General features: G+C 37.8%; 1 pseudogene; it reads left to right on the forward strand.

Annotated features, from left to right (window-relative positions):
* Positions 1 to 27936: 27936 nt before the first annotated feature.
* LOC148214257 (uncharacterized) lies at positions 27937 to 97618 on the forward strand (annotated as a pseudogene).
* The last annotated feature ends 46561 nt before the right edge of the window (positions 97619 to 144179 follow it).

The raw sequence follows: 144179 nt of genomic DNA on the forward strand, positions 1-144179 counted from the left end.
GTTGACGTTTTGATACCTTTTAGCATTATAAAGCCTCCATTTCAGAAGTTCTAATGAATTTGGGTGTGGGGAGAAATCTACTGGGTCAATCAAAAACCTCCAAGGTATTGCCTTACTATCTTTTGCTAATATGTTATTCACAAGTAGGGATTACAGAAGCAATTGCATGCTTCTGCCATTCCTTGTTCTGTATCCTTGATGAATCAATCCTGCTTCCATGGGTTTCAAATGCCAATATACATAAAATCCAACCTTGATACAATGGACAGCAATGCAAGAATGCAATTCAGTATTTAGAAAGATAAGCAGTCCTGATAAGGCTGTTGTGGCTGGTTGGAAGAAGTCAATTGTCTCATTATTGATACGGCCATATTTTCCAGGTCAGCTATTTTCTTCCCTTGCTCTTGGCAGCAATGTGGCTTTCAGTCTATATAAGCTGGGGGTGAACTTGAAAGAAGGCATTGCCCCTCGAGAAATTTCCCCCTTTCATATAAAATACAATAAAAACACAATTCCTTATAACAAGGGAAAATATTCAGTATAGCCTGCTCTTATCTCATCTGTTTGCTAGCAAGTCAAATGACAGATGTCCCTGTTAGAATTGTTATGTAATTATAATAATATGTAATACTAACAACTTATAAACTATTGATCTCTTTTAAAGCAAGTACAATAATGTGGAACGTTGTGCTCTCCAAAAGCCCCACCTGTGTCTCCTTGCTAGGACCAATACTTCAAAAAGTATTCCACTGTTCAGTTACCAAACCTTGCTTTCGTGCCTTGCCCTGCTTGTTGTATTGCCTGAAGCACATCATTTTATCTTATGGCACAGCAGGGCTGGCCTTTCTCCAACGTTCTCTGAAGTCTGAGAGAGCAGCTACTCTCTGCAAAAGAAACAGAGGCAGAACAGTATCTCCAAGATACTGTTGCATATCATACTTAGTTTTCAATGAGCTATGAACACCATTTCGTCAGTTGTCTTTGTTGCTCATTATATTGAAGGGCGAGCAAAAGGATACAGACACAACGATGAAATAACAAAATCCCTACATTTGCTGTAGGAAAGGTGAAATGGCTATTAGAGGTGAATCAGATAAAGTTATCTTTTTCCTTTGCTTCTTGAACTTAAGATCTCTACGTTTTGTAACTTATCTCCTTCCTTCTTGCTGGGTATTTCAACTGCCTCTCACTACCAAGGTTACCACATGCAGTTCAGTTAGAGTAGCTTTAATGCTACAGATTTGGAGGGAAATGATAAATTTACATTCCCAAGCTAGTGCTATCTAGAAATGTTGAAGTACTGCTCCCCAGACTCCCAGCCACCACTTCCCAAGTATTCCCGTACCAAAAAGATAGAAAATGCAAAGAAAAAAATGCATTTAGAATTGTTCATTTTGAGAGCAAATAATTTAAACTTAAGCACTTCAATTAAGATGGAAGTGGCTTATGGGAAAAGGCCTGCAAATATAATGTGAACCAGAAAGCATTATCTGAAGAAACTGGCTTCTTCCATCTGAAAAGTTTGTATGATGCTCTAGGGATCTGGTACCAGCCACCATGTTGCCATGAATATCATGATGGCATTTGGGTGATGAGGTCAGGATATGTGTGCTGTCATTTGGCACCCCTGTCCTCCACGGCACTGCAGCTAAGCTAAAATCCACTTCTATGTTACTCTTTTGTGAATCGTAGAAAAATGGCCTCTCCTCGGCTGGTGGACTGAATTGCATCATGCATGTTTAAATAAGTCTCACATTTTAATTAATGTTGAATGGAAACGTTGGGGTTATTTTGCACGAATGGCTTAAAAAGTGTGATTGAAAGTAACATTGAGAAATCAAGGCTAGCCTCATTAGCCCACTGTTATTTTGAAAGACATATAAAAATCCTTAATATTTTCAGCTCCAGGGGAAAAATAGCACAACTAGCTAGCTTTGAAATATTATTTTTAAAGCATTTAAAGAAGACATGGCAGTTCTCAGGACTCCAGTTTGATCTCTCTTACTACAAGTAGCATCACGCTGATTTGTTACAAAAGGAACAGATTCCAAGCCATTCCTTCATTTTTATGGTATACTTTCAGCATTTTTTTTCAATATTTTTAGTCTATAGACAGCTTCACTGAAAATTCAGACTTAGCTTCAGGACCTGAAAATGGTTTGGCAAAACTAAGGTGACATCTCAGCTTTTGATTAGGATGCTTAAAGCCCCTTCTGAGTAGTGTGTGTAGGTTTTCGTTGTTGCCCAGTTTTGCCATCTTTTTGCTCCTTTGTTTTTATTGTTACATAGTTTTTATTTTTTCTGGGTTTTTCTTTTACTTCGTGAACCACCCAGAGTCCCTGGGAGTCAGGCATTGTACAAATTTTAATAATGATACCAACACCAATATGCTGGTTGCCACCTTTAAAGCCTTATATGGTGCAGGGTCAGGTTATTTGTGGGACCGCCTCTCCCTGAGGGTATCTGCCCATTCCACCAGATCAGATAGCGTGGGCCTGCTCCAGGTCCCTTCCCTTAACTGTTGCCATCCAGTGGGACCTAGGAAGCATGCCTTTTCCACAGCAGTCCCTGCCCTGTGGAACACCCTTCGCCTGGCAGGCGCCCACCCTCTTAGCCTTCTGGAAAGCTGTAAAATGCTATAACATTGGAGCCCACGGATGAATGGATGCAGATGATGGATTAGGTGCCTTGTTTTAGGTGCCTGGTTGTGATTTTATTATTGTTGTTAGCTGCACAGAGTTGTGCTCCACAAGATGGGCAGCCGTATAAATCTTTTAAGTAAGTAAGTAAATAAATAAATAATTTTTTTTTAAATTGGAAAGGATTAATTCTTTAAGTTCTGACACACCTCCATCAACATCTTTGATTTGATAAACATCCCTTCCATCTCTTCATCCATGTCATTAATATAATATTGGAAAATAGAAGTCTCATGACTGTTCCTTGTGACACTACACTTGCTACTTCTTTCCAATTTGATGAGGATCTATTGATGAGCACTCTGAATATGCTTTTTCAGCCTACTATATATTCACTTAGTTTTCATGCCATCCGGCTTACTCTTATCTAGGTACTTTCTCAAATTCTTTGCTAGTCATGATGATACATGATGTCTACAGTATTTCCATATTCTATTAAACAGCTTATCTGAACTAGAATATGAGTTAAGATACATTTGGCATGATTTGTTCTTGACAAATCCACGCTGTCCATTTGTCAGAGTGCTTACAGGTTCATCTCTTTATGATCTGCTGTACTGAATGGTCCACAGCTTGCTACATCTTTTTATTCTCTTTGGAAGATAACAAACAACATTTGTTCTCCTCCAGTCATCAGGAACTTCAACACTTCTCCAGGATTTCTCAAAGAGAATACATAGCTAGTTCAGACTATCAGCTAGTGCCTTTAATACCTATGATGTGATTCCTTTGGTCCTGGAGATTTTAACTCATTCAGAGTAAATAGGTATTCCCTGACTATGTTTCTGTTTATGCGAATTTTCAATCCCACTCCTTCACCCTGCTTTTCACACATTCTTGGTGGGATACATACCCTTTTTTTAACTGGAGAAGACTGAAGCAAAAGTTAAGTAGTTCTGACTTTTGTTACCATATCTGTTACTGTAATCATTTTGCCATCTTCACTGAGCACCTCTGGTATGCTATTTCTTTTTATTCTGAACATATCTAACAAAGCCTTATTTTATTATTCTTAGCATTCTTCACTAACCTCACCTCATATGCCTGCAATCTTCTTTAATAAATTGGACTTCTTTCCATTTCCTTTATGTGACCTCTTTGTTGTTGTTCTCCAATTTTCATGTGGGGTTTGTGTGTGTGTGTGTGTGTGTGTGTGTGTGTGTAGTTGCATTGGTTTCTTCTGCTGTCTTCAAAGCATCATACCCACCACCATACAGAGTAAAACAAATATTTATTTATTTATTCTTCTGCACAGTTTTTACCATTTTTATTTAATTTCATGGAAAAATAATGGCATTTATTTCTTCAGTGTTGTAGGAAAGAGGCCCACTTAAATTAGGAACCAAAGCAAGTGGAGAAAGTATATGTTACTGGCATGGACAAAGTACAGTGATCCCTGGCTCCTCACCAAGGAACTGCAGAAGAGCTGCAAACAAAGCAAGGTTACAGATTATATACATCTGGTTGTTACCCTACATAGGAAAGATAAAGAAAATATTGTAAATTACAGTGTGACTGAATGCCTTTGATAAAAGATTGGAGGGTGACCTTATTATGGTGCCTCTGCATTCCTTCACACTATAAGGATTCTATCCTGCTAGGTCCTGTTCTGTAAACCAGTGTTTCTCAACCTTAGTCACTTTAAGACATGGGGACTTCAACTCCCAGAATTCTCCAGCCAGCCATGCTGGCTGGGGAATTCTGGGAGTTGAAGTCCCCACATCTTAAAGTGGCCAAGGTTGAGAAACACTGCTGTAAACTATAGCAATTATTATATCCACATACTTCCTCCTTTCACACCATTCTGTTCACACTTAAAGGAAGGACAGTTGTCTGGTTTCTGTTAAATGTCTGGACTCCAGAGCCACAGCACTAGCCTTTATTTCAAAGCGCAATTTTAACACATTCCTCCTTTAAATCATGAATGGGTTATTTATAAATAATAATGAAGTATAAATGAATTAATTAGGAAGTGAATTAAAATGTTGATGAAATAATCTTAGGTATGGTGCAGGATTATTTCGTTTGTTTTAACTGTGAAGTGACCAACTCAAGAACTTAATTAGTTGTTTCCTGTCTTTCATGGTATAATCATCTCTCTTGCAGTCTGTGATTCCGCCCACCCCGGCGTTATTTCAGTTAAATCCAAGAGAAAGATATCACAAAAGAACTCATGCTGAACTTTTGTTACGTTAGGAAGTGAGGGCAGCCAGGAAAATTGCAAAGAGATGGACAGATAAAAGAAACAACAGTACCTCCAGCCACCTCACTATCATAAGGTAGACTGAAATATCACCAAAGGCAATTCTTAAGATATATTTGGGGGGGGGGAGGCTGGGGAGAAGGAAAAAAACTATGTCTGACTTTGGAACCATACCTGTATTAGTTGATGGATTCCATTAGATGGACTCCATTTAACAGAGTAAATGGTGCAAATGTATTCTAAAATGAGCTATGCATCCCTTTTTTCTCTAAACAATTTGCCTGATTGGCACCTAAATGCTTGCTGAGATTTTGTAAAATTTTAGTTGGTCTAATAAATGTATAACCTCTATGGATTTTGTATCCTTCCCCCCTCTAGACTAGTGTTTCTCAACATCAGATATTTTAAGGTGTATGGACTTCAGCTCCCAGAATTCCCCAGCCAGTTGCTGAGGTTGAGAGATACTGCTTCAGACCAACAAGTCTAAAGTCCTTTCAAGTTGAGTTCAACTCCTAGTGACTTCAGGGACACATTGATGCAGTTTTCTTGGCAAGAATAAAGAAGTAGTTAGCCACTGACATCATCTGAGACTTTTTTTTCCAAGTCTAGCCTACAACTTGGAAGTCTCCAATCCAAGTAGTAATCAGTCCAATCCTGCTTAAACTTCTGAGATCAGTCAAGATTAGCTACGTGCTTCCACCTAGCTGGGTGCAAAAAACCAGCAATGCCCAAGCGTAAAATAAATAATAAAATAAAATAAAATAAAATAAAATAAAATAAAATAAAATAAAATAAAATAAAATAAAATAGCAGGCTTCTGTTGCTTTTTTAGGAGAAAACAAGAGCCATTTGAGGAAGAACATTTCATCTCCTTTTTTAACTGTAGTCTCATGTATATTACCATGAAGAACGCTCTTTCAGTGTCTAAAGTCAAATCCCACCTGAAAAAAAATGTAAGAAGATAAGATTTTTCTTATCCAGTCTTTGAAACTGGAAAGTAGATTTTAAAAAATGCCATCTATCTCTCATTCATGCATCCTATAAGAAAATCATCCAAAGAGGCATTATCTTTAAGGCACGGATGCTCACATCCTTTCAGAATTAGTTATTATTGATCTAACGTTCAAGAAAGTAAATTAGTAAAATAATATTCAGTCATAAATTTACTTCTCAATTCCTTTGTGAGGTCAGGTAAAAAAAAGTTTTCTTTATTTACTTAAAATCCTTTTTCCCCTGGCTATAAAAGTGCTGGTAAGGAAAATGCTTTTTGATTACTGCACAGCATAGTGGTTGATATTTCAAGTTGTAATGGAAGGTAGAGAGCCAGCATCATAGAGTGGTAGTAAGAATGGCTGATGTGTACATAAACCTTCTCTAAAACCAGCATAAGGAGCTGCGGATCCCAACAAATACATTGAGTAGGTGATGTCTTCTAAGTCCTCTACCTTATGCAATTGGTTTGGGGGGCAGTATGTTTGTATATTATTAGTTTCTTATTGTATCGATTATATTGCAGTGATATAATATAAATCTGTTATACTCAGCAAAGACAGCTTTACTGCTCTGTTGTGCTGATTATTACAGAAAGCATAAATTGGGTCATAATTCTAAAGAATCGTCAAGAAACCAAAGTTGTTCCTTCAAAATGGTGTTTGTCAAATCTTCAAGAGGAAATCAATATTTTAGCATGTGCAGTTATAGAAATTTTGTGGTGTTTATTATTGTTTCTACCAACACTGTCAAGAAAAAAGAGGAATGTATATTATTTGCTCTGTCTCTCTTGCTCTTTCTCTCCTGTCTTATGATTCTTACTGAATGTGCAAGATTAAAAACAATATTCAGAAACTTTCTAAAGGGATGCTAGAATACTCATAGATAATGCATTACAGATTACAAAATTGTCATAAATAATATTCTAAAGATGATTATTAGCTAGACCCTAATAATGGATGAATCACTATTTCTGGTCCATGTCAGTTTCATAAGTATCTCTTTATAAGTCTGGTCCAATTTGTGCACCAAATTGTTTGATGCAATTTTTTAAAATTAGCTTGAATATTAGTATGGCTTCAAATACTTTTGTTCCACAAAGGTATACTTTCTACATGCATTTTATCCTCAAAATGCATTGGTCAAATATTGAAAATATGTATTTTATATTCATGCTCTATATTTTCAGTTAGCCCAAATTTGGACAGGTAAAAGCATAAAGGACAGTGGTGTTCCTGTGATCTGGTTGTACAAATCAGGTTGGTTCAGTTAAAAATGCAGACTGAACACAGTCCTGAACACAAAAACTAAGCTGGAAAAATGCTAAGATTGAGAGAAAAGTGTATTCAAGCCTTAAAGGTAGGGGTGGACTATATAGGTTCTTATTGTGTCCTTTCAGGATTTTTTTCTATAACTTAGTCTTAATGAATAATTTATCCTTCTCAAATAAGAGATCAGTCCAAATTACTGGAAGCTGCCCTATACAGTTTATCGCCATATTGCTGTTACATGGAGGAATGGAACATGGAGGAATCATATAGTTATAACCATGTATATAGAAAGAAATATCTGCACCAGATCATGATAGAGGATGACATTCATTCATTCATTCATTCATTCATTCATTCATTCATTCATTCATTCATTCATTCATTCATTGTTTATAGATCACTGAAATGAAAAGAACATAATCAAATGTCCTTCCCTTGTTACCCTTCTAAAAAGCTCCCAAAACAAGACTGTTAACTGGCTCTTTATTTGAAATAATATTCAAGTCTGTCCATAATGTAGACACTAAAATAATTGTAACGTATGGTGGACATCTTGCAAAATCACCAGATATCCTGAAATGTGAGTGTTTTCACCCCAGATTGTACAAGATATTGTACAAAATTTGAACAAAATTGCAGCAATTTTTAGTTTTATATATATTAGATGCCTTTGGAAAAGAGATTTACACATACTGTTGGTGCGTTCAAGCATCACATTGCTAAACCTTACCTTAGCAGTGATCTGTAAAAGCTTTTAATGACAGTGTAATGGCCTGCATAAGGAAAAGGCTGAGAACCTCCCATTTCAATTACATGTGTATGTGCACATTCATGTGTGTGTAAATAAGTATGTGTGTATAAATGAGACTACAGTAGAATAATGATAGAAAAATAATGATAATCTGTTGCTAGCTCAGGCACTAAGTAGCATGAACCTGATCTCAATGCAATGTCCTTTGGTGATGTTCAGGGAAGGAACGGCATACGCATATGTTTAGTTTCTGAATAATAGACATCCTATTTGACTCTCTCAGAATAGTGGCTTGCTTGTTTATTTGCTCATTCATTAATGCACCTTCATGCACTAATCTGAGGCAGGCTGGTTTGAGATGTAGCCCAGCTTCATGATAATTATTATGAAGAAGGACTTTTACCTTGTCAGAGCCACATTACGTTTTGGAGTCTATGAAAGGGTGTATGCAGGAAATCAATCCAAGCAATAAAATATGTAACATTTTCTTTGGTTCTGTTTGATAAACTACCTGATCTCTAAGAAATCTAGGGATTCCTGCCCATAATTAAGCTCCTTTCTGTTTTTGCCATAATAAAACAAGACACATAAAAACAGAATAAGGCCTCAAAAATGAGTGAGATGCAGTTTGAATATTTAAAAAATAAAAACAAATAACAAGTGTCTAGCTCTGAGGTTTCCTTTGGAACTTGAGGCCTGGGCCAAACTATCATAAGAATATATGGTTAGTAGTCATCATCATGCCTTATAATAATTTTGCACTTTCTTTTGTCTGCTCTAAATCTGCTTCCAATAAGTTTCATTGGATTACTTCTGGTCCTTGTGTCCCAATGCCCTTTTTTCAGTCCCTTTCCTAATAGTCCCCTTGTCCCACCCACCCTCTACACAATTTACAAGCCTAGTCTTCTGGGATTCTAAATCATGCATGGAATTTTATGACTAGAATCTTTCAACCCAGTGAAGAGAATGAAAGTATTAATAGAATACAATGGAGGGGACTGAGTGAATCAACTTATCCCTGTCTTCTCCCTGATGTGATAGCAGTGGGGAAAGGTATACTCTATAAGGATGGCTTGTTAACAAAGACAACTATTGATGATGGAGAAGGAAGACCATGTTTCTTCTTAGAAATGAGCACCTAGAGAATAGTGTAATCAGGTATTTGGGAAGAAACTAGTTTCATTTTCTATTTCATGCTAATATTAACTTTCGGAATTCCTGCAACTGCAGTAACTTTCATTTGTTTTTTACTACATAATTGAAGTTCTTCCTATCTCAGATCACCAGTATATATAATATTATCTTATATACATATATGACACTGTGATATTCCCACACTTCATATATTTTGTGAAAAAATATTACCATTCCGTAGCAACTTCTTGCCATTAAATCATTATGAAGTGCCTTTTGTTCTACAGGATTCAGTTGTCTCAGCTAGCTTAATTGTGTGGCTGGAGCCAGGAGAGATGCTGAATTTTATAGAACAACTTGTGCATTGCATACTCTCATAAGAATCAAGATTCTGAACAAATTATTTTTCTTATAGGCTAGGAAGAAATCAAGAAAGAGGAAGGAGCTTTTGTGCTGTTATTCTTTTTAATAGAGGGGGAATGATGGAATCAATCTAATGGGGATAGTTTTTAAGTGCCCCATAGATTGCAACTACTGCGACAAGAGATTGCAAAATTACATTCTATATGGGCAGCCTTATACAAATCACAGGGTGACTGACTCACTCCAGAAGCATGTAAGGGTTGAAGATTGATGTACATATAAAAAGAAGGTTCACTGCATATTTTTCAGTCTGGTGTCACTACTGAACCAAAATAAAAAGCTTGCCAGCCAAAGTCTCATTCAATCAGTACTTTTTCTCCATTGACATGGATGAATGAAATCCCTTGCAGGTGGGAAAGCAACACATCTTCCTCCCATATTCGGAAATCAGTGATGGGATGCTTTGTCAGATTTCCCCAGGTAGCAAAGGATGAGGAAGCAGTGGAAACAAGAATGAGTGAATAGGCAGGGGAAGATTAGACTGAAGGGCTCATTTGACAATTTTTTTGTGAGGTTAGGCTCAGAAGGCAGGTGTGAACAAGCTGTGAACACCTGGTCTTTTTATTTTATGTTTGTCTTCAGCCTGGGGAAATTCTGCACACCACTGGCAAAGAATAATGTTCTGTAACTTAATCTCCAAAGCACTGACAGTATTACTCCTTTAGAGTAATGGATTGAATGCCAATTCATAGAGAGTATCTGCAGGCAACCCTCCCGAGAAGCACACTCTATCCACTGCCACTTTGAATGACTAGCACAAGTTCACATTTACAGAGGTATGCCAGGCAAACAGCAGCCACCGGAGTATAGTTGATTGGGCAGAATGGGGAAAATTGGGACATCTGCCACTCTACAGATAAAGAATCCTTCTTTTCCAGGGTATAGGGAGAGAGTAATTATATAGAAACAATAGTTTGGGAGGCCTGGAATGGAGCTCTATAAATCTAGCAGGAGGCAGAGAACCATTAAACTTTATCTGTCAAACATACTTCAAACACCCATCTCTACAAGGAGGTTCTGTTGCAGCACTCCATTGCTTTCATTTGGGTACATGGGGCAAATGAAAGCAGCCATCAAAATGAAACCTAAAATTTCAAAGTCTGCATGAAACTTTCAGTGTGACCTTCCCATGGTTTATACCTTAGTTATAATGCACGCTCTGAATCCTTGGTGCATTCCAATAACAGAACCCGAAGTATCTTTGGTGCCTGTATTCTGACAGTTGCTGAAATATGTTGAGTAGGGCAGTGCAAAACTTTGATGAGGTAATTAAACTCAAAAGTGATTTCATGGAATCACCCTGATGTATGAACCAACATTTTTATATACAGATTGAAACAACTGAACTGCTTCACTTCAGCTGCTTCTCTAATCTTTCAGTAGTTTTGTTTGGCAATGCACAATGTATGTGTGTTTGTGGAAGCCACTTGTTTCCAAGTGAAGATTCTGGTCAAAGCAAACTGTTCCTGTCTCACATTGTGAAACAGAGCACACCACCTCGGAGGCCTCACACTGAATGTTGAGGTGCATTACATTGTTGTTGATGCTAGAAGTATAGATTAAACCTGCTCTGTACAGACCTAATATTGATTAAAACCAATGGATAGATTATCCATAATTACTGTTTATTTCAATTTTCCAGAGTAACAATGTAATATTATTTATTACTACATGATGGGATGATAGGAATGTTAAACTAGATCAACTGTCTTGGGCTGTCTTCCAATTACAGGTAGTCCTCACTTAACAACTGCCCTGTTTAGTGACCGTTTGAAGTTATGACAAAACAGAAAAAGTAATTTAACCATCACAGTGTCCCCATGGTCACATGATTAAAATCTGGGCATTTTGCAAATGGCAGGCATTTACGATCATTGCAGTGTCCCACATAACCACCATTTGCACGCTTCACAGCTTGCTTCCAACAAGCAAATTCAATGTTGAATCCAGAAGTAAAATTGCAAGTCATGGTCACATGATGTCTCACTTAATGACCACAGTAATTCACTTAACGACCTTGGCAAAAGTGAGGTCGTAAGTCTGTCACAGTCATGTGATGGCTTGCTTAACGACTGCATTGCTTAGCAATGGAATTGCCAGTCCCAACTGTGGTTGTTAAGCAAGGACTACCTGTAATCTTGTTTTTAAACTTTTGATAAATATTTCTTTAGCAAACTGAAATAGGAAAAAGGATCACTTGCCAAATATTTTGAAAGATAAGGAACCATTTTCCCCCTCAGCTAGGAGCTTGTTGAAGATACCTCCAGAAATTCTTAAATTTATAGGCCTAAATCTTGAAAGAGCATAAGAACTCCTATACCATCCACAATAGTGTATATTGTTTCATATCTTCTTTGCCTCTTTTGGGTAGGACCAATGCAGAGAGTGTCCAACTTAAAAACAAAAACCTTCAAACTTTAGCTCATACAAAAGATTGAAAAATCTATTACCCTCTGATCACCTTCTGTTCTAGGTTAGCAGCCTGGTTGATATGGCTCATCGGCAAGGTTATCTTCTTTAGAGAATGGTACATTATATGCTGCTTATGCAACACATTTAATTGTTTATTTCTTTATGTGACTTAGAGACCACCCAGATCCATAAGACTTTGGGCAGCTTACAACAATATTACAGAAAAATAATAAAACAATACAAACATGGACCATTTGCATACAGAAAAGAACAAATACTTAATCAGATAAAATTCTACAAGGGCTCAGCACCCACCCACTCTGGCCTAAGGCCTGGGGGAACATCAGGTGCAAGCCAGATGAATCTCAGGGGAGAAGTTGTTTCAGAGGGCAAGTACTACAACCAAGAAGGTACACTTTCAAGGTCCGAATAGATCACATTTTTTAATTGAAAGGACCTGGAGCACCGACACTATGCCTGATTCTATAGGTGTAACGGAATGTGAGAATGACCTTGGAAGATGGGGGGAAGAGATGCTGCTTAGGGAATGATCAGATAAAATGGGGAGGAGCATGCAACTGAGAAACAGGCAGAGAAAGAAACTTAGAAAGGATCCTCCCTAACTGATCAGGTGGTAAAAAGAGACAGTGGGAAATTTGTACTTTCAGACTTGCAAGATTCTATTAATATAGCCTAACAATAAAGTAGAATTAGCTTATCTGGTCATGTTTCCTGTCTGGTCTATTTGGGAGGCTGACAACAGGGCAGGAAGAAACTATTAGAAATAGGCAGTCCCTCATATAACCAGGACTTATACCATGAAGGGCTTTAAAGGTGGTAACCAGCACTTTGAACTGTACCCAGAAGCCAACTAGCATCCAGTGTCACTCACAGAAGATTGATGTCATGTTGACATACCAGTTGCACCCATTCCTGGATCACGAGGTTCTACTCTCAGTCTCTTATGGCCTAGTCACTTCCTGAATGGACCACTGTAGCATACTGTACACAGGGTTGCCCTTGAAGAGTATCTGGAAGCTTCAGCTGGCACAAAATGAAGTCCTGAGCTGCCCCAGTTTGGTGCGGCTCAAGCTGTTTGAATCAGTTTCTTAGTTGTTGATCCAATTGTGTGGTCATTTTGCCAGCAGGGAGAGGGGCAAGGAGTTGCCAGTTTGGTATTTACCAACACCTTGGAAGCTCTGGAAGCCCTGGAAGCCCTGGAACCCTAGAAGTCCAGCTGAGTGTCAGTGGGGATGGAGGCAGAGACAGAGGCAGCGATTTCAGTGGGAGCCCAGCAGGAGCCAGTGCAATCTGTGGAGAGGGTGAGCCAAAGAGTCATTCTTAAAGCTAATATGATAAAGCTTGCCACAGCAGCTAATTTTATGAGTAGATGATAACAAGTAGGCTTTTCATAATGTTCTTGCTGAAGTTACAGTCTCACACTTTTTAAATAAGAGTTTTAAACTTCTGTGACATCTCACCAATGAAATTAAAGCAAGAGCAAGGAGAAGGCTGGGAATGAAAATGCTTGTAAAATTATAATGAAAACAGTCAATGAAGCTGGATACAATTTCTTTGCTTTTTCCACAGTTTATTCCAATTCCTGGGTATATTTAAGGTACAGGATAGTTAGAATTATAGGCTCCTACTTTACATCACTATACACTCTGTGACTAGACAGTAAAGAACCATAAACCAAGAGAAGGCATTATTTACAGATGATGACTACAGTGGTCACCAAAAGAATATTTGTGCATGCTTGGATCCACCCGTATCAGCAACTTTTGCTGCCAGCTTCTACCTAGTATGCAGCAACAATGCGTAAGACTACATTACATTTTTTGGCTGGACTTGATGGAACTCCTTTGAGTCAGGAAGTAAGGATGTCATGGACAATCTATTCCTAGACATGACTTAGGAGTTAATTTTTAGAAGTACAGGCAACCTACAATTTTTGAAGGTTTAATTAACCCTATTTAAATTCAGTTAGGACTTATGGTTGAGGAATAAATATATCTGGTGCCTTTGATCAGCCATGCAGCAAGGCTGACTCGGTATTGCTGATGGGTGCATATTTTGAACTAGGTATATCAGGAGGCCAGAAAACTTTGTTGTTTTAGGTGGCAGGTCGCTTATAGCTTGTATAGGACTATAGTAATAAATTTTGCCCAATTGGTTTGAAAGAATAGCTGACAAAGCACATGTCCCCAGTTCACGAAGAGGTTAGAAATAAATTTTCACCTCTGTGCTAAGTCAGCATCTTTAAAAAATCCTTCTATAACATCTTTAACATACTTCAACATGCCATGATGCACCCCTAGAACCTTTTTGTACTGCTTTTATGCATCCTAACTGGGGTGTTGCTCTGATAGAAATTAAAAAGTGCTCAATATTGTATATTCTGTATTATCAATATTGTATATGACAGCTGTATTTCATAAAACCGTTAAAGTAGAGAAATCACTATTAGTTACAAGTTCAAAAAACTATATAGACCCATGTGCTGCTGAGTTTTCTCTTGGAAGAAAATGTTGTTCCTATATAGACAAAAAAGAAAAAAGCTCAAATTTTTCTCAGTGGAAAAACTGAACCATACTAACTCAATATTCCTTAATGTGTAATAGTGGGTAGAATTGCTGGCCTTTGCACTAAGCAGCATTAAGTATTTTTGCTCTTCTTCAAGTTTATTATTGCTGTAAGCCCTGTCACTGAAGTAATGCCATTGAACTGACTTATAATAACTTTATATTTGAGTAAAATAATATATTGGCATTCAGAGCTCTTTTCTTTTCAAAATTAGGTATACAGTATATACTATGTGTATGAAACTCAGCTTTCAAGCCTTGAGGAAAACAATCTATTCCCAAAGAGCAACATTGAATGCCAAGTTATAACTAGACATCAGGCAGTGGTACATAACTAGATTCTTTGGTCAAATCATCCTACAGGAGTACCAAAATAACTTTTGTTTTGTTTTTTGGTAGGGAAACAGAAGTTTTATTTCCAAGGATAGAAAGCTTTCTGGAAATGGAAGAAATATTTTGGCATAGCATTCCCATGTTTATTGATTAGAATCACATGATAGGGAGACCAGAGCAGGTTTGTTGATCTTGTCTTTCCATGGTGTTCCTTGGTTCCATTGTCCTTCAGGCAGTGTTCTTTATACATTACATAAAGGCTGGTCACAGATATAGAAATGAACAAATGACATTCTAAATCAGGGGTCTCAAACTCAAATTGTCATAATGGCATGGGGACTAATTCATTAGCCTAAGGGCCACACATGCACAATAGTTAAGCTAAGTAGCCAAGGGATGGCTGTGCAAGACAGCTGGGGATTTCTATTGACACTGAAGCTGGATGGATGGTGGATGGCTCTTATGTGGATGACGGTTAGAACAGCAAATGTGCCAGGCAAGGAGGAGGGGGTGAGAAGATACATGGTTGGTCCCAAATGGCAAGTGGAAGAGCAGGAGCAGCTTAGACTGGAGGTACTGGAGAGAATGCAGCAAGCACACAACTGTCCACTATCTGAGAAGTCCTGGGAGTACAAAGGGAGCAATGTCATCATAGGTCAGGCCAGGGGCTGGGACCTGCTACCTCCACTGCCACCACAAGTCATGCTTGCTATGGCTTGAGATGAATGACTCCATAACTTGTCAGAGCAGGCAGAGGTGCATCTTCACTCCTAGTCTCTCACTGAGACTGGCCTGGGACCTATCAGCTCACCACCTAAATGCAGTTATGTTTCTCTGTAGGCCAGCTGGAATAAGAGCAGATCCCAACTCTAGTTTTGTTGGATTCCTTCAGGCAGGGTTAGGAGGGCAGCTGCTCTTTAGCTAGCTCCAAGGGCATGAAACTGTGTGCTTCACTTTCTTTTCAGCCTGAGGGTCATGAAGTTGCTGCCTACCTTTAGTCTTATTGTGTGTGAGTGAAGTGCAGGTTACACAAAATGTGCTGGAGGGTTGCATGCACCCCATGGAGTTTGAGACTGCTCTCCTGAATTATATGGAGGGCTTATACCAAGAATAGAAAACTATCTTCCCAAGTTCTGGTTGAGCCAGAACTCCCAATGCTGGCTGGGTCTGCTTATAGGTGATCTGAAGATTGCTGTTTCCACATCCATAGATTGCACAAGTACATTTACCTAGCCCAATGCAAAATTGACTCCTGCAATGAATGGAGGTCAATGGAGCCCAACAGAGAGAATGGGTCCAACAAGTATTTGTTAACTTTCTCTCTCTTGTGATTCTAAACACTTGCAATTAAGCTTTGCAGTATAGGTCTACATTTTCAAATGTAAATTAACCATACCATTGTGTTCTAATTCCTCTTCTTGTCTTTAATCTCATTGTAGTGGGTAACTGAAAGCCACTTTGAGAGCCTTCAGAGAAGGCGAGATAGTTTTTAAGAATGAATGAATAAATAAAGGACGGCAAGACAAGGCAAGGTTAAGTAAAATATGCTTTAGCTACGGCATTTTCCCACTGGCAACACTGAAATAAAACATACTGAAGGAGATAATGTTAAGGATTAAGTTGAGGAATAGATCTGCATTTTCTCTGGAAGATGAATTGGCCTTTCTAAGCACCAGACAAGGCCAATGACCTTTCTGATGAAAAGAGATGTTGATATTCCTTGTTTTCCGTCTTGTGTTTGAATGTCTATTGCAACTGTCCATAGAAATTGTTCTTGATTCAGAAACACTGATAAGCAACCCAAGGACAGAAGTACATTTCTCTTTATTAAACACTGATAATGGTAATAATAAATATTTTATTTGCCTCATGTATGAAGTAACGGTAGAGTTTGATTTTTTTTTAAATGATGAAATTAACTGAAAGAGGTTCTAAAGGCATAATGTAAGATAAATTCAAAGAAAGTTTTTTTTAAAAAATACTGTCATATATAAGAACATATAACCAACTAACACTTGAGTGTATTCTGTGGATTTAGTGCTTGATTGTTTCAATTTGAGAGACTCATGAAGTACACTATAAATGCAAACAGGTAAATAGCATAAAGAGCTTAATTCATATCTCAAAGCATGCAAAGTTAGAAAGAGTGCATATGCTATAAAGATTGCTTCTGATAAATCAGCAGAAAACCACGTGATCCCGAAATTCAACTGGTACTGTTGCAGAAGTACAATCCCGGGTTCAAATACACTCTTAAGTTAAAAAGGTCTATTCACATTAAGACACCAGCCTGCTCATTTTCTAAATCATTTTTGAAGAGGATATAGGATTTAAATTTGATATCAACAAGAACCAAACCATGACTATACATACATATTTAAATGCTGGCTTTTACTGAAATAAGAAAGGTAAGAGGGTCTAGGAGCTGATCAATCAATTAAGAACAACACAACTTTCAAAACACCAATACGGTTGAACTGCAAACCTTTGTATTGCTAATACAAAAGCAGTCAGGCCAGTTGCAGATGTGCCCTCTTTACTATAGCATCAACTGATATAAAATCCAATCAGCCTCCACTAAATGTTTCCACCCGAAAGCAGCATCCTGCAGCTCAGCGTCTAGTTTTCCCAACACCTGCTGTTAGTTATCTTAATTATCGACAGATTATCTGGCTCAGCTCCTCTTAGTTAATTTTGTGATGTACAAGCAGGTGACAATATATTCCTTACTTCATACAAGATATAACTTGTAATCTTGTTTGGTTGGTTAAAGTAAGTAGCAGAGCTTGACCAACTAGTGTAGCATATCCACCACTTTAACATCCAGCCTAATAAATGATCAGAACATTTACAGCTATATAGAGCTGTAAAATGTAAATAAAAATGACTACTTGATTGGTTGCAACATAGAACAAATAGATAAATCTACAGAAAAAGCCCCCTTCATGGATCACTGCCTTGTCGTGGCGAAGGGGCTTGCGTAACTCAGTGAAGCCATGAGCTATACCGTGCAGGGCCACCCAAGACGGACAGGTCATGACAGAGAGTTCTGACAAAATGTGGTCCACTGGAGAAGGAAATGGCAACCCACTCCAGTATCCTTGCCAAGAAAACCCCATGGACAATGTTAAAAGGCTAAAAGATATGACGCCGGAAGATGAGCCCCTCAGGTCGGAAGGTGTCCAATATGCTACTGGGGAAGAGCGGAGGGCAATTCCAAGTAGCTCCAGAAAGAGTGAAGCGGCTGGGCCAAAGCCGAAAGGACGTTCAGCTGTGGATGTATCTGGAAGCGAAAAGAAGGTCCGATGCTGTAAAGAACAATATTATATAGGTACCTGGAATGTAAGATCTATGAACCAAGGCAAGCTGGATGTGGTCAAACATGAGATGACAAGACTGAACATCGACATCTTGGGAATCAGCGAACTGAAATGGACGGGAATGGGTGAATTTAATTCGGGTGACCATTATATCTACTACTGTGGGCAAGAAACCCTTAGAAGAAATGGAGTTGCACTCATAGTCAATAAGAGAGTGGGAAAGGCAGTAATGGGGTACAACCTCAAAAACGACAGAATGATCTCAGTGCGTATCCAAGGCAAACCATTCAATATCACAGTCATCCAAGTCTATGCCCCAACCACTGATGCTGAAGAAGCTGAAGTTGACCGCTTCTATGAAGACCTACAACACCTTCTAGAACTAGCACCAAAAAAAGATGTCCTTTTCATCATAGGGGATTGGAATGCTAAAGTAGGAAGTCAAGGAGTAATCGGAATAACAGGCAAGTTTGGCCTTGGAGTACAAAATGAAGCAGGGCAAAGGCTAATAGAGTTCTGTCAAGAGAACAAGCTAGTCATAGCAAACACTCTTTTCCAACAACACAAGAGACGACTCTACACATGGACATCACCAGATGGTCAATACCGAAACCAGATTGATTATATACTTTGCAGCCAAAGATGGAGAAGCTCTATACAGACAGCAAAAACAAGACCAGGAGCTGACTGTGGCTCAGATCATGAGCTTCTTACTGCAAAATTTAGGCTTAAATTGAAGAATGTAGGGAAAACCACTAGACCACTCAGGTATGACTTAGATCATATTCCTTGTGAGTACACAGTGAAGGTGATGAATAGATTTAGAGGATTAGATTTGGTAGACAGAGTGCCTGAAGAACTATGGACGGAGGTCCGTAACATTGTACAGGAGGCAGCAACTAAAACCATCCCAAAGAAAAAGAAATGCAAGAAAGCAAAATGGCTGTCTGATGAGGCTTTACAAATAGCTGTGGAAAGAAGGAATGCGAAAAGCAAGGGTGAAAGGGAAAGATATAAGCAACTGAATGCAGATTTCCAGAGAATAGCAAGGAGAGATAAGAAGGCCTTCTTAAATGAACAATGCAAAGAAATTGAGGAAAACAATAGAATGGGAAAGACTAGAGATCTCTACAAGAAAATTGGAGATATGAAAGGAACGTTTAGTGCAAAGATGGGCATGATAAAGGACAAAAAAGGCAGGGACCTAACAGAAGCAGAAGAGATTAAGAAGAGGTGGCAAGAATACACAGAAGAACTATACAAGAAAGATCTTAATGTCCCTGATGTCCACGCTGGTGTGATCACTGACCTTGAGCCAGACATCCTAGAGAGTGAAGTCAAGTGGGCCTTAGGAAGCATTGCTAACAACAAAGCTAGTGGAGATGACAGTATTCCAGCTGAGTTATTTAAAATACTAAAAGATGATGGTGTTAAAGTGCTGCACTCAATATGCCAGCAAGTCTGGAAAACGCAACAGTGGCCACGGGATTGGAAAAGGTCAGTTTATGTTCCAATTCCAAAGAAGGGCAACGCCAAAGAATGCTCAAACTATCGCACAATTGCACTCATTTCACATGCTAGCAAGGTTATGCTCAAAATCCTACAAGCTAGGCTTCAGCAGTACGTGAACCGAGAACTACCGGATGTACAAGCTGGGCCTCGAAGAGGCAGAGGAACTAGAGATCAAATCGCCAACATTCGCTGGATCATGGAGAAAGCACGAGAGTTCCAGAAAAATATCTACTTCTGCTTCATTGACTATGCAAAAGCCTTTGATTGTGTGGATCACAACAAACTGTGGCAAATTCTTAAAGAGATGGGAGTACCAGACCACCTTACCTGTCTCCTGAGAAATCTGTATGCGGGCCAAGAAGCAACAGTCAGAACCGGTCATGGAACAACCGATTGGTTCAAAATAGGGAAAGGTGTACGACAAGGCTGTATACTGTCACCCTGCTTATTTAACCTATATGCAGAGTACATCATGAGAAATGCCAGGCTGGAAGAATCACAAGCCGGAATTAAGATTGCAGGGAGAATCATCAACAACCTCAGATATGCGGACGATACCACCCTAATGGCAGAAAGTGAAGAAGAACTAAAGAGCCTCTTGATGAGGGTGAAAGAGGAGAGTGCAAAAGCTGGCTTGAAACTCAACATTAAAAAAACTAAGATCATGGCATCTGGACCCATCAATTCCTGGCAAATAGAAGGGGTAGAAATGGAAGCAGTAACAGACTTCATTTATTTGGGCTCCAAGATCACCGCAGACGGAGACTGCAGCCATGAAATTAAAAGACGCTTGCTCCTTGGGAGGAAAGCTATGGCAAGCCTAGATAGCATATTAAAAAGCAGAGACGTCACCTTGCCGACAAAGATCCGCATAGTCAAAGCCATGGTTTTTCCAGTAGTAATGTATGGCTGTGAGAGCTGGACCATAAAAAGGCCGAGCGCCGAAGAATTGATGCCTTTGAACTGTGGTGCTGGAGAAGACTCTTGAGAGTCCCCTGGACTGCTAGGAGGTCAAACCAGTCAATCTTAAAGGAAATCAACCCTGATTGCTCATTGGAAGGATCGATAATGAAGCTCAAGCTCAGATATTTTGGTCACCTAATGCGAAGAGAGATCTCTTTGGAGAAGACCCTGATGCTGGGAAAGATTGAAGGCAAAAGGAGAAGAGGACGGCAGAGGATGAGATGGTTAGATAGCATCACTGAAGCAATGAGCATGAAACTGAGCAAACTCAGGGAGGCAGTGAAGGACAGGAAGGCCTGGCGCAATATGGTTCATGGGGTCACGAAGAGTCGGACACGACTTAACGACTAAACAACAACACAGAAAAAGCAAATCTTTCTTGTGCTAGGTATGGTGATATTCATAGCAAGTATCATTAATGAGTCACAGATAGAAATTTCCATTCAGTGTGGAGTTCAGCATAGAGCAGGGAAGAATCTCATGACTGCAGTTGACCACCTAGAATGTGACTTGTGCTACACAACCTGGGAGGATCTTAAAAGTCCAAATGAATCAGACCAAGTACATTTAGTCCAGCTGTCTCTTTCTATGAGCAGACAGCCAGAAATTTCAGTACTCAGTTCACAACTAGGGCATGAAAATGTTTCCCTTAAGCATACAGTTGTAATTTATAGGGCTCTTACTTGCAACCAGGAGCTTTGGATCAATTATAGCACATAAAATCACTGGGCCTTTTTTCATTAAAGATGGAAACATATCTGTATTATTTTATATGCCTCTGCTAATCATACCCCAGGTTGCTTTTTTTCTCTTTAAAAGAGCAACATGTAAATGAATTAACCCTGTGTGCCTTCTGTAGGCACCTCAAGCCCTATGCCTTGTACTTCCTACAATGACAGGACAAGAGACTAACATACTGTGCAACTTTGAGTAATAATGGTTTTATTAGATGCCAAAGGAGCTTTCAGTCCCTTTATAGTGTGTAGCACATGGGCTGAAAGGAATAAGTTCTAGAGCTAGTCTTCTGTGCTTGAGGTGGGTGTGAGAAAGAGAACAGGTTTAATGAGTTCTGTAGATGCTCACTTAAGTGAAGTAGTGTAGTTTCATTGCAAAGAAGACAGGGGAGGGAAAGAAGAGAAGCTGGAACTGGATTTTGGAACCAGTTGTTACCTAATTTAGATAACATTCTTGGTATGCTTGCTATATAATTGTCCCAGAATATCCAGTGACCACCCTTTCATTCAAAAACCATGGCAAAAGGACATCCAGAAGATAATGTTTATGTTCTCATAATTAACAAACTGAACTTATGGAAGTGTGCTGTATAGATGGGAATGCGACCTCATGACTTCATCTATACCTAGTTTTTTTAAATTTAAAAACAAACTCAGACCAGTAACAGTGAAAAGAAGTTGTGATTGCTAGAAAATTATAAACATGGGGAAAGAAGAGCTGCATGACTGGGAAAAGAAATAATAGTGATGACAACAACCCAACTTTAAGCCCAACAACACAGCAAAACAAAAAAGATAGAGAGGAACATGTCACATTTTAATACTTCATTGCTTAATATATGTTTACCAATAGAAGTTTCTATGTAGTGGCAGTGGACCATTGGTATTATGAAGCAGAATTCTAATACTTGCCAGCATCTCTCTCCTCTCCTGAGCAGTTAGCTCAACTGAAATTGCTCCTGTGTGAAATCAAGGTGTGGCTAAATTCCCTCATGCCAATAGGATTTTTCCAGTGATCCAACCACCACTGGGAAAATCCAGACCAAATCTTGCTGGTGTGTTACCTTAATGTAAAAATTCATTCACTATGAAAAATCTGACCAGCTGTAGTCTCACACTTCAGGGCTAATTAAGCAATGCTCCATTGCAAATGTTAAATGCCTTGTAAACACTATTGGAGCCCATGAGCAGATCTTGAGTTCAAAATCACTTGCAGACTTATCCCTCCTATATATTATCAGTTAACCTCCAGCAAGTACACAGCTTTCTCCCACTCTTATTCTCTTGCTGGTATCTGAAGAAAAAGATAAATTGTACAGATTTTTTTTAAAACAGAAAATACTTTTAATAACCAAAATGTTTCTGCCATTTGAATAATGAAAGTGACTTTTCTCTTTCAAACGGTAAATTGTTTCAAGCTGAGCTGTTGGAAACCATTAATAATGGAAACAGCTTCTCTTTGGGTAAGAACAACATCTGCTGGGTGATGCAAAAGCACAGTAATAGCTTGATTTTGAAAGTTTATTTTACTAGTTTCACCATCTTTACTAAGTGAAAGGAAGCATAATTTACCCTGAGGAAGAAGCTGTTATCATTTCCTGCAGAAGAATGCAACAAAATATCTGTGGGTCTTTTCCTAAGGTTTTAACCCTGATATAAGTAAAAGTCCTTTTCACTGCTGTTTAAGATAAAATGATGTTGGCTGATCTTTAATACTTAGACAGAAGATCACATGGGAAGATGGAGTTGGTGGCATGTTGAGTTTTTCCTTGTATTGAATCTAGATTTAATCCTATGGATCATATTCTATTGTTTTATCATATGCTTATTTCTGTGGAATACCACTTGAGTTATTGCCTTCCTATTCTATCCAGAAACCTATATGGATCTGCTCTGGCAATTGGAGAGACAGGAGTTCTGAGTTAGATGGGTCTTTTTCCCAAGTCTTTTTGGAGTGAAGTGGTTTATGTAAAGGACAAAGCCTACATGTTCCAGACTTTTGATCTCATATGCAGTGGCTGGATCTCAGGTCCCAAGTCCAGAACTCCACAGCTTGAGTGAGGAACAAACCATCAGAGTGGTACTTAATAGGGGAAAGCAGATATGCCTGATGTCAGCCTTGAGTATCCCAAGGACCACCATAGCAAATACTGATCTCTGAACGACCTCTTTTACTTTTTTTCCCCATATAGTTATGAAGCATATATGGTTACAGACGACCACTTTATGTATTACTAATAATATTTTTATTTCATTTTTTTCACTGAAATTTTCTCCTTTTTTGAAAACAATTTTTGAAAGCAAATTGTTCTCCACCAAAGTGAAAGACAATGGTCAAACAAATTACAAAAAAAAAAAAAGGTGCAGCTCCCTCCCTAAATTATTTTCTCTGACCCTCACCTAGGAACTGACCTGAAATAGCATTTTTAGGTTGTTTTGCTGAAAATCAGAAGAGTATAACATTTAACAAAGAACAGAAGAAAAGTTGGCATGTAGAAAATAACTTCCTATGCAAAATTGGGAACATACATAAATCCTATGAGATGTGATTTGAAGGGCTAATTACAATAAATGAATTGAGGAAGAGAAGATATGGTTGTCGTCATCTGCTTTTGTGCTAAATTTTTGCCTTTTTTGGTTTCTGATCATGATAAATATTCATAATATTGTGAGTGGATCTAATGTATATTTATAATTATTAATTCAAACGGTGTCAGAGCAGCTAATTAGGCCTGAATCCAGGCTCATTAATTCTCTTAGGGTACTTTTTTCCCAAGCCAGTTTGACAGATTTAGGTCTAGGTGAATGTGGCTGTTTAACTCTTATACTTTATAAAGAAGTCCACCCCATACATTAGATGCTTGAGACATGAGGTAGAATATTTTAATGGAGGTAAAGACATTCACTGAACATCTCCGTATCATTTAAGGCAGCCCAGGATGATACAAACTTTGATAGCAGTGCTAGATGTGCCACTTATTCCTTGTCAGTTCGGTAGGTTTTTTTAAAAAAGCATGATAGTTCCATAGAATCTGGCATGGTTGTCTTTTTCCACATTCCATCTTCATAATCCTATATAGCTGACTGAAAAATGAGATACAGATAATGGAAATAATATTTACTCCATCTCAGTATTGGATGCTGGCAAATGTATCATTGGACAAACTCATACGCTACCATACAAGAAGCAAAGTTTGAAATAACATACTGTTTGTACAAGTTTTTACAGATTTAGCTGTAGCTGGGATAATTTGAGTGCAGTTGTTACTCAGGGACAAAACCCATAGTTTGCAGGTTTTGTTTAAGCCATTTCCAATTAGGATTAGGAATATTCCTGCCTAGAAAGGTACAGACCAGTCTTACTTAACCTAATGCTTTCAGAATGAGTTGGATCACAATTCTCATAATTCCCTGGAATTATGGAAGCTGAAGAACCAACGTGTCTAGAGAAATAGATTTAGATGATACTCTACTGGATTAGTCTGATTCAGTAGAATCACCCACCCATGTGCCTAAAAAGTACCATTTTATAATTCAGAATAACAGTAGTAGTTGTGGGTCCTGTTGGGGTTGTGAAATGTTAGTTCAAAAACCATGAGGAGGAGAGAGGATTCATTCCCACCTCATGGAGAGCCATGAGGAGAAGAAAAGGAAAATGAGGGAAACAGGAAAAAAGGCAGGATCCAAGCCCCTCCCACACAAAGCAGCAAAGCTAGGCTGCAGCGAAGCCACCCCTCCCTTTGTGCTCGTGTGAGACAGGCTTGGTTGACACCCCACATTTTCCAACAGGCCCTACCCACTGAATTAATCAGGTCACTGATTATGCTTGATCTTTTCAAGGTAATTTTGGTAAAAGAGAAAAAATTTCTAGGGAGCTCAGAGTTAAGTGTTAAACATATAATGCTTAAGAGACTGGAAGGAAAGATGGAAGGAAGATACTGAAATTTTGTACAGTAGGGATGTCAACATCCAAGATATTTTAAATTATATTCCCTATTTACAAAAACCTCTAGTACTAGAAGATGAAGTTAAATCAGCACTCTGATGATTACCAAGTCATAAGGCTACAGGAATTGATGGGATATCTGTAAAAATAAAGTTAGCAATTGAAGAAGAACCAGTTTTGGCCCCACAAGGTAGACCAGACCTGAAAATCAATTCCACAAGAAGACTAGAACTATTCTTTATTGGTAGATTATAGTAACAGTATCTGATTGTGCTTTTCCTCTCTTCCCTCTTACACTTCAGTGAGTCAGTGATAGGCCAGCCTGAGTCTCTTCTTAATACTGTTTCTGTTCAAGACTTAAGGAATGCTTTGTCCTTGCTGCTTATGTAACAATTTTGGAATATTTGCTTCAAGGCTACCTCTCTGGCTCTCTACATCAGTAAAGGTTCTAGCCAATCTATTACAACAAATCTAGAGAAGGACACAGTGGTGAAGAGATTGGAAGAGATCAGCCTACATCACAGTGCCAAAGAAAAGGACTTAACAGAATGTGCAAATTAGCAAACAATATTCTTAATTTTATATGCTAGCAAAATAATACTTCAAATCATCCAACACAGATTAGAGTCCTACATGAAAAGGGAGGTGCCAGATGTTTAAATTGGATTGGAATAAGATGAGTGTATTTTTAAATTGGAGGAAGAAATCTCAATAATCTGCACTATGCTGATGAAACTATACTGATAGCTGAAAATGTAAATGACCTGCAAGCTCCAGTAACGAGGATCAAACAGCGCAGTGGAAAAATGCAACTAAGACTAAATATAAAAAAGACCAAACTAATGACAGCAGGTATAGTAACCAACCTTAGAATTGACAATGAAGTTATTGAATAGCTTCTGCCTTTTAGGATTAACTATCATAATAGTAATAATAATAGTAAAGTAAAGAAACCAGCAATCAAAAAATATACTGCAGGCTAGCACTTGGTAGGGTAGCAATAAAGGCCTTGGGAAAAAACAGTTAAGATGCCATGGCATGACTACAAAGATCAGAACTGTACATGCAATGGTTTTTCCTATGACATTTTCTCTATGGAAGTGTAAGTTTGATTTTGAAGAACAGAAGAGAAAGAATATTGATGCTTTTGAACTTTGCTGAGAATACCAGGGTAGCCAAGAAAACAGAACAAAGCAATCAGAGTTGTCATTTGAAGCACAAATCACCTGACACAAATTATCATATTTTGGACCCATTATGTGAAGACCTAGTTGTCTTGAGAAGTCTATAAAGCTGGGAAAGGTGGAAGAAAAGTGAAGGTCCTCACATACAGGTAGTCCCCAGGTTAAGAACACCTGCCATTGCTCTGTTAAATACTACATGACTTGATATGTGCTGGACAGTGGCTTCTCCCTTTGAAAAAGTTATTTTACTGTGTAGTGTTGTTGTTACTGTTTATTATTTTTCTGTTGCTATCCAAACGCACCATTGATCTTGCTGTTTGTCACCAAAGACAAATTCCTTGTATATATTTTATACTTGGTCATTAAAGTATTTTGTATTGTATTGTATTTGTATTTAAGGATGATCCATATTTAAGAACGGAGCCTACTGTAGCAAAATTCAAGTTAAATACATAATGGTTCAAGTTAATTACACAATACTACATATATAGTATTATACAATAATATTGTTCGTTCTGACTTACATGCAAATTCAACTTAAGGACAGACCTTGGGGATGGAACTTGTTCCTAAACTGGGGACCACTTGTAATATGTTGAAGTAGGATAATTTGAGTCTGGTCATTTGTGCCTTGAGTGAGAACTCTGGCTTCACTTGTTCAATGATCCAATGGTTTGTTTTCTTGGCTTTCCACGGTATTCTCAGGAGTTTTCTCCAATACCAAATCTGTGAAGCTTACAGAGGATTAAAAGGAAGAAAACAAACAAACAAGACAAACAAAACAAACAAACAAAACACTACTAATACAAGACAATGGCCCCAGGGAGGAGAAGCAAATTCTACTACATTGCAATTCCATACCTCTTCTTTCTCAGAGTGTCTCGGAGAATTTCTTAAATCCATGGGATTCTAAGTGTCTTCTACAACTTTGAATGGCATGCTTTGTCAGATGGCTGTCAATTATCCCCTAAAGGGAGAACCTGGTATCAGTTCCTGAGTTCCACTAATTTGGAGTGCCTTGGTATTTTTGCTTCTTTGGGTCATTTTCTTCCACACAATTTGACTCTATTTTTCCCCCTATTCTTTGGTGTTCTCTTCACCAAGGAGGAAATCCTTTGGCAGAGTTAAATGCATGGAAGAAGGTGACCCAAAGAAGCAAGAATCATCAGGAGGGATGATTCTCATAATTGGCTCACAGCATTGGAAGGCTACAAGGAACAGAATCAATAGAAACAGTGGAGGTATTGCAATGTATGCAAACAATAATACATATTTGCCCAGAAATCCGGTAATCAGAGCATGGAAACCCTGTTGAAAGTATTTGGGTAAGAATAAAAGGGCAAACAAAAGTAATGTCATTGTGGGATTTTATTATAAACCACCTGAGCAGGCCAAAGAGACAGATGAGGTCTTTCTGCATCAGATAACCAGTCTTCCAAGAAGACATGCATACTGGTAATAGGAATTACAGTTAACATGACATCTACTGGGAATCCAATTCAGCCAAGAATAGAAGTCCAACAATTTTTGTCCCCTCTTGCTGACAACTCCATTTGTCAGAAAGTAGAAGAAAGAACAATGGGATCTGCTATCCTGGACCTAATCCCCACCAATGGGGAGGAATTGGTTAAAGAAGTGAAGATGACTGACACCTTGGTGGAAACAGATCAAGTTATCCTGGATTTCATAATATCCAAAGGAAAGGAACTAGAACATATTGTATATCAGAAGAGCAAATTTTCATTAACTCTGAGGGAAGGTAGGTTGGAAGCAATGGCCTGAAATCCTTAATGAGAAAAATCTCAAGGAAAAGTAGGAAATTCAATGAAATGAGATAGTCAGGGCACAATTGCAGACAATATCCACAAAAATGAAAAATGGCAGAAATCTAAACAGGCTACCATAGATATATGCAGCGCTCCCTAAAATGCTAGAGATTAAAACAGATGTATAAAAAGTGGAAAAACAGAATATAGCCAAAGAAGAATACAAGGTAGTCTCCAGAAATCATAAGAACTCTGTCAGAAAACTTGTAGTTCAGAATGAGCAACACTTGCAAGACATAACAAGATAACAACAACACCCCCCCCCAAATTATTTAAGTATGTTAGAAATAAAATGGAAGGCAAAGAATGGGTAGGTAGACTGCAAGGAGGAAGTGATGAAGTGGTAATGGGTGATGGCAAGAAAGCAGAACTTTTAATTTTTGTCTGTCTTCTCCTAGAAGGAAAATGGCACCACAGATGAATATGGTTATGCCCTTGGGGAAAGGAAAGAGCTACATCTTAATTTAGACATGGAGATGGTGAGTGAGAATTTAGCTAATTTTAAAAACTTCAGTCCCTAGGGCCAGATGGATTACATGCCAAATACTGAAGTAAGTAGTGGAGGTGATCACAGAACCACTCTCAGTAATTTTTGAGAACTCCTGTGAGATCCCAAAAGATGGAGAGAACAATTGCCATTCCTATCTTTAAAAAGGGAGGGAGAAAGATCCAGGAATCTACAGACTTGATATCTACACTTGGCAAGGCCTTTGAACAGATTATCAAGCAGCATGTTTGTGAGCAGTTAGAAAAGCATGCTATAAATTAAAAGGAACCAGCATACGCTTATCACAAATGAACTGTGCCAGACTAACCTTAATTCCTCCTTTGACAGAGTTGCTAACAATACATCAGGAGAATGCTGTAGACATAGTATCTGTAGACCTTAGCGAAGTCTTTGATAGAGTGCCTCATGATATTCTCCTTCATAAAATGGTAAAATATGGGCTAGATGATACTTATGGACTCACAGTTGGCTGAATAACCAACACCCACGGAATACTCATTAATGGCTCCACTTGAGTTTGAAGGCGAGGTATTCAGTAGAGTATCAAAGAGCCCTGGCCAGGTGAAAGTAACAAGAGTTCCTTTCCCTTTCAGATCCAAGTGACAGGAAAATCAGTGAATGATAGTGAAGATATCAGGTACAAAGGTGAGTCAGTGGAGAGGAGCTCATACAAAAGGTCTATCAATAAAAAACACATGTTCTGAAAACCCTCCCATGAAAGGAAAGCTACTAGTGCTTGTTTTCCTGATATGGATGGGAGAAGTAAAGAAGCAAGGGAATTCACCTATCAGAGGCTTTGGTAAACATGGTCTGGCAGAACATTAGGCCATCCCTGTGGCCAAAGCAGAATAATAGATTGAAAACCAGAAAGGGCTTTTTTTTAAACTGACTTTATTTCCAACTGCTTGCATGAGAGTGATGCAGATTAAGACTGTGGTGTAGAAAAGTCCTTAGGCAGAACAAGTGGAATTTTGAGCAGTCTATGAAGACAATTCAGTTCTTGAGAGGTATTGTGTCCCCTTCTGTGTATCAGTGCTTCTAGTCAGAATTTAAAAGAATGTAAGAAACCCTTCTAGGATTTCAGTTTTCAAAGTGAAGTGGGTTAAGGTTTAAACAACTAATTTCTTTTCTGCTTGGAGAAGTCAGATTCCTAGTAGACTGGCAAAACAGTTAGTATCAATATGAATTGACACTGCAACTATGTTTTCAGGGCATTGTTACTCATTACCAAAGAAAACAAGATTCAGTTTCCACTTGCAAGGAAGTGAAAATTAATGTCAGCAAACCATAGCAAATGATTAAGCCTAACATATCCAAGTAGGGGTACCTACTGAGTCACTTCACTTTAATAAGGATGATAAAGCAAGAGAGAGAGAGAGATTGAAACTTAAATATGGAGAAGAAAAACAGTCTCATGGAACAGGAGCCTAAATGAATTGCATTTGGTTTTAACTTGTACGGGGAAAGGGTATGTTAGAAACGTAATTTATTCCCCTGACTAGTTCTTATAGCTATTCCAACTGTTGAGCAATTTAAAACCTATGCATTTTTATAATGGCCATTTTTTACATTTGATGAAAATAACCCTTTGGCACTGGTAAATTATAAATGGGAAAAATATGATGTATAGCCTGAATACTAATAGCACACCTCTGAAAAATCAGCAACTTTTAACTATTTAAAAAAGAGGGATCTATATTATGAGTTAAAATAATGAAAGATACTGAAGTTATCAGAAAGAGAGAGATTTCTTGCTAATATTAATAATTAGGATCGGTCCATATCTGGTCCTGTCAGAATTACATGTATTTAATTGTTAGTCCATTCAATTAACGATCTACATGTTTCTCTGTATGTGTTCTATTAAAGAACAGGAAAATTTGCATATACTTTCATTTGCAACTTTTCCTAAATATGTATTCCTGTAAATAACATCCCCAAATATATTGTTAGGCTCCTCCAAGCCAGGCACAAAGTTTCCTAAAGCTTCCCAGGGATTCAACATGAAATGGTAAGGACTAAATCTTTTTCATAATTCAAGAACATTGTCATTATCATCAGTACCCAGGCAATGAACCATTTAGGTTGATTTCCAAAGTGGTATCTTCATTAGGTCCAAATCTAGTGTTCTCTCTTTCCTCATATCTCTCTGTGTAATGATAATCTAGACTTTTGTTTCTTACATACACTTGCAAGTGGCAGTTGCCTGTTTACATTCTCTGCATCCCCACTCTAGGAATTTCTAGCTAATAATGAAAACCTGTCAGGCTCAGTCCAAGAACAGCAAGGAAACAGTTCATCCAAATTCAGACCTTTTATTGCTTACACCATATAGACAGAATCTTGCCAGACTAAATCTATACTACTGCAACTAGTGGATATACCCTGGGAGATTCTAGGGAGTAGCTATCCTGGAATGCACCCCCTCCTTCCTAATAGCCTTGCTGTCCTGCAATCCCCCACATCACCTTCCTTTTCATAGATATGTTCCATCACAAAACCTGATATATATGGATTTTTGTATAGGCAACTTTCCACAAATGAGCAGATTTCACACAACTTCCACCATTATAAAAATGTTTGTATGAGTCCTTGCTAAATATGTATGTATGTATGTATGTATGTATGTATATGTATTCATTCATTCATTCATTCATTCATTCATTCATTCATTCATTCATTCTGACAAATACTTTGAGATGGATGCTAATAGCTCTCCATCCCCTCTATCCCTGGCTTTACAGATTCCATTTTAGCAGATCAAATTATTTCATTTGAAAACAAAATTTTGATGAATTCCTCCAAAATTGTTATAACTAGGTTTATAGGAAAACCATGTGATAGGAAAAGAAGAAAAAAATCATTTCTTGAATAGTTAAAAACAATCACTGGATAAAAGTCAAACACCATTCTAATGGATTCACCAAAGTAAGACAGAGCATGTAATTTCACAAAAACTGATAGTGTTACTGTTCATGCAATAAAAAAGTCTAAATTGGTTGCATTTTCTTAGAATGACAGAACCATAAGAAGGGTCATTCAGGCCAGAGATCAGTACAGTAATCCAAATTAAAACAACCTGGACAAGTGACTATCCAACCTCTGCTTGACAACTTCCAGGGAAGAAGAACTCACCATCTCCCTTCATAATTGATTCCGCAGTTGAATTGCTCATACTATCTCTTTCCTGTAATTTAAGACAGTTATTCCCTGTCCTGCACTGTGGGATGATAGAGAAAGGTTTTGACCTTCTTCTATGCAACATTCTTTCACATGTTTGAAAAGTATTCTCATATCTTTCTTTAGCTGACTTTCTCAGAACTAAATATAACCAGTTCCCTCATTCTCTCCTCACAGTCTTCAGATATCTAAAGGGTTGTCAAAGAGAGGAGGGAGTGGACTTATCCTTTGTCACCTTGGAGGGCAAGACCAGAATCAATTGATAGAAACTACAGGGAAGTCGATTCAAGTTAGGCATTAGGCGGGATCTCCTGACTGTAAGAGATGTCAAGAGATCAAGAGATGTTACTCCTCCTGTACAGTGGAGTAAGCTGCCTCATGAAGTAGGATATGTCTGAAATTCTTTAGCAGATTCTACACACTGAGCAGGAATTTGGAGTGGATTACCTTAGTGGTCCCATCCAAATCTATGATTATATGCCACCCCACTCATACAACTTTGGGTTAAAAAAATTATAATAAAGGAATAAAATTAATAACATTGGCCATTAAATATAATAGCAAGAACTCTAAATAAATCAAGATCCAAAAGCAAGTTGGAAGAGAATGGTTATAAATTTCCTCATAAATGTCATCAGGGAGGGGCCATTCTTACCCAAGTAGGCAGGCTATTCCACTAGTCTGAAGTAACATCTGAAAGGGCACTTTTTCTTTAGCCTCACAATGAGTGGGAACACACAGTTTACTGTGCCATTACAGATATTTAGAATAGAGAGATTCTACCTGGAGCAGATGGTCCTTAAAGTAACCAGGACCTGAGCAAAGAAGGACTTTATAGAAGATAATCAGCACTTTGAATTATAGCCAGAAACCTAGGGATAACCAGTACAGGTTAGAGAAGAGGTGTTGCCCTGCTGAACCAGGTTGTGCCAATCAACATGAGTATCTGTAACAGCTGATGTTTCTAAAGAGGCTTAAAAGGCAACTCCAAGAGGAATGCATTATAGTATTCCAAGTGTGAGGTGATGACAGCATGAATGACTCAAGCTAGTGCATCTGGTTCTAAGAATGATGACATCTGGTGCATCAGCTAAAACTGGGAAAAGGTTCTCTTGACCATAGCTCCACCCGCAGTTCCAGGAGGAGCCATGAGTTCAAGAAAAACCCAGATCACAATCCTGTTTCTTCTGAGAAACGCAATACCATCTAGAACTAAAGATGGGACTTCTAAGGAGCCAGATGATTTCTGAACAAACAGACACTCCATCTTAAAATATACTCATTGTAAGTATCAATAATTAAAATAAAATACTGTAGAAAACAGTTTGCATATGTATCCAGTTCAATACATTTCATAGATATTTAAACATTTTGTTTTAACTGTATTAGTGGCAGAATTAACCATGTAATTATTCTCACTGACTGAAATTTGGTCATAAGAGTGCTGAATTTGAGCTGGATATACTCTTTTCTAAAGATAATTGAATCTTTCACGTTCAGTCTATAATAACAGTTAATAATAACACATTTCCTACTTTGATTATGTATGAATTGCTGTCCACTAAACTGTAAACTAATACATGATATATCCCTATATATGGTGATATATCCAAGATGACTGGACATTGAGGGAGGTCTTATTTGATGACAGACACCCAAAGGCTTACATTTGTTATCAAATGGCTTTTGATAATAGAATGAACATACACACACACACACATGCATATACCCTCAGTATAACTTGACTATCCCCAGCAGCATCAAGAAGTGGCAGAAAATCAAAGCAGAAGCCTGAAAACTCTTCAAGGAATGGTAATTGCTATGTTTTCATCGCTCTGTGTTGGGTTGTGTTTGTTTTTGAATAATCCAAATGCATATGAATGAACTTTACAAGAAAAGATGGCAAAGACAGGACAAGGATCAAAGTAGGCAAGTTGCCTAAGGACAATCTTTGCCCAGATGAGACATGAAAAATATAGTCATGCTATTTCCTTGTCCCTGGCCCAAGTTTCACAAGTATTTAAATACTCATAATTCTAATAATACAGCCTCTTTGTGAGAACCGAGCCCTATCCTCACAACAAAAGTGCATAAACTTTCTGATGTAATATTCTTCATTTTTGAAATAACACTTCTGCATTTCAAAAACAAGGTTAAACCAACTAGATAAACTTATTCTGACAATCTTGTTTTTAAATCCATTGTTAGTAGTAGTAATAATAATTAATGTTATTTTATTAATTTTTATTTTATTTTAGTAGATATTGAAAAACACATTCAAGAAGAAAAATGGAAAGTAAAGAAAGGAAAACACAAAATTAGAACAGAGATCTGTAAGCATTGTAAGACTGACATAAATTGTAAAATAACATTAGATTAGTGTGGCATATTAAAGGAGGCGCATCAATGGAGAATTCCAGAACTTTATTAACATAAAGTTAATATGCAATAATTAACTACAATTGCCAGTATAATATGAATCATAAGTCAAAATGAGAATTAAAAATGTCTGCCTGATTTAAGAATTCTATTCTTTTTCAGCAAATCAAACAAAAGCTTAGATGTCAAAGCCTTATGTTAAGAGAAACCCAAACTTCAGGTACCATACGAGCCTATTGTATATGTGGAATTATAATCCATTATTGGTTTCCAAATTGAGTTGAATTCAGTATTAGTTTTATTCTTCACATCTGAGGTTATTTTTGTCATCAGTGAATACTCCCACAACTTAATTTGCTATTTTTCTATGGAGGGAAATTATACATGATTTCCAATGAAAAGCATTGTCCTTGCAACATTTACCACATGCAAAGCCAACCCAGTATACTTTCTGAGAATTTCAGGTATAGTAATACTTAACAGAAAAATGGCTGATTGGAAGAGTATTCAATCTTTAGTATGTGTTTAATTCTATAATAAATAATCTTCTAGGGCTTTACAATATTGCCACTAAATACAAAAGAATGATCCTACCTGATTATTGCATTGTCAACCATTTTTAGAAAGTGAGTTGCCTCTTTTAGCAATCCAAACTGGAGTAATATCCCCAGTAAGACCTCTTGTATCAGTTTTCTCTAAGTGTAATATTCATGGTAAATTTAATATTTTTCTTCCATTGATATTCTCATTGTTGCAGGTTAATAATTGAAAATTCTACATCTATTAATCATAGATTCTTTAACTACTGCAGTTTTTGAATCAGATTTCACCAGCAACTTGTAAATAAGCCCCAATAAATGTTCTGAATTTTGCATTATACATTTTTCACATTCAGTCAAGTCTGAATATTCCATCTTGTTTTTGTAATCCCTTTAGAACAATTTTGGAGATATTGAATGTAGTGAAGTGATTCTGACATTCTAAAGAAAGAATCTGGATTTTTTATTAATAATTAAGTATTTCACTTATTATCTCCACTGGTCATTTTTTTTTACAGTCACCTTCATGAAATGAATATACAGTAAGTATTATATTAAATGCTTATCAAATAAGAAGTGTTTAAAATTGAAACAAAGGGCAATAGGTTTGGGCTAATTCTTTTTCTATGTCTGTCCTATGCTGCTAATAACTGGATGATCTCTTTAGGTTGTATGTTTCTGTTTGTATCAAACCAAAGGTATTTGTGTAAACCATCTATAGAAATGCAAACTCTTTCCTTCCACAGAAGCAACCCAGTCATAAGGGTTGTGTCATGACACTAGTAGCTCAATACTTGTGTCAGATGTGACGATGGAAGCACAGAACTGGTGCATCAGCAGCTGGCCAATAGCATTTGGACCAATTCTAGTTTCTGAGAAGTCTTCAAAGACAACCCCAAATAGACCATATTACAGCAAAGCAATTGTGAAATGGTGAGGTTATGAGTCAGAGTTGCCAGAGTATCTTGTTCCAGAAATGGCTGTATTTGATGCATCATCCACAGCTAGGCAAAGCCTGTCTAGGCCACAGTTTCTACCTCCTGTTACAGGAGAAGCTACAAATCCAGACAAACCCTCAATCTAAGGCCAAACATTGGATTGCTAACTAGAAGCTAAGACTAATGCCTTTATCAGCATGCCCCAGGAACACTCAATAGGCTCAGAGGTTTCATAAACCAATTAAGGATTTTGCTTATCCTAAACTAAAGATGTAGATTTCCTTAGTTAGTGACATTGCAGACTCTTAAGTTCTCAGATTACCCTTTGTGTCTAAAGATCTAAAAGGGTCTGGTAAGATGACTGCTTTAACTTTGGATAAAGAGCACAGAAAAGCTATTTATCAAATTCTCTTTCAAGGATGTAAAGTTGATCATTAATTCTAGGCATACTGAAACATCTAATAGGTTCCATTTGTATGTCAACTTCAGAAGGTCAGTTACATCTAATATATAGCAATTCCAAGAAGTTCTTTGCAGATATATCTCCAGTGGGATAACTACTATTAATTTCTTATACTAATTCTATTATACAACTCATAGCAATAAAGCTTTTCTTTCTCAAAGCTTTAGAAGTATTAGAGGGACAGCCCCAGAAGCATAAATGATTGTATCTTTTATCCTATTGATCAATAATATTAGGAGTAGAAACCATAAAGCAGAGACTCCCCTTGGGCATCTGCAAGTGAACAGCGATGGGCAGGTGCTGCCTCATGCATCATACCATCAGCACACAAATGAGGCTTCTGGAACATACTGGAAAATCCTCTTAGGCTTTTACCTCCAGCCAGCTTCCTACAGGAAGAGTAAGATGCTTACTTTTTTTTTTTTTTTTCCTTTTCCTTTCCACTTTTTAGAAGATGGAAGACTCAGGGCACATAATTTTCAGTAAACTTTACATCCCCTTTTGGACCTCAGGCCTCTGTCTCTATAGAATTGATTCATCTTAAGCATGCTCTGGTAAATGTGGCTTCCAGTGAATTAACCAGTTTTCCAGATGAACCAAAAACAACCAGGGGTTACACCAAGCAAAATCCTGGCACTGTGAAAGGAAGCAGATGTTTCATATTTCAATAAGCTCTTTTATCATTCATCCTATTCCTGATTTGATATATCAAGCATACTGTATTTTACTTAGGGCAACATTCTACTAGACAATTTTAAACACAAAGTATTTGGTGCCTGAAAATGATTTATGGAAAAAAAAAACCCTACAATTTGCTATTAAAAACAACTTGCTATCATATATCACATCACTTTGTTTGGAGCTGGGCAAGTCCTAGTGAGCAAGACAGGTGCACACCTTAGGGGTCCTTCTGGAGCAGCTGTGGCCAGGTTCATCTTGTGTGCCAGTTGCACCCTTTCCTTGATCGGGAGGCCTTTCAGTCACTCATGTTCTGGTCACATCATGATTGGATTCTTGCAATGCACTCTACATGGGGCTGCCTTGAAGACCATCCAGAAACTGCAGCTGGTTCAAAAAGCAGCAGCATGAGCAGTAACAGGCACCTCTCGGTGTGCCCATGTGTCACCACTGCTACGCGAGCTGCATTGGCTGCCAGCTGGCTTCCAAGTGTGATTCAAGGTGCTAGTTATTACCTATAAAGCTGTGTATGGCATAGGGCCTGGATATCTGAGGACTGCTTATCTCCAACTGTTTTTGCCTGCCCAGTGTGTTCCAGAAGAGTGGGTGCACTCCAGGTCCCCTCCATTAAATATTGCGGTCTTGTGGGATCTAGGAAGCCAACTTGTGGGACCAAAATCCCCTGGGATTCTACAAAGCTTTGATCCCAGGCCTGGGACTGATGTTTATTATTTGTTCAATGGCCCGTTTTTTGTTTGTTTGTTTTTGTTTTGTTTTGTTTTTGCTGTCCATTAGATTATTTTAGTCTGGGCTGTCTGTGTGATTCAATGTTTTTAACTGTTTTTATGTTTTGTATGTTGCCCAGAGTCCACTGGAGTTGGGCAGCCAATAAATTTTAATAGTAATAACAGCAACAGCAGCAATCAGACAAGCATCTGCCACACAAGACCCCAGACTTAACAACTGTTGATAAGAGGGACAAAAACTCTGGATAGTGGACATTGCAATACCTGGAGACAGCAGAATAGAAGAGAAAGAACTGGAGAAAATCACAAAATATAAAGACTTGCAAATAGAAGTAGAACGACTATGGTAAAGAAAGCAAAGATAGTACCAATAGTTATAGGTGCCTCCAGACCCAGAAGGTCTGGAGCATCATTTGAACTCAAGCGACATGGACAAAATCGTCATCTGTCAATTGTAAAAGGCAGCTTTACTTGGAACAATTTATATTGCATTTATATTATTGCATGGGACCAGGTTACCTGAGGGAATGCCTCTTCCCCACGACTTCAACCCGTCCCACCTGATCACACAGAGAGGGCATGCTCTTTGCTGTAGCCCCCGCCCTTTGGAATATCTCGCCCCCAAAGGTGAGATTGGCCCCCTCACTCCTGGCCTTTCAAGGGATTTGAAGACCTGGCTCTGCCATCTGGCCTGGGGCAGGGAGGGAAGTCATCAAGCATGGGGTTGGCTAGCCCCTTAGAGGCCTGGCATTGCTGCCCTGAACCATCGGCCTCCTGGATTTTTTTTCCTTCACTTGATAGGTGGATAAAAATACCAAATCCAGTCTAAACATCTGGCTGACTGTGCGACCAACCGTAATAATAAATAATTGCTTAAGATTCATATGCAGCAGTACAGTATAACAGTAAAGTATTTATGAGTATCACAGGTGAAAGTTATATGAGAAACACCATATTAAGTGTGAAAGCATTTGATAGCATTCAATATCTCCTTTCTTCCAGCTTTTTACTTCACTGACGCATGCTACTAGTGGGATGCAAACAGACCAGCAGTATGAAATAATCACTATTTGAAAATAGCAGAAATAATTTTAAATAATGGATAGAAAATTTACTAAAATATTATGCATGGTGAATTATAATTTTCTCTTCAGCCTTATATTCAATTGGTATCTTAATACTGTATCTTGGGAGAGGTTGTGTTTCTGTTCTACTACCATCTAGTTGACAGAAACTGAAAACAGATTGGTAATTCTGAACTGAAGAACACTACTGAATCAGGACATAGAGCTATCAATAGAAGCAAATATGTGTAGCTCAGGGTTGCACTGTGAGGTCCTTGGGGATCTCTGAGCTTGGTTGTTTTCCTGTTTCATTATAAATTGCTAGCACTGAAGATGTTACCTAGCTGGATAATGAAACGTCTGCAAGAAAACAACCAAGCTCAGAGAACTCCAGGGAGTCCACATAGAGCTATCTAATTTAGCATTCCCTTTTTCAAAGTGGTCAAAAAAGACAGATGGCTATCCACATCTCTTTGAAGACTTCCAGTGAAGGCAAACATGCCACTTCATGAGGCAGCCTATTCAGTGGAATAGCTGAACAGTAAGGAAATTCCTCCTAATATCTAAATTTGAATCTAATTCCCTGTAGTTTCTACATGCTGATTCTGGTCTTACCTTCTAGGGCAACAGAGAAGATACTGTCCTATATAAGACAAACTTTTAGATATCTGAAGACTATCATATATCTCTTCAGTCTTCTCTTCTGCAAGGTAAACATCCCCAGTTCCTATAACTGTTCCTCATAGGATTTGATTTCCAGTCCCTTCACCATCTTGATAGCTGTCCTCCCAAGGTGCACCAGTTTATTGTGTATAGTATCAAAAACTATACACAATATTCCAAATGGGGCCTGACCAAGGCAGAGTAGAGTGGGACAATTACTTCTTGTGATTTGAATTCTGTAGTCCATTAATATATAAGTAGACATTGTGGGGGAAGGTAGGGACTCCCTTTGAGGGAGCCAGAGCCAACCCACCACATCCCTGTGCATGTGTCCACAAGTATGTGCTCTATTACACCATTATATCATTAAATCAATTTGCCAGTTTATTTGAGGAGCTAAGGGTTCACAATCCAATATAGAGTTAAAAATGATTGAACTTCATAGATTTAATACATTGTATAAGCAGCTGTGCATTTGACTGAAGCATATTGAAAGAGTTACCTAAAATGATATGCTTATTCATCTACAAAGGACTAAGAGTGACTTGAGAAAAATAGACAAAGATATGGCTAACTACTTACCCTGAGGTATTTCAGGTTATTGATATGGGTGCATGCTCCTGTTTTCCTTACATCTACCAAATTAACATTGAAAAAATGGCAGTTTATTTATGTGAAGATAAAAGCCCTACTGGGATAAGAACCCCACTGTATGACATGTGCTTTCAGCAGAGATAAATGGAGGGAAGAATTTAAGGGGATTTTCTTGCCAGACCAAAAGGGAGGGAAAAAGCTGATAGGAACTATTAGGCAGGATGAAAATAGCTGCTTGTGCACAGATTTTGAGCTATCTTTACACATATTTCCTAGACTAAGCTAATGGCTTGTTAAGTCCAACATACTGTTTCCACAGAGGGCATTTGTGTCTTTGGTATGACCATAACCAGGGTATCATCAGTACTGAGAGGCTGACTACTAGCAGTATACAGTATGTCTATTCAGAAGTCAAACTCATTGAGCTCAACAATGTTAACTTCTAGGTATTTATTTATTTATTTATTTATTTATTTATTTATATTATTAAATTTGTATGCCGCCCATCTCCCTCAGAGGGTGACTGGTAAGAGAAGATAAGGTTGTAATGCAGTTGTCTTACTGTATCTTACCACCACAGATGGGTCGCTTAAATCTTCCATCCCAACATCAAAATGGCATAGATGTGAATTATAATGTAATTGTCTTTTTGAATATGATAATCCACAAAATATTTTCCATGAAAGAAAAGCAGAACCAAGCCCTCTTAAGTTAGCAATAGTCCTTGGATGTGTCCCAAGTCTATCGGAAAGCATGATTATTGAAGAAACTCAATGTTCCTTCAAATGATATAGATAACATGCCACTTTTTTTGACACTTATTCAGCTCAGCCATTAATAAATATTACTCAATTATTTGCTTGGATAGGAGAGATGTTGGTATTCATGGAAAGGGAGGACACATGATATGTTACTGCAGATAAGAAAGCCTTTAGAATAGATAACGGAGGTAAGAAAATAAGGTGTACAATTTCACGTGACTTAAACAAACTAGGCAAAAATTATTCATGAAAATTTCTTTTTAAAAAAACATTCATCTTTGATGGATCATCAATTATCTCAAGAGGCTAAAAGGATTTTTTGAATTCTGGTGAAGAGATTCAGCATCACTATGTGCACGGTGTAGAAAATTGTTAATTTCATCCACTGCAGATTGCTTGAGAGATGCTCCCTCATGACTGCCCACTCATAGTTACCCTATTAGTAGTGATTAGATGATTAATATTAGCAACTGTTAGATCCAGACCCTTCAACAATTGTCCTGTGTGGTAGCATCTTCATAGGCTGTTAGAGCTAAGCATTTTATTTATACACACACACACACACCCTACATGGACAAGACAAGAGAACTTGGAATTGATGGAATGCTACTACAACAGTAGACCTAATGAGAGGGGATATATGAAATGTATGAGGGAACTGTGGATGGACAGAAGACTTACATCCACACTAACTGAGAAACAGCTAGCTACCCAACACTTCAAGATAGTGAAAAGGAAGCTGCTCTCATAACAGCTGCTAATGTGTAGTTGAGATAGACCAACTACACATTACATTCCAGATTCAGGAAGACCTGGAAGAACAACTGGATGTGCAGCCAATACCTGAAGCTGGAATGTCACTGCCACCCGCTCCATTACAGAGCATAGCAGCTGATATGAGCACAAGATCATGGATAAACTAGTGTCAGGTTCAGCCCAAAGAACTCCAAGAGACAATGCAAATACAGTTCTGTTGCATTTATTACTTCCACCTCAGGACAGAATCTCACCAGACTGAACCCAGGTTCCCAAGCCAGCCAGCCACAACACCGTGAATTCCTTAGGGAGGTGCCAGCCTCATCTTCTTGAACTTCCCACGCTCCTGTTGGGGGCTAAGAACACGCTTATCTCCCTGAGCATAGCCTTCATAAGTCCATTCCATCACAACTAGCTACAGTCAACTCTCAAGACTGATTGCCAAGACTCAGTGGAGAAGTACCATCAGATAGTATGCTAGAAGATGCCAGCAGAGCCCTCACAACAATCCCTACTACCACCATAACCCAAACCAATGAACTGGTATACGCTACAGCCACTATAATCCTGGAGATGCTTGGCTACATGATCAAGAAGAACAGCAGTATATACCTCTCCTGGAAAATGAGGTTGGAGGCTAAGATCAAGGCAACTCAGAGAGAAATTAGTCAGCCAGTGGTACTACAAAAGGGTGTGAAGATTAAGGATAAGACTCAGCTACTGAAAAAAATACAAGGACCTGACTCCATCTGAAGCCCTAGAGACTGCTAAACAAAGGCTTACAGCACTGGCTGCCAAGCTGAGGAAATACACTAGAGAAGTAGAGACCAAGAAGATAAATGTTCTGTTCTCCAAAGGACCATCCAAGGTGTACTCCCATTTGCAGTGCAACAACACAGTAATAGCAGAGCCACCAACAGCAGAAACTGAACAGTACTGAAAGAACTTAAGGGAGAAAGAGAAGACACATAACACCAGTGCAAAGTGGCTGCAGGACCTGAAATCAGACCATAGCAACCTCCCAGAACAGGAACAAGTCACCATCACAGTAGCAGACATCCAACAGTGGGTCAAGAACATGAAGAACTTCATAGCACCTGGCCCAGACGTGATCTGCACCTACTGGTTAAAGAAACTAACAGCAGTGCATGAATGCCTAGTGGCACAGATGAACCAGCTGCTAGCAGCAGGCTCCCACTCAGACTGGCTAACACAAGGAAGGACAGTGCTGATCATGAAAGACTCCCACAAGGGAACAGTACCATCCAGCTGCCAGCTAATAACCTGCCTCCCTACAACATGGAAAGTCCCATCAGGCATCATAACTGCCAAGCTACAGGACCATATGGGCCAGTACATGAGCATAGCTCAGAAGGGCATTGGGAACAACACCAGAGGCTCAAAACTTCAGTTGTTCATAGATAGAGCAGTCGCCCAAGACTCAAGGTCTAGGCAGACCAATCTGAGCACAGCCTGGATTGACTACAGGAAAGCCTATGACTCAATGCCACACACATGAATCTGTGAATGCCTGGCGCTATACATAGTCAACAGGACACTAAGGACCTTCCTCAAGAACTCAGTGGGACTGTGGAAGAGGACACTGGAAGCCAACTCAAGACAGCTTGCACAGATGGTCATCAAGTGTGGCATATACCAAGGCGATGTATTGTCCCCGCTGCTGTTCTGCATAGGCTTGAACCCCTTTGACCAGATAATCACAAGGGCTGGATACAGATACAAGTTCAAGAGTGGAACTACCATCAGCCACTTCCTCTATATGGATGACATCAAGCTGTATGCTAAGAGTGAACAAGACATCAACTTATTGATCCACCTAACATGGATCTACAGTGAGTATACATACACACACACACATACACAATTCTCCAGATGTCTTCTGGTAGTATCTTTCTTTGGGATTTAATGGATGTATGGAAAACCAGAGATGCTACCGGCAGATGAAAACTTTGGCTACCTCAAAACAAGAATGTCACACTCCACCAATAAATATTTCTCTGAAACTGTGTTCTCTGTGAAAGATTTCCTAAGACAAATTACCTTTCATCAACTTAAATGAGAGTTGCTAGAAATAAGATTGTCGCAAACTGTTTGTGCAAAACGGTTACCTCTGTCTTGGTTCTTCAGTACAGTATCTCGCCACTCAGTTACCAGCTAGGCTTTTTATAGGCTGCTTACCCTTATTGTACAGCCCGCACATCTGACTTACAAGTCATCCACCCTGATGGAGGTCTTACCCTCCCCAACTCAAATCCCTTCAGAATATGTGGATGACTTTTCCCTTCAGCTAGGGATCTTAGGGCCCAAAACATCTGAGAAAAGGCTGCTTTGAAAAGAAAGAGACTTGAAATTTAAGCCAGATTTAAACAGAGGAATTGTGATGATACAAGTCTGATAACTTCATGTAGAAAAAAGCAATCTGTATTCTGTAGTTCAGCAATATAGCCTGCCAGCATGATCTAGTTTATTCTGCACTAAGGTTAAATATACTCTTCATTAAAAAAAAAAAAAGTAATTACACAGCCATAATCTACCACTGACTCTGTCTCTTGCTTTCTCTGATAAATGTACTGTTGCAGAGAAGAGCTCCCTCAGAAATATTTAGCTCATGGATCTATTTTTTTTCCCACTATTTAAGATTGTGTTAATTGTTAATGAATATTTGCATGCAATACTGATAAACAAACAGCAAAACTGTTTTACAGAAAAATCTTCTGGACTGGATGACCAATTCTGTTCAAAATGTTCACAAAAGTTTATTGGTATTCCAAGTATGAATTCCAAAGAATAAGGCATTATGTACATGTACATGTACATGTACATGTATACACACATATACACATATACATACATACAGCCATATAGGATCTGAAGTATCAATATCAACAAATATAAACAGAGATAAAGAAAGCTTCCTACAGAAAACTGACAAGTCCCTTGGGAAACATTAACTACAAATACATTTTCTTATGCAGATGGACTATTAACAAGGTTATGGATTTCAAAGCAGTTCCAGTTATCGCATTAAAGGTGTAAAAGAAATATTCAGTACTTATTGCATTCGTTAATAATACTGCACTAAATTAGAATGCATACTGGTTAGGTAATGAGAACTCTTTTGAAATTGATAACTAGAGACTGATGCTCACTAGAACACATAGAATGGGGGCTTTGTTCTTGATAGTGAGATCCGTCAGTTAATTGTGAGTTTGTCACCTGAAATTTACATAGGGTTTTCTTGGGGACAGGCATTATGATTTGGTCTACAAACTGATCCATGGTATAAGACCCAATGGTTTGGAGTGCATTTAGGGACAGATAGCAGCATCAGAGTTAAACAGTAGAAAAATAAACAGGATAAATGATGGGAGGAAATGCCTCTTCCCATTACAAATAATTTCAAAACATCTAGCTATCTCTAGTGTAACATTTTATTAAATGAAGATCTAATTTCTTGGACAGAAGTGAAATTGGAGGTCATGCTGATTATATCATTCTCTTGCTTACCTTCATTAGCCAGGTAAAATTGTGTACTTTAATTGTGCCAATCTGAAGAGAAATAGTTCACATAAGATGGCCCTGTGGAGAAATAGACCACAGAAGGTAAACTTTGATCTGATTGTGTTTCTGTAGCATGAAAAGCTGACATTTTAAGATGTCGTGTGTGTTTCCCATCCTCACAAAGCTTCTTCCATGAATGACATTCTGTACTTTCCTGGACATCAGAGCTGTTTGTAATTTGATTAGAATATCCCCAGCTGATCATATATAATAACATACCATCTACCCACTGCAAATGCCCTCTCTAACAAAGTTACTCTTTTTATCTAGTAATAGGGAACAATTTCCTGTTGTCTGCATTTTAAATGAATCAAACGAAATGCATAAATTAAAAGAAAACACATAGAATAAGGAGATGTACAAATTAAAACTTGTTCATCATGCCATTTTAAAAATTATAGATTGATATGGAAATTGAACAAAACATATAGCTCAAGTGACATATTGTACTGGAAAAAGACTTGATTCCTCCACTTCTAGACATATGTCATTAAATTCATTATTTTAATTTTTAAAATGAGTCCTTTGTTCTGAATGTGTAGCACATTTAGGCAATCTCCCAACATTACCTTGATTAAACCTTAAAGTTTGGCTATTAAGCTGTATCAAAAATCTATCATTTTTCCCTCTGCCTTTCCCCTTCTCTTCTCAACTTGCTTCTTAGCCTAATGGCATGTGTTCACAGTGTGGTGGCAAAAGAACAAGGTCAAAATGATGTATGAAATGCCATAATGCTCCTGGAGGCAATAATAGAGGATAGGCTATGTGCTCCAAATTTCTCATCTTAACAATGGAGAGTTCTGTTCAAACCTGCTATGATATTAATTAGTTAAATAGGTGAGTTTCACACAGAAATTTGCCAGCGTTTCCATGAATATTTCATATACTTCTTTCCAAGCATTTTCCCCCATTGGAAAAAGTATATTTGTGCATACAAGTCTCTATGCACACGTTTTGGTGTATATTTTCTCTAATATAGACATTTTAAGTTTCAACTTCTGTCTCTGTCTCAGAATTTGAAAAGCAGAGATTTCACTTTTTATAATGCTGAAATGGACTATGAATCCAACATTCTCATTGACCAAATTTGTTACTCCCCTGTAGGGATCAGTGTGCTAATAGACACACTGGAGACTCAAGCACACAGTTGCTGAGGGGCATCTGTCCTCAGTGTATATGTGTATGTGTTTGCATCAGGGTTCATCCAGCATGCATGTAGCTCCAAAGTGCTCAAAAAGCAGCTTTATCATGGATGCCTTTAGTATTTACATGAACAGTCACATTATCGCTCAGCAATGCTCAGTGGCCCAGATTGCCAGCAATACAAGCTGCTATCTGAGCCAGGAAATAAAATCTGAGCAATGGGAGGTAATGCCCTGATCAAATTGCATCTTCAAGCCTACAGTTCTGAGTCTCTCACTGGAAAAGCATACACTTTTTGTAATCTAAAGAATTGTAAAAAAGAACAGATTCCAAGCCCTTATGGCAATAACCCAAATGGAATACTTAATAATATCCCAAAAGGCTGGTTCAGTGGTTCCTGGTCTCTTCCTTTATTCAGACCACTGCATTGCCATCAAAAGCTTCTGTGGATTATCACATAAGCTCACCTTTTAAATCTTTTTAACTTGGACTATGTGTCAGAAGATATTAAAAATGCAGTTATATCATATTAGGCTCATTCATAAATGTATTGCTCTTCTTAAGTACCTTTATCTGTATTATCTTCCCTAACCCTCAGGGAACAACTGCAGTAGACTTGTGGCCCAGCAGAGGTCTGCAGATCATAGGTAGGAAGCCACTAATGAAGCTCCTTAACCCACTCTGATCTCCATTAGAGATGTTCCTGATCTAATTCTTCTGGACTTGGAGTCAGGGGATTTAGTACTTGTTGCCAAATGCAGACTGAATATTAGAATCCCCTAATTTTTCTGTTGTTCAGATTACAGCTAGAAATCCCTTTGATTGTGACAATAAATTTTGCAGAAAACAAGAGGAGATCAAGAAATGTTGCTTGTTAACAAGCCACTCAGAGTATTGCATTGTGTTGGGGACCAAGCCCTCCAACCACAAGGAACTTTCACGTTGATAATTCAGTGCCACACTACTTCAGCACAACCTAAACACACCCACACACATACAAATACAAACACAATTTCCTTAACACAGTTGTAACAGAAGGTGCAATTGCTGTCAGGAAAAATATATCTCAGTAGAAAGGTGCATAATATACTATCAAGTTCTAAGTTGTTTTTTTATTGATTGACTTCTTCTGGAACTGGATGAGGAGAATGCCAAGTATATATCAGATCATTGCAGATTCATTGTTATGCACTGTTTAAGTTCAGTATCACATGGACTGAATGTCCCATGCCAATTGAAGCAAGTTGAGTCTTTCACATTTTTTAAAATATAAGAAGCCCAAATACCAATTCTGGATTTCTAGCTGATATGACATAAATACCAAATCTTTTACCTAAAAATACATACTCACCCACAGAGGGACATCTTACTACTACTTTTGCTTATACTGTAGTTATAATACAAGGTTATGGCCCTTGGATCTGGGGAGGTGAGAAGCATTTTATCTGTTAATATAACAAAGATTTCATGACTGGGTAGAAAGCTAATTTACATGGGAGATATTTCAGCAAAAATACATACATACATACATACATACATGCATACATACATACATATCTGGCCTTTTGCTTAGCCTGATTTTATTGTTAAATTAATGCTCACAGCATTAATAGAATTAATGTATGTATTGATGTACCAGAAATGTCAAATTAGGATTTCAACATTTTCTAAAAACATTTCCTTGAAATAAATCATTTATGTATGCATGCATGGAAAGATGGAATCATTTGGTTTTTCTTATGATGGTAGGACATTTGCAATAATATCTTTTGCCATCATATAAGCTAAGTAGTATAATATAAAATGCAGATTAAAAGGCTTGTCATGGATTTGGGAAATATTTGAGCTACAGGGTTGCAGCATCTTGTAAAAAATATGCCAAACATCGCCTGCACCCAAGCCATCATATTTGCTTTAGAGGTGAGAGAATCCTTGCCTCTTCTGCAGAAGTTCAGTCATGAGACCATTTCATCACTTTTCTGCATTAAGATGCATAATAATTGGTGCATTCACCCCCCCCCCCCCGCTGCCCAGAATATACATTTCTAAATATATTTTGATTCCCCCCCGAATTATGGTTGGATGTTTTGGGAAGTGTGAAAGCACTTCAGTAAATGATCAGTAAATGATAATTTGTGCCTCAATATAAAAATGGATCAAAGTAGCATCCCTAATCTGAATTGAAGGTACCAATCTTGTAAAAACATATTAAATAAAATATGACTCAGTTCCCAAAACATTTTTATTTGTACAATTAATTGCATCAAAATCACTCTGAAAATGAGGGATGGAAATCTCAATACCAAAAATATGCCATTATTTCTATGGAAATTGGTATTCTATCAAAATGTATTAGAATTTAGATGCAGTATCAGATTATATAAGTTTATAGCTTTAATCCCTATAACCACTGGAACTATGTAGAAATCAGGACACGTCTCTGTACTGCATCTCCTTCCAGTCTTATACTGATCTTTTAAACAGTATTCTTTGTATGTAATTTTCTAAACATGATTTCATCTTTTTGTTCATATTTTCCTATCTACAAGCATATTATAGGCATCAGTATGAATAACCTTACATAAATCAAAATATAACTCAAGGAACAGGTTTAGTTTGGACTGACCTGATTTGTTCTTAACAAATCCTTGGTAACTGGTAGCACTTGCTGTATTTCTTATAGATGGCACATAAATCTATTTCTTTATGGTTTGTTCTCCTCCTCTCTTCTTGCTTTGGCTATAATCAGAAATACTTTTTTTCCCCTGCAGGTTCTGTGAACATTTCCCATTAGCTGCATTTTTCCAGACATACTTTTTGTATTTATGACTTCATAATTCTCAAATCTGTCACAATCAGTGCCGAAGGAGCGTGGCAGGGTGTAATGAAATAATTTCAAGAGAAATGTTGCAACCCAGCAGCAATCTGCTTTTCTCCCCCACCAGATGCAGAATGAATAATATTTTGGGACATGTACTTATAAATCAGTGCACCCTTTAATTAAGCAACACATTTGACTACAGAAGAATTAATTAGCAATTTGTGGCACCAGCCCTGGCCCATTATCAAAGTGCCTGTAATGCAATAAAATGCAATTACTGGGGTGCCTTTAGAGCTAACTGTCAGCAACTTGCTTTAGTTTAGATTTTGGAGTTTCTTCTAAGACCCCCAGACAACAATCTGCATTTAGAATATTTGCTTGCTTTTCTTTGATTGTTTGAATCAACTACATATATCAGAGCTGGCACTTGGGCTTAGCTCTGATGGCGTAGACACTGTTGTGTCAATGGCAACATTCCAAGTAGCTAATCCTAGCCTATGCATGAAGCATGTGACTTGACTAACTAGCATAAATCATCTGAAGCTACTAGCACTGCAGTAGATACCATTTTGCATACCTCCCTGGTTCTTCTTGTGAACTGGTTGGCATTAGCTGAAATTTGTAAGCTAGAGGTTAAATGGTCTTGCCTTTGAGAAAGGGTTACAGTAGATGGCTTTTCAGTCCCATACATAAAGTAGGGATTCAAGGTGTTTCCAAGTGAAGATGAAGGTAATGCAGACATTTCACACTGCCAACATACTCAGACCAATAGAAGCTTTCTGCCTTTATCTCAGGTTAGATAGCCAAAACAGTAACATCTTTCCCAGGACTGTTTGAGTATTACAGCTGATTTATAATACACTGCTCCACTAGTGCTCAAGTTCTCACTGATCTTATTAGAAAACCTAGCACAAAGCTTCTGTTTGGGTATCTGCCTGAAAGTATGGATATGTGATGTCATCAGATAGCAGGCATATCACAGATGCCATCAATCATGGCATCCTTCTGAACCACCTGGAAGGGCTGGGAATTGGGGACACAGTTTTGCAATAGTTCTATTCCTTCTTTAGTGGGTGGTTCCAGTCACTGGTTATAGAGGAGTCATCCATTGTTTCAGAGTGTGATATCATCAGTATACAGATGATATCCAACTGTACAACACCACCCTGGCCAGACTGTTGGTAGCATTTGAGTCTTGCCCCAGTGTCTGGTGGCTGTGAGGACCTGGATGGGATGAAAGAGGCTGAAATTGAACTCTAGCAAGACAAAACTGCTGTTTGCCCATTGTGATTTTTTGTTGACTCTGGAGTTATCTCTTGCAGGGAAGTCAGTACTGCTAAGGGAGTAGAGGACTCATGAATATTGCTGGATCAGCGAGTGAAGGCTGTGGTCAGGAGGTCCTTTGCCCAGCTTCAGTTTGTGTACCTGCTCCAAGTCTACCTGGAGCATTAGGACTTGCAACAATGACCTGAGTCCTGATCACTTGCAATATGCTCTACATGGAACTACTTTGGAAAAAAGGTTGTAAAATTTGGTGCAATTCACTTAATGACCACATCACTTAGCAACAGAAATTACAGTCCCAATTGTGATCGTAAGTCGAGGACTACCTGTATCTTTAGCTTGTCCATATAGAACAGCATGATCATGATTATGACCAAAGACTCCCCCCCATCAACAATTTTCTTTCCATTATAAATAACTATTAATATACACCCAAAAAAAAATTGAAAAAGGCTTGCAATGATCCCTGCTATGCTAGCTTTCTGAGTGCAGCGAGTTTAAAAAAAAAAAGCAAAAACCCATGAATCATTCAAAAGTGCAATCCCTATTTTGTAATGGGAATTGGTGAAATGCTACAGCCACATTCATTGGTATGAAGAAAACCTGTCTCACACTGAATGAAAGAGAAATGATGGTGCACTTTTTATGATTTATTGCTTTCCTTGTTATTCTACCATAGGTTAACACACATAGCTCTTAGACTGAAGATGCAATAAATCCACATATTTGCAAAAACTAGGAAAAGTACTATCAGCCAATGTAGGCATTATGTATTTCTTTTTAGTTTCCAGTATAGTCAATCCACTGAATTTGTCATAGTATGCAAAAGAATAAGATGGGAGGATTCACATGTTGAAATATCATAGCAGTGAATTCCTATTTGTCAGATTTTGGGCCATCAAGTGCCAAATGAAAGTTTCTGCATTCTCATTTTGAGTAGATCACAGAAAATGAATTATCAATAATGTATCACATGATGGGCTTTCAATGCCACAGTTAAAACATCTGGCTTCCAGTAGAATTTCAACACCGGTGGGTCCTATTCATATTGCACAACAGACGTCTTATGAAAGCTTGCTGTGGAAAAGTGGGATTGAATACAACAGCAAGGGACATGTTACACAGTAGAAGGGGAGGCTATGCTGTACTTATTAGGACTTTTCAGAAAGGTTTCAACAGAAGGCTGTGCCAACTATGAGCTAGATATAATGGGATATGCAGTCTCAATTGGGAGGCAGATAGGTGATATTATTGGAAACCTTTAGGGTACAAAATAAAAAGCATATCCATGTTCTGCTATTTTTGGCATCCTGTTTATAGAACTGTTGTCATTTATTTGGGAGAATAACCAATTGCTAGTCCTGAACAGTATTCTGTGTTAGAGAGTGTGGGGGCACAAAAGTAGAGCCTGCTGCCAAAAAACATATTGTGTTTGCTCTGAATCCAAAGCTTTAGAATTTTGTTTACTTGGTTCTATGGCAAGCAGCAGATAGAAGTCCTGAAGAAGCCAGCACATGAACTGATGGAGTTGTGAGTTGAGAAAATGGACAGTTTTGTCATAGCCTTCTTTTGCTCCTGGTATGAAGGAATGTGGTCAAACCATTGAAGTTTGATCATAATGGTTTACCATATAAAGATAAGTAGCATTCAGAATGTCTCAGTATACTGCATGTAACTTCTAGTGGGTGGGTTATGGGCAACAGTACATTGACTTGCAAGGCTATCTCTAGATTAGAGATCCTGGGTTGCTCAAAATAGTGTGGCTACAAAGACAACTTGAGCATGAAACTGAGCAAACTCAGGGAGGCAGTGAAGGACAGGAAGGCCTGGCGCAATATGGTTCATGGGGTCACGAAGAGTCGGACACGACTTAACGACTAAACAACAACAACAAAGACAACTACCAAGAATGTATCTGCTTAGCATCAGAAATATTTAGTTACAGTAGCAACTAAAAGACTGAAACATTTGGTGAAGAATAAAAGGATGAGCTTTTGAATGTGAGACATGCCACTTTTTGGTAGTATCAAGAGACAACCTTCAGAAAAGTGGACATAGAAGGAAAAGAAAGAAGTGGAAGAAACTAGAGTGAAAGTAGAACAATTGCAGGACAACAACAGTTTTATTTGTGCTGTTTTAACCTCTGTTGTTTATTGAGTGGCAACCAATTTTTAATTATTCCTTTATAGTGCTGGTTGATTTTTTATTTTTTTTACAAATCTTAAAGCTAGTGTTATTGTATGCTACCCTGAGGGCCACTGCTACCTCACTTTGTAAAATTGGGGGGGGGGGGCGGGGAAACCCTAACATATGCAGCCAAAAAATAACAAAAAAATGGGACAAGCCCCTTCTCTCTCCTCCCACCCAAAGACCAAGTCATGATATGATCAGGGGCCTCAGGTAGCAGCTGCTTAGGAGAGACTCAGCTTTGGAAATGGTCCTGGATTACATTCATGCCAATAGAGGGAAAATGTTTGCTCAAGGACATTTACTTTTCAGCCTGCACTGGGATGTGACAGCTATTACAACAGTTGCTAGACAGACAGATGCTTATGTTTGAGCTGAGCTTTTTGTTCTGCTTTGTTTTATTTTATTCCACCCAACACAGATCAGCCTGAGAAAATATGGAGATAGGATGGGGAATCTCATTTAAGGCAATTTCAACAAAATGCAGGTAGATATTTAATTCACTCTTGGCATCAACATCTTTAGCTGATTGCTGGAAAGAAGTCCAAATTCCCTGGAGGAAATAAAGTTTTAAAATAAGCTACACTTGCAACACTTTGAAGTGAAAGTTCTCCCTCATAAGTATTTATATGATTGTTTTTTTTTATATTGTTGTTGTTTTTCCTGGCTTCCACAGTTGCTTATTTGTTCCCTTTATATCTTTTCTCTCTCTAGAGGATGGAGAGTTTTATTATTTAATACTAAAGCATCAGCCCTTATGAGCTGCAGTAGAAAAATAATGATAGGGAGTAAATAAAAAATTAACAATATAATGCAGTTCTGATCATGAAACAGTTGGTCAATCCTATTAAGCTGGATTTAATTATAAATCTGGCACAAGTTTAGGTATATGTATATATAACAACTCTGAAGAGGGCAAGAAAACCAGAAGCTCCTTTTTTGGAAAAGTTCAGGTGCCTAAGAATCTTAGCTTTGTTTCTGGTTTAAAACAAGTTTCTAGATCTAATTTTTGCTTCAAAATGTCCTGGTAATTTCATGAACTCCAAAAGGGTAAGAGTTTTGAAGATCACCAGTGATGGCAAATTATGCAAAATGGTAGCCATTGCAAATTGCCCAGTTTGCAAATTAGTACCAAGAACAGAATAAAACTGCTTAGGAGAAATCCTATCAATATCCAATATTTATGCAATTATACAAGTTACAGAATTCAGCAAAAGCATAGCAGTACAAGCTGTAATTATGCATTAAGAGACTTACAAGTCACTTTAGCCTAATATTTGTGACTCCATTGCATTTGTACAGAAAAGGAACGGGTAAATCATTGTGTTGCTGAAGATGCAACCAGAATAATTCTTCATTAAAACATATGCTTTTGCAATGTTCAAAAATTACTGTCTTCTGGAAAGAAGTAATTACATCTATTAATTTCATTTTCAGACAAAGTTTAATATTTTCAGATGCACATATTCTTTTGAACTGTATACCTACCATATGGAAAATGACAGCTGGAAAATAGTAATGGATTCTCTGTACCCTTATTATTGCCAAGAAATTGGTTCTTCAACATGGGAAATGTAAATTTATGATCCCAGTTATCCAGTGGATTGAAGATCTGTTGTTACTTGTGTCCTATGAACAAGTTGGCTATAGACACAGATTACGCATTGAACAATTACAATGATATACAGTTATTTTTTTATCGAAACTGTTATGTAAAAAATTCATATATATACACACACATACACACATATACATGCATGAAAAGACCATACATATACAATTTATCTTGTAATTCCCTTGTTTTTTTCTCTTTTTAATTTTCTCTTTTTTTCCTTTTTTTGTTCTACTAAATAAAGCAAAACAAAGCAACAAATAAAAACAAACCCCAAAACACACAAAAAACTCCAACAGCCTTAATCTAAATGATACTAGAAATACTTGACTTTAGTTTTATCACTTAAGTCAACCAATAAAGTAAAGGATAAATAAAGCAAAGTATTTTGTTTTCTACTTAGTTTATCCTTGGAGACTAGTGGATCTTAATGGATTCCTGAAAACTGTAAAGGAATTTCTCGCCATCTGAAATGACAATTCAATAATTGATCAGTGGAAAGGGAAGATAACTCAAGCAGTTGATAATAACTACTAAATGGGCTCTGCTTGGAACACAACAGATGGGTTTATTGACTTTATAGAAGGTTTGAACAGTGGAGTATCCGAGCAGAAGACAAGTAGACAGAAAGGGAGGAACAAAACCAAAGGAAACAAGTAGTTAACACGTAAGTGAACACAGGTTAGAACTCATTTTAAGGTCTACTCCACAGCAGTGAGGGCAGTACAAAATATTTATTTACATCTTCATTATCTCAACAAAGTGTTTTCTTTCTCTTCTCTTCTGCTGTCTCCAGGTATTGCAATATCTGCTATCCAGACATTTTTGTCTTTCTTATCAACAATTGTTAAGTATGGGGTCTTGTGTGGCAGGTACTTGTCTGTTTGAATTGTAAAGTCCCAGAGCACTTTAGCGTCTTCATTTTCAATTACTTTGTTTGTTCTGTGGTCCCATCAGTTCTTGCTTGCAAGCAAATGGTATTTCTTGCAGCTATTTCAATGCACCATTGTTGCTACTTTGTCATGCCATTGTTTGTAGTCAGTCTGCACGATCTCCTTGCAGCAGCTAGCTAGGTGGTCCACTGTTTCTTCAGCTTCTTTGCAGAGGTGGCATTTGTTGTTGCTGTCTTCTCAATTCTGGCTTTCTATCCATTTGTTCTTAAGGCTTGGTCTTCCGTAGCCAGAATTAGCCCCTCTGTCTCTTTCTTCAACTTCCCTGCTGTTAGCCGTTGCAAAGTCTTGTTGTTATCTGCTTTGCCTGCCAGTTTTTTTGTGTACTGGCCATGTAATATTTTGCCTTGCCATGTCTCTTTTCTATTCTTCATTAGGTCTTTCTTATAGGCCAGTTCGGTTTCTTTAGTACTCAGTAAGCCTTCTTGGTGTATTAGCTTTAGTGCATCTTCTTCACTGTCCTTCAGATATTCTTCCAATGCCTTCTTTTCTTCTTCAACTGTCTGGCGTACTTGTAACATTCCACACCCACCTATGCTCCTTGGTAAGTAGAGGCTGTCAACATTGCTGCGTGGATGAAGGGTATGATTTGTTGTCCTTATTTTTCTGGTCTTCCGATCCAGGGCTTTTAGTTCAGCTTGAGTCCAGTCCGCTATTCCAGCTGTATATCTAATGACTGGAATTGCCCAGGAGTTAATCGCCTTGATGGTATTTCTGCCACTGAGTTTGGACTTTAAGATCTTCTTCACTCTTCTCATGTATTCACTACTAACTTTCTTCTTGACTTCAGTGTGCTTGATGTTGTCAGCCTGAAGGATGCCCAAGTATTCATAGTGATCTTCTTCATCCAGACTCTTGATGTTATTTCCATTGGGCATCTTGATTCCTTCAGTTTTCACTATTTTTCCCTTGTTGATGGTCAGGGTGGCACATTTGTCCAGTCCAAACTCCATTGCACTATTCTGGCTGTATATTTGGACAGTGTTGAGCAGCGATTCCATCTCAGATGGTGTTTTTCCATACAACTTCAGATCGTCCATGTAAAGGAGGTGGGATAACCTGGCAGATGTTTTGATGTCCTGACTTGTTCAGTATTGATGACAGAGGAATCAATCCAATGACAAACAGTAGTGGTGACAGTGAGTCTCCTTTAAAGAATCCTCTCTTGATTTTAACCTCTCCCAGTCTATCACCATTGACCACTGTGTCTTCCATTGCGCCATTGATCTTTGCACAAAGTTTCTGATGTTTCTACTGACTCCTGTTATTTCTAGGTACTTGATTATCCAGTCATGTGTCAAGGAGTTGAATGCCTTCTTGTAATCAATCCAAGCTACATTCAAGTTGGTCTTCCTTCTCTTTCAGTTTTCTGAAATCATCTTGTCAATTAGGAGCTGATCTTTTGTCCCTCTGCTGTTTGGGCAGTTTCCTTTCTGCTCAGATGGAAAGAGCTTGTTTTCAATTAAGTGCTGTTGGACTGCATCAGCTACCACACCAGCTAGCAATCTGAAAGTTGTTGGCAAGCAGGTAATTGGCCTGTAGTTGCCTGGTGCTGCCCCTTTTGCTGGCTCTTTCATTATCAGGTAGGTTTTGCCAGTTGTTAACCAATCTTCAATTTCACCTCCTTGCAGTATGTTGTTAAACTGTTTGGCAATGAGTGGGTGCAGAGCAGTTAGATGTTTCAGCAAAAAACCATGCAGTTCATCTTCACCTGGTGGTGACCAATTCGTGATCTTCCTTGCCCTTTTCTCCGTCATTTCTGCTGTTATTACAAGTTCTTTCATTTCAGCTTCTTTTTTATTCTTATCTACCTCCTTTATCCAAGCTGCATTCCTGTTGTTGTTGTTAGTTTACTATATATATATACATTCTTGTTCTTGTTGTTCTTATTATTAGTTTATTTTATATATATAATAGTTGCAGGTGCAAGAGTAGCCAAAATTATTTGCTCTATATCCCCAATCTCTGTCCTTCATTTCCTATTTGCATTTGTCTCTTTTGCATAACCAAAAACCTATAGGACTGAACTTTTCTCAGAATGTAACACCCATCACTTTGTGAAGTAGCAGGAAATTAAGAGTTTTCAACTAAAACAGGAACAGAGCTAAGGGCCTATCATGGAGACTACCATAGAAAAGAAGTCTTGGCCTATGTAAGATTATACTGGAAAATGTCCTCTAATAAATGTCCTCTAATAGTATTGTCTATTTACAAGCCAGTTGTTATAACTGTAGGTGAAAAATTGGTATGCATCTAAATTATTGGCAACAAGTACTGTACAATCACTTATACATATTTCTATTTAACCCTGCAAGAATTAAATTTAGAAATTGAATAATTCAGTGGAGGTTTAAGGCTTTTCCAAGTAAACCTTGTGTATTGTAAATTGGCTGTCTGGAAACTGTTCCTTTTCAAACATAAAGCCAGTCTATGCAAGTACTTGTTTTTACTGTTGTACTTGTATGCTAGATGCATAATCTATTTATTCTATGATAGATGCTTTTATCATCAAAGCTTTTTTGTTATTTATCTTGTTGGTATTCTGCCCTGCTTCCAAGGCATTAACAATGACATAGATTAGATAGTTCCATTTTATCCTCTCAAGCACCTCTAAAAAATAGGGGATTGTGTGTAAGGGAAAATTCTCCCCAAAATCTGACTGAACCCAAGTCCCTCTAATCAAAGTTCATCTAACAGACTGAACTGGCTCTGAAACTAATTTTCTGTAACAAGCTTCCTTGCAATGGATACCCTGGATATTATTTTGATTCAGGAGTAATGAATAATATGTCATGTAGGCTCAGATATTGTGAAGGGACAAAGAATTTAAGTTTGGGCTTTTTTTAATCTTCTCCATACTTTCATACTATATAAAAATTATAAGTTGCAGCAGGGTAGAAGAAAAAAAAAAATCCAAAATTTTCACAAGGCTGGAGATGGGAAGGATACTATACTATGTTAAGCAATGGCTATAATTTTTCAGGGGAAATGCTATTTATTTATTTTTCATTAGATTTTTATCCCACCTTTGGTCAACTCAGGGCAGTGTACATATTTAATGTTCCTGCCTCCTATTTTCCCCACAAGAACAATCCTGTTGGTGGATTGGGCTGAGAGAGAGTGACTGGCCAAAGTCACCCAGTAGTCTCCATGGCTGAGGGTGAACTGGAATACAGAGTCTCATGGTTTTTGTCCCAGCACCTTAGCCACTGCACCAAACTGGCTATTTAGGCATAATGGAAGAGGTGCAAAGCCAACATCTGAGCAGCAGCAAATGGCTCTGCATCCCTAACATCACCCAAGTGGTGGAATCTTCCATTCATAATGTGGATGTCTACAATGTGAATGTCTGTTGAGAAAGAGTTCCTGTTCATATGGAAATCTTTATATATAAAGCTGTAGGGCTATAGGTACTAAGTCTGCAGACAATTGGCATCTACATACCAGCATTGCTCAGACAGCAATGCCCCAAAGTTGAGGTTAAGCCAGACTTGATATGGTTTATGTGAAGACTTTATTGAACTTCTTAATAGAGGACTTAATTGCCACTGCTGATTATTGCAGTGATGAACATGCAAGTGTTGACCCTAAGCCCAGTGTAGCTTTCCACAATGCTTATGTTTTAACCCTGTATCAGGATGTAATAACATTCCAGAGCATAGTCACTCCCATGTCATAATGTAGTCTGGAATGACACTACATTATGACATAATAGCTTTCAAACAAAGCAATGTAGAGGTCTCCCCTCAGCAAACGGTGGTGGAGAAAGAGAAAATCTGCAGCAACTGGGATTTGTTTTTACCAGATGTATGATTTTCAGATGAAGGAGCATTTATTTGTCTTGTACCTTAGTAGAAATGTCTATCACACATTTATACTAAGCTACAATGTGGCTTCTTCAGTTTTGGTTTAGAACAAGGTATAACTCTTGGCATTCAAGTTTATAAACTATAGTTTAATTTTTAGTATTATGTGTCTGCCACTGCTTTATAATCTAAGTTCCAATCCTGGGACACATTAGAACAAACATTTGCTGATCCTTGTGAACTGAGACTAGAATGAGCCCAATTTTTTTAAATAACTTGTGATATTGGCTCAGCAATTGCCTGGCTAATTTTATTCCCTTGCCCCTAGGATAGCTAGTTTGTATTGCCTGAAGGCAGAGAAGAAAAAGCCAAGTGTGGTCAGGCAGCACCTCACCCAAGATTCAGCAGGTATTGTTGGTTCTTCTCCTTTACTGTGAATTAAAAATTGATATGTACAGTCTAAAACACATAATCTTTGACAGGTTTGAGCCACAACTTCTCACACCATACAGTTAAACCTTCTTGATCAGATTCCTTTTTATTCTTAATTATAAAGGGTCACATATTCCTTCCAGGACCAGTATCTGGGTGGGGGATGCAGACTGGAGAGATGATGAACAACAAACCAGTGCTTTCTAAATAGAAAAAGAAAGAAAAAAGCCCTTGGATTAGTTTGTCATCTTCTAGTTTAATCAAGGCCATTTAAAAACTTATTTATCATAAAATTTATACATTTATACATATTTGAATCTAACATATATTTTATAAGCATTCTGATTTGCCTATTTGTAATTCTGAGACATCACAATCCTCCATAAAGTGAATAAATTCACTTCATAAAGGAATAAATTCATTCTAATGCTGTGTTTTGGAAGAAATTACGAAGTTGGTTAGCTTAAACTTGGATTTTTTTTAAAAAAAAAGTATGTCTAAAGGAAAGTCTTCGTCAACTTATGCTTGATTCCTGATTTTGCTAATTTTCTCAGCAACAATGTGGAAATGGTTTGCTCAAGGGGATTTATTCCCTAGTCAGTTTGTTTAAAATTGCAATCTCAAGTAATTTTGCCCACAAAAGATACTTTATTTGAAAACAATAAAAATGGGAGTCAATATATTAGTTAAGTTTATATTGCTGAAAATAGTTGTTAATTGGAAGTCCACAGAGAAAACACTGAAGCCTAAAAACCCTAATCAGGTTGTCTGAACTGAAAGTTCCATGAAGTTTTTATTGGGCTTCACATTTTAGGAAATGTGATTAGTATGCCGCACGCTGTAGTCACAAGTAAAGTGTTTAATAAGTTTTCAGTAGTAACAGTAGGAGATATATACCTTTAGAGTCCTTGGTGCTCTCTGAGCCTGGTTGTTTGCTTGCAGACGTTTCATTATCCAACTAGGTAACATAATCAGTGCTAGTAAGTGTGGGGTTTGCTCCCTGTTTATATACAATAGCTTGCTTTGCTAATGTTGATGGGCGGGGGGGGTTCTTCTTGGTAATTCCTTGATTAGGGTATTGTTTTCTGCTTGTTTGTCTGGTGTTAATCCCTGCTTATCTGGGTGTAGGCTGCTGGAGGGCATAAGTTCTGGTCTTTTTGTTTCCTTCATAGCTTTTTATTGTCTCTTTTGAATGGTGTGTAAATGTGCTTTATTTCTATGTGTCTATTGATGGCTGATGTGTCTGAATGCCAAGCTTCTAGGAATTGCATAGCATTTTTAGATTTAGCTTGGTCTAGGATGCTCAGAGTTTCCCATTTGAAACTATGGTTAAGTCTGTCCATGTGTGGTGAGATTAAGGAATTTTCATCATGAAATTTGACTATTAGTTGGTGTTCATAGATGCACTCTGTTAGTTTTCTACCTGCCTGTCCTATATAGTGGCTGATACAGTCCTTACACGGTACGTTGTAGATTACTCCTGCTTTTTCTTCTTGGGCCTTTTGGTTTGCTTAAGATGTTTTGGAGGGCTTTAGTTGATTTGTGGGGCTATGGTGATGCCATGTGGTTGTAACAGTCTCTTGGTAGTTTCTGAGATGTTTTTGATGTATGGCAGTGTTATCCTTTTCATAGTTTGTATTGGTTGTGCTGTAGTGGGCTGAGTGGTCAGGCCTTTTTGATAAAGTTGTGAGGATATCCATTTTGTTGGAAGATGTTGTATAGCTGGTCTGTTTCCTTTCATCAGGTAATGAGATGTCTGCAATCAAACAACCAAGCTCAAAGAGCACCAAGAACTCCACAGTTCGACCCTGAGCTACATAAATTCTCTTCTATATATATACCTTTGTATTTCTGATGTTATCAGTATTTTTGATCAGTGAAGGAAGCAGACTTCCTTAGTACTGATATCACCAGATCATGAACCCAACTGGAAATAATATAATTAGCCACAATGTTCTCAGGAAGCCTAAAGCTAATGTTTAATAGCCCCAGCCCTGCCTATATTGAACACGAGGAACCCTTGGTCATTGGTAATCTTATTTTTGAATACCCTAAATAAATATAGAAGGCAACACACACTCCCAGTTGTTATTTGGAAATCAATAAAGTCCAAAATATTTAATATGTTACTATTGTGTTTACAAGTAGTCCTTGCTTAACAATGGTAGTTGGGACTGGAATTTCTGTTGCTAAGCGATGTGGTCAAAAAACGCAAAGTCATACGACCACATTGCTTAGTGACAGCAATCCCAGCAGTCTCTGTTGCCATCATTAAGTGAAGATCACAGGTTGTTAAGCAAGGACCTCACATGACTGTGACCTACAACTTCCTGCCAGCTTCCAACAAGCAAAGTCAATGGGAAGCAGGCAGAAAGTTGCAAGTCCTAGTCACAACAAGCCTTTCCTTAGGCAGCTTGTAAGCAGGCCATTGGGCAGGGGAGTGGGGGGTGGGTGCTGAGACCCAGCATGAGTGTGGGTGGGCATGTGTGCCTGCGCTATGGAGTGTGGGCAGGATGCTGTGGGTGCTGTGGGTGGGCATGCACTACAGAGTATGAGATCCCTGGGATCTTGTACTCCATATTGGGGATCCTCAGGAGAAAAAGTGATAGGAGTGGGAGTGACTTGCAACCTTACCTGCTGGCTTTCCCATTGACTTTGCTTGTGGGAAGCTGGCAGGGAAGGTTGTAAATGGTGATCATGTGACAGCAGGATGCTGTAACTAACATAAGTGTGAGCCAGTTGCCAAGTGCATGAATTGCAATCATGTGACTGTGGCAGTGCTGCAATGGCCGCAATTTTGAGGACCAGTTGTAAGTATCACTTCATCAGCACCATCATAAATTCAAACAGTCACTGAGTGAGTGGTCATTAACCAAGGATTACCTGTACTGAGTTATGAGATGGCTAAGTGGTGTGTGAACTTCTTGTTTTCACTGGACAATCATTACTCCAGTGCTCTGCAGCTATCTCAGCTGCTCATGTTTCCATTAAGTCACAAAAAATGAAAACATTTCTGAAGTAGAAATTCTAGTCTGTCTTTAAGATTGCTTTTAAGCTTCTTGTTATTTATTTTGCTTTTCAGTCTCTTAAGTGAACTTTTTTTTAAAAAAAAATTAAAATTATGTAAATTAATTATGCTAAACTAGTTAACTAAAAAGTAAAAATGCATACAACAGCATTAAAAGATCACAACTGTAAAATTAACAAGCCTAGCAATAAAAAAGGGAGGAAAACAAGCAAAAAAACAGCAAACAACCCCCCCCCGAAAACTTTGATGGTATTGCTCAAAGTTTTATTTTTGTCCCTTTCCTTTGCTTGAAAAAAAAATAATGCAAATGTTGATGAGCCACATACATCAACAATCCATTGCTGCAAATCAACTATGGATTTCTTCTTACAGAGTTATATAATAATTGCTTTAGCCAGTTCCCATGCTCCCCAAATCTATAGTTCTTGATAATTTAATAGATTGTAAATACTGGGAATATTGCCAAGAGGAATATAATACATCCTTATCATACAGTGATTGATCTTGAGCCTATAAACACAATAATATTCCAACTTCTGATTTACATCTCCAGAAGTAGGGTGATCATAACCAACTCTCACTGAACATTCTGCAGAGCATCCAATATACACAAAATAATTTTGTGTTGTTGTATTGACTTCATTTTAAGAGAATTCGGAATCAAAATATTGTTTAATGATACTGTCCATTGGTTTACCAGCACAGAATGTTCAAGCTTGGTATTTCAAAAGTGATTTAAATAACTACTATCAATTTCATCCACTACTTTCAACTTCCTATAAAGAAGGGTTACTAGCTTCTGTCCACTAACCTTTAACCACTATGGAACTTCAGAAGCATCCATTGCAACTGAATAAACCAAAACACAAATCTTTTAAATTGCATATAGTACCAAGAAGCACCCTACAGAAATCATTTTTTAAAAATTCTGTAAAATTTTTAAACAAAAATTTCAATTTTAGATCCTATTTTTAAATTGTGATGATGCCATAATGTGAGCTTTTCGTGGGTAGATGGGTCAAACGTATATCTGCAAACCAATTTATGACCTGCAGTATTAAGTACAGGTGCCCCCACAGAAACAGGGATCCCATATATTTGCATTATTTCAGTAGGATCATAACTCTCAAGCTGAGCCCAAAGGGGAGATGCATTTTGAAGTTCTTTATTCTAGGCTGTTACCAAACCTAGGATAAGTGCCCATTGATAACCTGAAAGAATTTTTCTCAACAGATAATTGTAATATAAGCAGAGACAATCTCACATGATATCCTTGCCAAAGCTACTTATTCAACATTAAATTCATTTAAAATAATGTGATGGAATAAATGTGGGAAGGACTTTCAAAATATAAACCAAACTTGGATTTATATCCAACTTAATCATTTATTTTGCTGCAAATACTCAAAGGAGTTCTAGACCTTCTGCATGGACATCTGGAGGAAAAGTAGGGACAACTGATGAAATAGGCGTCATGTTTTCATGATTCAAACCTTACAAGTTACATACTTGCTTCAGATGTTAGGATACAAATATGAGATTTGTGTCATGATGCCACTGAGTGTGGGTCAACATTATGACATAATCTCAGTTTGCTATGGATGCCCTGACTTTGTCTGGAATTTCTTCCAACTGCTTCAAAACAAGGAAATAGTTTTAAGTTAACAGTTGAAAAGACTACTTGGAAATTCAAAGCCAAAGAAGTCAGAATATTACTGAAAATCTAATACTTATATTCTTCTAGATTATTGCTATAACCTATCTACATCAAGCCCAGTTTACGCCAGTTTATAGAATAACGGGGTAAGATTCTACCTCACACATTAATACAATAAGTATAGGAGTTGAAATATTTGGGTTATCTCTAAAACATAAAATATCAACATATAAAAAAACCTTCCTTGATATTTTCAGAATGTTCAGAATGTCTAATTATACAGGCAAGAAGTTCTAAACCAAATTAGAAAAAGAGAAAGAAGATGTGTTTTTAAGTATTTGTGATTTTCTTCTGATGATTTGGTTTTAAAAAAAAAACTTCTGTTATCTTGTAAACCATTCTGGGAGGGAGGTCAGTATAAAAATAAAACAAACATCAGACAAAATAATATAAACAGAAATCTCAAAGCAACTACAGTAATAAAAATCATAATTATAAATAACAATAGATGACTGGCTACAATCAGCTTGTGCTCTTTTTAAGGGCTGTTGAAACAATATGGTTTTAAGGGTCTTCCTGAACAGAAGTACATTAGGACCCAGTTACAGTTCTGGAGGCAGCATCTTTCATAAGGTGGGGGTTATTCCTATGAAAATCTGCCCTCTGGACCTTAATGTCACATGGAGATAGGAATTTTAGCTGTTCAGGCTGTATGGGAAGGATCATGCCTGGCAAATTGGTCCCTGATATATCCTGATGTCTCACCATATAGACTTTTATAATTGATAACCAGCACTTTGAATTGGGTCTGGAAGTCTACTGGGAGCCAGAATAGTAACCTCAAGATGGACATTATTCTGCCATACTGGGGTTCCTCAACTAGCACTCTAGCCACCTCGTTTTGCACCAGCTGCAGCTTCCAAGTGTTCTTCAAAGGCAGCTCCAGGCATTGCAATAATCCAGTCATGCAATGGGGATAACGTTATGTAGCTGGTGTCCATTTAAATCATCATGCTACTTAACATTACTAGCTAAGGGAGTGAATAACAAAATGTAAATGCAGTAGTTGAGAGAAAGGATCAAGATTACATTTGCATCTGGTCCTTCTGAGTAACAGCAAAACATAATAACTCCGGGACATAATGTCTGAGTTCAGAATATGATGTAGCAAAACTGCTGCAGGTTCCCTTTATGTAACCAGAATAAATCTTCCACAAAGCAATGTGTGGAAAAAAGTGAGTCCTGTAACACTGGAGTATATGTCATGGCTGCAACTGATGCAGCATAGAAGTCTGAGCAATTAATTAATTAATAGCTCCAAAAGCATAGCAGAGCTGCTATTGCCTACTAATTAGTTCATTTACAGGAGTGCACTTGGACCTGATTTTCCTTTGATTGTGATAACCTAAAATCTGAATTTTGGAGGAAAAAACCTGCATTAAATGCCGCATTCATTTAATAATGAACAATTTTCTTTTTTCCTCCTTTTGTTGCAAGGCTTATTATAAATAAACTACTTATTCTGGAATACTTCAGTATTAGTAATTTTTTTTTTTAGGGTAAAAGACTTTATGGTTGTAGTGTGCAGTCTAACATTCCAAACTTGCTTCCTCTTATACAACAATTGGAAATCACAGACAAGGTACAGAGAAGATCTTCTTCAGTCATGGGATACAGGGATCCTCAATGAGGGAGGGCCAGTTTCAATTATGCCCAGAGGAAGTGGTCAATAGGATCTTCAGGAAGCCATAGAACCAAATCAGCCAAGTAGTCAGTGTCAGATGTAGATGGATCAGAGATTCACAGACTTCATTCTGATTCATCCCAGCTTTTAAATATAAATACTTTTTTGGCTATAATTAATAAAGGGCCCTAACTATCCATCATCTTCATCTGAAGAAAATATGACGGTTCTCCGTAATTGCCTTCCCTAGCACTCTTCCCAGTTCACTGATACTGCCAGTGCAAAGCCTTGTGATTTTTACTTTGGAGATCTCTTTGCTTATACAACATAGTACCAACTTCCATCAGTTGTTGATGGTGCCAGAATAGAATCTGCTCATCAGGTTTGGACATCATGGGAAGACCTGCTGAGAGAGCCCCTCCTTGTAAGGGAGGGGGTGTAAGGACAAGACAGCAAACCTTCTCATGGTGTAAGGACAAGACAGCAAACCTTCTCAGAAGTTGCCTCTGCTTTATGTAATCAATTATCTTTCCCTGGTGGTATGAGCAGTTTTTACCCTCCTAGCTTTCCAAGTGGATTAAAACAGAATTATTCTATTGTTCCTTTGGCCCAAACTGATGGAAGACATCACAGTGGCTTTAAAAGAAATTTACCATGCTTGTGGGGTTTGTTTTTATTTGTTTATTTCTCTTTGCTGTTTGGCTCCCGCCCCCTCGCCCCCCACCCCAGAGTCCTTGGGGATCTGGGCTGTCCAGAAATAAAAACTTCAGCTCCTTAGCTGGAAACTGCAACAAACAAACTCAAAAAGGAAACTTGGTTACAAAACGGCATTTCCTTCCAAAACATATTCAAGGCTCCCAACCATAATAAGAAAAGTAATCCCATAATGAAAAGTGGAGGATGTTGCTGGCACTGTTTTTATACTGCTGATTTTGATTGCAGAGTGGAAAAGATACTTTGGAGGCATCAGCAGTTACCATATGTTTCAGGCATGAGGATGAGAATTGTTTCTGTACAACTACCCTATAATTTCACAGCGATCTAAATCATTTTGCATAGTTTTTTAATGCTGTTGTCTATCCATAGTACCTTATTATTATTCTGTTAGGATCATTTCTGCTATCAGATATTAAAACTGCATCTGCCCTATGGTGTCCTGGCATAATATACATTAAAAATCAAGATTATACTGATGTCTGTATGCATACGTGTGGGTAAGAACATGTGTGAATCTCGTTGTTACACAAATGGTTTCATATGAGCATAACTTCACTATTTACATAGGCAACTTGCTAGGAAGTTATAGTATATCCCTTCATGGTCTCATGAGATTACTTTTTCTGGCTGCATGCCTTGAAGGCTAAACTTAAACATGTTAATTTTTTAAAAACCTTTCTCCGTGATAAACAATGTACCAGTATAATTATATTTCTGTGTCAATTTTGGATTGGAGGGGGGGGGAGGTTGTAGGGGGAAGAATGTAATAGCTCCCATCAGTAGCTTTTTCGTGGTAATTTCCTCCACTTCCTACTGAGCCCATTGCAAGTACCAGTAGAAACAGCATCCATTATTAACAGATATATGTTTTATTAAGGATATCAAGACCATGAAGATTTGTAACTTTAATAAACCATTTTCTTATTTTAACTCTATAACATTATATGTTGAACAAATGGGGATATTTCTTAAAGGACTGTAGTCAGGCATAGCCTCAGAAAATGGATAATTTTGCTTGTCTAGGGAAAAAAATCTAGCCGAGTTTAAAAGCACATTGATAAAGTGTTTTTTCAAAGTTTTGAGTTCAGAGAAAGGCCTTGGCTTTATAGTTATTTTTATACATTAGCAGATATGATTAAACAATGGAAAGCTTCAAAGGATGGTGTACATATAATTTCCTTATAGAAATAAATTGCAGCATGCCCAAGATCATGGTGAGTTGTGATTCATTTGTGAAACTGGATCTCACAAAAATTATGAAACAAGCTTCCAATATTCCAGTAGGATATTCTGATGTCTTATACCAGCAGTTTGAAATTAGGGGAAGGGAGTTAGGCTGCAACTGATCTTTCTATGGCTATTGGGAGCCACAGTCCAAAATGTAGGTAGGGCCAGGGCAAAAACTTAAATTTGATTTATTATTATTTAAATGTGAAAATGAAGAGCTTTCTTTGCGTCAAGCTCAGAATGTGTTTGTTATTATCTTCTTCCAGGAGACAGACAGACAGACAGACAGACAGACAGACAGACAGACAGACATTGCTTGCCACTATAGCCTACTACTTTAGAATTTTGTGGGGGGATTCCCATCAAGAACTAACCAGGTTTATCCTTGGTTACAGTTATGAGGCCAGCCAAGTCAATTAAGCACTGCTACCTAGCTAATCTATTCTAATATACTTTATTTAAAATGTAATGACATAAAGCTCATTTTTATTGCTGGAATACATCATTCCCATCCATAAAAAAATATTTCCTTCATGGTGCAGAGTAGAGAAGGGATCAGTTTCCACTTCTGTTTTGCTGCTGTGTAAATAAAAGAACTAGAGCTGGAATAGCCAAAGGCTATAGTCTGTGGGAATATCCACGTTAATTACCCACAGTATGGTTTCCAGCAGCTCTGGAAAGTTCTGTGCTTTTTGATATAAATAGCTATAGAGCTAGATATAGATATATCAACCATCTACATTAATTCCTCTGCACTTTTAACTCTTGCCTGTGATCCTTGTCCCTCTTTGTCTGTCCCTGCTTTTAGCTGCTTTTTTATGTGTTTTTCCAGTTAACTATTTTTAATGTTGACATTTAATAAATAAACTTCAGGCTTTTTCTTTCTTTTTGCTAACTGAATTGAGTATTGGGTACGCTTGCTCTGATTTGGGTATTGGAATTGACTACAAGTGTGCTGGGTGTAAATTAATCTGGAAATTACCCATTATAACTTTCCAAAACATATGATTACTTCCCATACATTTAATAATTTTACTTATTTTGTCATGTTATAAATTGCAATTCAGTGCTACCTTTTTGCTGTGCTATGGAAACCACACCCATCTGTTTTAAGATCAACTTACTGCCTACAGATTTTGCATTTCTATCTTGTATCCAGACTTTTACACATCTACACTTTTCCAGAATGTAGTAATACCTTAGATTTTTAAAAAATTTACATTATTTATACTCCTCTGAAGTAGCATTGGGATATTGGCATTAAAACCTCCATCAGAAATTACAAAGGCACATCTCCAAGGTCTCTGAAGGTGTCATTTCCTGAGTTAAGGGACCTGAAGGATATCTTTTCTTCCAGATCTTACTGAATGGGTAGCAACAATTGTAAGAAGGTAGTTCCAAACAAACCCACATCTTGAGCCATACAGGGCTTGACATCAGCACCTTGATCTGCCCCCAGAAGCAAACTGATCACCAATGCAGCTTTTGCCTTAGAGATGTTTTATATAGCTGAATCCATAGTTACCTGAGTTACTTTGTGATGCATTCTGAACTAGCCATATCTTCTTAATGGTCTTCAAGGACAGCCTGTGTAAAATGCATCACAATAGTCCAAACTAGAAGTGAGCAAGGAGTTGTGCAAAGGCCTTCTTTGTCACAGCTTTCACCTGCTCCTACAGCAGGAGCTTTGAGTCAAGAAAGATCACTTTAATCCTTTTATTTCAGAAAAAGATGGAGAAATGATGAAATGCTGAAACCCTGTACTTAAAAAAAAAAACCCTCTCAACTACCTTGGGAAAGCTAGCTAGCTAGGCTTCTGAAGGATTTCAATCCAGCAGTCCCTTGTATATTAGACAATACCCTGCTATTTTAATACTAACCATAAAGGCAGTGTTTTATAATCCCTTCGATCAAAGCAACTATTGCCTAACTTGAAAGGGCATTGCTTCCTCTGCAAATTAGCTAATGAATTGCTGAATTTAGCTTAAGCAAGTAATGCTGTCCAGAAGAAATGGACAAGAGCACTCAGCTGTGGAGTCCTTGGGGTTCTCTGAGCTTTGTTGTTTTCTTGTAAACATTTCATTACCTGGCTAGGTAACATCTTCAGCGCCAGAATGAAATGGGTTTACTCTCTGTTTATATACTGTGATATGCCCTGCCAGTGTTGGTGAGGGTGTGGGTTTTATTTTGTTTTATTTTTTCCCTCTGGTAGTTCCTTGATTAGGGTATTGTTTACTGCTTGATTGTATGTCTGGTGATAATCTTGTTAATCTCTGCTTATCTGGATACTGATTGCTGGTGAGGAGATGGTCTGGTCTTTGGTTTTCCTTTCTATTGTTTCTTTTGAATAGTGTGTAGATGTTGTTTATGTGGCTGTTGATGGCTGCTTTGTCTGAATACCAAGCTTCAAAGAATTCCCTTGCATTTTTGGATTTAGCTTGGGTCTAAGATGCTGATAGTTTCCGAGTTGAAACTATGGTTAAGTCTGTCCATGTGTTGTGAGATTAAGGAGTTTTTGTCATGTCTTCTGACTACTTATTGGTGTTCATGGATGCGCTCTGCAAGCCTTCTGCCTGCCTGTCCTACATAGGAGTTGTTACAGTCCTTACACTGTATGTTGTAGATGACTCCTGTTTTTTCTTCATGGGCTACTGGATCTTTTGGTTTGCTTAAAATGTTTTGGAGGGCTTTAGTTGGTTTGTGTGCTATGGAGATACCATGTGGTTATAATAGTCTGTTGGTAGTTTCTGAGACATTTTTGATGTGTGGCAGTGTTATCCTTTTCATAGTTTGTGTTGGTTGTGTTGTAGTAGGTTGAGTGGTCAGGCACTTTTTGATAAAGTTGCATGGATATTCATTTTGTTGGAAGATGTATAGGTGGTCTGTTTCCTTTTTCTGCTGTTCTGGGTTGCTGCAATGCGTTTGTGCTTGTTTGAATAATGTTCAAACATTAGCACTTGAACTTTATTTATTTATTTATCAGACTTATCCCCGCCCATCTACCCCCAATGGGGGACTCTGGCCAGTTTACAACAAATTAAAACAAATAAATACATAATTAAAATTTATAAAAAAGGAAAACACATTTACACAAAATGGAAGGAAGAGAAAAAATCCAGAGGCCGATGGAAGCAACACCAGGCCTCTAGGGGGCTAGCCAACTCCATTTCTGATGACCTCCCTCCCCACCCCAGGCCAGATGGCAGAGCCAGGTCTTCAAATCCCTCCGAAAGGCTGCGAGTGAGGGGGCCTGCCTCACCTCCGGGGGCAAGATGTTCCAAAGGGCAGGGGCTACAGCAGAGAAGGCCCACCTTCTGGGCCCCACTAGAAAATTAACACTTATGGTAACAGCACTCAAATTACCATAAGAGGAAAACTACAGCAGAAAAGCATACCTGAAGTCAAATCTGCACTGGAAGAGACATGAGTAAAACGTGACATTGTCTGCTTTTGCCTTGACCCTGTTGCTGTCCTGTTCTGGTGACAGGGTAGCTACGCTGTGTGAATGAGCTCAATGACCAGGAAAATGATGAACGAGTGCACCTCTGGACTTACTTAAAAAAAAAAAAAAGCCCAGGGAAAAGTAGCTAGCTCAGGAAAAGAAAAACAACAATTAAAAAAATCTCCCAGACTTCAAAATGATAACCTTCTACTTATCACACAAGTGTAATACCTTTTGTCCAATTTCAGGGAAGATAAAACTAATTTAAACCCACAGCACAAAAATGCATCCAGAGGCCACATTTATAACAGGAGTGAGTGATTATAGTTATGTTGTCTGTTTCTGCCACCCAAAAATGGTTGCTATTCTGTTCTGGCAATAGGACAACTGCAGAATGCAGCTAAGCCCAGAGTCATTATATGGAATTTCCCTAATTTACACTGCTGGCTTTGACTCTTGGACAAATGATATTTAAGCCTCAAATTTTGGACTATCAACATATTCAGCTCCTCAGTTGCAATTTTAATTATGGAGCTTTGCTCTCTCTGTCTCTTTGGAAGAGCTTATTTGCCAAAGTTTTTAACACAGAACTATTAAGTTGCATAGAAAAGGAAAATGTTTGACAAAGTCACAATGAAATATATCTTTGCTATCTGGAAATAGCACAGTTTCTCTTCTGTTCTCTTTTCTTCTCTTCGATTTATTAATAAGATCTAAATTTTATTAGTGTGGTCTGCTTCCAGGCAAATTTGTAACTGCATTACTCCTGAACAGAACTTGGCAGATAAAAAATAAACTCTTGGGGCATCTCTTAGGAAATGAGGCATTCAAATATCTATAGGCCTTTGAACATTCATCCTATAAATGCTTTAGCAATTTGGGACCCTTGAGAAACAGGGAATCTGTTCCTCTAATTCTATTGGCTGCCCAGCAACCTTTGTTTATTTTAGAAATGGGTATGCCACCATCCTTCAGATGTTTAATAGCAATTAATCATCCTCACCCTGAACTATCCAGGAGTATAAGGTATCTCTAGAGAAGTATTTGTCCTTTTTCAAGAACTTTCCATTAATCATTTAAGAACTAGGTAAATTCCAAATAATTGGAGATAGGGAAAATCATTTCCCAGTTTACATCAAAAGACTGAATCAACTCCAGTTTCCAATTCTTCCCTGCCCCAGCCACTTGAAGACAAACCAAGTTTGTAATAATGGGAATTTCACCTAAAAAGAATATCTTCCAAACAGGACATTCAAACTGACTAATTAATAGCTTGGGTTATCTGATCAGATATTTTGTAAGTGATTCCTATTGTGTCTGTTTAGTATAGGGTTAAGCAATAGGGAGTGATTCTGAGATGTATATTCATACAACTGTATCTGGACATTCCCTTTGATTTCAGTAATGGTCTAGCAAGGGAGAAGGGGTACTAGTTTGTTACAGCTGCTTTCAGTGAAAAGTGCACAGAAAATACTAGGCACATGTCCTTCTCCAAGGGAAATAGAAGATGCTGAAAAAGCTTATTGGAACATCCACAGATCCATCAGTCAGTTACAGCACTCAGTTCTCTGGGATACTTTGCTACATATGCCCTTATAATTATCACACACTCAAAATTCAAATATTCAGAGAAAATTTGATTTGGTCTCTTCATAGTGCATGTTCTGTCTATTCTGGACTTCTGCTATTGATCTTGTCTCTTTTCATTTATTTGGTTTACTTAATTGTTGCTCTGGGTAACTTACTTCTATTCATAGACAATAAAAATAAATACATTCTAACTTGAAAAATACTCTAAGTGAACATCTTCCCCTTTCACTTCAGACATTGCCTTTTCCATTCAGTTCCTCTCATATAACAATGGGCTGTCCTTTAGACTGGCCAATGAGCATTAAAGGTAACCTTTTCTTTTCTTTTTCTGGAACATTCCACACAGTATTTTTACATGCACACCTCTATCACCCATTTTGGGAGATAGCTAAGAAGGGGGGAATCTGTAGCCTCTGTAAGAGTCTGCATTACTTGAGCTGTGCAATATCAGAGACAAAAGCAGCAGGGAAAAAGAAAATGATGGATGGGGATAAATGAGCAAGTTGGAGTCAGCATATTCAGAATCCTGAGCAAAAGAACTGCCAGAACTGCTTCAGATAATTTCTCCAATCATTGCATGAGAGCAATAATATAGACTGTATATTTACCATACTATGGAGCTTTGCTTGAAATGTATATGACATGCGCCTCTTGAATAATAAAGAATTCACCATCTTGGCAGCTCATAAAGTACAGGGCAAAAAATAAAATAAAATAAAAATCAGTGGATTGTGAGATTCAAATGGACCGTGATTGGCCAGATCTATCCATCTCTCTGTCTTTCCCGATTTATCAATAACTGCATTCAGTGAACAGAAGTTGGGGCTCTTGAAAAACCTGTTACTCTCAAGTGACTGATTTAACTAGCTGATAGCCCATTTTCACAACAGAGCAACCTTGCAGTGCAGATTGCCTCATTTCTATCAGTAGTCCCTTCTCTTCTCCATTGCCTTCACTTATAACACTGTACAATGGTCCCAAACTGTACTTTTGGAGACCTCCCTGGCTTGTTGATTTCATATGTAAGAATCCATTGTTTAGTTTTCTCATTTTAGTAGACAGGCATCTGCCTCCCCAACCCAACTTACCTGACCAGAGATAGAAGAAGTTGGCCTATAGGTCAATTGTGGGTCCATACAAGTGTTTATACTGAGGTTCAAATCTCCCTCAAGTCAAGCTCAAGTCAAGTTCCACAGGGCAAGGGCTATGGTAAAGACTCAATGGTACAATTGGTGCACAAGGTGAATCTGTGCAAAGCCCCCCCCCCCCCCCCAGCCAGAGCCGCCATGGGTCCAAGAGGATTGCACACCAGCTCTGTCCAAGGAAGTGATTATATGATTCAATCAAGTGGGTATAAAATTTGGATTCATATAATTTCCCTTGAACTTGGGTCCTGAACTGGAGGAGCTGTCCTGATGCATATGAGGTGTGTGTCTTCTGTCTTTGACTATCTGCAACAGGGGAACATGGGTATTATGCTGTGTACAGCATAACACCTTAGCATATGTTTTATTGTTCCTCAGCATACAGTTAATAAAAGTGTTGTGATTTGTACTGTTTATATGTGTCTATGTATCTTCTTGGGTACACTAATAAACAATAAGCATGCATAGCACTCATTCTGAACCTGGTTCTCTAGTTAGACTACAGCTGAGGGACAATTAGAGGAGTAGACTGCTTATTTCCTACAGAAGGAAAACTTATTTCCTACAGGAACACATAATTGCCAAAATCATATGTTTTCAATTAAAAAAGAGAATATTAAAAGCCCTTCATTGGGCACATCTTGGGTATTATGATATAGTATTACTATTAAAATCCTGAGGAGCTCACACAGAGATATTTCAAGATATCTGTAGAACATACTTCAGTGCAGGAAAGTCTTCAAACTGTCCACAGCAGCCTTGTGAGAAAGAGGAATGTCTTATTGCTGGGAGTCTCCTTTTAAGCTCCTAATAAATCACCAAAGCTCTCAACACATTGTGAGCATAAAACAACTTAAACATCTTCAAGCAATTAAAATTAAAAGTCTGGTTGATTTATGTGAAACTACAGAAAAAGTACAAATACTTGCCTTCCAAAACAAAAACACTACAGACAAGGAGGTGCATGAACAAGCTTTAAAATGGAACTCAGGTCTCAGGGAGTGAGGATGCTATTCCAACCCTGTGTGTTATGCAGCAATTTGAATAAGGTCTTAAGCAGAATATTTGCTTTAAAGCATTGGTGAGTGCGGTTTTACTTTAACATTATTAACTATTAAATATTAAGATAGTAATCACATCAATCTTTGCCCCACTGGTAGTTTTGCCCTATTGATTCCTCAGCCAAGCACATACACCAAAAGTCTGAACCTGCAGTTCCACTTGTAGTGAGCAGGATTACTAGTGCAACAATACTTCAACAGTAGGATAAAACTGACGTGTCATTATGTTTAAAGGAGATTCAGACATGTACAGTCATGATCCCATGGATGGGATGGAGTTGGGAGGTTAGATGGACCATGAGATGTTGTCATTCTGCTGAGTATTTATTGGCTTTCTTCCTGGCAACCACTGTAGGGTGGTTTATTTTAATATTTTGTAGATATTGTTGCTTTTATTGCTTTTAATGTGTTGTTAACCACCCAGAATCACATCTACAAGATGGGCCACCATATCAATCAATCAATCAATCAAATAAATAAATAAATGTTAATAATACAGAGAAGTTATTTGAGATGTATTAATTGGCTTTAATATTAATATTAGTATGAAGTACCCAGATATGGTCACTGTAGACTAGGTGTGGTGTCATATCTAAACTCCTTATTAAATCTAGCTTTTCAAATCCCTTTGCTTTTTTCAAATCCTTTTGTTTTTAAAACTTGAGGCAATGCAATCTGTATTCTACAATCTTATAGAATCATTTAGATTGAGGGAGCTATTTTTAATAGTTTTAATTTTTTGTCTTAACTGATACTTTGTTCTCCTTACATAATATATGTCTTTTAAGTGCATGTATTCCATTATAAGTAATATTTAAAATGTAACTGAGATCTGGTTAGCATCAATAGAAGATAATTTATTTATATTTTAAATATTATTTTTAAATTTAAATATTTTAAATATTATTTATATTCCATTTTAAATATTATTTTTAAATATTTTAAGTTTTAAGTATTATTTGTATTCCATTATAAATAGTATTTAAAACATAACTGAGATCTGGTTGGAAAGCAGACCACAAGGAAATTCCAGAGCTGTTGATTGGATTGAGAAGTAAAAAAACACAAAGTCTCTATTGTTCCAAATAAACAACATGGGTATTTCCATCTAGCCACTAGGAATTGAGCTTGCTTTGAGGAAGAGCTTATCTTTAATATCTTTTTTCTAATGCATCCACAGTTGGCCTATAGGCCAATCTCTTCAGTCTCTAGTCAGGTAAATTGGGTTAGGGAGGTGGCTGGTTAAACTGTTGAACAAAAACAGCTCCCCCTTTCTTGAGGTTAAATAGCAAGGGAGGAGTTTGCTGGAGGCTTTTTGTGTTGAATTTCTACTTGGAGCAGCAACTGGCTAAAGAGAAATAAAATAAAGGAATCAAAGACAACGGCCCACCCACCCATCCTCCACCACATTGTGGGGTACAGGAAGGAATTTAACCCACACAGACTTCTAGGAACAATGAGTAATTATATAGAGTGGTACTAGAGCTTAGATTTATTTTGTATCTGCTCAATGAACCACCCAGTTTTTGTCAAAGCTATTATTTCTCTGAGGTGTATTTGCCATCTTAGATGAGCCTACCCATCATTCCTTTGTTCATGCTTCTTTTTTGAAGCCTAAATTTTAATCTTTAAATCTAACAGCCTTCCTTGGTTCCCTCCCCACAACAGTGTTTTCTTAATGAATTCTAATTACTATTTTGAACATATATCCATTTGTGTTTTAGCAGATTGTAATCTGGCAATGTGCCTCGAAAGGTATAGGCCCATGAAGATTGGGTATCATATATTGGCTTAGTGTGCCCTTGTCTTTTTCAGTTAGCAGAAAAGGAAAGGGTTTTTCTTTCTTCTGGCATCATTCTGATAACTCTAGTTATGAGAAAGAAAGGAAGGTGGCATCAGCAAATACAGTAACTGGGTGATCCTGATTGTTGGGGCAGACCTGGGAAACCCCTTTATCTAAGGACCTTTTTCTGATGATTCATAAGGCACTGAAAGCAAAGCGAGCCCTTAACAGTTAAATAAATCTTGAAACACAACACACATGACACAAAAATGCCATTTTCAATCTATTTAAATGTGTTACCCTTTAAAAAAGAAAATGATACCAACTTCCATTACTATCTCAAAATGTCAAAAATTCTAGATGATACCTTCATAGTTTCTTCTTTTCCGCTTGAAAATCTTTCATAAACATTATACTTTGTTCAATTATGTTGAATGCTCCTATCCTTTGCGGGATAGGATCACAAATATTCTAACTGGTCTTTAACCTGCAGTTTAGTAAAGGGTACTTTTTATTTAGGGCTTTTTAAAACCTTATTTTCTAATCAAGTTCAGTTCCCTGCTATCCTTGGCACCATGTATTTTTTCTACCTTTCATTCTCACCTTTTTATGTTGATAGCTTAGTAATGTTCCAACCTAAGCAGGAGCTGAAATTCTAATAGCTAAAACTAAAAAACTAAAAAAATATTTGTCCAGCCCTGAAGAAACCAATTAATAGTTGTAAAATTTGCCTATTTTAAGTTTCACTCTTGTGAATCAATGCCTTTTTTCTAATTAAGTTTTACATTAAACCAGAGTTCTGGATTGGATGTTTTCTTGACTTTTCCACTAGTCTCCCTTACAGCATGTAATGACATTCCACATCAGAGTTAGGGAACTGAAGGCACTTCAGATATTGCTAAAAAATATCTCCAAGCATCTTTCTGTTTTGGTGCCATCCTTCCTAAGGATGCTGTGAGTTGCAGTTCAGTAATATATTGACTGCTACAGGTTGCCTATCATGATTTGTATTAAGTCCTAACCCATCCCTTTCAGTGTAAGGATTATTAGGCAGAATACAGAAAAAGAAGAGGAAATGGCAAGCCAAAAAAATTAAAGGCATGTGTTAACAACAACAACAACAACAACAACAACAAAAAGGAAACAGCAAATGCTAGTTTACTCCAACATAATTCACTGTAGCTTTCCATATCGTCTATCCTTTAAACTTCTCACCTCTCTCTTCTTGAGAATCAATCTTATCAGCTCCACCCAACCACAACTTTCCCTTCTTCCTCCTCTGTATACTCTTTCTTGCATTCTGGACTGGAAACAGTCAATTCAAGGAATGAGAAACCAGAATGCTGGCTAATTTGCATTTATAAGAAGAAAGGTAAAACACAAGAATTCAAATGGGTACTCTACTTTCAAATGAGACATCTGTATATGGGAAATTTGGGGTGGCAAAATTCTTGTCCATTTTTTCTTACTTTATCTACATAAAGGGCTGGACAGCTTCTTCCTTTTGTTTCCACCTGTTCCCTGTTTTGATAATAGTTCTTTTTATCAGTATGAGCAGTTACTGTAATTCTCACATTCATTTATTCTGGATCTTCTCCTTTATTGTTTGAACTGCCTAAGCTATCTATTTCACCATATTCCATCTGGACTGTAACTTCCTATCCTATGTATAGGTTTCCCATAAGGACAATTAGATGTTCTGGGATTCTCATTTTCCTTAAGGACATTCCACAGCTTGATATGGTCAATACAACTGAAGGCCTTTCTATAGTCAATAAAGCAGATGCTGACCTTTTTAGTATTCTTTGGATTTCTCAATTACCTAGTGTGCATGAGCAATAATGATTTGCTTTTTTCTGGCTTTTCTAAAACCAGTTTGAACATCTGGCATCTCCCTTTCCATGTAAGGCTCTAATCTGCATTGGATGACCTAAGCATTATATTATTAGCATGTGAAAATAAGGATACTGTATGATAGTTTGCACATTCTCTTAAGTCTCCTTTCTCTGGTACTGGTATATATACTGACCTCTTCCAATTTGTTGGCTGCTATGTCATTCTCCAAATTGGCTGGCATAGTTTGGTTAGAACCTTTACTAATTCTTCTTTTGCTGTTTATTGCTTTATATCCGTAGATACTGCATCAATTCCTGTAGCTTTTCAACTTGATAACATGGAGTGTTGGTCTAACTTCATCTTCTACTACTAGAAGTTCTTTTAAAGGACTTCTAAGGCAGGGTTTCCCAAACGGTAAGTTGTACCTCTCTTGGGGAGGTGCACACAGAGTCCAAGAACCTTTTAGTTACATTGTTACAATAAATCCACCTTTCCCAAAGTTTCAATGTATTGTTCTCATTGTTCATTTGTGTTCATTTTGGTGGAGCCCTTGGGGTTCTCTGAGCTTGGTTGTTTTGTTGCAAGTGTTTCGTTACCCGGCTAGGTAACATCTTCAGTGCTAGAAGGGAGTGGGGTTTGCTCTCTGTTTATATACAGTGGCTTGCCCTTTCAGTGTTGGGGTGGGGGCATTTTTTTTTCTTCTCCTGGTAGTTCCTTAGTTAGGGTAACCAAGAGAACCCCAAGGATTCCACAGTTCAACCATGAGCTACATATATTCTCTTCTATTGGTTCATTTTGGTGTTTGGATTTTTTGGGGAGGTGTATATATTAAGATTACACTAAAGGTAGGTATGATGGCAAAAAGTTTAGGAACCTCTGTTCTAAGGTATCTTGGATCTCAACATCTCCATGATACAGAATTTCAGTATACTCCTACCTTTGTTTGACCTTTGAATCAGTTACTATCTGTCCATTGCTCTCCTTTAGCATACCAGTTTTAGGTTGGGATCTTCTTCTGAATTCAGAGATATTTGAAAGATTTTCCTTGGTTTCCCATGTCTATTTCTATCTTTGATGTCTTTATAGATGCTATTGTAATACTGCTATTTGTGTCTTCTAACAGCTCTCCGAAATTCTTTGTTAAGTTTCTTCCTGAGATCTTTGTCTTTCTTGGCTTTGGCTTCTCTTTTCTATTTGGCAATTTCCACCATTTGTTCTGACATCCAATTTACTTTCTTCTGTTTTTTGATCTTTGGCAATCTTTTTTCACATTCATCCTTAACAACTTCTTTGAATTCATTCCACAGTTTCTCTGGTTCTGTATTAATGAGGTTCAGGACTTCAAAGCACTTCTTGATGTTATCCTTGAAAATGCTCAAGAGCATATAATGGAAACTGCTTGGCTTTGTTCTTCCACTTTAGCTTGACTTAGAACTTGCACATGAGCAGATTGTTATGTGTTCCACAGTCATCCCTGGCCACATCTTTGCTATTATAACTGAGTTCTTCCAATTCCTTGTGCCAATAATATAGAAAATTTGATTTTTTTGTACTCCATCAGGTGATGTCCATGTATATAGATGTCATTTTGGTTGTTTGAAGACTGCGTTAGCAGTGAAGAAATCATTGAATTGCAGAAACTGATAAGTCATTCTCCTGCTTTATTTCTGTTTCCTAGGCTATAGGAAACTATATATTCCTCCTTATTATTTCCAACTTTGGTATTCCAGTCTCCAACTGGAAGCTGCACATCTTGCTTGGATATTCTGTCAATTTCAGATTGAATTTGATCATAATACTCATCAACTTCCTCTTCTTCTGCATCAGTGGTTAGTATCATTATTATTAGATTTATATAAAAAATTCCCCTCTCACCCCTATGGGTGGTACGTGTCTTCTTCAGTCTCAGGTCCTGTACCAGAGGCCTGGGAGTTTGAGGGTTCTGCGCAGTATCTTAGCTGTTCCTAGCACTGAACTCTTCTGGACAGAGAGCTTGGATGTTGTTCCTGGGATCTGTTGGAGCCACTCTCCCAGCTTAGGAGTCACAGCCCTGAGTGTTCCTACACCACTGGGACCACTTTGGCCTTTACTTTCCACATCCTCTCTAGTTCCTCCTTCAGGCCCTGGTACTTCTCCACCTTCTCATACTCCTTCTTCCTGATGTTGTTGTCACTTGGCACTGCTACATCTATCACTACCGCTGTCTTCTGGTCTTTGTCTACTACCACGATGTCTGGTTGATTGGCCAGTACCTGCCTGTCCGTCTGGATCTGGAAGTCCCACAGGATCTTAGCCCTATCATTCTCCACAACCGTCTGTGGAATCTCCCATCTATATGAATGAATGAATGAATGAATGAATGAATGAATGAATGAATGAATGAATGAATGAATATATATATATCTTTCCATTCCCTTCTCCTATGCACTATGAAATGATGATCCACTTCATCATCCACTTTCTCTAAATCAACAAATGCAGAATAAATTTACTTTCTCACATTTATACAATGCTTAATGATTTGCTGAAGAGCAAGTATCTTCACATCCCTGAACAACAACGTGCACAACTTAAAACCACACCACACTTCCCAATTTTTGTCCACTGTCACCTCTTGTATCCTTTCAATCAAAAATTTTATAAGGGCAATGAATAATGGTATTCTTCTAATCATCAGGCAGTATGCTGTCTTCACATACATTACAAGTTACACAGCCATTGCATAAATAAGCCACATATATATTTTAGAATTTCTCCAATTGCACCATCTGTACTCATATCTTGTCATTCCCCAATATTCTCATAGCATTTATTACTTCCTTTTTATCATACTCCCTGTACACTAATATTTATAGCATTCATTTCTATTTTACTCTTTAACATGTCACTATCATTCCCATATTAATCTCAAAAATACTCCTTCCAGCATTCCCTCACCAGTTTCATTCCAAATTATTTCACCACTTTTATTTTTAATCCCATCCCCTCTGCTGGAGGCACCTTGTTTCATTCTCTTCCCCCACTCCTGAAACCATTTTTCATTTCTATCACAGTTGCTCTGCATTTCTCTGCCTCTTTTCCTCTTAACTGTTCCTTGCTTCTTTAACTAGATAATGAAGAGCCTGGGTTCACCCTGATATTGCTGAACTGGACTTTCCTACACCAAACAATAGATAGTAGAAATTATAATAAAACAAGATCTAGAAGATACAAGTGCTGAGACATACAATTTATTCTGAACTTCATAAGTGATAGTCTACATCATGTATATATGGCTGACTTTAAATCAGAAGAGAATGTAGGCAAATTGCCTCTCTGGGGCCTTCTCCATCAGTGGCCCCTGAAGGATTTACCTGGAAAGTGTATTATCTGGAAGGAAATAGAGAGCAGCATCACAATAGCAGCAGCATTGTTCTACTCAGTGCTATATATTCCATGTGTGTGTGTTGTAAAGCTTAAATAAAAACATCTAGATTGGAAAAAAAATATTAAGAGGAGACTGGAGCAAGTATCAGTGGTGGATCCTGTACCAATAGAGGGCTTTTTGGAAGCTGCCCAGGTATTGATACCTGCCCCCAAAATTTGTCTGATACTCAGTGGCAACCATTCCAACAGATTGTATAGCAGTGAGAGAAAAGAGGAGCAGGCCATTCCAATCAGCTATTCTCTCTCCAGCTAGGTGTCAGTCATTCCAGTATGCATCCTGAATTGTTTCTATCCCAGCTGATTTTCAGTATAACTGTACTGTAACTTTAAAAACTAGTGTCTGAGCTATCTTGTTTTTCCTTCTCCTTTTACATTATGTATTTTAACCTGTAAGCCTGAAGGGAAGGATTGTCTCACTATTGATATTTGTAAGTTGTTCTGGAGCCTTTGGGGCTGAAGGGTGGGTAGAAGAGTTTTTTTTTTAAAGTAAAGTTTTCATATATTCTGATACAGTTGGGTTACCTGATTATAGTCCAAAAATTCTTTCAAGATGTCTTTGTTCCCTAGCTTGCTGTAGTAAATAAGACTCAAGATAATTTGCAAATCAAGAGAGGAAAGAGTAACAAAGGATAAGGCAAGGACAGGAAGGAACAGATAAAGGCATCTCTAGCAATTTCATCTCCTTCCATGAATAGTTTTAAAAATAGGCAAATTGCACCATAAATATGGATGGACTTCAGTGTTTTCTAAATCAGTATGGTTTCTGTTTGGTTAATTTCACCCTTACATATTTTGATTAAACAATACTGCTCATTACACAATCAGTTCATATGTTTTAGGAGTGCAATGCTTCAGTTTTGATTCCAAGAAAAACGCAGTGAAACATGTGAGAGCACAAATGACAGGTGGTACATAAAATACTTTCAATACATTTTTAAAAATCTGTTGCAATCCTGAGTTTTAAAAATTGAAAGTATTTTTATGCCACCTGTGCCAACAAATACAGGTATACTTGTCACAGACAATAGATTCAGTTTATATCTCACAAGAAAACAAGTATTCCTTCTGCTTAATATATGAAACAGCACCATGTCTGTACTTTTCCAGTCTCTTGGAAACTTACATGGATGCCTTTAAGATGGGTGGTTAGTCCTTCAGCAAATGGTAAAGTTCAGTCAATGCTTTATAAGTATATTGGGAATTTTAGAGCAGAAGGTGGATGCTGTGATATTTAAATACAGCAGCTTAACTGTGACTCTTTGCCTCATCCCAGTGCCATAATTAGCACAACCTAATCAAGTGTTCTGAGAGTCAGAGCAAACTGGGTACACACAGCTGGCCTGGCCTCGGGCTTCAGGATAACACAAACTGAAAAGCAGCCTGCTCATTTAGGCAACCAAAAGTCTTTCTCACCCACTGACACCTGTTCTCAAGTCCCATCTATGGTAACAGAAAAGAAAAAAGAAAAGGTCCATTTTTCTCTCTAGCCTTTTGCACATTTGTTATTATTGTTATTATTTACAAGATGACATCTCTTCCAAACTGACATTCTCTATACAGAAAAACAAACCAACAAACCTCCTCTGAGACATTCTTTATTTGGAATGTCGTGAAGTTCACACACTTTAATTTAAGGGTCTTTTTCCACTTTAATCATGAAAGCTATGAGGGAATAAAAGTCCCATTGGGGGACTGGAAGTAGGTGCTCAAGGAGCAGGTTGGAAGAACCATGAACTTTCGCACTTGCCTAGTCAGTCATTCAGTTACTGTTACTCTATTTATATCCTGCCTTTCCACCAAACTAGATTAACAAGATGGCATAAAATACACACACTCACAAAATGCACAAATGAAAAAGAATGAATGAAAAATAGCACATCTATTAACACATGATTAAAATACAGCTAAAACTGTTTTAAAAATTCCTTTAAAAATTCAAAACATTGGGTTCATAAAGATGGAGTGGAAACCAAATGCAACATCTGATGGAGTCCATTACATAATTTGCCCTCTGTCCATCTCCCCTTGGTACACCAGGCAGGACCACATGTGCAGCAACAGCACCCAGTTTTTTCCATATTAGTGCCACTGGGCTTCTGCCGAGAAGGAAGCTTCTGCTGTCCATCATATGAGTTGGGTTGCTTTCATCCCAGCTGGTTATACTAAGAACTGTAACTTCAGGAGTTGGCTCTGAGCAGTGTCAGTAGAGGGAGTAAAATAAATCAAGATGGCAGTCACAGAAGTGTGACCAAAGCCTCATCTCTTTGTAAACGTGTGTGACATTGACAAACGTAGCAAGGGTGTGGTGCTTTGATTGTGCAGCCGTGACCACCATTTTGACTTTTTTGTCCCTATATCTTGTAAGATACCACAGTTTCTGAGCTTCCCCCCCCCCCCCCATTTCCCTTCCCAACCCTTCTCCTTTCATGTTATGTATTTTAGGTCATAACCCTAAGGGATTCTCTCTTCTATTTGTAACCCATTCTGGTAATAGATAAAAAATGAGGTAATATCATTTACATAAAGAAAATATAAGATTGACTGTACATAATCATACGTATTCTGAACATGTGCAAATTAATGGTCATGTTGGGACAAGTTCAGAAAGTTTCTTCAAACTTCTAGGATCAGCACTGTGGAAACAAGGAAAATAAGCCAGCTTCTCCGCTAATTCTTTTGAGGCTGATCTGAACATTTCTTACATTCAGAGACCTACTCATTAACTTAGTTATATCTCTAACATTTTTAAAAATCACATCTATCAAATTGACACATTTGGAAGATACGTTTTTAATAGATTCCAAATTTTAAAAAACCGAAGGAAGCAAATGGAAAATAGCCCTTTGGTTTCCCTTTTTCTATTTCATCAAGGAATATAGAGCTTTGCTAGCTGCCTTTGATTAAACAGTACAATAATATTTCTATTATGCTTAAAATTTCAGAATTCATATATTTATCTGGTCTGAACAATGTTATGCTTCAGGATAAAGGATGAATAGCTTAGAAGAAAGTTTAAATATTTTCTTCATACGTTTTTTGATTTAAAAAGTTACAATTGTCAGTCAAGAGAAATTGTGCATGATAGATGTGGGAATGTAATACTTAGACAAGGCTCATTCAGGTTTCATTTAAAATTCCCTGAGAAACGTTTTTTGGTCTATGGTGATCCTAATAATTTCTTAGAGCCCCTGTACAGCAAGTATTATGAGCATACTATTTCTCTGCCTAAATTTCTACTATCATCTCTGTTAATGAAATGTAAGATTTCTTCTTTATGAGGGAGCAGGTTTGCTTTATTTATTCTTTATCCAATTTACATCCCATTGCAATCATAGAAGATTCTTGGAGGTTCGCAATAATAAGCAAAGCACAATAATCAATCAATCAAACAAAAATTTTACACACGCATTAAAACATAAAAAATATTATTCATGTATGAATATGGTTTTTATTGTATTTTTATTGTATTTGAATTAATATTTATTTTTTGTTTTTATTGTAAACTGCCCAGAGTCCCTTCCTAGTGAGATGGGTGGTGACCAGATTTGAAATACAAGTGAGATGGGTGGTGACCAAATTTGAAATATAAATAAATAAAAATTAAAACATCCCAGAATAAAACATGGTGTCAGAACCCATAGAAGCTCCATGGAAAGCTCTCAACTTTTTCCAGAAGGCCGATAATGTTAGAAAGAAGTGGACCTCCAATGGGAGACCATTCCAGAAGGCCAGCCCCATTACAGAAAAATAGCACTTTCAGGCTTTGCCCCCCACCCCCACCTCCCCAAAAGGAGGAACAACCAGCTCCTTTGGCCAGCATAATCAAAGTGATCAGGCTGACTCAGGGAGGTGCCATCCTGCAGGTAACCTAGTGCCAAGCCATAGAGGGTTTTATAGGTTAAAACTACCACTTTATATTGCAGCATAGTACTCTTTAGCGTGGATCAATTTATGCTCTATTAATGATGCACTGAAATATGTATGGAGCAATCACAGTTTGGACCATCGGCAAATAAAACTTGCTTCAGTCTTTTTTAGAGATATTTTTCCAGCTCTGAACAGCAATTTTAGATATTGTTATAATTAATACAGGTGTGAGAATCATCAAAGATTCAGTTCAAATTTGAAATTCAAAGACAGCAGGATTTAATCAGAATTTGAAGTTCAAAAGTAACAAGATTTTATTTGAACTACATTGAGATTGGATTGGACAAATTGTGTGGATGGGGATATAACAGAGAAGCATATTTGCCATAATGGCATGCAAGAATTGGAATGGTAAATAGATTCGTTACAGGAGATTAACCCTGAGAAATTTCAGCAAGATATCTTCAAGGATTCTGAAATATTTCTCTTCACTTTTTTAAAAATAGAAATTGCAGGGATGAGGAAGATACAACACAGCAGCCTCCAAATTATCTAGTAAGCTCATAGAAAAGTTGAATGGTACCAGTGCACCAAGTTTCCTACTCCAGATTAAAACAGAAACTTTCCAAAACTGTTTAAAATAAACTAAAGATCTAAGAACCTACCACACACTCATTTTTCTTTTCCTAGACTGGCAGGTTTGTTGGCATAGGTAATTTGAAGTTGCCTATAATCTTGACATAAAACTGGATTCCAGAAAAGATGAAAACTAGCCAGAATGAAATTCAGCTATTATCTGCTTTCTGCAACTAAAAGTTGGTATTTGACTTTAGTATTCAAAGATATATGGGGCATAGCTGTGCAGAGATCCTGATTTCAAGGGCAAGATGTTGTTTCGAACAGGCATGGGTACACGCTTAACACCTTAAAGAAACTGTCTTTTCTTGGGTGAGACATGTGGTGACCTACAGGCCCTTCCTTCCTTCCTTCCTTCCTTCCTTCCTCCCTCCCTCCCTCCCTCACACACACACACACAGTGTTCCATGGTCACCTGATCGCCATTTGCAACCTCCTGCTGGATTCCCCATTGACTTTGCTTTCAGAAGCCAGCAGTGAAGGTCACAAATGGTGATCATGTGACTGTGGGATGCTGCAACCCTCCTAAGTGCAAGCCAGTTGCCAAGCACCTGAATTGTGATCATGTGACCCTGGGGACACCGCAACAGCCACAACAATGAGGAATGGTCATAAATTCCCTCGTGCCGGACCATCGTAACTTCAAATAGTCACTGAACAAGTGGTCACTGAATGAGGACTACCTGTACTGGGAACTAGTGTCATAACTTAGCATTCTCCTTAATATGTATGACTCATTCAGATTTGTATTTAAATTTTCCAACAGTTTCCTTTAAAAAGGCAGTCTGTTGTTTCTTTAGTTTGAATAGATCTTACATGGCATTTTAAAGTTTCTTTTCAGCCTTCTGTAAAGAAGTTCATTTTCTTTATTTGCATATTATCTGTTAAGAAGTGAACTATTTCTTATATTTCACAAGAAGTCTTGGGTAACTGTCTCCTGGTTGCTGGGAGTTCTTTAGCTCTCACCCTTTCACAATTCCTTTGACACAGCTCTTCAGAGGCTATCTGAACATTCAGATATGGCGGTAGCAACACAATTTCCACTCTGAACTGTGCTTATCTGCCACAAACAATAGCCAAACGTAAGCACACTGTTATTACTTTATTTAACTGCCTAAATGGGAGTGGGGGGGGGGTGTCTCTCAATTATCCTGGTCATCTTACAGTTGAGTTACTGTAATGCGCTCTATATGAGGATGCCCTTGAAGACCATATGGAAACTATAGCAGGCCCAGAATGTGGCAGCCAGGCAGTGTTGGGAGCATTGTATTATGCTTACTTGACTCCGCTGCTTTGCGAGCTGCACTGGTTGCCAGCTGGCTCCCAGATACAATTCAAGTTGCTAGTTGTCACCTTTATGGGCTGGTTTTCTGAGGGATCGCCCATCTCCAATTGTTTCCGCCCATCCAATACAATCAAGCAGAATGGGTGTGCTCCAGGTCCCATTGGTTAAGCAGTGTCATCTCGTGGGACCCAGGAGGCACACCTTGTCTGATGCAGCACCTGCCCTCTAGAACAACATCCCCACAGAGATTTGTGCAGTTCCCACCCTTGTGATGTTTTGGAAGCTGTTAAAAGCCTGCTTTTGTTCCCCAGGCCTTGGGATAGGGTGGTTTGGGAGGAAGGCTTTTCATTTTGTTATGTTTGTTATATCTGCTGAATTGTTTTCCTGGTCAGCCAGGGTTCTTTTTTACTTGTATCTCCCTATGTTACTTGTCTTTTTTATTTGTAAGCTGCCCAGAGTCATCAAAGGTTCAGGTGGTCTCTACATTTTGAAAATAAATCAATAGTTAAATAAGTGCTCACAGACAACATTATTATTTTTGTCTTGTAAATAGGCATTAACAGACCCATCCTTCATGAATCACCCATTTAAGCCAATAGCCAGCATGCCATTTTATGTTAACAGTTCCAAAATGTAACTACACACTGTCAAAAAAGAAGTCTATTCTCTTGATGTCCTACTACCCATATATTTCATTGGGAAACCCTGAGTTCTTGCCTTATGAGAAGGAGAGAAAAAAGAAGTTTCTCATAGTCTGTATGGTGTCATCTCAGAGCATGTAAATGAATGTAAAGAAACACCAGGAGAGAGCTCTCTGCCCATAATTGGATTTCTTTTGTCTCTCCTGATGTATATTATTCTAGCTTAGGCAGCTACACTAACATGATAAAATGCTGAAGTGAGTGACATTTCATAACAGAAAATGTGTTCAGGAAAAGCTTGAATTGTTAAGTATCTCCAGCAGATTTCCAGAGGGGACCCAGCCCTAAGCGTCATAGCATAAAAATAATTTAATCCTCACCTGATAAAAGGAATTGTTAGAAATAACTCACTTCTTGTCTTATTGCTTATAGACTAATTCAGGAGTTTATTATTTATTTGGCAGGTATTTAGCATAACAAATCAATTTAAGGTGACACCTGAGAATAAGTAATTTATACTGAAAGTCAAAATCAAGATTAAAAAGGAAGATTAAGCATCTTGTTTGTATAAGCAGGACATTTTGATCCATAACCAGGTCTCCAATGGCTTTTGCAAAGGGAGGAGGGGGGTCGGCATAACTACTCCAACTATTTGTTGTGTCAAACTGTGCCATTTTTCTAGTACCTTGTAATATAGAACAGAAGATTAGGAATGTTTACTAAGAGCTGGAAGAAACATCCACTTATATTCAACAAGTGTCAAGCTCTCTAAAATAAAGATCCTGAAATGACAATATGCAAAATTTCTGTGTCCAATTTTTCATTTTTGTTGAGACCTTATTCCCTCCACTAAGGATTTAACTTCAGAGTTCAATTGCTCCTCATGTATAATCAGAAGTAAGTCCCACTGAGTCCATTGGGATTTACTGCAAAATAAGAATAGGATTAGAACCTTAATGTTAATTTCCTGTTACCTTACATTCAGAAATTTCTATGATGTGACTTTTCTTTAAGGAATTAGACTTCAGCAATAGGCTACCTACCAATATTTGATGTGATAACTCATGAAGATTTGAATAGTGATGTATTCAAAAGCTAAACCATGCCTGAAAAAAATGTCAATTTACATAGAATTCAGAATTCACAGATTAGTATTTGGCATTTAAATTTCATTTCTATGTGTGTGTGTGTGTATGAAAGAGAGTACTTCAGTACAAAGAGAAGACATTATGTACAAAGAGATTTAAAAATAGATTTATACTGAACTCTATTTCTCATGGTCATTTTACATAGCATAAAAATCCTATATAACCTAAAGGAGATTAAGTATGCATGAAGGCCCTAAATGAAATGGGCTCAGGGTTCTGGAGCAGTTTGTCAGAAATGAGACAATTATTTTCAGCACTGAAGCATTGTCAGCATACGCCCTTAGTCATTCCATCAGCATTTCAAAACCTCTGCAGCTAATCATCCACTCAGCCATCAGTTAGAATGTTGTGAGCTGAAAAAAAGGCATTCTTTGTTGATGGCGTCTATTTGTAGATGTCCAAAAACGTGTGCAATTCCTCAGGTAGCCAGAATGGTAGCATGGAGTTATGACAAGAGTCTCAGGAGAGTTATTTAGAATAAAAATAAAATAATGAATAAAAGGAAGTTCGAGTGCATTTCTTTTCTAGAGACGAGCATTGGAATGAACCATAAAAGCAAGACTTTCCTTGCATAGCCTTTCCTTTTTTCCAAGTACACCCCTATAGGTGTGCTCAGAAGCATTACTTGTATGTACTTGACTTGGCTATCTCAGGAATGAAGCAGGGTTGATTCTGGTGTGTACTTGGATGGGGCATCTCTTGGGAATTGCAAGTCTGTTAGCTAGACTGGGAGGTTGAAACCACAGCCCAGAAGAAAGACAGTGGCAAACCACTCCTATAATTCTTCTGTGGATATTGATTGATTGATTGATTGGATTGATTGATTGATTGATTGATTATGTGCCATCAAGTCAATGTAGATTCTTAGCAACAGCATAGATAAATTTTCTCCATGATGATCCCTAACCTGGTCTTTCAGGTCTTCCAATGGTGCACCCACTGCTACTATAACTGAGTCCGTCCACCTTGTTCTTGGTCATCCTCTTCTCTTTCCTTCCACCTTTCCCAGTATTAGAGCTTTTTCCAGAGATACAGTTTATGGATATAGTCACCAGGAATTGGGCTTGACCTGACAGCATTTTTAGCTTCTTATTGCATTGGTTGCCTGTGGTAATCCACCAAAATGGGCACCAACCCTCCAAAGCAGAGGACAGACCTTACTTGTCCACATTTTTGGTCTTTAAACATTCTTTATCTGGGGTATTTCAGTTAAAATTGGAGAATTGTTTAGTTTCAGAATTCTTTTTTCTGACATTATCTGTAAGGAAAAAAAAATTATCCTTGAAAATAAAAATGGATGAAATAAGAGAGGGAGAGAGAAAAATCTACACAGAGAGAGAGAGACACACACACACATGCATGCATACACCCAGACCTATGCACTTATCCAGAACTCCCTTTTTATTAGTATATCCAATAATCCTCTCTAGCTAAGTGGATAAGTTATTTTTTAAAAAATCACATAGTGTAATATGTACCTAAAAGTTAAAAGATTAGAGGTCTTTTGAATTCAACTAAATTCACAATTTGTTTCCAGCAATTTTAATTAAATTAATGACTGGAGGATAAAGGCAAATCATGAATTAATTTAACTGGAAAATCCTATAATCAGCTGCAGTAATCAAAAGGTAATTTCTATTTCTTTCTGTTTTCCTTTAAAGATCAGTTCCAGGGAAAAAAAGGCACCAAGAGGATAAAAATGGACCCAGGCTGCCTTCATGTACAAGGATAAGGACACTTTTACTCAAGGATTCTGTGCCAGTTTGAAAGTAGTTCCAGACATCTAATGCTGAAGAATTGAGTCAATTTATTTTTGGCTCCACTGCTGTGAAGTTGAAACCTCAGCAAAGCTAGTTGGTTTTATTTTGAAATGCTGTGGCTCCATTTCCCAGCTGGGTTTAACATATGACTGCCTATATGCATCAGGCCACAGATTATCTGGGGCAAGCCCATCATTTCTGTACAGGACTTGAAACTATGAACCCCTACAGATCCCAGACCCAAGTACTAAAAGCCTGGGGGACTCCACAGCAGCCTAGCTAAGACATCCAAAAGTTCAGGCAGGGCTGCAGGGTAGTTGGTACAGCAGTAGTACCCTTTGTTTGACCTTATAGCCCTATTTTATATGCAGGTATTCACATCAGGTTACCTGTGGAGCAACATATCTGGTTACTACCAGTATCTCTCAAATGATTGCCACTGTGCCCTCTATTTGAATTCACTGTTATGGCTGCTGAAATACTTGATATCCAGGAGGACAGATCTTAGAAAGGGTAATATCTCTGTGCCCACCCAATCAAATTTCTGTGATGTAAATCAGTCTGCATATTCATCTATCATCAGTTAGTGAACGGATACAGACTTATTATGCAGTCTTATGAGGCATAGTTCTGGCAGGAGCAGACCGAGACTTGGTGCCCAGCAATCATGCCTGATGGTCATTGGACAGAAGCTGGTGGCTAGAAGTAAGGATCTGTGCCAAATTATTGTCATTCCTTCTCCTGAAATGGCCATCCCCACATCTCCCATTATATGCACCAGTCCCTGTAGACATTATCCTCCTGGCATTCTCATTGCCCTGAGGCTTCTCCCCTCTATCTCCAATGGAGCCATCCCATATAGCACCATAGCTCACAACCCAATGGGATAGTAGACTAGAACAGTTGCCCTCATTGCTACATCTACTGTAGGTAACCTCCATAAGCTACCCAAACTATAAAACTTCCAGATCTTGGTTTCCCACCCTCAGGACCCTATTCCCATTGGGGTGCTTCTCTGAGGGAAGTGGCCTCTACTTTCACTCTTGAGGGAAGCATCATCCTTCACTCCCCACATTTCACCCAGAGGGCAGCAGCCTTCCTTTATTAGCTCTTCTCAACCAAACCTAAAATGTGAAACAACAGCAATAGCAGCAAAAGTGACCACAGGGCTTCCTCTATTTTGCCATTCTTCAAAATACCCATTTCAGTCTGATTTGCTCTCAAGTATTTACTCTCTAGCCACACCAACTGTACCAAAGCCTTTTCTTTGCTACTGTCACTCAGTTCTCTCCTTCTAGGCCACCTACACACACCTGCCTTGTCAAGAAGGTCCTGTGACAGAGAGAACTAGCTAAAAAGCTCAAGCTTTTTGTAAAGAAAGAAGGATAATTAGGGAGGAGGAGGAGGAGGAGATGAATATTTTGTCATAAGTCAAGGTGGATAGATTCAGTTACAGTAGTAATGGTTGCACCATTGTAAGACTTGAAAGACCAGGTTAGGGACAGATTGTCATAGAGAAAATCTATTTATGTGGTTGCTAAAAGTTGACACTGTCTTGATGGCACATAATCAAAATCAATTATAAAGCATCAGGTCTTAGTTCTAATAGAATTTAGTTCAATCATACTGAACTATACTGCTGTCTGTATGAATATCAATCTTTCAATATGTTGGCTTGTTTGTATAGTGGGAGAAAAGGTTTCAATAAAGTCTGGATGTTTGGATATAACACTATGTCTTCCAGTGTAACCTATTTAAATAAAATTGCTTAAGATTGATAGTATGCTGCAATGCAAACACAGTGAAAAAAAAACCCTCTGTACATACTCAGGGACTAGCTAGTTGAAATCTTTTCTTCATGTGGATAGGAGATAAGGTACATTCATAGCTAGTAGGATGGTGAAGAAATAAAATATTTACAATTTTGGATGAAGACTTTTCTACTTTTTTATATGATCTAAAGTATCTGATGAGATAATTTATATTGTATTATTGCATATTGACTGATTTCTTTAGCTGGTAATTTTTCATGAAAGCGTGTTCAGGGCATAAAAACTAGAAGCGATAAGAGTATTTTCTTAATCTTTTATCCTACTATTATTTGTCTGGTAAAATGTCTCCTCTACGATACCTCTTTTTCTCCTGTGGAGGAAAATATGTAAAGCAGTTTCAACTATTTGGAAGACAGTTTATTTTCTCAAAAGATACTTTCTACCAATTCTTGGTTTGATTTTAGCATTTTTGTATGAATAAAGGAAAGATTGGTTTGAAGTCAGCTTTGCGTGTTTTGCATACTGATTAACAGAAAGGTGGGACAGTTATACTACAGCATCTGGTGATAGTTACATTATCATTCTTCTAATAGCACATTTTTCTGATATTAGCCTAATGCTGAACCTAGATAATGGGAATAGGAGAGCAGGAAACTGATTAATCTGACCTGCAAACCCATACCAGATGTGACTAGCCTTAACAAAAGGAAAGGAAATGATGTTTCACTTAATGAACAATTGCAACATATTTTCAGATGATTATGTTCATCCTAATGGATAGGGTGAACTGCTACACAGTAGCATATTTATAGTTGCCGTCCTCACCCACCATGTACACAATGTCCCAGATCAACTACATCCCAATTATTTGTCACTTGCATGTGGCTGCCTTTTCACTGAGAAGAATCATGACCTATTTCAGTTCACTGCAGTTACAAGAGTTCAACATTAATTTAATTGCTTTCACAACAGCATCAAGAGGAAGAAAGAAGTTTGCTATAGTCCAAAGAAGTAGATTGCTTTCCATTCAACAGAAGAGGCCACCTCAAGATGATGTCACAATGCAAGCCCTGCCCCCTTTTGTATGTGCACTATGACTTCACATCATGTCCCAAAGGGGTGGGGCTTGCCCCATGACAGCATAACACCTCTTTCATAATTTTGATGAAAACAGACAGAGCTGCAGGTGCCCACATTCCTTCCTCTCTATCTTGATAAAAGAGAAACTCACCTGTTCAATCAGGTCTTTTCAATTTATTTAATGATTTTCTAAAAAGTGTTTTAAATACATTTTCTTTTATCTTCTATTAGCCTCTGCATTCTGGATTATATAAAAGTGGGACATCAATAATAATACTATTTCTGACCTTAGGAAGGGCAGGCAACTCAAAAGGCCATGGCTATCAAACATGAAAAACATCTGCCAGGTTATCCCACCTCCTTTACATGAGTGATCTGAAGCTGTATGGAAAAACATCATCTGAAATGGAATTGCTGCTCAACACTGTCCACATATACAGCCAGAATAGTGCAATGGAGTTTGGATTGGACAAATGTACCACCCTGACCATCAACAGGGGAAAAATAGTGAAAACTGAAGGAATCAAGGTGCCCAATGGAAATAACATCAAGAGTCTGGATGAAGAAGATCGCTACAAATACCTGGGCATCCTTCAGGCTGACAACATCAAGCACACTGAAGTCAAGAAGAAAGTTAGTAGTGAATACATGAGAAGAGTGAAGAAGATCTTAAAGTCCAAACTCAGTGGCAGAAATACCATCAAGGCGATTAACTCTTGAGCAATTCCAGCCATTAGATAGACAGCTGGAATAGCGGACTGGACTCAAGCTGAACTAAAAGCCCTGGATCGGAAGACCAGAAAAATAAGGACAACAAATCATACCCTTCATCCATGCAGCAATGTTGACAGCCTCTACTTACCAAGGAGCATAGGTGGGTGTGGAATGTTACAAGTACGCCAGACAGTTGAAGAAGAAAAAAGAGCACTGGACGAATATCTGAAGGACAGTGAAGAAGATGCATTGAAGCTAGTACACCATGAAGGTTTACTCAGTACCAAAGAAACCAAACTGGCCTATAAGAAAGACCAAATGAAGAATAGAAAAGAGACATGGCAATGCAAAGTATTACATGGCCAGTACACAAAAAAACTGGTAGGCAAAGCAGATAACAAGAAGACTTTGCAATGGCAAACAGCAGGGAAGTTGAAGAAAGAGACAGAGGGGCTAATTCTGGCTACGGAAGACCAAGCCTTAAGAACAAATGGATAGAAAGCCAGAATTGAGAAGACAGCAACAGACAGCAAATGCCACCTCTGCAAAGAAGCTGAAGAAACAGTGGACCACCTAGCTAGCTGCTGCAAGGAGATCGTGCAGACTGACTACAAACAATGGCAAGACAAAGTAGCAACAATGGTGCATTGAAATAGCTGCAAGAAATACCATTTGCTTGCAAGCAAAAACTGGTGGGACCACAGAACAAACAAAGTAATTGAAAATGAAGACACTAAAGTGCTCTGGGACTTTACAATTCAAACAGACAAGTACCTGCCACACAAGACCCCAGACTTAACAATTGTTGATAAGAAAGACAAAAAAGTCTGGATAGTGGGTATTGCAATACCTGGAGACAGCAGAATAGAAGAGAAAGAACTAGAGAAAATCATACAATATAAAGACCTGCAAATAGAATTAGAACAACTATGGTAAAAGAAAGCAAAGATAGTACCAATATTTATAGGCACCCTAGGTGCAATCCCAAAACATCTGGAGCACCATCTGAATAGCATCAGCACTGACAAAATCGCCATCAGTCAATTGTAAAAAGAGCTTTACTTGGAACAGCTTATATCCCACAACAATACCTTTAGCAACATCAAACAACATCTGCCTATCTCCAGTCCTTGGGAATGACTCGATAGGTGGATAAAAATGCCAAGTCCAGTCTAAACATCTGGCTGACTGTGCAACCATAATAACAACAACAACAACAACAACATATACCTATCTGAAAAGGAAAGATTTACTCCCTGAAGAACAAAAAAGGTGCTGCAAAAACTCAAGGGGAACAAAAGACCAGGTATTGATTGACAAGTTGGTTTTGAAGAATTCGAAAAAAGGAGGAACAAGTTTGTTTATGGCTTGGATAGACTATAAAAAAAGCATTTGATTCTGTTCCACATAGCTAGATTAAGAAATGTCTCAAAATTTTTGGAATCAACAGAAACATTCAGCAATTTATGAATACTTCAATGAACTTTTGGTGAATGAAGCTGAGGGCTAAGGTGGAAAAGTTAGGAGAAGATGAAATTAAATGTGGAATTTTTCAAGGTGATTCATTATCACCTTTACTCTTTATACTATCAATGGTCCCATTACAACAATTTTGAACAAGACAAACTGGATATGAATTGGCTAAAAAAGGAGTAAAAATTGCACATTTACCCTATACGGATGATTTAAATCTATTTGGAAAAACAAAGGCTAATCTGGATTCCTTGTTAAAAAGCACAAAAGAATTCAGCAAAGTTATTGGAATGCAATTTGGAATCAAAAAGTACAATTACAAGTACAACAGGCAGGCAAAATTGTTGAAGATGATGGAATACAGCTTCACAATGAAGATTTGATAAAGGCAGTAGCACCAGAATAAGTCTACAAATATTTGGGAGTTTTGGAAGCTTCCAATTTATTACAGAGCCAAGTCAAAGAAAGCACTTCTTTGGAGTCCTTCGGGTTCTCTGAGCTTGGTTGTTTTCTTGCAAACGTTTCGTTACCCGGCTAGGTAACATCTTCAGTGCTAGAATGGAATGGGTTTGATCTCTGTTTATACTGTATACTGTGGCATGCCCAGCCAGTGTTGGTGGGGGTATGGGTTTTATTTTGTTTTATTTTTTCCCCCTGCCAGTTCCTTGATTAGGGTCTTGTTTACTGCTGATTGTAAGTCTGGTGATAATCTTGGTGTTAATGTCTGCTTATCTGGGTGATGATTGCTGGTGAGGAGATGTTCTGGTCTTTGTTTCCTTTTTATTGTCTCTTTTGAATAGTGTGTAGATGTTGTTTATCTCTATGTGCCTGTTGATGGTTGCCTTCTCTGAATTACAAGCTTCCAGGAATTACCTCACATTTTTGGATTTAGCTTGGTCTAAGACGCTGACAGTTTCCCAGTTCTCTTCTGTTGGAAAGCACTTCTGCCAAATATATTAAACAAGTTCAAAAAAAAATTGAACTCAAAGCTAAATGGTGGAAACATCATCAAAGTAATCAATACCTGGGCAGTCCCCATTATACGATATACAGCAGGAATAGTTGTCTGGACCCAGATGGAACTTGGTAATTTGGATTGGAAAACAAGAAAACTAATGACAGTATACGATGCTTTACACCCAAAAAGCAACAGTGATTGGCTGTATTTGCCAAGAGCTGAAGGGGGCAGCGGACTCCTACAGGTGAAGCAAACTGTGGAGGAAGAAAAACATGGCTTGAATGACAATATTAAGAAAGTGAAGAATCCTTATTGAAGGAAGTCAATCAAGGAAAGCTTCTGAAAACAACAAAGGTAAAAGCTGAATACAGAAAAGAAATAATTGAAAACCAATTTGTTAATTGGAAGAACAAGCCAATGTATGGTCAATACTTGAAGGATGTAGAATGAAAAGTGGATAAAAACCCCACATGGAGCTGGTTAAGATCAGGAGTGTTAAAGAAAGAAACTGAAGGCTTTATTTTAGTGGCTCAAGAACAAGCTTTGCCAACTAATTGCATAAAAGCGAAAATTCATCATGTAACAAACAACAGTAAATGTCGCCTTTGTAATGAAAAGGATGAAACAATTGACCATTTGATCAGTGGTTGCAGCAAAATTTCACAAACTGACTATAAGCAGCATCATGACCGATTTGCCAAAATTATTCATTGAATACTTTGCCAGAGGTTTGGATTTGAATGTAGCAAGAACCACCAGGACCATCAAGTTAAGAAGGTTTTGGAAAATGAGCGGGTTAAGATCTTATGAAAGTTTAAAATCCAAACTGGCAGGCATCTTGTTCATAACATGCCTGATATAACAGTCATTGAAAAGAAGGAAGTCTGGTTCATTGATGTTGTTATACCAGGTGATGCTAGGATGGAGCAATACCTTTGGAGCAATACCTAAAGGACTCCCTCAATATTTAGACATTTTGAATTTATTGGACCTGAACACCCTAATTTTAGGGGGAAAAAAGTCTTGCTTCGAGCTGCCTATATCCTCAGATGCTACCTGAATAATTCTTAGGTCCTTGGTTAGAACTTGAATTATTAAGTTTTCACCAGTCTTTGACTGTGAATCTAATTATAGATTATCCATAACAACAACAATAATAAACATTAAACTGTAAAACATAAAGAAGAACCCAGGCCAAACCCTCCCCCCATTTAAAATCTCAAAATACACACATCACAAATACACACATCACATACATTCATGCCAGACCCAGAGCTCCAGTGCCTAACATCCTGGTCCCAAAGCACTTAGAGTTGAGAACCTGGAGGCCTGGAGAACTTACAGAGTTACCCTACAAAACTGGATGCTTCCTGTTAATGTACAAATGTGACTTTTTGATTATTTATTTAGCCTTTGTTATTTTTTATAATAGGAATATCAGAACGTGTCATTTCTATGAAACAAAGACAAGGTTTGGCAGCTTAGAACATGCTAAACATGATGTCTATGATAGTTGGTTCCCATTAAACATACATTCCAGTACTAGTGAAATATCCCATTCAGTTCTCATTAATTACGTGAAACAGCAGTTTATTGGCCTTTTTATTTACCATGAACATATAATGGTTTGCCTTCTTCATAATATCAGTTGCAAGCCTGTGAGGGTTCTTTGCTTTCCAAGGACTGGACACACCACAGCGTTGCAAATCTGTACACAATGCTTTATTGCAGCACACACCTTCCCCAACAACAGGCTATTGCTCTGGGTCAACTCCACCCATCTAGGACTTGCAAGTTGCTGTTGCCACATAAATATGTCTTTAATACTCAGTCCTTTATATTCAGTTCCAACAAAAGTCTCAAAGTCTATAAAGTTGCATACACCCTTTACCTTTTTCCAAATGTTCTTACTCTAGTTGGGATGAGGTGCTGCTTCAGTGCAGTTGTTCTTCTAATTGCTACTGAGCTCCTGACAAAGCTCCAAGCTCCAGGCAGGACTCCCACTAGGATATGCTGTTCACCATAACTTGTGGCTCTGGCAGTTGAATGATAGTCCTCTTGCCGACTTGTAATAGCTGCCAATCTCCAGACGTCGCCTCCACTTCTCCGTCTGTTTGCCATCTGCTTATCACCTTTTCTCTTACACACACAGCTTCCTCACTCTGTCACAGCATTTGCTTTTCTAAGCTAAGGGCCTGGGTGGGGTGAGGCTGCCTCTGGATGTTGGCACTTCCTTGAAAACACCAGGGTGTTGCTCAATTATTACAGGCAGCTGGAATGCCAGCTTGGATGCTTGTGAGTAAAGTTGTCAGTTAATGAATGAATGTATGAGGGAAATGGGGTGAGAAGCATTTCTGCCTGGCTGCAGCTACTTTTCCCAAACTCAGAGAGCAACCCCAAGTTCACTCCTTCACAAAGCCTCATTAGGCTTTGAAGTACATGAGGTTAGGACTTAGTAGACGATGGCTGAACACATCACTGTAGGTAGCAAGCAGCATTTTGAAACATGCCAATTCTATAGAATTGTTATATTTTATGGGGAGTTGTATAAAAAATAACAGCAAATTAAAATTAATAATTTTAAATTAAAATTCTACCTTTAAATTGAATTAAGATTTTTGTGGTTCTTTGAATCTGTCAATTCACCTTCAAAGATAAAATAAACGTGCCTCAGTTAAAGATGCTTTATTCTAGACCAGTGTTCTTCAAATTTAGCAATTTTAAGATGTGTGGACTTCAACTCCTAGAATTCCTCAGCCAGCATGCTATTTTAACATCTTAAAATTGCTAAGTTTGAAAAACACTGGTCTAGACAAACCCTGATTTTTATCATTGGAGATGTGAATCCTAAACTAAGAGAAGCTGGGATTGATGTAAAACAGCTATTAATCCACACTGAAAGTAACAAAAATTAACACATTCTTGCTCAAATATTTGTATTGGGAAAGTTGTCATGTATTCATCATTATGCTTTCTGCAACCCCAGTTTGTGTGGGAGGATGGTTCATTCCTAAAATTACAAAACAAACAAATAAATCCCACATGTGAAGGTGAAGTTATGGAGTACAATCTCAACAGCAGCCTGTGCATGAAAACTAGATGCAGAATCACCCCACAGTATTGGCAAAACCTTCCCTGTCTTCTGTGCTAGTCATCTAGGATGTTGAATATGCATTGTCCAGAAATACTAACTGCTTCATCATCATCCCCAATAAAAAAGGCAAAAGAGGGCCAATAAATTAATGCACGCATTCAGAAACTACTTACCTGGCAGGAGAGTTATCTTGATCACAAAAATAAGCTTGAACACAGGACATCACATCCAATACTAACAGATGTGTGACTGCTCAATCTGATTTCCAATTATTACTTGTTGTAACAACCTCTGCTGTTCTCCCATCATAAGTTATCTCTAAACCAGATTTAGATTGAACAACCCTTCAAATACAGAATGCTTTAACTAGAGGGCAGTTTTGTGTAAAAAACAATAAATAGTCATCTAGTAGAAATAAAGTGATAGTACATGTTTAATTCATTATGAAAGAAAACAGTACAGGGATCATGATCCCTGAAGTATATCTCTGATACCCTAGGGTTTAATTCACGTGTTCTCACTTGAGGTACAAATGGCCAGGCTCAAATTATCCTACTTTTGATACATTTTGCAAAGACCTAGCTCTCTAGAGAAGGCTGTAATGCTGGGAAAGATGGAAGGAGAGAGGAGAAGTGGATGACCAGCAGCAAGGTGGATGGACTCAGTTACAGTGACGATGGGTGCATCATTGGAAGACCTGACAGATGAGGTTAGGGACAGATCATTGTGGACAAAATCTATCTATGTGGTCACTAAGAGTCTAAAACAACTTGATGGCACATAATCAATCAATCAATCAATCGGTGTATTGGAATAAGAACTTGCAGAAAGTGGTCCACTTATTGCAAATTGTGAATTGTTTGGAACCATAGAAGTATTTAATGTGTTGGAGACTTAAAATTGCTTTTGTTTCTGGGGAATAAAACAAGTATAAGTACCTGCCTACTGAGAAAAAGTCTTGCAGCAGAAATGTCTTGGCATGACAACCTTTTGCTTAATTCATTTCTTGCTATTGGCCAAATTCTATAAATAAAGAGTAATGCCTACAAGTACACTATATTTTATGGATATAACATGGAGACTTTTTTTTTTTTTTAACAAAAATTAAAGCTACTGTAAAGGATTTGTTAATTCCCTAGCAGCAGGACCAGTTTGAATATCATATCAAACTTTTTGAATATTTTTAAGGAGCAGCTTTAGATGTAAGGCTGATTACTGCTCCTGCTTTTCATGCCCTGCATTCACAGCATTGTCACATCTTTCATCTCTCTTGGCCTGCAGCCACATTCCCAGCAAGGCACCTCTGAGAAAGAAGAAAAAAAAATGCAAACAGGGATATACAAAAAGCAGAATTAATAAACTATACTTTACTAGTATAAACATACTAGTGAGCATGCATTATGAAACATATCTGCCTGCAGAAAGAAATGCCAACTATAATTGTTACTAAGACTCGATCTTAAAAGGGTAGGTATGGAGAGAAATCAATGCTTGATGGGACTTGGCCTCCAAGAACACATGGCCACTGTGATGAGCAGAAATGGGGATATCTGCCTCAAACTGCAAAGAGGAAGAAATGGTTGATGAACGAAAGTAATGTTCTGACTGAAAAACCCCAGGGAAAGCAATATAAATGTCCTCTACCATGCAATGGAAAGGGAGATAACAAAAATTGAGACCCAGAGAATAATATGAAAATCCTTGTTACTGTTCCAGTTTTGAAATTAAACAAGTCCTTACCTGCTGACTATTTGATGTTTTAATAGTACTAAAAATTGTACATCTTTTCATAGTGTGAAAATATGTTGCAAGGCGACAGCAGCCTATCTTAATATCAGAAACCCTGTGATTTTTTTTTTAACTTTAAGTAAGTAGAATCATAGGGAAGACCAAAATCAGATCAGCACACATAAGCTGCATTCACATGACACCCTAAGCAAAAAATCTGGTTAACAGACTCACACACCCTCACTTTACCCACACTTCTGATACTGTTTTTTTTTTTTTAATCTGCACTCAGTCGTTACCGACCGTGCTTTTTTTTTGGAGGAGTCCTTTCCAGTTTTCAAGGCAAGGTGTTTCGGAAGTGGTTTGCCAGAGCCTCCTTCCTAGAGCAGAGCCCAGCTGGCGAGCGCAGGAGGCGGGGTTTCCGTTGCTTTGCGCCTTTTTTGAGCGAGTGCAGCTTCCATGCTACCAGCAACTGCTCCCGACTTCTTTTGCAAGGCGCCGCCAGCATTTTTCCTCCCACCGGAGTGAGAGTACCCATTTATCTACTCACATGAGTTTTCGAACTGTTGGGCTGACAGGAACTGGGGGAGGAAGCAGGAGCTCACTCTGCTACACAGAAGGCTGGGCTCGAACCGCTGAAGCATCAACCATTTCTGGCCAGCAACTTTCAGCGTCATTAAGCCACTGCGCCACCGCGTCCCCTTTTCTGATAATGTAGGGTTTTTTTAAAAAACAAATCTTCTGTTATGGTGTTATCCAACTTGAAATGACCACCATTTTGGATTTACTGAAACAAGAATTTGAAACCAAGTCATGCTGTACATTCTGATTTCCATAAACCCCAAATGGCAGCTTCTCCAGGATCCAATAACAAATTAAGCCTAATGCTGGTTAATGAGCTACATGTAATGGAAGGTAAGATGGTGATGCTTATTAACTTATTTGTTAATTCAACTTTCTGGGTTAGTCTGCTGAGTGGATATCCACAAACTAACATTCTCTTTAAAAACCAACTTTTCTCTTATTTTTTTAAATCTACTTTTATCATATGTGTTTATGTGGCTCCTTGCATGTAATGCACTAATGTGGGGAGGAGGCTACAATGCTATGCACATTTTAGTCCTGCATGTACCATCAGATAAACTTACCACTTGTGTGAAGAGTTCCTGTGCTTAGAAAGAACTCTGCTTTTGATTTGAAGGAAAGACCTTGTTCTCACAAACATCTAACAGTTATCTTTGAGGGAAGAGCCATAGTTCAGGGACTGCTGTGTACATTTCTATTTTGAGGAGGGATCCTATTTACTCCCATTTAGACTATTTGGTTCTTTTTTTTGCAAGCCTTCAGTAGAAAGAATGGTTGTATCAACCTGAGACCAAAAGAGGCAGGAGTATGCTGAGTTGTAGATGAACACTACCCATTCAGAATCTACCTCAGCCATATTACTTTAAATGTTCTTCCAGGTTTTTAAAGCCTCCTTACAAATAGAAAACTGGCACAATAAGAAAACCTACCATGATCTTTTTTTTTTTTTTGCTTTTTTATTGAACAAACACATGTTAAGACAAAACTAATCATACAGAGTTAATAAACCAAAAATAAAGACAAACACGACCATGATGAAGAAAACAAATATTGAGAGTGCAGACATATGATTTTTGTTTGTCTGAAGTTTTAAGAAAGAGGTGAAAAATATGGCCTCCCCCATATAAAATGAGTGCTATGTGCTGTCCTTTTTTACTATTACATATATAGACCACACCAAATATGAAAAGGAAAGAGAGATAGTCAACTTAATTCTGCTCACCTAGTGCTATACAAGGAAAAAAGAAATCTCCATTCTTTGTGTCCTTGATGAAACACACACATGCACACACACATGCACACACACACATCCCAGGTATATCCCAAGTCAGAGCAAACTATTCATTAATAATAGCCCAAGTTGCAGTCATACCAGCAGAAGGATTCATTGTTTTCCTCTACTGCCATTGTATTCCACCAGCACAGTATTTAAAAGGACACCAACAAAACACTGGCATACAGTGGAATCTCAGTTAATAACCAGTGGGCTATTTGGAAGCAAGTTTAAAATGAAACTATCCATTAATGCAGGCCTCCATTAATGCTTTAATGGATGTGAATTTATTTTTGATGGCTGTTGTGATGCCAAGCTTCCCTGTGCATTTGAAGCAAGATGGGAAAGAATAATAAAATTCACTGTTTGGGGGACCGCTGCTTGGAATTCTTCAGGCTAAAATTCTCATATGTGCATTTGAACAATATTCACAATGGCAAGGGATGAATAGATCAGCTTTGGATAGTTTTCTTGTTCATGGCATTCAACTATTGGTGAGGTCAGAACAGGCAGTGGTTATAGCTGCCTAGATGACTCTAATGGAAGCTAAGAGTGAATAGAAGATTAAATCAATTACGCACCAGAAAGAAGGAGACTGAAAATATTGTTGGTAATGGAGCATTAAAAGGAATAGTAAATGGTCAAATCAGAACCAAGCAAATCAAAATTCCCCCAAGATGCAACATGGTGATATTTACACACATCATTTCAAGAACATACTGTATCTGTCCATTATTCAATATATCTAGCATGTTTTGACTCTGCACATTGAAGTGGGTGGTTTTGATGCAGGTTTTACAGTCCTCTGGAGGACAGTTATTTTTGCTCCTTGTTCTCAGCTTTTTTACATTCGCCAAAGTGTAGGCAATTGCAGAATATCTGTCACATTACTTATCGCAGGATTAGGTAATGCAAATGGAAAGCCCAAAATGGAATTGATCAAATATTCCCAGGAGATCTTGGCATAGAAATTAAGTGCTGCTCATGCTAATCAACAATAGAAGAATGGTCAATCACTGTGATTTGTGTTTCTGAAGGTAAGTTCAACAACATGCCAATAGGTACAAAGACTATATCCCATAGATAGATGAGTGATGTTATTATATTGCCCTAGAAGCAACCTTAGATAGTGCTTCATCTTATCTACCTTTCTGAGATGATAGGACATGGACCTTTTGGATTAGCCATTTCATTTGATGACAATCCTTCTTGAGCAGCTTCAAATTTATTATCTGAACAGCTGGAACAAATGATAAAATATTCAAACAATGCCATTAGTTTTCATGTGTTCATGTACTTCATGCCTTTAACTATAGTCACTCAAAAAGGCAGACATTTATTATTTCTGCATTCAACATTTTCTTATTTTCATTCTTTACTTGTTAGCTTGTTAGCTGGTTTTTCAGCCCAAACACTGGAGTGTTCTAAGCATAATAAAGCAGAAGTATCTGAAACATAGGCCAGGATCTCTCCATCTGACAATAGCTTAGAAGGTGAAGCTAATAGGACAGAGGAACCATTACACATAGGATAGTTGTTATTGCTGCTGCTGTTGTTGTTATGTTTCTCATCCAGCCCAAACATATTTGGAGAACATCAGACTAAAGAAATATGCATTAATTTTGAACATATTGATTTCCCAAATTTCTAGAACAATAGATTCTCCCCACAACACTTGTTTACTAGAAATAATGCAGAAGAAATGTAAATCCCATGATATCTCTATCAATCCGTAAATAATACTTCATCATTACCCTCACTTTCACTACTGCTATCTGAGCACATGAAATCAGGAACTGAGTTATGCACACTGACCTCCACTTATTATTAACATAAGGTCTGAAAAAGCCTCCTTTTCATATATGTATGATTAAGGCTGTAGTCTCTTTGGGGTTCCAGCATTTCGGATACTTGCCAAACCATTGTCTGCAACTCCACTAGATGATTTCTATATGTATGTGGGTGCATATTTGTGTCCTAAAATCTCATGAGACTGTCAGATTTTGCAAGAGCTCTGTATTATTCCATGAGATTGCATGAAATGTGGAATATTTTTATTAAAATTGATTAAAATATTAAAATGTATAATCAAAAAATACTTATTTTAAATGATTAAATATATTTATTTTTGATACCTGAAGCATTGCAACATGCAACATTAAATTTCTAGCACAACTTTCAACTAAAGAAAACCAGTTTTCTCTATGTATGTGTGTGTGCGTGTGCATGTGTGTGTTTGTAAGAATCATCTCTCTAATAGTCCATATCTCTCTTGGCTTGATTGATTGATTGATTGATTATGTGTCATCAGATCATTGTCAGCTCTTAGCAACCACATAGATAGATTTTCTCTATGACAATCTATCCCTAACCTGGTCTTTCAAGTCTTCCAACGGTGCAGTCATCACCACTGTAATTGAGTCCATCCACCTTGATGCTGGTCATCCTCTTCTTCTCTTTCCTTCCACCTATCCCAGCATTAAAGTCTTCCCCAGAGAGCTAGGCCTTTGCATAATGTGTCCGAAGGAAAATAATTTGAGCCTGGTCATTTGTACCTCGAGTGAGAACTCTGGGTTACCTGAATTTTAATTCAATCCCAAGGGAAGATGTCAGAAGGAACTCCTCCCATGGGGCTTTTTCAGGTGAAGAAGCTTGGGCAGAGGGTATAGAACAACATCAGTGAAGAAAAAAGTCCTTTCTGCCACCTTATAAATAAATTCAATAGTAACAGTAAATTCAAAATCACCATTGCAATCATAATGACAATCTAATACACCCTAAAACTAAGCTAGAAAAATGGAAACCAGTTTTACGGAAGAAAACTTTCAAATGTTAGCACAGTATTCAATTTTATGGGATGGATAGATGTAAATTTCCTGCTAATTTTGCATCATGTGAATAAGGAAACATCTGACTATTTGAGAAATGAATCTAGAAGTGCACATTGCAACAGGGAAAATTTAATGCAGGGATTACAATTTCATATGTAAACTAACCTGAAAGTGCAAGAAGGAATAATGTCAGTTTCTGGTCTTTAATCTGAGATACCTCAGTCTATGACACTTTTGATCACAACTACCAATCATGTGAAAGAGAATCGCGACTTCCCATCAGTGTTAAACTGGCTTGAGTTTCTCCCATATTTTTCGTGATTTTCATGCATGTATTCAGTTAATTCTCTTCCTTTCATGCAGAGAAACTGTGTGTATTAAGCCTTTGTTACTTGCAGTGGTCTCTGAACATGACAGTTCCATTACAAGGAGAACACTGACACTAAATGGGACACTTCCAAGATAATATGCTGGGATATCACAGACAGTAGAAACTTTCCATGTCACAAAAGAGTTGTCCACGTTTAACAAAGCATTCTTCACACAGAGATATTTTTCAAGGAAATGGTACCAACTGAGAAATGAGACATCCATATTTTTTTGCCTGTAATCTGCAGGCTATCTCATCAAAAAAGTGTCTAGGGAAAATATCCTTCTTTAAACAACTTGCTTAGAGCACATATTCAAGGGCATAAAAATGCTAAGCAACCTCAGCTTTATTGCAAGAATAAAGCAAATGCATAGTAAAGTATAATGGTATAGTATATAATAATAACAGATATTGTTTATTATTTTTTATCTCACCCTTCCTCCCAGGAGGTAACTGCACACAGGAACTAGTAATCTTCCCTCACCAATTTCCTCACCGCAAACCTATATGTTAACTAAGGTCTCATCTGCACTGCCTGATTTCCCATTGCCAGAATGGGTTGGCAACCATTTCTAGAGGACAGAAAGAGATGACATCGCCCTCTAAATCTCACATTTATGGCAAAGCAACCACAAGGTTCATTTTTCTGCTCCATTTCCGAAGCACATGAAATCCATGTTCGGCTGCCTCAAGGCTTCCATCTTCTTCAGTTTGTCATAGGCTACCTCCAGCATTTTATTGGCTATTTTACAGGGGCAGGAATGCCCTTTCAGCTAAGTCACTGCTAACCATGTCGTAATACCTTTCAGGCCTGCATTTTTCCCATGAATAATCGTTATAGCAGTTGCTCTGTAAGTGGAAGGTTGATGGTTCAAAACATGTCTTTTTAATTAGTATTTTCCTTCCCTGAACTTCTTCCTTTTCCCTGTGATTTTTTTAAAAAGGCCACTGACGTACTATTTCATCATTTTTCTAGTCACCTAATTTAGAAGGGTTTCACTCCCAGCTCCCAAATAACCCAAATAAGCTATGTTACTCACATGTTCCATTTTCATACATGATCATTTATACAAATATACAAATTACTGTGAATACACACAAATATAATATGGCATTATATCATGGCATTCTATAGTGATTAGTATTGTATGTTAAAGCAATTATATTATATGCTAGAGGCAATAATTAACATGCTGATTCTTACTTTATTAATTCAGTTACATATGGCTAACACAGTTGGTTCAATTCAATGGTATATAAATAATATAATTAAATAATTAAGTAAATATTCTAATGTATATATCATTCTGAGTTCCACACTGCAGAGCAAAATTATGAAAAAGACAGATCTCATGGTGAAATACCATGCATTAATATTTCTGTGTGTTTGTATGTGTGTGTACAATAGTACAAATTCTATTTTCATAAAAACTCATCCCCTTTAGGTTGAAGCCTGGTCTTCTTTCTTTGCAATTCAGGGCATATGTTTGTTTTAGTGTAATATGGCAATATTGAGTTACTGGCTGTTGTTTTTTTAATTAAAATCTTCATTGTTTTCTCCTTCAACATTTGAGTGGGGGAGTAATATATGTTCATCAACATAAAGGGCGATACTTAGAGCTGAGTCAACTGAGTTGCTGGGAGTCAGGCAGCATATAAATTATTATTATTATTATTATTATTATTATTATTATTATTATTATTATTTCCTTAAAAAATTACTAATAGTTTCTTAACATTTCCTCCACATTTTTGTGACAGCTGTTCACATAAACACCAAATGATGCCTCGTCCTGCAAGCTGTAAAGAATATAAAATGGCAGCCACACTGCCCATACACTTAGTGGTGGGTTAATATTTGTAGCTGAGTTTTTGGAGATAAATTGTCCCTGATTATTGGAGAGCAGCGGGTGCAAAAATTCAGTGTCTGGGGGACAGTGGGTTTTAGTGCTTGGCAATAAACTTAATGAACTTTCTAGCATGCTTTATTGCTGGGGGAAAGAATATCCCACTAATGCAACTGATAAAAATAATTTATGCTGATTTGACTGTATTGGAACTGGACAAAAGAGCTGGACCAAAATATTTATTACATTGATTTTTTTAAAAAAATGTTTATTAAATTTTGAAATCTTTTCCTTTTTTAATTGGACTACCTTCTTTCTATGTATAGAATTTTCTGCCCTTATGTGCCTTGTTAGTGCTATTTCATAGGTGAACATTAGCTTCTTATTGTTTTATTAATACATTTTGCTGTATAGGTAGCCCCCGGTTTAAGAACAAGTTCCCAAGGTCTGTCCTTAAGTCAGATTTGTATGTAAGCTGGGACAGTACTATTCTATAATACTGTATAAGTAGTATTGTGTAATGAACTTGAACCATTGTGTATTTAACTCAAACCATTGTGTATTTGACTCAAATTATGCTATAATAGGCTCCGCTCTTAGCTATGGGTTGTCTGTAACCTGGGCTTTCTTAACCAGGAACTCCCTATATTTGTAAGCTGCTCTTGCTGGATTTCAGTATTTAAAATAATACAACCAATTCTTAAGTTAGAAACTTTTTACATCATACCCAGTACACTGTCTACTTGTATGTTGTATTTGGTACTTTTAAGCATAATTTCATCAGAATGATCTCTGTCAAGTGATGGGGAAACCGTGCCTCCTCATTGTTTGCTTGGGTGCATCTTTCCTAGCTCCAGGGTGGTAGCAAGATTATTATATGCACAAAGGTGGAAGAATATTAAAATTCCCACAATGGAGGAATGGATCATAAAAATGTCAGAACTAGCAGAAATGGCAAAACTGACCTGTTTAGTAAGGGAGAAAACCTCTTTAAAAGACTGGAAACCTTTTATGGACTTTTTGCTAAAAGAAGGAAAGAGTAAAATGATCGTTTATGGATTTAATGATTGAAACAGATGAGAATTAAATAAGGAGTTGAAGGGATTTCTGGAAGAGTTAAGAGGAAGGGGAGACAATCGGATTGTTAATATCTGTTGAAGAGAAGATTGGAAGTCATTATATTTCAAAACTTTAGGGTTTTTTTCTTTCTCTTTTTTCCTTTTCTTGAAGTTCTTTTTTCTTTTTTTCTATCTTTTTCTTAGATTTGCTTTTTACTTTATGTAAAATTCTATAATAATAATAATAATAATAATAAAAAAAAAAAAAACAAACACCCTAGCTCCAGGGTGACCTAAAAGACCAATTCACTCTGTAGATGCAAGGATCATGATTTCTCAACCCATTAGAGCATATGAGGCTTAGCAAATACATTGCACCTTTTAATGTGGCTTATTTCCCTATTTCCTCAATTTCTGAAGCATGAATGAAAATTAGCATGCTCTTACTTTCTCAACTTAACCCAATGTTTTTACTATTCAAAGAACAGATCTTACTGGAAACTGGTTTCAGTGGATATTAAAAAGTCAGAAAGATATGGATCAAACAATAATATTATTTTGCTATCTTAAGAATACAGTACTAATTGAAGCAATAAAGACATACCAAAATAATTATTTCAATAGGAAAAAATAATAATAATCTACTTCCACCAGAAGTTGACTTGGCTTTTCAAGAGAAAGCCTGGAGTCACATTTCAAAAGAGAAAGAAGTAGAAGAGGCCAAGAAAAAAGCCTTAAAAACTAAGTTTAATTTAATTTAAACTTTGCCTTATTTACATTTTATTTTAAAACTAGTTAATGGGATTACTGTTTCTTTTTTTTTTTTTCACAATAACATTCAAATGTGGCATCAACTTTTTGAGGAATTCTGTGGACCATGTACTAGAACTTGGTCAAATCTGAGCATGATACATCCTGTTAAATGAAGAAGCATAGTTAAAGAACAAGAAGGAAGAATACTATTCTCTTTTCCTTTTCTTGTACCTGAAATTGTGTTTGGTCTTTATGTAAAAATAATATACAAATATTTTAAAGTGTGGGAGATATGAACAAGAAATGAATAGGTCATCCCATTTGATTGTAGGAGCATCTTGCTGTTAACATCTGGAGTGTTCTTCAACTCAAACCCCTCATTGGTATCTCTTTTTACCTTTATCCTGGTTGCTGGAACAAAATCAGCTTTCCTTTGGATTCAGCTGTTCTTCCTGCTGCACAAAGTATGTGATGTCCCTCAAGGTCCTTATTACAAGAAATAGCTCTGGCAGCTGTCTCTTGGCTTAAGGGTTGCAGACAGTGAAAGTACAAAGGAAGGATTGTCAGGAGGCAAGTCTTTTGTGTATACCTGCCACAATGACCATTTGTCTAGATCAGTGTTTCTCAACTTTGGCAACTTGAAGACATGTGGACTTCAATTTCCAGAATTCCCCAGCCAGCGTGACTGGCTGGGAAATTCTGGGAACTGAAGTCCACACGTCTTCAAGTTGCTAAGACTGAGAAACACTGGTCTAGATGCTTCTTTATTTGCTAGATGTATATCTTAAATCAGGATCACTCTTCATTTTATTCCCACAACAGTAATCCTTTGAGGTAGGCTGGGCTGAGAGAGAACAAGTGGTTCAAAGTCACTCAGCAAGTTTCCATGCTGAGGGTGGACCAGAGCCTGGGTCTCCCAGCTCCTAGCCCAACACCTTAACCACTGCACCATCTGTAAGCTGCCTACAGAAAAGCAACAGGAGGGGAATCTCTCCCATAGGCACCTGAAAGAATTGATGTATTCTTTCTGATCCACAACAGCTGGGATTGTTTGAAAGTTTTTCAGGAAACAAAAGTTAGGTATGTATATATCAGATACTGAGAAACCTCATCTCTCACCAGTTAGAAAAGATTATTTGGGTCATGGTCTCCTATAAGTGATAAATTTTATCTGAATTGTATTGCTTCATACTACAAAAGTCCTCCTTGCCCCCCAACAACTGAAAGTTCTTCTATACAATAAATAAATATAGTTACACTCTCCAGCATTTGTAATACAAGAATATATCATCTCACTGAGATTTAGGGCCCAGTATGATAATGATAGGACATATCCATCTTTGTATCCTTTGCCAAAGATAGAGGATAATGGTTTTAAAAAAAAAAATCTGCAATAGAACTGAAGGTATTCCTGTAGCAGTTTTATATTTCTGAATATATTTTATTTTATTTATTTATTTATCATATTTATACAGTTGCCCATCTCACAGACTGTGACTCTGGGTAGCTTAGAATAAAAACTATAAGATAAGAATATAAAAACAATCAACAATTAAAAGCACTAATTTTAAAGGCAAGGAGGAAGCATCAGATCTTACAAACAATGGAGCCATCTCATTAACTCACCATTCCCTTGAAACTTCCTAGCCTGATGACACAACCAAATCTTGAGGAACATGGAAAATTAATAGGGATGTGGCCAATCTCACCTCAGTGGGGATGATGAAGCTGATGTCCAGTGATGGCTTCTTGAGGAAGGGGTGAACCAAGGTCTCCTTAAGGGGTGAAAGAACAACCCCCTCACTCAAGGAAAAGTTCACCACTGCTAGAACTCACTCACACATCCAGCTGCAAAAAAATCCAAGCGACTTTGTCCGACAGATGCTAAGCAAACTCGTCCTCATGACCCTGCAAGGGGATTTCCAAGCCCCCTCTACCCAAAAGGGCATGTGTCACCCAAAACAGGGCCAAGGGATGGCTATCCACAGACGCAAGGGTGGAGAAGTATTGCCGCTTCGCTGCCCTTACCGCCACAAGGTAGGCTTTGATAACAACTCTAACCCATGTTTGGTCGAGTTTGTCCCTTGTTGAACACCAGTGGCACTCTAGATGTCTTGTCTTCCACAACTCTTCCGTGAACCACAGAAAATGGTGGGATCCATGATAAGGGAGAGGTCACATAGGCACAACCCAATATGAGGCCTCAGCCATCCTCTTATTATATCATCTAAGCTCTATACCAATTACCAGGTTTTGCTACCTGGTGCTTTAGTAGTAAAATAATTGTACTGACTACAGTGAGAAGGATTTGATTCAAGAGCAAAATGGATATTTTGCAGGGGCAATACAGAAAATCTTTAAGCTACCCCTGTTACTATGTTGTTGCTTCTAACTGTGGATCATATACTGACTTACATAGCAAACATATTATGAGGTTCAGACTGCTAATATTCCAGACACTTTATAGCAGTGGGATCTAATTTCCTGATCTCATGGTGTGCTTAGTACATGTGCCTGCCAAGGCTGTTCTCGTTTACTCCAGTCAAACTGAATGTGATTGAGCGACACTGCACTAGTGGAGGGCTGCCAGAGTACAAAGTTACACTGTTTCAAACTCCTTTGCTATCTCTAAAATGTTGCATATTCTGTATCTGAGAAACTGATAGTATACCAAGAAGCCAACTGCATTTTGCTTGGAGAATTGAAGCTCAGAACAAATTTTAATAAGGATTAGTTAATGTGAGTGAGTGATAATTAATACAACCTTATTGGAGAATGTTTCAAAGGAAGGAGGGAGTGAAGAAAGGAATAAAGAGGCTCAGAAGTGAGAGCAGACCTCTAGGACACTGATCCATAAAAGCATCCATAAACATTGCAGTGATTTACTAGATTCCTATCAGAGTTCTAACTTCATATTAAATGCTAGGCAGGTATTAAGACTTTTCTAAAGGTCTTTTTTTTAATTTGTTTTGGTGCCTTCAAGTGACTCTGGAGGTTCCCCCAAAGTTGCTGATTAGAAGGATGTGTTACCCGTCCCCTTAAATTATATTTGGACCTATCATGGTTTCTTGCTACAAAAACCTGAAAGAGGACATTGAGTCATCATGCCATAGAACTAAGTAACTGCCTAAACTGAAAAGGAGCTGTACATACATAGAACCAGACTGTAATAAGGAATCTATAAAATGTAACTGAAATGGGGAGAAGTGGAAAATTGTATCGTAGTTGTACATATTGTAGTTTCTCCAAATGTTATCTTTAAACCAAAGGTCTTTAGTCTTCATGAAGAAGTCATGAAGTCAAGTGAAGAATTAAGTCATTTACTTATTTAAACTTGATTAAACATACCTCCAAAATCTAACAGCAAGAAAAATATAGCTGTTTTTCCTATTAAAATGAGAACCTCACTTTAACGTTATTTCTTCTGCTTCTCCACTGCCCAAGAGTATGTAGCTTACAATTCTCTGATCTTGCTATCATTACCCAAAGGATCTGTTGTCCTCTACCAGCAACCAATGACAACATGATTTTCTTGCTTAGTGAAGCTTTGAGTTCTGCTTCTGAAGAATTCACCTGACATTTTTGCTTATTGATTCAACTCTCAATTGTTCCATATGTGTATATTTGGACTTTTCATACATGTTGAAGAAACTGCCTGTGATTTTTACACTCCATATTTAAACTTGCTTTGGGTTTGTTTACTAATCCCAGAGGGAACTTTTAAAATGCTAGGTGCAAGGTTCATAATGACTAATTCAAGGAACAGCAACAAATTTCAAAAACAACGAAAACAAAATCAGGAAATCGATGGCATAGGGCAAAAGAAAAGTGGTAATTCAACAAAGTTTGTGAGTTGTTTTTCACATACATTTCCTTGTGGCTTTGAACTTGCTGACATCACAATTTAGAAAAAGACCTTGCAAACATGAGCATCTCAGCTGCCAACACTTTTAAAAAGCAAGCCCATTCTGTCTGAATGCGCAGTATCACTGTTCTCTTTGGCATCTTGCAAGGATGGAGGAGCATTATAAAAGTGGAGAGAGACCAGAGAGTCCCATGTGATTTTGATTCTATTCTTATATGAAAAACTGAAGTAGAGCTAAAGATAGACACTGTTTATTACAGTTTCTATGGACCGCTTAAAATTGCATGAAATATATATATAGCTTCCATGGTCAACTAATAGATTTTATTGTTCTCTCCAACAGTTTAACTCCAAGTTAATGGAACACAGGGTAACTTGGAAAGAATAAAAATGACCAGGAAGCAAACAAACAAACAAACAAACAACCCTAAAAACATTCCAATAGTTTATAAAAGCTAACCATAGCACAGCTTGCTCACATTTGACCTCACAAAGACACTGCTGATTCAATAGAAAGAATTCAAAATCATGGAGGAAATTTCAATTGCTAGGCACAGATTATAATCACCAGTTCTTGCCTTTTTGTAAACTAGTAAAAAGAGGAGGATTTTTTGGTCAAGTTTATTCTAGGGAGAAAGAAAATCCTGTGAATCATCTGATTTTAGGCATGATACACATCTAGGAAAACATCTCTCCCAGTGCTGCAATCAAGAACAGATGGAACCAGCGATATCTCCTTCATTTAGTGCAATTGTGCATTGCACATTACAGGAAAAATCAGCTAGGTAAATAAAGGCAGTTGCATCGATGCACAGGTCAGCATAGAAATATTATGCCATAACCACCAGGTGATACATGCAGGACAGTCTTGCTGTATAGATTGTGTGAGGGGAAAAATGAAGGCACTTTGGTTCAGGCCTCACTATGCAACTTGGCTCAAAATACATGTTTGCAAACAGTACATTAGTGGACTATATATGGCTATGCAATAGGTAACATGTTTACTATAGGAGTGGCAAAAACAGTTCTGATCTACCACATAAAATGGGCAGATGGACCAGAGGGCATGGGGACTGGAGCAATAAGGCAGCTGGACCTGCAAATCATGTGCTGGTAAAGCAGTAACCTTCAGAATTCTTGAGAACGATCATTTAGAACCTAGGAATATTGGATGATGGCATAAAGGTGAATGGTCACAAGTGTGATGGACATAGCAGTCTGGACCTCTAAGGCAGTGTTGTCCAAACTTGGCCACTTTAAGATGAGTGGACTTCAACTCCCATGGCTGGCTGGGGAATTCTGGGAATTGAAGTCCACTCATCTTAAAGTGGCCAAGTTTGGACAACACTGCTTTAAGGGATAAAAATTCTGGACTTGTGGCTGAAGATTTTGAAAGGATCTTTGTGTTCACTGCTGCTGATTCCAGCCAGCCTCTGCAAGCATTTCTCTGTTTTCTATGTAAGTTTCTCTGCTAGCCACTGTGGGTACAGGGTAACTTGTTATGATATTAGAACTTGTGGGAGCTATGGTGTATTTGGCACTGGACCCCTTACCTGGCTTTGCTTGTTTGCTGAAGTGAAAGAAGTTGAAACTTTCGTAGAGTATCTGGTATTTTCTGTCTTCCGTCATGAAACCTATCTGATTGAATGCATATGGGAGAAATAAGAGTCCAAGCATAATTTAACTACAAACAAGGAAGTAATGAAAAGTAACAAAAGTGACTCTTATTCCTTTCTTGTTTGTGATTAAATGCACTAAGTGCATATGACTAAATGCATTTTAGGTTGTGATTAAAGCACTTTTGTTACTTCTCATTACACTCAGTTATCATTAAAATATTTCTTAGGCTTTCATTGCAAAGGAGAGCTGAGGAGAGAAAGGCAAGTGTACAAGTCACATGCTTTAGCTAGGTAAGCTGTCTATGGGTTTATCCAGACAGCAAGGGAATTTAAATTACAGTGGTACCTCTAGTTACGAATGCCCCTCCTTACGAATTTTTTGAGATACGACCAGCTCCGGCCCCAAAAATTTACCTCGACTTGCGAACTCGCCTCGACTTACGAACCGGATCCGCGGCCATTTTCCGCCCATTCCACGTGGTCCGCGGCCATTTTTCTGCCTGTTCCACATGGTCCGCGGCCGTTTTTCCGCCCTGCTGCATGGTCCGTGGCCATTTTCCGGCCCTGACACGTGGTCCGCGGCCATTTCCCATCCGTTCCACATGGTCCACGGCCATTTTCCCGCCCGTTCCACGTGGTCCACGGCCGTTTTTCTGCCCGTTCCACGTGGTCCGCGGCCATTTTCCACCCCTGACACATGGTCCGCAGCCATTTTTCCGCCCCTGACACGTGGTCCGCGGACACCGGAATGGATTAACGGTAATTACATTGAACCTTATGGGAAAATTTGCCTCGTGTTGCGACCAATTCGAGTTGCAACCAGAGTCACGGAACGGATTAAATTCGTAACTCGAGGTTCCACTGTACTGGGTGATTGATTCCAGTAAATCACATGTACTATGCAGAATATTGACATCCTCAACTCTATTAGGCCATCCTGAACTCCCCAGAAATTCATAATGCATGTTTCTCATAAGATTTCATTCCATTTCAGTATAGCCTTCATAGCATGAGTATTATTTAATATATGTCTAGTATGCAATTTAAAGACTTGTGTTAGGTTTTGTTTTTTTAAAAAAATCCGTTCAGTCATATCCAATTCTTGGAGACTGCCTGGACAAGTCCCTGAATTTTTCTTGGCAAGGATTTTCAGAAGTGGTTTGCCATTGCCTCCTTCCTAGGGTTGAGAGAAAGTGACTGGCTCAAGGTGACCCAGCTGTCTTTGTGCCTAGGCGGTGTCAGGGAAAAAAACACGTTAAACATGGGAGACAGACACACCATAAAACAAGTCACTTCAAAGTTCTAAAAACTTTGTTAAATGTTAGTTCAACAAGCAAGTAAAATTCAATCAATAGCATACAAGGTACTTACTTAGATTCACATTGCAATGCGGACCAGCTTGACCGAGCTGTCAGGTAAGACACTTGACCAAGTGGTACCAACCCCTTAGTTGCAATCCCTTTTATCCTCAAAAACCACAAACCACAGACATGACTCCCAGGATTTGCAACTGAATCATAACTTCCTTGGTGCTAATTTTACCATACTTTACCATACTTTACCATTCTTCCCTTGTCACGTCTTTTCCCATCAGCAGTTTGCTTAGTCTGGCAAGTTTACTTACTTCTTGTTATTGCCCTACAGGCCACATTTTAGCTAATTTGGGTTTATTAAATGCAATCAAAATTAACATTAAAACATATAAAAGGCTACTAAAATTTTCCTCTCACAGCGGGAAGAGAACTCAGTCTCCTGGTTTCTAGCCTGGTGCCTTAACCACTACACCAAACCAGCTGTGCATTAGTTGTAGCCAGCTCAGATTCTGAAGGTGTGGTGGGTTGGTAAATCAGAATAGATTTTCATTTCATGAAGCACAGCAAATAAATGCATTCTCTTCCATTCGAGGCTTCAATGAAGCTCTGCAGAGCTGCAAATACAGTGGTGTAGAAATTTCAAGGAAAAGTAAGGGCATCAGAGCCAGGTTTTCATGTTAAGTTTAGAAACAGAAGAACAAAGAATTGCAAGGCTGCTATGTTGTCATTTTGCCAAGAAAACAGTGTGTCTCCTGGACATATTTTTCTTTTTTTCCATCTAGTGGCTTTCTAGATTTTTGCAGCCCAGATCTGATAGCTATAACTTAAATCCATCAGTTGTGCTACTAAGGAACCTAGGTCCCAATGTGGCAGAAACAAAAATTCCACTTTTTTTCAAGAAGGACATTGTTTACAAGAACATTGCTATTATATTTACCATTGATGGTACGTTTTTAATACTTAATTAAAATTTCAGTGACTTACCCTGTGTTCCGCAGTTTCTAAGCCCCACCAGTGTTGTTTGGTCATTTCCAACTATCCATGATCTGATGGATACCATTTCAGCAGGATTGCCTATCAGTAATTGCTTCTTAGAGTTCTTGTAAATTCATGCTTGTGTCATCAGTTATAGTATTTAGTCACCTTGTCTTCTGTCAGCTTGTTTTGGTTGCCTTCAGTTTTTCCAGTATTTTCCAATGATTCTTGCTTTCACATTATGTGTCCAAACTATGTAAGCTTTAGCTTCACTATTAGTGTTTCTAGTAAACAGTCTAGTTTTATTTCAACTGGAATTGAATTATTTCTTCTATATTTGGCACTTTAGAGGCATCATTTTTTTCTTTGTTCAGTCTTTCTTAAGATCCAGCCTTCACAGCCATATGTTACACTGGGGAAACCATAGCCTTGACAATATGTACTTTTGCTGTCAGTGAGTTGTTTCTGCATTTTTATATTTTATCTACATCTGTCATAGACATTTTCCCAAGTATTTCATGGCTACAGTCACCATCCTTGTGAAGTTGTGAGCCTAGGAAGATAACATCTCTAACCACTTCAGTTTCTTCTCTGCCTACACACAGTGGGTTGGCACTGTCTGTTGCCATAATCTTAGGTTGTCATTTTTTTAATATTAGGCAGCAGATCACCTTCAACAATACATTCCTCAAGACCTCTTTGCTTCTTGCTGTCTAAGTGGTATCATAAGTATATCTGAGGTTGTTGATGTTTCTCCCAGCAAGACAGAAGCTTTGAATAATAATAATAATAATAATAATAATAATAATAATAATAATAATAATAATGATGATGATGATGATGATGATGATGATGATGATGATGATGATGATGGCAATTCTGGGGAGAATCCCTGTATATATTTGTGAGCTCTCAAACCATAATCCTCCAGGTTTAAATGGATTTTTTTATAATATGAACATGCTCATTTTCATTCCTGCCATTTATGAACTAATATTTAAAGTAGGACGGCTGTACTACCAAACATACTTAGAGCCTAGCCATATCCTAAGTGCCTCCTTATTGTTAGAATCCAAATATATGGTCTGAGAGGCAAAGATACTTGAGGAGGGGATAGTAGAAAGGTTCCAGGTGGAAAAAACATGAATTTTAGCCTCCTGCACTTTCTCTACTCTGTCTCCCATACATCTCTTGAAACAATTTTTTCCCTGCAGAAAGTAATTACTTTTACTATACTTGCATATGTGTAACACATACTTCTGTATTTCCTTTATTACTCTAACAAATTAAGGAACTGTCTGCTGCAACCACAGGGGTCTGTTAGAAGCTATAGTTGTGTCAAAATAATTATAATGACATTATTGTGAAAATAAGATGCATTACAGATAATCAGTAGTGGCTCACTAAGTCTTTTTGGTTAGGCCTGCTCAGTGCTCTTCTTGACTTCCTGAAGACATGGTTCTTGTGAAGGTAGGGACTCAGAGTAGCTCAGAAGATGGGTAATGGAGTACTACTCCTTTGTTTGATATGCTGGTCAAGTGAAACTGCCTAGCTATACCAGGTGCTGCTCCAATCAACCTTATAGCAGGATGCTATGTGTTTGCTCCATCTCCCCACAGTGGAAGTCTTATCCCTATAGGTATTAATCCTGAGCAAAAGGTCACATCTACAAGGGGGAATAGAGAGTAAGGAATGGAGAATTTCTTATAAAAGCTGTTCCATAATAATTCTGGGTCTCTTTTAATATGAAGACTTTTTCTCCTATATAACTCTAAAATGATTCAGTATTTGGATTTTGGGGGGAGATTCACTTAGGGCAATCTAAAGGGAAGTTTTCTGATTAAACTGAAAACTTCATTACATCATTTCTCAGATATTACAAGATATCTCATTAAAACTAAGGGAATCCAATATCCTGGTTCATCACTGTGGTTTGACATTAAGCTGTCAGAGATAGTCTTGACAGGTGGCAGTGTATGGGCTTGGAAACTAAGCAGGATCAAGCCTGGTTAGTTCTTCAATGAGAGACCATCAGGGAAAAATCCTGGTAGATAAAAGGTAAGGTAAAAGTATTCTGGAAAAATCACTTTTGTATTGATGTCATAAAACCCAACATGGATATGCCCTTGAAATCACCAGAAGTTGAGTTCAACTTAAAGACTTGAATTGAATTTATTTGGACAAGACACAACTAGTTCTTCCTCTCTGTCTAACTTTACTTCTTGGCTACCTGAAGACCAGATGTAGGTCCTACTATAAATTTCCTCCATTTGAAGGCCACCATCATTTTTAGCAGAAACATCCTTATTATACCAGCAGACAGGAAGAAAAAATAGAAGGGAACATTTATTCATATTAAGTGGATTCAGTGAAACTTAGTTTAATGTATTGAGTGGGACCCCAAAGTGGTTGCACTGGAAAGCCCTGAATTTTACTGCTGCCTCGTCTGTCACTCACAATAAAATAGTGAAAACCCTGAAATGGCATCAGAGTTTTTTCTTATGTTTCTTCTAAAACACTGCGATTGGAAGTAAAAAGAAGAGACCAAGGGAAGACACTTCCTATCAATTACACCACAGATGTATCCCTTCTGTCCTCTTTCTTGTATTTCTTTTCTTTTTGTGGGGTGGGGGGAAGCTTGCCCAAAGGAGATTTGAATTTGTAAAATATTGGGATTTTACAAAACAAAAAGTTGATTTGTTGCCTCAAGGCAATCAAATTTGCCTCTGCATTAAAATAGTTTTCCACTTCAGATTTTAGGTTGGAAATAGGCATCAGAGTAAGTTGGAAGCATCTGAAAGTAAAGTTTATATAAGCTGTTTTAGTTAAACAGTATGGTAAAAATGCTATAAACAACTATAATTCGGTGTTACTGTTGTTGTTTTTTTAATTGTTATTGCTTTGCTATCATGTTTTCCATCTTCAACAGTTCTTCTTTCTTCCTGAATTAGTCATACTGGATGAGAATATACAATATGCAGCAGTCCAATGATGAATCATATAAAATCACAGTAAAGTGCAGTCAATCAAGTCTACCAACACAATGATGTCATTAAGTGTAAATTTATTTATTTATATTTATTTATATTTCAAATTTGTCACTGCCCATCTCACTGTAGAGCGATTCTGGGTGGTTGATATGATAAATGAACATGAAGAATCATAAATCAAAAGTAAAAGGTGTTTTTCCTCTTCTCACTGCTGAAAATACTCAAATATTCTGAGTAGCTTTACCTCATGTCTAATATAAACATTTAAAAAAATGCAATTTACATAATGAGTCTGAATATAATATATGTGTTAATATAAGAAACCAGATTTCATCTATTAGCTGATGAGAGAGAGTATTAAGTGAAATTGGAACAAACAGTTCTGATGGTCCACCTAATAAGATTAATGTGGAAATGAATAATGAAACAGGCACAAAAGATCTGAATAAGGACATTTGACATTTTTTTTCAAATAGGTCAATTAGTATATTTTTACTCTGTAGCATTTTATGTGTATCTACTTATAAGTATATATTGTGCCATTTCCACATCTATCTTTCTGTATAAGGAAAGCAGCATGAAACATTTCATTTATATATATAAATTTAAATTGGCATTACATGTATTTTCAAAATACATTCCCTTTGGAATATCATCCTTCCAGAGTTAGATTGGCCTAACCCTACCTTCCTTCTGGAAAGCGCTGAAGGCATGGTTCTGCTATTGTGCTGGGGGATCTAGTTGTGTACAGCCTGCTAGATGGTTGTATTGTTTGTGATATATGGATTGTAAATGCCACTGATTATGTTTTTATGGGTTTAATCTTGTTTTAGTATGGTTTTATGGTTTATTTGTATTTTGTTGGTTATATTTTGCTGTGGTTTTTAATTTGATGAGCCGTCCAGAGTCACTTATGTGAGATGGGCAGCTACATACACTGAATGAATGAATGAATGAATGAATGAATGAATGAATGAATGAATGAATGAATGAATATTGTTCTCAGTGAATTCGGTTACTCTGATTTGGTTTGAGTCTTTGGTTTGAGGCTGCCCCAAGTTTCTAAATCAATGTGCCATATTTCTCTTAGATATTGCCACGGGGGGAGGTATAAGTAACACATAAGAAAATAAGATTTGCATGCAGAAATTTTAGCAGCATGAGATGCCAGAACAGAAGCATATATACAGTAAGCAAAGGAATAGATAACCTTGTAATAATGTCACAACATCTCCATGCTTTTGTACAGTGTCTTCTTCTGAATACCTTTGCAAGTTACCTTTAATACCTCCGCAAGTTACCTTTAATACCTCCATGCTGTATTTGTATTTAACACTCCCCTTCTCAAATGATAAGTCCACCGAAAGTGTGTTATTAGTCAAAGCCAAGAAGACTGTCAAGACTGTGACTGGTGTTAGATTATTTTGTCATTTACTTGAAAGATCAAGATTTCAGAGTATCAGCTACTTAGTCTGAGCAAAGAAACCATATTTTTATTTAAAGGGTTTCTTATATTTCCTGTTCAGTGAAATACAACAAACCCTAAGTGCAATGTTCTTATCAGAATAAACAATTAGTAAAATAAGGCAGAGAAAATAGCAGAAAAATATTATATTAACTAGTGGCTGATCCTTGAATGACTAAAACAAATATTAAGCCAAAAGTGAAATGACCATACAGTACAGCCTTTCTTCATAATACAGAAATCTGCTTATAATATCCAAAGGAGAAGCAGAAGCAGCACTATTTCATGCTCATAGCACTAAGTCAGGATCTGAGACTTTTTCCCATGTGTTGGAAAAGTCTGTCATCGCAATTTATATCTTTATTTAAAAGTACTAGCAATAAAGCCCACCTATTTAAAATAAGTGAAAACATGATGAGACCAAGAACTAAGTTGACTCTGATTAGGGCTCTGCTTTAGCTTGGCATGAAGTCTCAACTAAGCAAGAAATGGGGCAATTTGGAAGGGTTTTTAACTTATTGAAAGTCAGGACAGAGGTACAGTATCTCAGTCATCCTATCTTCCAGTCAAAACATTCTCTGATCTTTTCTCTAATACATGGTTTGAGAACTCAAAGCGGAGGGTGATGCTCTTTAGAAAAAAAAGGGTTTTACAAAAACTGTGGGTGCTTTAAAAAAATACGGATATAAAATAACAGCATTGGGTTAATGGATAGAAAGGTCCATTCCCAAATCAGAGTGATCTCAGTATCAAACACTGCTTCCAGGAGGCAAGACCATGAGAGACAAAGACAGATCTGTATATTGACTGCCATTATAAACACACTTGCTTGTTGTCCAGATCTTTTTTAATCTGGACAGATTGTTTATATGACAGTGCCTTCTCTCTCATAATAACTGATTTCTTTTTCAATTCATCTTCCCTCTCACCATTATTTTGCTTAACTTGTTTATCTGACATTCCATTCCTCTCTTGGTCCATCCCTTCCTTCCTTTCACAATAGGTATTACATTCCAATCTTGTATTTTGCTTAAATAAACTAGTGCAATTTCTCAGTTGTGCTAGTTTTAATTTAGCCCTTTGTCCCCATTCATTTATTCCTCCTCCAAAGGATGGCCTAATTAGTTTCCATGTTTATTGTGTACAGCCCTACATAATACAGGCATATGTTTGTCTTACTCCTGCCTTTTGTTTTGGTAAGCAGCATTTTTCCCATTCCCCTCTGCCTCACTGAAAGGAATGTGTGAGTCCTTGTGCTTGCACATGTGCATGGGTGGGAGTGCATGTTAGTTTATTAGGCAATGTCCTCAGAGAACTCAAAAATGAATTATTTGACATCTGTGAGGACACTCCAAGAGAATACAGCTTCCTGCATTGGTGTTATGCTTTTGCTAACCAGATATTGTATGACAACAAAGTCCATACCCAGAACTTCTTCTGGGAATAAGAAGTGCTTAATTATTTTTAACAACCACTACATCTAAAGTGGGGTGGAGGGAGCTTATTAGACCAACACAGATCTAAGCTTCCGGCAAGGCAACATTTCAAATTCTATTTGATGCTGCCTTGATCTATTTCAAAACTTGAGTGGCTTAACCCTTGATTCCCCATATATTCATTCATTCCAAATGTGTGTGGTAAGAGAAATAAAGTCATCACACAAAGCACAAATAATGGATTCTAGCTAAGAAATGTGACTATAAGCCAACATTTTAACACATGCAAACACTGGTAAAAAGATAGTGGGTAATAGGTGGTCTGTTCTGTGGAATGATTGTTTGTTGGAAGAAATAAAAATAGCTGTTGATAAGGGTTGCTTCTGCCAACTTTATAATAGGAAATTGAGAGTTGGGTATGTCAGGAGAAACATAACAGAAAACTGAATGTGGTGGGAATGGGCTACTCATGAACTGTGTGGTAAAACAAAAGGATATAGGATTAAGAATGAATGGGTGCTGAGTGAAATTGGAAAAGCCCTGCAGTAATTTCTTCAAATGCTTCATTTCCAATCAATGTTTACCCTTCCTGAACATTTTATATCATCCTGATAAAAATAAAAAAAATATTAACCCAGCTAAATGTTTCCCCATTCTACATAATGAGACAATACAACTCTGCCTTTTTTATCTCCTGATCCAGAATCAAGGCCAGCTACCATGTTCCAGACTGACACAGGCCACCTTGGACTACTTCCAGAGTCAAGGATCTGAACACAAAGAGGAGCCTGCATAAGCAGAGGGCAAAAATAGGAAAGGGCAGATTCTCCTCTCCTCTCCTCTCCTCTCCTCTCCTCTCCTCTCCTCTCCTCTCCTCTCCTCTCCTCTCCTCTCCTCTCCTCTCCTCTCCTCTCCTCTCCTCTCCTCTCCTCTCCTCTCCTCTCCTCTCCTCTCCTCTCCTCTCCCATGGATACACAGATTTTTTTCTTCAGTTCCTATTACAATTTAGGACAGGATTTCCCAAACTTAAAATTAACAAGCTAGCCACAGAAATTAGCAAAGATGTAAGAAATGAGAAATGGAAAACTACACTGCCCTATGACCCATTCAATATACCATAGACTATTATAGATTGATGCCAATAAATCTAAGTTTCGAAACAAACAGATTACCAGTGCTTAGTCCAACTTTGCCATATTGACTGGGTTCATACATCACACAAAGCCATATTTTGATTTGCTTGTTTTAGACTTAGTGTAATAAGCAAACAACTGTTGTGGTTTATAAAATGTGTTTTATGAATTAATAAATGAACAAGACCACTATAATTTGTTCAACAATCCACAATAAAAAATAAACCATGGCTTAGTGTGATATATAAACCCATTGTATGAAATTACCCTTCGAGTAAGTGGCCACAGCTTGTGAAAAATTGTGGAAAGGTTTGAAAATGTCAGCTGTTTTTTTCCCAATTATTTTAAAGTCTGTTGTCAGACATTTGGTACCTTGAACATAATCTTTGCAAGCAAATCCAGACTCTGATTCTCACTGGCATTGCTTATGTCATTATTTTTTATATTAGACAATTAAAGGAACACAAGTATCTTTGGTGACTCAGCTGGTGGCAGGAAATGTAGAACTCTTGAAAATTTCTAAGGTGGAATACACCCCTCAGATAGTATAATTTTTCACAAGGTCTCCTATTTTTCATGATTAAATTTTTGCAAGGTGAGAGTGAAAGGGGGGGGGCGAATACGGTTAGCTAATATTATTGTTATGTATACAGAAGTGGTACTAGTCATTTTTTCAACATTTATTTCCAATAGATGATTCTCCCTCCCATCTGTATAACAAATAATAACAAATAACAACATGAATAACATGTAGAAATCACATTTGCTAATCTTCCCCCACTTTCATGTCTGAATGTTCCTTTTCACCCAGATCATAAGCCCAAACACAGTTCAAATGTTATACTGACATTAATGTTACAAATGTTATTGGACTGTTAGGCTGACAATATCCCTAATTTGAAGGAGAGGGGTTATTCAGTCTAAATTAAAAACAGATAAATTGTCTTTATCTGTCTCTTGTCAGTTTTTTCATTTGTAAACTTACTCCCATCTGTTTCCACTTTTAAAAAGCTTAAACTTTTAAATAATGTTTAAATCTGTAGTTATGTAATAGATATGTAATATCTGTTTTAAAAAGTATTGCAATAATTGGGGAAAACCTGAATTGGAGATGGACAAAAAGTCACCATCACCATCATCATCATTTGTATAGCACCATCTATGAATATTTATGGAGCTTCACAAAATAGGAGAGAACAGATTTCTGGCTCAAAGGACTTGTATAGTCAACATTTGATTTGATACATAGGATGGGAAAGGAAAGGATGAAGAAATTGTTCTTTAATTTCATTAATTTAAAAAAATCTTTATGATAGGTTATCGGTGGTATCTATGTGCTCATTCCACAGGCTGGGAAAAGTGACATCATATATATATATACCTGGTCAACCAGCAGCTGAACAAGGCCTCACTCAGCAATGGACATGTTACTTCCAAGTGCAGGCAAGATAAAATTTATGTTAGTATTGATTATGAAAGTCCATAAGAACTTGCTGGATCAGACTAATGGCCAATCTATTCCAACATTCTTTATCACACAGTGGCCAACCAGATGCATTCTGGAAGGTCTCCTGCATGTGACATTTAAGATATGCTGTCTGGGACTGAGAAGGAAGTAAAGAGCAAGCAAGATTAGTAGCCATTTATAGTCTTAGCCTCCTGTCCCTTTGTTTGCTCCGATGCATGGTAGCCTCTCAGAAGCATATCATTTTCCTTAGGTGGGCTCTATCCTGCCTGGATGCTGCCTTCTCTCACTAAATAATTCTTGTGGGTTGGGACTGAAACTCTGCTTTTCCATATCACATGAAACAAAGTGTATTAATCCATTCTTTAGAGTAGGAACCTTTAGCTTGATTTAGTTTTTTTTTTTTTTATAAGCACCCAGATTTGATATTCCAACAACCCCGAGATTTAGTTACAGACTCATACACTCTAGACTTTATCTAAACTTGTTCAAAAGCGGCATGCATAATATGATCATATATGGGCTATGTATCCACCTCTGTGTATTAATAATTGGTGGCTAAGAGGACCCTTTTGTATTTTAGCTTTCAATAAACTTTAAAGCCGGCTGCAAAGCCACAATGTTCTGCAACACATGATACAAAAATATCAACATACTCACACATTTTCCCAGTGTTTTTTTAAAAGACCCACCCTTTCTCAGGGAAACTTCAAGAATTTTGCCTTGATTTATGAAATGTTTATCAGGTCACAATTGCAATGTCTTAAAAAACTCTAATTGAGGATGTGAATTCATTAACATGGGCAGAATGGTTTCAAAATGTCACTTAAATGCAAGGTCATATCTTCATTTTTTAATTTTTTTTTTACAGTTACTGCCATGTGATATACTGAATGAGTGGGGATACCTCCAAGCATGATCATTTGATGTACAAGATCTTTGTCTATAGTTACAGGTCAGTGTGTCAGGCTTCATCTGAAGTTATTTATTTATTTATTTACTTACTTACTTATCATATTTATTTATCATATTTATATAGCCGCCCATCTCACATAAAAGTGACTCTTATAAACCAGGAAAGAGGAATAGGGGTGAGTTGATTGAAATATCAAGCTACCTCATCTTTTTCTTATAGACAATCAAGCATATTTTAAAAAGAATCAGTGGTAGATAGTTTGGTAGGCTTTTACTTTTACATTTTTATTTTTACAACCAAGCTCAGAGAACCCCAAGGGCTCCACAGCTTTTACTTTTCCCTGATTTCATTTGATTTTCATTTGTACACTAAAAAGGGTCATGTCGTCATATGACAGAGTTTCACACTAGCCCTTCTGTAGTCTATTATTACAGAGGGTAAATTCTGATATGAACTTCCATGTTGTCTACCCCGCAATTCACATGCTGATCAGAAAAGTCAACCTGTGTTTCCTATGTGTTCCAAGAGATAGATAGATAGATAGATAGATAGATAGATAGATAGATAGATAGATAGATAGATTAATTGATTAAACTTGTCTCCGCCCAACTCCCCAAGAATTCTCTTGTGTGGGAAAATTTGTAAATGTTGGGTGGTTGGGTTTTCTTTTTCTTCTTTTAGAAAAAATACATTTAAAATGTAATATTTGAATATGCATTTTAATGCAGTTTTTATAGAGATCTTTACAAAAATGCTGATTAATAGAAGATATAGAATAAATCTGAGATATGAAAGAATAGATGTGAATGTTACTGATTAATTTGTCCCTAAATGGAACAAAGGAAACTGCTTGATACTGGCATTGATACTGATAGTTTCTATTTTGAATGGCCACAGCAGGTCCACAAAATTTCTGGAAGAGGCCTTCCAAGTCGCCTCTACTAGATCCTTTGTAATGGAAATACAGGGATAGATCCTAAGAACACCCTGCATCCAGGTTCTGTGCTCTGTTTCTGAACTATACTCTTTCCATCTGTTTCTCAGTCAAGGTTCATTGTCTTTAGTGGCACAACGTCAGAAATTCAAAAAGTGCAGATTTCTCAGAATTAAAATGCAATTATTAAAGGAATCGCCTCATTTAGGTTGTCCTTCTCTGCACCTTTCCTTGTATTAATAGGATTATTCTTCTTGAGAAGCAGTGAACAGAATCATACCGTATATTTGTATAAAGGAGTCCTAATGACATTTCCATGTTTTTGAGAAGCTGCATGTTGGATTAAGGTTTTCATTGAGCCACAACTTTAATTCTTTTTCCTATCTATTCTTTGAAGTTATTTTTTAAATAATCTTTTGTTAGTTTACACCTGCTTATTGTATTGGATTACAATAACAAAACCATAATTGGGATCTGAAAAAATCCTAGATGTACTAATTACAGTCTTACATTAGAGTAATATATGAAGTGAGTAATAGCTCAACTAGTTTCAACCACATTTGCATTATCATAAGTAATAGTTTCTGTTATCTAAAAACACTGGCTTTACTTTCCAGCATGCCTAATTTATACAAACATTTGCAAAGACATGAGACTTAAAAATTGGACAAACTCACCACAAGCAACATTTAGCTGATCATCGCTTTTAGAATAGCATCCATTTTACTAAATATTAATTAATCATGTTCAACAGGCTTAAACTTTCTTCCAGATCTGAGGATGACCTGGATGAGATCTTTCTGTCCCTTTTACCCCACCCTTCTAGAGCTGAAGATACAAGCTTACTTGGCTGATCAGATGCAGCTTACATTTTCACCCTCACTATTTTAAGGACTAATAACCTGTTTTAAAATCCAAGTAGCTTACTAGGTCACAGCAGGTGAAAGAAAGCAGTGGCAAACTACTTCTCTATTGCTGCCAAGAAAACATGTCCATGTACTTACCTGGAGTGAGCTTACCTTTAGCAAATCTTTACCTTTTAGATTATCACAATGAATTTTTATCACTACTAGTTTATAATTACTTAGGAGGTTGTTGTACTCTACTAAAGCAACAGTTTCTCCTTTTGTACACAAAATGCCATCACTCAGGGCTCTCTTGCTGGGATCCTGATCAGTTTTAACTGATTCCAAATATGTCTGGACTTTTACTAACCTTGACTTCATTCTGTCCCATTTTTCTTTTGCTACAGAATGATTAATATGATTCTACCATATCTACAATATCACTCAGAGCTGAAACAGGGCTGGAGAGTATGGTTGGATGATATCTCAGAACCAAGACATTAAATTATATCAAAAGTCTTTAATCACATAGTTGCTGGAAAAAGTATAGTTTCCTGGATGAAAATCTGGGGATCATGCTAATAACAAAGTATATGTGTGTTTTGTATTGTGGTGTGTAAAAAAACAAAGAAACAAAGAAACAAAAAAACTGAAGGTCTGGACAAAATGTCATCCAACATTCTGTGTTTTTCCTCCCTTATTCTGAAACTGAGGTCATTGATTTCTGAGTTATTATTATTATTATTTAAGATGAATAAATATAAATTGAATGTGTCATCAGGCTGGAGTCTGCCATTTTAATTTTCCCATTAAGTTCTACTCTGACTTTCGATCTGGGAGGAAAAAACTAGTTGCCACAAAAAAAATGAAAAAGAAAAAGAAAAAAAAAGACAGTTCTCATTATGGAAGATATGTCCTGAATAGGACTGCAGGAATCTGGTCATTTTTTCCCTATAGTAACCATACCTTTCCAATTCCCCTTCCACATCTGAGTTGGACTTTTGGCCTTTCAAAAATTTGTCCCAGATGTGCCCAGTTGCTTTTGTAACTCTCTTTATACCTACAAATTTGAATGGCATAAAAAAAATCATAGCAATATGGTGGGCTTTCAGTCAGAGCTACATAGTTAATCATACTACAACAGTGAGGTGAAATATAAGCATCAATTTAACATCACTGCCTTTCAAAACTTTGCAACCATATGATATTAAAAAGTACTTATCAACTTAAAATTTCACACGGCACAGCACTTATCTCAAATTATTTATTTACTTGGATACCAGTTTTATGATACACAGAGTCTAGAGGGTGATAGATGGATAATCTTCTTAAATATAGATCAATATGCACGTATTGACATTAAGCAAATGGATGTGGCATGAGGAAGAATAACCGCTGAAGAGGACAATGTGAACAGCAGAAGGAGGAGATTTGTTATGTCTACCTACAAGTCTCTTGAAATCTGCTTAGCTTTATATCTTAAATAATACTGTTCTTCTACATTTTTAATCATGTATAATACAATGCATTGTAATTCAATAGTTATATTGCACTGACATGGATTTATATATCTGAAATGATAATATTTAAACCATGAAAGTAAAATATAGAACATCCTATATAAGATGTATAAGGCCTTACAGTGTGAAGGTACCTTCAGAAGATTTCTCTGAAATCTTATCACACAGAAATATCAGTAAAAAGTCACCTCATATTGACTTCACTTTTGAGATCATAGAATTGCAAAGTAGTATTCAGAGAAGAACTGTATTTTGAAGTTAAACTAAGACGCAAAAAGGATATGGAAGAAAGAGGCTGGGGAAGAATATGCAATTCTTTCATTTCTTGAATGTTGCAATACTAAAGATGAAATATAATTCTTACGCTCAGAGACTGAATGCAAAAAGACTATTTTTCATTAAAGTTATCTTTTCTTTCTTGGATGTCAATTCTAAATGGGAGAAAGGGTTTTTTTTTTTCCTCCCCAATTGTATACATGCCCTTTGATTTATATTCTTCACAACAGTTTTATAAGCTGCTTTAGGCCATCATGTAGTGTAATAACAGCACCGTAATTGTGTTAGCTGCATGTTCTGGCGCTTAATTATATTCCTGTCATTGGCATTTGCCAGATTGTCTAACAAAATAACCTTGTCATATGACTTATATCCAACTACTATCTCCTACAAAAAAGTGGAGAAATAACAAAAAGGCTACATGTGTATGTGTGTGCATGTCCAGGAAACCTATCAGGACACTCCAAGATGTTGCAGCTATCCTGAAGCCTTCAGCTATTTCCCCACTAATGACATAGAGTCATCCAGCCAATATAATGTATGCTATACAGAGTTTACAAGGTGACAGATGAATGAAGCGATTAAAACCTCTCTTCATGACTATTATTTCAGCATATTCAACAGTGGATGGAAGACGCTAGAAGACACTATTAAGCCACTAGTGGGGATCTTGCCTGTGACCTCCTGCTTTTGTTAAACAGGTTGTTTGTATGACACCAAGGCCCACATCCAGCGCTGCTTTTTGGAGTAAAAGCACACTTAGCAGTGGTCACTTGTTTTTGACAACCATTACATCTACATCTATTAAACCCACACAAATTCAAGCCTTAGGCAAGGCAGCCTTTATGGTAAGGGAAATAGATTTGATTCCTTCTTGATTTACTTCAGAAACTGAGCGGTTCCCCTTTTGTTCTCCATTGATTCAGTCATTCTGAAGATTTATGTGGTAAGACAAATAAAGCAGTGGCTTAAACACAAAGAATGATCACAGAGAAAAATCTGACTATTGTTCGCATGCCATAACTATGTTGTCCTTTTCTTCTGAGGACATAAGGCTATTGGTACTAATTGCCTAAGTTGATTATATCTGGATCTATCTATGTGCTTTCCTTACCTTCCTCACCCACAGCAGCTTGTGACCTGCCTCTGTGCCTGCCACTTGTCAGCTGAGAGATTTTTTGACACAGCTTTATTGTTCTTTAAGAAGAAGCACAAGTCCAGTTCAGAAATACCCTGGTTGATAAGTCATAGATGCAGATGCAAAAAGCACTAGGATGCATTCAGACAGCCTTAGCATGTTGGCTTCCCATTGCAAGATGCCACTATGACAAGTGACAGCACTTAGGCTGCCTAAAGCTAGTATGCAAACTCAGGGCCAGAATCCAATGTGACCCCCTCAGGAAGAAGCAGAGGAAAAGCTGCCCTTTGAAGAGGCAAAGGTGAGATTAGACAGGAATACCTCAATCTTAGCCAGGTCCCCTTTGAACAGCACCCAGGAATAGGTTGGGGCTGTTGCAGAAGCTGGTGCTAGAAGTACACAGACATAAACGGAGAGCCCAGCTTAGGAACCGGGCCTGACTACAATCCAGCTTTGAGTCTACAAGCCTGATTTGTACATGCAGAGCTGGTTTGTGACCAGACCACACTTAAGAGTGGGAGGCCTGTTAGACAGTAGTCTGACCGTTTTATTTATGAGAAGACTCACAAATATTATTTTATTATTTTAAGGGGTCATGGCACCACAATGTTTCAGAACCCCTGCCATAAGTAATAGAGTTCTATTACCAACTACACGTTCTTTCAGGATCCTTTAAGGCAAGCATAGGCAATCTAATTAATTTCAGAAGTTTTGGGCTAGAGCTCTCGTAATTTCTGACCATTAATATGCAGGCTGGAGTTGATGAGATTTGCAGACTCAAACTTCTGGACAGGAGCTACAGTGAAAAAATTACTCTTCCTATAAAATAAATCAGGATCAGAAACCAGTGTCAGGCTGATGTTGAGGATCACACTCCTACTGGAGACCTGCTGCCAAGGCTTTCATCCTTGTCCTTGGTAACCCAACTGTTACTTCCCTCTCCAAATACACAGGCAGCAACTAAAGTAAAAGATGAGCAGAATCTTCCTTTTGCCTTGCATACTGTCTTCTAGGACAGAATACCAGTGACAACGACAAGCCACATCCCCTTAAGGATAACTTTCTTGGGGCCTCTGAATCCTAAGGGTAGCAACAATACGATATCTTTTAGGACTGGGAAAGTAGTAGGGAGCTAAGTGTGGTGAGACAGGAGAAGATACCGTGTCTACTGGTGTTCATATGATGCTGTAGTGCAGTGAGGAAATTGAAACAATATGCAGTGTATGAAGATGACTTCATTACCTGTCATGAACAGTACCGCTGGCAGGGGGCATGCAAAGCACCACTGGCTCCGTTATGTGCTGCATTCCAGCGATACTGTTAGATGCAATAGGAAAGCAGGTCAGTACTGCAAAAGACATTAGAGTGAGACTCCCCCCCCCCCCGCCGCTTTTCCAAATATCTCCCTTCTAAAGGAGTATAGCTCATGTCCAGCCTTAAATTCCTTACCAAAGACAATGCACTGCTGGGAATAGCTATTGGGAAACTTTTAATACCAATAACTATTCCCCCTAGTTGGATTGTTTGCCAATAGAGTCCTGGAACCATACCTGCCCACACTGTTATTATTAATGTAAAAGGGAAGGAAGGAAGGAAGGAAGGAAGGAAGGAAGGAAGGAAGGAAGGAAGGAAGGAAGGAAGGAAGGAAGGAAGGAAGGAAGGAAGGAAGGGACATTATTTTAATATTTGTTTTCCTGCAGAGCTAAGCACTGAAGTATTATTAAGAAGGAATATACCACAAGTGTGTTATAAGCTCATAGAAAAGAGGGAAAGCATCTGAGCCAGGAGATAAAATTAACTGCATATATTTTCAAAGGAATTCTCTGTGCCTTTCCCTGCTTCTTATATCCCCTCTATTATTGGTCATAGCCTCAAAAGGTTAGATTCAAAGAATAAAGTTAAAATGCAGCAATAAAACTGGACAGAGATTCTCAAGATAATACAGTGGAAACCTGAAGTTGTCAAGATTCACATCCAGAGAAGGAGATATGATTGATCTACTTCAAGTGGCATTATGCAAAGGAACAAGTATGATCAAATGTTTGTCATGCCTAAAATAGTCAGACCCAGGTAAAGTTCAAATCCTTTGGGAGCATTATTTTCCACCTGATGATAAAACTGCATACTTTATCCAGATTTTGAAAAAGGCCCTTTCTCCCCCAAATGAAACACCTCTTCATTTTTTGCATTTCAAGAAGCCTGGGGCAAGTCTAGGTTGTGAGGTTCTTGGTGCTCTCTGAGCTTGGTTGTTTGCTTGCAGATGTTTCATTACCTAACTAGGTAACATCATCAGTGCTGGTGAGTGTGGGGTTTGTGGCCAGCAAAGAAGTCAGCTGTTGGCAAGTCACAAATGTAGCCAATAGGCTGTGATTAGGATAAACAAGCCTGGCTTAAGTTATTTGGAAAAAGGTTGGTTTTGACACTTTCCTGTGTAGGAAGAGTGCAAAGCAATCTTGTTCTCCTAACAAGCAAACCAAGGGGAATTATGTGGTTTGGCTTTGTTTTGGCTTTTTTGTATTTAATAAATAGTCAGCATGCTGCCTCAGCAGATGGTAGCACCTAGCTGACACTGGGTGATTTCAGAAGCTAAGCAGGGTTGGCCATAGTTAGTACTTGTATGAGAGACTATCAAGAAAGTCTTGGCTGCAAACTAGACTACACCTTAAAATATAATCCTAGAGGAAGCAATGACAAACCACTTCTATAGTGCAGCAAGAAAATTGCATGGCTGCCTACAGCAGGAGTCCATTTAGACTTGAAAGCATCTTTACTACTCACCATCATGTTGTGTGCAAGGCAGAAAAATGAACAAGCTAGACCAAGACTGTGGCGTAGTTGAAAAGGGTTTTAAATTTTTGCACCTTCTGTAGTCCTTAATTAATTTGTTCCCCCTTTCTGTCATTCATAGTGGAACTTTGGCTCTACAATTTGCAGCAACTGGTGCCATGCCTTTCCCATTTGTCCTTGTAGCTCAGATGCCATGCCAGGAGAATGTATCATGTTAGTTTTATTCATGCAACTCACTTCTCTGGGGCCCTGGAGGCATCTACAGGCAGATCATTAAAGCTGACTTAAGAGCTCCTTTTCAATCTGATCTCTCTTTTAAAAATTGCTTTCAGTAAGAGGCAGAAGCTTGCTTCTCTAGTTGGCTCTGGCTTGTTTGCTTGCTTGCTTGATTTGTCTTGACTTGTGAAGGCATAATGTGGAGTTGGAAATGAAGAAGCAGCTTTCAGGGTGATTGCTGATATGTGATACTTATCTGATGAATTATTCAGGGGGGATCTGTTCCACTTGTGCACATTCTAAATACACTATCAGGGCTCCAGAACTCAATGACCAATGTCCTAGAATACAGTAGCTCCAAAAATATATGATATGGTTCAGAGCAGAGCAGGAAATGTGTGTCTGACAAGGAACTAAATAGTTATTGTTGGCTGGTGTGGGTCTTCTGGGCTGTGTGGCCGTGTTCTGGAAGTTTTGTTTCCTAACGTTTTGCCAGCATCTGTGACCAGCATCTTCAGAGGGCAGAAGCACAGACAGGAGCAGTTCTCTCTGTGCCCAGGATGAGGTGACCCTGTTGTGGGTATTTATAGAGATCAGCGAGGGTGCCTGAAGGGGGTTGGGGGGGTTGGGGGGGTTGGGTTAGCAAGTGGCTGCTTGTTTTGGTGTCAGAATATGTGTGTATCTTCCTGGGGGTTAGGCAGGGTTTTTTCTATTGAGTTGCTAATGAGTGGCTACTGAGGGTTAGATAGTTATTATTCTTGAGTCACCTTAAGTTAGGACATGTCAAGAATGAAATGTCTGCTAGGAAAAAAAGAGTTAAGAATGACTTTTAAGAATGAATTTTGAATATTATTCTGCAGTTTATATACATACGAGCATGGGTATTTAACTTTTAAATTTCAGTAAAGAAGACTCCAGAAATGTTCCATATGCTAGGAAATAGATACGTACCTAGAAGGCCTTCTCCTGCACTAGTCCTAAGCTATGGTACATCTTTCCTGAGGAACTGTGTTTGGCCCATTCTCTCACTGCTTGAAACTTGAAACCCCTCTGGGCACATTTCAGAGAGGGACACTGCCCCCTCTTTGGCCAACCAGGTCTCAGTAAAATCCCTTCAGTACAATTGAAGTCTTATTTAAACAATCCTCAGTGAAAGGTGAGTAGGTGAGTACACACACACACACACACACACACACACAAACAGAGAAACAAACTTTTGGCATTTTTAGCTGGAGTTTAAGATGAGTTTAAGATCTTGGAGCCAGTGGATTAATTGAATTAATTAATTAATTAATTAATTAATTAATTAATTAATTGTTTCATTATTTTTCCAATCCCTTGAACTAGAAGGTTTCTTGCCAATTCCCAAATAGCCCAGGTAGGGGTGGGTATGTAATCCTTCTATTTCAAGGAACTGGAAAAATAATTTGTGAACTTTAAAAAAAAAGCCCAGTGAAAATTAATTTTATTTTAATTTAATTAATTTAATTTAATTTAATTAATAAAATTAATTAATTTTAATTAATTAATTAAAGATATATCCAGAGTTTTCATATTAGTGTTCTCCATGTGTCTTCAATTCATTCTTGGAATATATTCCCTCTCATTTTTTGATTCAGTAATGATCTCACAAGTTTATTTTGCTTAGAGTATTGGCATTCAATCTATTTCTACATGTTGTACAGATTGTACCTAAAACATAAATTCCAATTAAAATAAGATCAAAGAAGCATATCTCTTGTTCATAAGTTAGCTTTTAAAAAATACTGCATTTTTCTCTTTGTTTTACTTTATTTTTGCTTTGTCAAAATTATACTCAGATTTAAAATCTGCTTTGTAGAAGAGAAGGACCATATAAAATTAGACATATTCATGTAGCTAACAATTAACTGGAGTTTAGGCATGAGTGGGAATTTCATTTTTGATCATTAGATATTTTCAATAATACTAAATAAGTTGTTAGTTTTTTGCAAAATTTAAATATATTTTAATTTCTAAAAGGCTCAAACGAAATGTTATTATGAAGAATGTAGAGCTCAAAACCCTAATGAACACTGTTTTTAACAAATTTGTTAATTAACAATACAAGCAGAAAGGAAAAGTAAATTTCATGAATACAAAAATAAGGTAGAGACCACACAGAGCTACATTTTATTAACAGTGTTGTGAGAAAATGCTCACCTAAATAACAAACCAAAGTGATTGCAGATGGATGCTCCTTGCCAACAGATTGCAGGAATCAGATCCCCAAATAAAGCAGCTCTACAGATTATATACATTTGGTTTGTTACACTATAGAAAGTAAGATAAAAGAAACATTACAATTACAATATGACCCTTACACCAAAATGCTTTTGATAAACTATGGGAACGACCTGTTACTTTTCACAATTACATGTAGTCCTTGGGTTATGTCGGCAGTTGGGACCAGGATTGCCATTGCTAAGTGATGCGATCATAAAGTGGGACATCACGTGACCACAGCACTTAGCAACAACAATCCTGGCAGTCCCAGTTGCTGTCATAACCCCAAGATGTGCAGGTTGTTAAGCAGGATACGGTGGGAATCCCAGGTAAAGTGCGCAGGAGTACCATGGGGGGTGGAGGAGGCCAGGGAGGGCTTGGGAGGCCTGGTGTAAGTCATGCGCAAATCAAGGGAGGCAGGGGGAGGGCTTGGGAGGCCCGGCATAGGGGGCCCATGAGTTGGGGGTGGCCTGGGAGGGCCAGCGGAAGCTGCACATGGGCAGGGGCATGCTGTGGATGGGAGCGACTTACCGGAGTAACTTGCAACCTTCCTGCCGGCTTCTCCATTGACTTTGCTTGTGGGAAGCTGGCAGGGAAGGTCGCAAATGGCAATCACGAGACCGCAGCTTCCTGTGATGTCATAATCGCGAACTGGGCACCCAAGTGCCCAGATCACAATAATATGACCGTGGGGGTGCTGTGATGACTGAAACTTTGAGGACTGGTCATACATTCATTTTTTTCAGTTCCACTGTAACTTGGAATAGTCATTAAATGAATGGATGTAAGCTGAAGACTACCTGTAATAGAATCCTTTTAGATAATATCAGTATGTACAATAAACAGCATTGTTTATGGTGTCCTTATCCTTTTACACCATTCCATTCACATTCTGAGGATGGACAGCTGTCTGGTTTATGTTATCTGTCTCCATTCCAGGGTCACAGCACTAAAATACTAAATACAAGCTTTTTAATACACAATATTTTAACAGAATATATGATCTATTTCTAAGGCATAGTAACAAATCTTTGAATTAAACCTCAACAACAGGTTTTTGCCTTTCCTTGTATAATTTACAGGATAGTGATAGTAAGGAAAAGCAGTGATACAGAAATGTTATGCAGTTTGTATTCTGGAAGGAGATATACAGTTCTGGTAGGTAATGGAATTTTTTCCTCCAATCTGAGGATTTTTAAGTTTTGTGGATGAGGAATTCTCATACCTTTCCCATTCATCCCATGAGTCACCTGTTCTATTTTTAGGACCATATTTAAGCCAGGACATCTCTATTGCACATACTTGACTGCTAGGACCAGCTTCCTCTAGAACCAGCTTCCTCTAGCTGCTTCCCATTTGCAGCCTATGGACTACCAAAAGCCACAATGAACGTCTGTGAAGACGTTCAGGCCAACACCAGGCAACAGAACTAGCCTCAGGGCTTGGCACTGTTGGACACTTGCCAAGGCCCACAGTTTAAAAGGAGATAATGCCAACCTCTATGTGCCTTGCTGCCATTCCCTGAAGACAAATATGGTCAGGAGTAAAGAGAAATAGCAGCAGCTTCCCCATTCCTATCTCCCTTGGTAAGGCCCTAGGAAAAAGGCAACTGAAAATGCAGTTGTAGAGCAGTGAGAAGGAGGAGGCCTGTCTTATGCCACAAATCCAGAGCCACTGCTGGTCAGGAGCAGAGATAGCACTGGTGGAAATATTGCAGACAATGGAGTCAGATATGGATGGACCCAAAAGCCCAATCTGTTGGTCCTTAGTATAATATCTTTCTTCATCCATCTGGGCTAGAATTCAAGCAACTTGAGCAGGATCCTTTAAGACAGTGTTCCTCAACCTTAGCAATTTTAAGACATGTGGACCAACTCCCAGAATTCCCCAGCAACTCCCAGAATTCCCCATGCTGGCTGGGGAATTCTGGGAGTTGAAATCCACATGTTTTAAAGTTGCTAAGGTTGAGGAACGCTGCTTTAAGGAGTCAGTGGGTACAACAGCTCCAGGCCCCACACATGAAGTGGCCACTGATGTACACTTCAATGTCCAAAAGGATTAGATAGATCAATAGTGTTTTATCCAAGGCAGCAAAACTGATCTGCTAAAATACAATGCAAATCATTTTTTCAGTGTTTCAAGTTTCCACACACCACATGGATTATAGGTAGCTGATTTCAGTGGGCCAGAAACAAGGAGGGAAAATTGCACTGATACAGGAAAGAAAGGGTGTGTGTACATGCATATGTGTGTGCTCAAATTAACTTTCTAATCGCAGTCCTCTCAGAGCCTTAAAAAAATCCTCTGCTTAATTGTACCAAGTTACCAGACACATGTTGACTCTTTCCTCATGTGTATTTTCTGTTATTTTTCTCTCTCCCTCTCTCTATGTATGTGTGCATGTATGTATACACACACACAAACATATACATATGCACGTGCAAATATACATACATACAAGTTGGACAGAAAACTTGTGAGTAATCTGCAACTCCTCTCTCCCTTCTCGACTGTAATACAGAGCAGTTCATCTCAGTCCATTCGTCTACTCAGTCAAATACAAAACCAATGTTCATTCCCCAGATAGTCACACAAAGGACACATTAACAACACTCCCAAGGTGAAAGCCCCCCTCCCATCACCAACCCTAAGCTATATCTACTTTACAGAAACAAAGAGAATCAAATTACAAACACACGATTGGTTACAAGGCAGGTGTCAAGCAACTCCATATACAGATGCAGATGAAGCAATGGTAAGATAAGCGTGCGTATTACATTTCAGACAAATATGCCCTAAGCAGTTTCTTATCTCTACTGTGATATGTGCCAGGCCTGTACTATGCGCCACTGCTCTGTGTCCATAATGGCGCTTAACTCTAAGCAAACACAAACGTCTCTGCTTTCCTACTATATATCGAGAAGAAGCACTCTTCTTCCAACCCTATCTTCTTAGTGTGGAAACAATAATTCCTCTCCTCCCAACAATAAACAGGATTCTGACTATTTTTGGCAACAGTTAATGTTAATGTAGTTAAGTTTCCCTTGAAGCAATCCAGGTAGTGCAATGAAATCAATGAAGTGTTTTCTACTTAGCATTTTGACAACAGCTTTCCAATTTTCAGGTTTTAAATCAAACATACCTGTAATATCTGATACCATTTTAGAGTCAATGCTGATATATCTCCTGGTATGACTATTACTAATGATAATTCCCTCAATGTTATGTCTTAGTAGCATCGAATGTTATGCCAGAATGTTTGCTTTTTTTTTCCCAAGGCAAAAATTCAACAGGTGCAGCATTCTAAGGTTGGTGGAAAAGACTGTTCTGATTTAATTCCTGACTGGCATGTGACAGTTAAAAGAAAAACCCTAGTAACCGTACGTACCACCAGATTACCCAACACTTACTTTGTTTTTCAAGGGAAGGCCTCAATCTGATCTCAACTTAACTTCCCCCAGGGCTCTGCTCTTGCCATCAAGTGCCCATTGTGACAGTCACAGCACTATTATCTTTTCTTTCAGCTTATTTCATGATTCATAGTGGCTGGTATTTTATGTATGCGTTTGTAAACATTTACTATAAGGGAGCAAGAAAGTGCTTAGGAGTATGACATTTACAACTGCTTATAACTTACTAGATATCTTTATAAAAATGATAGTAAATGTCAAGTCCTAACATCCAGTATTTTGCATATTCTTTATGCTCCCTTTTGTTGCCTGCCAACACGGTTCTTCCCTGCATCTATTTAGAGATGAATGCATTAGATACAGTTATTTAAATGGATTATTAAACAATCTTTGGTTTATCTGGTGAACATTCCAGGAAGATCCAGTTTTAACTTTAAAGCACAAACCTAAAAATGTATACTCAGACCCACCAATCCCATTTTGTTCTGTGAAACTTATTGCATGGCAGATTTAGTTGCCATCTACTGCCAGAAACATTTATTCAGGTGTAACCGACATGATCTCACTAAGGTTATTTGCTGAAGGGAAAAAACAACATGAAGAACTGAAGGATGAGATGTTCTACCTGAACATTATAAGGCAATGACATAAAATATATAAGACAAAGTACAGTTCACATAGAAAATAGCTTTTTTCTGAATAAAACATTAACTTTGTCCATACCCTTAAAAGTAGTTTCCAAAAATTACACACCTAATTTCTAATCTGCAGTTGCAAGTATCTTCTTGCAAGCAGAAAATACATACAAATCCAAGTCATCTTCATACTAGCAGTGACTACATATTTTGTCGTGAAATAAGCAAGAAGGTAAATCCTAGAGGTCCCATGGATTGGATGAGCAAGGTTCTCATGTTCCCTAGGAAAAATACCACCCACCCCCCAATATTTCAAATCGTGTTCTGCAGGACTACAAAAATCATGGATTACTGGTCAGGAAATATGCTTTTGCACCACTGAAGCAAACACAGGAAAAGTATAATACTATGAGTGTGTGCATATTTTGATGTTATCCTTTGGATATGAGAGTCAAGCCACTATAGCTCCTTGTACAATTTCAGGCACAACTGAAGATCCAAATGAGACATGAGAAGAATCTCTAATAGGACTCCCTCCATCTAATACTAATTTTGTTCTAGCTTGGAGAGGTGCCTAAAAAAATTTTCAGGCTTCCCAATAGCAGTGGATATCTCTAAACAAACATTGGTTTATATCAAATAGACTAGTGGTTCATCTAGCTGAAGAGTGGTCAATTTTTTTCAGCTTCAGGATCACACTATGATTTTCTGTTCTACCTGAGGACACAAAAGATGTAGGTGAAGATGGTATAATGTTATGGAGTGAGCAGGGCAGCACTATGTATACAATGGGGCTGTGACAATTCTACAAAAATAGAAATGGGAGTTTACTAGGTGCAATGGGCAATTTTAGCTCTTGCAGGCCATAGGTTCTCCATCCTTGATCTAGCTCAGTATTGTGTACTTTGACTCTGAGAGCTGTGTAGAGCAACAGCTCGCCCAAGTTTCAGTTAGAGGTCTTTCTCAGCTATATATAGCAATGCTACAGATTGAACCTGGGACCTTTTATAACCAAAGCATTAAGTTATGACCCATCTCCTTCTTTGGGGACTTTACTGAACTGAGGATATCATCATTTAAAGATCAAATTTCTGCCACCGCCACTTTTCATCATGGGTCTTATATTTGGGATGGGAGTAAATACAGATGGTAAATAGATGATAACAGCTGAAGGATGGGAGAGTTCTATTTAGAGTTTGATATTGCTGAATTCTTTGAGAAAGCCCTTTGCGGCTGTGGGACCTGTCAGCTCTCAGTCTGTTTTTGGATCTGTGTCTGTAGTGAGCACAGCAACCTCAGAAGTCAATAGGATGTGTTCAACAGCTATTACATAGGTAGTGATTCCTAGTTACAGTACACCTGCCCCTTTAGTGCACTCTTTAATTTCAGCACAAATTGCCCAGAGATATCCAGAGTCAATCACACTGTTTCCTCAAAGGGGTAAAGAGGAAGGTACAGTATGTGTCTTAATTAGTTCTACTAGGGATATGTCTTGTTGCCCTCCTGTTCTAAGGGGGCTGCATGCTCATATTAGCGGAGGAGGGGGTGAACACAAAAGATCAACTTAGATTGACAAATTGGGCAGTGACATCAGTATTCATATATTCACACCCTTCCTCCACATAGTGTATTTATTTCAGTGATACTTGGATGAATATAAGTTGTCACTGGAGGGATGGGCTGCCTGAGTTCTCTTGCCTTAGATTATTGTAATGCAATGCCAGAGTGGGCACTGATAACTGAGCAAAACTGCAATAGATCCTCTAACACCAAGTGTGGGCTTGCCTTGTCCCCACAGCTCAGTTTATGAAGTCCAATCTATGCTGAAATCTGAATGCTTGAAGCTTATGTGTATCTCCATCTCATAGTCTTTTGTGGAGACTATGAATTCCCTCTTCTTCAACTCATTCTCCCCAGAAAGGCACAATTCCTTATAAGAATGGTTTCTATCTACCTAGCCATTGTTCAGATACTGAATTTTCTGCCTAGCAGTTCCTGCTCAAGAATGATTAAAATAACAAGGTCTATGAAGTAATGTACTTCAATGTCAGGTATAAAGAGAGTTCTGGCTGTCAAACTCCCCATCCATTGAGATGAGAACTATGAAAGGTGTAGGAAACTAGGATATCCTGCTGGAGGGAAGGCTGAAGTCTGAG

Source organism: Python bivittatus, unplaced genomic scaffold (genome assembly GCF_059951505.1).
Source record: "Python bivittatus isolate LINGU-HERP-01145 unplaced genomic scaffold, Pbiv_v1 ctg000700_np1212, whole genome shotgun sequence".
NCBI lineage: Eukaryota > Metazoa > Chordata > Lepidosauria > Squamata > Pythonidae > Python > Python bivittatus.